We start from the raw sequence: 144,179 nt of genomic DNA, 5'->3' as shown, positions 1-144,179 counted from the left end.
GCAACTTAAGTGACCCAGTTTTTTTAAAAAAGAGGGAGATAACTAAGCGTAGAGATTCCTTCTTCATGTAATGCATAAAGTATGGCACCTGGTCCCACAGGAGGCACTGATGGCCACCAACCATGGTTTAAAAATGGAGAAGAGGGCTATCGAAGCCATGGTGGCTATGCTCTGCCTCTGCAGTTGGAGGCAGCAATAATAATAATATTATCTGAAGGAATGTCTCCACCCCCATCGTTCTACCTGGACACTGAGGTCCAGTGCCGAGGGCCCTCTGGCGGTTCCCTCACTGCGAGAAGCCAAGTTACAGGGAACCAGGCAGAGGGCCTTCTCAGTAGTGGCACCCACCCTGTGGAATGCTCTCCCATCAGATGTCAGGGGAATAAACAACTATCTGACTTTTAGAAGACATCTGAAGGCAGCCCTATTTAGGGAAGCTTTTACTGTTTGATGCATTACTGTATTTTAATATTTTGTTGGAAGCTGCCCAGAGTGGCTGGGGAGGCCCGGCCAGATGGGTGGGGTATAAATAAATTATTATTATTATTATTAGTAGTAGTAGTAGTAGTAGTATTTGTATTTCCACCTCAAAGGAAGATCTCAGTCAGTTTAGCTATACACTTCCCATTCTGCTCTACTTATGGCCTCACAATCCCCCTCCCCATGTAAGAATTTGTGATGAAACTGGCTGTACATTTTGGGATGATGGAGGGACAGAAAGTGACCTTGCACTTGCAGACTGTCACCTCTCTGGATGTGGTTAAAGCACCTTTGAACCGACATCAGATGAAGCACTGTTTTGTGAGGTATCAACCGAAGACACAACCACCTCTAGACTTTTATATGACTGATAGCTCAAGGTGCTTTGTTTACCGACTTTTAATGACTGGCAGCTACTAGCCCTTCAAGAGCGGCGGAGCTGGAGGGAAACATAACTAGCAAAGATGATAAAGTAAAGGTAAAGGGACCCCTGACCATTAGGTCCAGTCGTGGCCGACTCTGGGGTTGCGGCGCTCATCTCGCTTTATTGGCCAAGGGAGCTGGTGTTCAGCTTCTGGGTCATGTGGCCAGCATGACTAACCCGCTTCTAGCGAACCAGAGCAGCGCATGGAAACGCCGTTTACCTTCCTGCCGGAGCGGTACCTATTTATCTACTTGCACTTTGACGTGCTTTCGAACTGCTAGGTTGGCAAGAGCAAGGACCGAGCAACGGGAGCTCACCCCGTCGCGGGGATTCGAACCACCAACTTCTGATCAGCAACTCCTAGGCTCTATGGTTTAACCCACAGCGCCACCCGCGTCCCAGCAAAGATGATAGAAGCCTTGAATTTAGCAGCAGAGTGGTGAAGCACTAGAGCAGCAAGTGTTGCATACTGTCTGCTTACGAAAGTCGTGATGCAGCTTTAGACACGAGCCCAGTATGTGTGGGTGCTCTTCCATACAAATCTCCAGTGCTCCTTCTAGGCAGGGTAACTGGCCCCGCAAAAAAATGTGCCCCTTAAAACTTCTGACTGCCTTCAGTTGCCAAAGATGATCAGAGAGAGGCCTCGTTCAGAGAACCAACTGAATATATCAATGTTATTCTGTGGAGTGAATATTTTGTATTGGAAGTGGTAGTGTTTCTCATTGCAATTGCTGGTTTAAAGGACCAGCATCCTCTGATGTCTCCCTGTCTCCCTCTCTCTTCTTCACACACAAATTCCAAACAGAGCAACGAAAGGAACTAGGGTTTTTTATTTATAAAAAAAAAATCAAGTGAAGGTCACAAAATGCCTGGCTCTCAGGAGGGAAATGTTTTAAAAAGCAGCTTTAATGATAATTAACTGACAATGATTGATAACCAGTAATTAGAGGCACAGCTCCAGAGCTGTGCCATTCATTTTATGTGGTTGGGGTGTTTTGTTTTTGTCTGCTTATTTCTCTAGCATAATACTATAACGCAGAAGTGGACGGACATCAGGTTTGTCGGATCTACTTTGTTTTTTGCAAAAAACTCAAGAACCTGAATCAGAGCCTAGTGCAAAGGACACACCATAAGAATTAAAGGACAGCGTGCCTTTGAGCCTAGGGAGTCATTTTCAACATCAGCTCTGAAATGGGCTCCTGGTCCTTCCACAAAATAGTCCAGGTTTGCTCTCTACATTTCAGCACCCTACTTTAGGTGGGGAAAGTCCTGTTGTTGTCATTGTTAAACAATTGTTGATCTACTGCAAATCACCCAGTGATCTATCAGTCGATCAAGATCTACCTTCTGCCCTACCTGTGATGGACAAATCTGCCAACTTGTTTTGTTCAGTTTCTTACTTTTTTCCAATCTTCATTTCTCCACATTTTCACATCAGTTTTCTCATGAAAATTCAAAGACTTTAAAGTACAAATTTCTCCTTAACATACACATTTTTTGTAAGCAATTTTGCCTAATATATGCATTTTGCATACAATATCTGCCTAACATAACATGTTTTGTACATTATTCTCACTATAAAAATGCACATGTTACCCTGTTCTATGCATCTTTGCATTTATTACTTGGTTGGCGAACTGCATTGCAAAATTCAGAGACATATGAGCGTCAAAGGATGGCTATGTTTCATAAAATGCAATTTTCACAGATTCATCTTTAAATGAAAAATTTCTCCTCCGTCCCTGATAGACAATGGGGATACACAACAGAGAGGCTACCATTGTTGTTGCTTTTCAAGGAACTCCGTGTTTTCATTTGGGAATTTCCCAACAAATTGACAAGAAACTTCAAATGTTAAACACTCTTCAAACACATACACATAACTACCACTTGGATCTGGCTCAAACATGTTGCATTACCCACGTGAACACTGGGAATGCTTGGAACTGTCTTACCGCTGAGTCAGACTTAGATGAAGGTACATTTTATGTCAACCAATGCCTGCACGTTGGTGGTCCGTAAGCAATGGCTCCAGATTCCTGTGCTGGTGAGTGACTTTATTCTTTATTCTTTTTTTAGCTGTTACCCACTATAAGAATTTGGTGCATTCTCATATCGAAGTGCCAACTCAAATGCTGTCTCCACAGAAACTCAAAATGGCTTTGATCTGGCTGGCAAGTTCAGCTGTGGCCCATCATATGCAGATAGCCCAGCATATGTCTGAACTGGACCAACCAGATTTCTCATCAAGGTTAGTTGGAGACAACTCTATGTTCCCCCAAGCTGGCTGATGCCTCCTTCTTGTGTGCAGATGGTATTGAGTTGGCTGCATAAGGAAAGGCAGTCAGAAAATATTGGAAGAAGAAGAGTAGTTTAGTCTTGATATCTCACCTTTCACTCCCCTTAAGGAGTCTCAAAGCGGTTAACAAACTCCTTTCTCTGACTCCACCACAACAAACACCCTGTGAGGTGGGTGAGACTGAGAGACTTCAGAGAAGTGTGACTAGCCAGCAGCTGCATGTGGAGGAGCGGGGAAGCAAACCCAGTTCACCAGATTACGAGGCCACCACTCTTAACCACTACACCACACTGGCTCTCCATTATTGGCATCCATCTGTCTTGAAAGACAGTGGAGTGCACCTCCAGGGGTGAAGTCACACTACTGTGTTAGCAGCACTAAAGTGACCTCCCAGTAGGCAAACCTGGGCAGTGGGTATGGAGGTTCTGGGTTACTCAGATAGCAAGTCCTTGGCCTTGCTGATGTGGTCTAAAGGAAAGCGGAGCAATATGTTTGGCACCAGCTTGGCTGCAGGAGTTGCCAGAAGGAGGCATACAAGATGCCATCCAAACATCTTAGGGACCCCATTTTGGATTTTTGTAGGGTATACACCTTAGCCTTCCTGAAGATGCCCTGCAAGGCAGTGGAAGAGTTTTCCTTCTCCTAAATGGGCTACCTTCCCTCAGATACGTGGGGATGGGCTTTCCATCTTCCCAGTGCACTATCCTTTTGCATGTGTTGGCTCAAATCTGGAAGAGCAATCCATGAGGAACAGAAGATTGTTCTAGGGTGTAAATCATCCTTTCTGCAGCAACAGCTATGTTGTTTTGTTTTGCCGATTTAAAAAAAAAATGAAATCACTTACTTCTTCTTCAGTAGTGTTATTTTCTTCAGCAGGACTGCTGATTGGGCAGTTTGTTTGTTTGTTAAGTTAGCTCTTGAATTAAATTGTGTTTCATGCTTTCAGCAGTTTTGCCGTATGTATTAAAATGTCTACACAAGTCCCAATCCAGCAGGAATGATCTATAAGCACAAACAGGTTCTTTCCTAAGGGATTGTCCCTACTGCCAAAATAAAAGGGTTCTGTTGGCCAGAGAGGGACACACCCAGCCCCTAGAGTTACTTTAGAGACATATAAGATGTATTGACTGGGATCCAAATAAGTCATTAGCCTCACACAAGGCGGTTGTGCTGGCCTAGTGAAATTTTTGACCTTCTTTTCCCCTTTGAACAGCTGACCCCACCCCCAAATTGCCATATCCCAAAGAGCTAATGCAATGACTCTTGGTGACAAAAGCAATTTGCTGAACAGGAGACTGTTGCTTTAGAAAAAAAGTGGGTGGAAATCCCACTTGAGCTCATGGAAATAGTCTCGCTCTCTCCCTCTCCCCCTGCACTCTCTCTCCCTGCTCTCTCCTTCCCCTCCTTTATTAAGATGTTCTGCCCTTAGCAAGGAATGGGAAAGGATCCCCCCCCCCCACCAAACTCTTTCACTGGGCAAGGATCTATAATAACATTTGAATTATTTCCTCCCAAATATCACCAGTATGGTTACTCCTTCCAGTGGCATCATGATGTATGACATTGTCAATATATTCAAATTTCATCTTACCAAACAAACATGGGAACATGGGGAGCAGAACTCTTGTTTTGCTCTGGTCTGGAAGGAGAAAATACTTGTACATTTCTGAAGCACAGTTGGATTTACCCCTTGTGTTTGATCGAGCACTGATGAGGGAACCCAAATAGAAGTGAATCTACAGTGAAGGGAGGCAGCCTTACAAGTCTTAATATTGGGTTTTACCTCTCCAAACTGGAATCCCATTAAGTTGATGTGATCTCACAATATCCCACCCGCTCAGAGTATTGTTTTCAGAAGTAATACTACTACCAATACTGTTGATAATAAACAAACAATGCTTTTTAGCTTTCAGAATACTACATGCACATTATCTCAGTAATACTGTTCTGACTCTGGGTATAAGGTGGTTCAGTGGCAGAATGGGACTGTAATTTCAATTTTGTAGATTTGTGATTCACAAGCGACTGCTATAGAATATTGACAAACAGGACATTTTGAGAAATGCAAGCCTGGTTGGTGAGAATTCCTTACACATGATCCAAGCCGGGCAGAACTGTAAGCTGTTGGAGACAACAGGCAAGGTAGGACTGTTGCAGGTCAGGAAAGGAGGCTGAAGGCTGGATAGCTAAGTAGGAAGACACCTGAAGACAGGGAGCCAAGAGGCAGGGTAGCTGGAGGGCATGGTGCACCCTCCAAAATTTCACATATCAAATCCAGTCATGCTTACTTAGAATACCTCTATTCTCACTCCAAAGATCACTATCTGAGAGCCATTGGCCTCTTACACTCCACTGCTGCATGTCACTGAGGGAGCATCTTTGCCCATATGCATTTCCTGTGTCCTGAAACAAGCGGGTTAGCTAACTTTAAAAACAACAACTCAAGAAGGTCTAATGTCACAACAGATCTGCTTGTACTTGCAGAACACCTGTAACTCAAACGTCTTCAGCAGCTTTTCATATCTGGGCTGGCAGTCATGCAGTGTGGAAGGGGAAAAGGGAAGGGAACTGCATGCACAAACTAACAAGGGTTTTGTTGTTGTTGTTGTTGTTGTTGTTGTTGTTGTTGTTGTTTTAGGGCACCCTTTCAAATCTCCTCAAAGGGGAAATGCAGGGCTAAGTGAAAATGGCCTTCCACAATTCTCCATATCCTTTGTGGGTGATGAAAATGGAGAGGGTTTTGCCAAGTACACTTGAAAGGGCAAGCGCACAAGAGTTTCTCCTCAGAAAAGTCTCTTCTGATAAATTCAAAACAAAAAAAATTCCTTCCAGTAGCACCTTAAAGACCAACTAAGTTAGTTCTTGGTATGAGCTTTCGTGTGCATGCACACTTCTTCAGATACACTGAAACAGAAGAAGTGTGCATGCACACGAAAGCTCATACCAAGAACTAACTTAGTTGGTCTTTAAGGTGCTACTGGAAGGAATTTTTTTTGTTTTGACTATGGCAGACCAACACGGCTACCTATCTGTAACTGATAAATTCAGCGTGCTTGTTGCTGAACGGAACCCTATTGTCCATCCGTTTTGATGCATGAAGGAAGCAGCAGCCTAAGAGAAGAGAACTGGAAGAAGTAGGGCCAAGCGTACTCCTGACTTCAACGATATTAAAATAATATATTTAGCATTACATATAACATATTAAAAATAGGCCCACATTATGCACCCCAAATCCATAGATGAATGGAGCAGGTGAAAAAGGGTTCCCCAATTGGTTAATCAAGGGGCACAAAAAACTAATAATCCTACTCAGCCCCCTCAAGGGCAACTGGCTGATCCCATGTTGCTCAAGAGCATGCAGTTGGGCTTGCCAAAAGAAGCTGCAGTCATCAGGTAGTATCACCCTAATAGGGTAATGCAGTGCTCCCAGTTATTGGCTGCAGAGCAGCCAAGGAAAACTGCCATCCCTTGATCCTGGAGGAGAGGTGTGCCCACTTCCTCCAAACATGGTGAGGACAAGCTCACCTCCACATTATCAGCAGGCATGGCATTGTCCAAGAGTTTAGGATGAGCCCAAACTATATCAGAGGCAACGTTTCACCAGGAAGAGGTACCATTAAGTGGAGACCATCCCTGGTTGAAAGTGATAATGACAGCATAATTCATAGAATCATGGAATCATAAAATGGTAGAATTGACCCCAGGGTTCATCTCTCCAACCCCCTGCAATGCAGGAATATGCAGGTGGCCAGGATGGGCACGGAATCGGCAGCCTCGACGTTATCGGCACCATGCCTGAGCTTTTTGTAGTGCATGATGCTGCAGCACTGTTTTTACAAGCACAGCAGCCCTGACAGAAGGACGTGAAATAGATGCAGAGGCCTAGAAAGATAGAGGACAGAAAGGTAGTGAAGGCACTGAGTTCATGAAAGGCAGGATTAAAGAAAAAGGGATGCTGTGGGGGGAAACATGCATGTAAGCAAGAGAGACTGGAGAGGAGAGGAGTAAGGGGACGGATGGGTAAGAGAAGAAGAAGAGGAGTTTGGATTTGATATCCCGCTTTATCACTACCCGAAGGAGTCTCAAAGCGGCTAACATTCTTCTTTCCCTTCCTCCCCCACAACAAACACTCTGTGAGGTGAGTGGGGCTGAGAGACTTCAGAGCCCAAGGTCACCCAGCAGCTGCATGTGGAGGAGCAGAGACGCGAACCCAGTTCACCAGATTACGAGTCTACCACTACACACACTGGCTCTCTTTGGAAGGGGCAGTAGTGGGATTGGGATCCAAAGGGGTAGCAAAGTCAAAGATGTGAGGATTCTGGGTGGCGGGGAGGATTAGATTGTACATATGGAAATGAACTGGCTGGCAAAGGCTGCCTGAAAATGTTGGGTCCTCCATCATTTGTGAAGAAGTTGCTCTCAGTGCTTCAAAGTAATCTCTGGCTGATAGACCAATAGACATGAGCCCAATTATTAAGTGCTGCACGGTCTCAGATTTAAACGTTGCCCCGTAATGTTACCCTTCCATCCATTTGCCTTATCAGATACATAGCTCTCAGTCTCCATACCTGGCATAGGAATTTGATTATCTTAAATGGTTTTGAATGGGCCTTAGAGAGGAAGGAGTTTGCACACAGAGGAGACAAAACGCACACAGGATAAAGTTGGTGGCTCATAAGTTTGGTTTCCTATAAAGAAAATTTTTGTGCCTGATTGCCTCCCAATTACATTAGACAAATCTGCCGTGTTTGATAATTACATTATTACATTAAACAAATCCAACAACGAATTAGGATTGCCTTTTGTTTACTTACGACAGTCTAGTCTAAAAAATGAGCAAGGATTTCAGACATTTATAATAAAAGCAGAATGACGAAAAAGACCTCTCTTTTTTTAGTATGCATTAATGAGTTTGTCCCCCCAAAATATATGCAATAATATGGGAAATTAAGTTATAAATGTAGGGATGTTCTCCGAGTCACCACCAAGATCTGCATGCAAATGCATAATAATCACAAATCTACAATATTACAATATTAAAAAAATATCCACAATTAAATTATCATGTGGAAATAATCATAATGTTATTGGAAACTCAATTATTGTGGCAACCCTTGTCGAGGAATTAGCAGGCTATGGCAAAGGCAAGTCAGACCTGAATTCATCAAATATATATTATCACAATATTACATGTTCACTTCGATTCCAAGCAAAGACAAACATCCTCACTCACCAGTATCTGCTCAGTGCATTTGTATTATTCATGAACAACTCTGTGATCTATTATACATACAAAACTGATTGTACGTCGCTTGCCCCAGGCTACAAGGCAGAGACACAGAATTAATTTTATTATATACACATGCATGATAATTGTGTAGGATTCGGTCAAATATCAAACCCTGCTCCTGCGCTCCATTATTTTACTTTCCAAAAAGGGGTCTAAGGTCAGCAGCAATTTCTCTTTGGTGACAGTGAAACTCTTTGTCATTTAGAGGAGAAACTTGCTGGATACTAATGAGCCTAGAGCTGAGCAGAATGGCTGTACAACACTCCCCTTTCCCCTCAGCCCCCACTCATCACCAAAGGGAGTAAAAAATATATAACTTTTGCTCAGACTGTCATCAATTTCTCCCTTCTCTCACACATTGACATCCTTTTATGGTTTCATTGATTCAAGTTTCTGCATTGACCGAAGGCACAGACAGAGGGAAATCCTTCATTTTTAAAAAGAATTCTGTGGAATAAAATTAATTTTTTTGCAACCCATGCCATTTTGAGAGCCAACACAGCTAACCTTGCAAGTTGTATGTGAGAAAGTTCAAATCTCACAAAGGCACTATGGTGGCCTTTTGATCTCTTTTTAGTCTTAGTTCTCCCATCAACTGTTGGGGGGGCCATCATAGTGAAATATATTCTGGGGTTGTTGCAAGGAGGCCTGAGATAATATACAGGAAGTGATGTGGACACTTGAAAGTGCTGGATAAACGCTGGGAACTCATGTGGGGTGATGGGGAAGAATTGGAAGTGAGGGCTCAAGATGCGACTCCAGCAATACAAACTGCAGAATGTGCCCTAAACCTATAAAGCGTGTTCTCCTTCATGGAGAGCATGTGTTGCGGTGGGGGCTAGCAAGACACCCCACTGTTGCTGGGCGGGAAAGAATTTGGCCACCATTAGCAGAGGGCTGGCTGTTGCTGGGGAGAATTATAGGTTGTCGTTTTTGATAGACAACCCTAGTCTTTAAATGCCCTGCATGCAGCATTGAGCTTCGTCTTTTCACCTGCTCTCCCTCCCTATTTTAGACTGTTCGCTTGACCTTGCTATGCCTGTCATTGGGTCATCTGCTCTTGGGGCAGGGGCCCGGTAGGAATTTTGTCCATTTGGCTGATTGGCTGGTGTCATTTGGTTTTTGCCTACTGTGTAGCAAATCGTCACAACTTGTAAGGTTGCGGTTAGGCGTTGGTTTGGCAATTGGTTGGTGGAGGGGTGTGGGTTTGGCTGTGCCTGCCCCTCCAAAAGTGCTGCTGCTGCAAGGGTTTTCCGTTAAAGGAACCCAGGGGCTTGCCATGCTTTTGTCCGAACCCTGTCAAGGGGCTAGGGCCATGCAAGAGCCCCTGGGAGCATTTGGAGAGAGGTGAGGCATGGTTCCCAGTCCCGTCTCTCTCCCCGGGTGTCTTACCCTTTTCTGACTTTGCAGGCGTGCGAATGTCAGACTGTCCCCGTGCGGGGTCAGATAGTCGCAACCAATGCCTAAGCAACCACTCACATTGCTTGTAATTTAATAAAGTTGTGGCCAAAATTATGCCAAAAACCTTAAACAAAAATAATGTGTCACTTGTGTTTTATTGGGGGGTGTCTTGGGGACCTCGGCATGCAACTGGTGAAAAAGAGAAGAAGCTGCAGGCTTGACCTGGACTGTGACACTGAAAATGCTTCAAGTCAGGTCTAGCACCAGAACCATCTTCATAATGCCCTTGGCTGAGCCTTCTTCTCTGCAGGGGCCAAGCTGGTGGTGAATGTAAGTATTAGGCAACAGCATCACTTAAATGAGCTCTGAGTTGCCATTTACACTTCCTACAATGTACTGGAGTGCCACTAGCAAAGCATCACTCCGAGGCATTGTGGGAAATTCAGGAAGCTTTGTGGTGGGCGGGAGACATGTTTCACATCATGTTGGGGCATGGCAGGCAATTGTGAAATCACAAATGTAACTCAGATTGGCCGCTAGTGACAAGAGGAGATTTCAATGAACACCTTAAGGCATCATTAAATGGTGGGGCTGTTTCTTTAAATTAGTTATCCAGGGCTAGTCGGGGAATGGGACTCCCTAGAAGTCTGTTCTTTAACTCTTGCCCCGCCCCCCCAATTGCTAAAGGGGCTGGGCATGGGAAAAAAGACAGGACTAACTCAGGAGACCCTAGAAGGTGTGGTTAAGAGGAACCGGGGTAGATCTGATCCTCACTTCTGAGCCAAGGTGAAATTGCTTTTCGTGCTGGTGTTTCTGAATGAGCTGTATAGTAGTCCCATTCTTTCCCTTCATTGGGGCACTGAGATTTAAAATAAATGGATTAATTATTCCATTCGCAAATACAAGAGCTGCCTTCAATAAAGTTGTGGCCCTCTGTTAACTCCACTGAATTCTCTTGTCTCTTTATTTTGGGGTCTATGGGGGGAAAGCAGACAGTGACATTTGAAGAAGGTAAACCTTAAACTGAAGCAACGGGACTATAGCTTTTACGATATAACACAACCTTTGGGTCACTTCAGGCCATTTCCATGGGGTTTGCATGCGGTGGTCTTTGAGACACAGCATTAACCCAATAATAATTAAAATGATCTACTGTACTATTAACATTCTCAAATCTTGAAAGCAAATGGAGCTGCGCCTGCAGCATAGCGCTGACTAATTAAAGAGAATACAGTTGTAAATGGCTATTGTAAGCAGTTTCCTTTCAAAAAATACAGCGCCAAGGAGTGTAGTTTATGGCAGTGGGAGAATTAGGGGAATTGATCAGCACTAAACAGAGGCCAGTGGAGGAGGGGAATAGTAACTAAACCAACTTTCTCGCAATATTCAATTTTAAAGCATAATCATTTATTAATTCTCTTTTAGTAGAGGATCTGTGTGCTGGCTAGAAGCAGAAGGCAACTGTGCACTTTTAAGGTGTATAGGAGTGAAATGATAGCTGGCCCCGATGTCTATGGATTTGCATTTATGATTCAGCAGACTCTGAAGGAGCAGCATGATTCAGAACCGTTAAACACAAAATATTTTATTCAAAACAAAACAAATTCCTTCCAGTAGCACCTTAAAGACCAACTAAGTTAGTTCTTGGTATGAGCTTTCGTGTGCATGCACACTTCTTCAGATACACTGTGTATCTGAAGAAGTGTGCATGCACACGAAAGCTCATACCAAGAACTAACTTAGTTGGTCTTTAAGGTGCTACTGGAAGGAATTTGTTTTGTTTTGACTATGGCAGACCAACACGGCTACCTATCTGTAACTATTTTATTCAAGTTCGCATTCCTGGAGTCAACAAAGCCATACTTAGGAGATCTGCCACAAAATGTTGCAGGTGTATTCTTTTTCTAACAGAAGTGGTCATGTTCAGGGTTCTAAACATCTCAGCATGTGTTTTCCATTTTTCCTTTCTTATTGGCACTCAACATTCCACAATGCTCTATGTCCCTATTGGACTGTTTGTGGGGATTTTGTCCCCTTAATTTATGATGAATACAGTTATAAATATAGTAATGCATAGACAGAAAGATGAAGATACGTATAGAGATAGATATAGAGATAGATGATTAGAGATAGAGATAGAGATAGAGATAGAGATAGAGATAGAGATAGGTAGAGGTAGAGGTAGAGGTAGAGGTAGAGGTAGAGATAGAGATAGACATAGAGATAGAGATAGAGAGAGAGAGAGAGAGAGATATAGAGATAGAGAGAGAGAGAGAGAGAGAGAGAGAGAGAGAGAGAGAGAATAATTTGAACAATGTTTTTAGTCAGCATGGAATTATGGTCCACCCCCCTCACCATTGTTCACTTTTAGGTGTCAGTGGAAGACATATTTATGAACATGGCCTGCAGGGAGATAAATTTGATTTGAGTCCAGCAGTGTGGTAATGTTCTGGTGCACTATACTAGCTTACTTTTTTTGTAGATGATTTTACAATTGTTCTATTTATTTATTGTTCATTTCATAATATTTATATACTGCTTGATTGTAAGAAAAGACCTCAAAGTGGGTAAAGACCTCAAAGCAGTTGTAAATGGTGGTATTATCTTCTTCTTCTTCTTCTTCTTGTTTTGCAGACTGACTCTTGTTCCCTTAAGAAAAAGGGTAGGTGATATACAAACACTGACCTTAACAACAACAACAACAACAAAAGTAAATAAACAAGTAAAAGCATTTCAGTTTTGTCCTTTAAAAATAAATAAATCTGAAATTTGAATTTGAAATGAACTCATCTGCAGGTGCTGAGCCACAGCTCCATTTTAGCTTGTATGGCAGAATGTGATACTTTTAAACTGTTGCAAAAACAAAAAACAAAAAAACACCACCAGTACAATAAAAACAGCTATTTCATGCACAATAATGACTATGCAATGAGGAGGCGGGAAATGATAAAGATGATTATATACGAGGATTGGAATGGAAATAGTGGCATCTGCCACAATCAAGCAGCTGTGAGTGTTCCAGTAGCAAGAGCGGAACAATAGCAAACCTTCCGCCCCACCCTCCATTCTGTAGAATCACGTTCCCCTATATAGTGTACAGTTCAACTCTTATAGCCCATGAAACTCAGTTGGCAGAGATACTTCATCCAACAGACTTACAGAGAAAGCACTAAAACAGCTGAGGAACGTGAGGTTGCCTGGAAGCTGAAATGCAGTGCTTCTGCCATTATTTCGTCTTCCATGGTGCATAACCGTGGGCCTACAATGGTCTGTGAAGGCTACCCAGAGCTCCTGGGCCCACAGAGGTAGAAAAGAGTCCATCCAGAGTGCCAGAGAGACTATTGCTGTTTTAATCTCTGGAGACAGAAAGCTTTCTGGGTTATAAATACTCCCATTCCATTCCTTTTCTAGTATGCATTCTCAGTAGAGAGATGGCCTCAGAAAAGAAGGAAAAGAACAAAGCCCCCACAGAGCCATGGAGCCCACACTCTGCCCCGTGGGAATGCAGCTGAAGTAGATCAAAACAATAGGGCTTGGTAAAGGTATAACAAGGATGAGTTGAGGAAACCTAGTGACTCAGATTACCGGGGAAAGAGGTTGTGTTGTTGCCCAGCAGAGCTCACTTTCTTAGGGGACGCGCAGGGAAAAGAGGGGGACAAGAAGTCGTGTTGTACAAGTGGAAGTCATTCTGCTTGCACATTTAAAAAAACTTAATACCACCCTAAACTGTGACCCTAGTATATGCCCTTTTATACACATTGCTTAGCTGGAAAACTAGATGACAATCTGAATTTCAAAGGTTGGTTTTGTTTTGTTTTGCATATTGCTTCTGAAAGTGCAAATTTGGTGTGTTTGCCTATAGATGAGAACTGGATTGAATTTCTCCTCAATCCCTACTATTTGGCCACCTAGAATAAAGTACCGTATCTTTCGCTCTATAAGACACACACCAGACCATAAGACGCACCTAGTTTTTGAAGGAGGAAAACAAGAAAAAAAATATTCTGAATCTCACAACGACAATGACAAGCCACAACGACAAGAGCAAAACTGCTGTTCCTTTCTGACTAGTTCTGGCACCTTCCCTGTAACATTTGGATGACTGAAATCATGTGGCGGGTGCAGATGATGTAGAACATTATCTCATCAGCCGTCTCAGTGAGGTAGAGACATGAAGTGGGAGCTTCTCGCACAATACGCACTTACCACATGATTTCAGTCATCCAAAATTCCAGTCATGGAGAGGAACGCTAACATAATATAGTGGATATGCATTTAAACCATGTCGCTTGTAACAAAATATACGCCAGTTAACATCAACATTTTGCTCTAGCTACTTTGTGATTTCCTACTCCTGTGGTGCGATGAGATTTGGAAGCAATTTTCTTGCTTTCTGCATTTGATCGCACACTTAACATCTGCAAGGAGGCGAGGAAGCCCGATTTATTTTGCTCATAGTCGTGTCAAATCTGACATGAACTCTAAACAAAGAGCAGCGATTGTTGTTACATTGCATTTCATCACTTTTGCATACCAAAGTCCACCATGTTTATATGTCTTTCTGAAGATACCATCTGAACGGAGACTGTCTTCTTAAACCTGACAGATGTTTTGCATTACATTGGTGTCTGTCTCACTTCATTGTTCCTCAGTAGCGTAGTGGATAGTCAACGGTAAGTTTTTCAAAAGATTCATGAATATCCACAATTCTACCTTGTTAAACTGGCAGGCTACAGAGGCCTAATCATTGCACACTGAGAGTTGCTTCAAACATTACAACAGAGGAAGTGGAACTGACTCAAAGCCGGGGTGGTGGATAAATCTTTTTATGCATTTCCTCTCTAATGCACACAATACACAAAATGAAACACAGTTATCCTTTAAAATCCAAATTTTGCGATGCAGTTCCCCAGCCAAAATACGTGTACAAAAATGGATATATCGGGGAACAAGTGTGCATAAAAAGCATATATTAGGCACAATGGCATAACATGTGTTTAATAAGAGAAATGCACACTAACATGCTGGCACATTTGCATGAGAACTTTGCTTTAAAATCACAAACTGATGCAGACATGTGGCCTGCTGAACTCAAGATTGGAAAACTGGGAGAAGCCAGATTCAACAGAGTCATCTGTCCCTAATGCTAAATTAGATGTGATGGCAGGAGACCTATTGGTTTAAACCCAGATCTGTTCTAATCATGTATAAAACATTTGTTATGCCCACACAGCTAGGTGATTATTAAAGCAAAATCTGTGCGCACAGCTGAGTGGTGATGCTGAGCCCACAACTTCATTTCCCATGCTATGACACCCTGGGTGCTTTTTTCATCAGTTCTGGGAGTAAACTTGGATGAGGGGCGGAGAAACACGGGGAGGGGCAAGATTACAGGAAGATAATGAAGGGGTTTTAGACCATTTCAGAACCCTTTAGCTGCATCCCCCTTTGTTCTATAGATCAGACTCCCACAAGGCATCCTTCTGGGATTGGGGCAGACACAGATTTCGACAATGATATGGGGTTGCCATATCATCTGTCAGGGAATGGTCAGAACAGGAAGACTGGGAAGTGTGCACTCAGTCTGATCAGCTTCTCTCCAAAGAGGAGGGGGAGGGGGAAGCTTTGCCCCCCTCCCTGCCTACAGCAGTTTCAGGAGAAGGAGAGAGAGAGATACTATACCATTCGAGGAAGAATTGCCTAGCTACGAGATAGTGGAGGAGGAAGGGGAGGCGAAAGCGCAGCCGGCAGAGACCTCCCTGGAGAGTATGGGGAATCCTCCATCTCCACGGGCCCGTCAGTCCTTCCACATCCTAGAACAGAGAAGGCAGAGGGGTGGGACTCCTGGGACTTCCTGTTGCTACTCAGGATGTTGTTGGGGACAGAAGAGGTGGGTCTCAGAGTAGCCAACGTCCCTCTTTGTACGGAGACATGGATTCTTGTCTTGCAACCAGATGACTGAATAAAAAGGACTATAAAATACAAACTGCTTGTTATTCTTGCCGTTGATGCTACCAGAGGGGGATGGACTCTCCACACCTGACATCATCTCCAGTTTGGCACTTGTGCTTTCTCTTCTGCTATCACTGGGTGCCTTCATGTGAGCCTGCATAAAAAGGTAAAGGTACCCCTGCCCGTACGGGCCAGTCTTGACAGACTCTAGGGTTGTGCGCCCATCTCACTTAAGAGGCCGGGGGCCAGCGCTGTCCGGAGACACTTCCGGGTCACGTGGCCAGCGTGACAAAGCCACATCTGGCGAGCCAGCGCAGCACACAGAAACACCGTTTACCTTCCCGCCAGTAAGCGGTCCCTATTTATCTACTTGCACCTGGAGGTGCTTTCGAACTGCTAGGTTGGCAGGCGCTGGCTGGGACCGAACTACGGGAGCGCACCCCACCGCGGGGATTCGAACCACCGACCTTTCGATCAGCAAGCCCTAGGCGCTGAGGCTTTTACCCACAGCGCCACCCGCGTCCCGTGAGCCTGCATATTTCCATGCAAAAGGGTGTGTGCGCACGCATGCGTGAGTGTTCTGTCTCCATATCAGGAGGGTGTGTGTACATTTCCATAAGGAGATGTCCACTTTGGCTCTCTGCCTTTACACGAGACTCGGGCTGCTTCCAGACAGGTGCTTAGTGCGGGATGCTCATGCATGCAGACTTTTTGCAGCATCCACCTAACCTTACTGACATCAAAATAAGATCTTGGGGGGGGGGGTATTTTTGCATTGAGTCTGGAGTTTTCCTTTCCTTTCTAATGAAAACCCGACAGGCTTAAAACACAGCAAGAACCTGTTGCCAACAGACGATTTGAAATATTAAGCTTCCGTCTGAAATAGCCCTCAGAAGTGGCAGGAGTAGAAATATGTGATGCTCGTGTTTGCTCTTTAGAAGCTTTGAACCATGATCTTTTACTGCCTTTTAATCACTAAGCAGAGAAGAGGATGCCCTAGAATTGGGGGGGATAGAGGCACAGGGAGGGGGAGGCAGAGGAGTGAACAGCTGCAAACAGGAAAAATGCATTTAAAGGGCAACATAGAAATGCCACCCAGGATGTGAAGCAATTCAAAGACCTTGGAACGTAGACCTAAGACAAGGAATATGAACCCATGCTTCTTTATTGTATTTCACTAAAATGAAGCTAGGAAAAGAGCATCCAAAATCTGATTTGGCTCATCTTTTCATAGCTCTCTGACTTTGACAGGCAAGAAATGAAAGCCTTGGTTGGCTCCTGTAGTAGATTACTATAGGCCACTCATAAGTAATTCCAAGGGCTTGAGAAGCTACCTGAAAAAAAGTTGAAATGTAAAACATTAATACATTTAAGCAAAAAAAACTGTCAGTTCTGTTTATTTATATCCAACTCTTTCTTCCAAAGGAGCCCAGGAACCCACACAGATTTATATGTCACATTAACATATTTAAGCAACAAAACTCTCAGATAAGGGTATATTTAAAAAGTTTTTTAAAAAACCCACTTTGTTCTCAAAGCTTCAGTGGTTAATTTTGGTATGGAACAAGTAACCAAAAGAAATAACATTTCCAGTGAGAGCTATTATGCCTTCACTTTTTCAACACCTAGGCTCAGATTTCTGGAGGGCCGTTATGTTATGTGAGCTATGCTTTGTCACTCTGGATAGCTGCAAATACATTTTCTAGTATTTTTGAAAGGTTACACATCTCAAACCACTCAGGTTAACACGTTCGTTGAGAACTATGCTCCCACCACACACAGAAAAGGATCGCTCAGGATGAGAAGAGATGAAGCAGGGTCTGTCCACGAACGAAGGAAATTGTGAGAAATAATTCAAATACAACTGAAAAATCCGCCTTGAGTGAAAAATGTCTTGATTCAGATGCTTGTGGTATAGCCTGTAATATTTACTTGCAACAACCCTGTGGAGGCTTCATAAGCTTCTTGAACTTTAAAGGATCCAGTGTTGAAAGGATGCAAAATCATCCCTTTCTCATCAGGCCTTTGGCTATTGGGTGGGATGGTTTAATGTAGTTATTTAAAAACAGAATCGTCTTTCAGATTGCTTGTGCTTAAAATATTGTAAGTGTCTTTGAGCTGCCGTGACAAAAATGCTGTACTTTCCCATATATAAGACTAGGGGCTTTTTGGGGGGGGGGGTAAAAAATAATGTTAAAGGGGAGGGGGCGTCTTATACACAGATAGTGCATTGTGAAGACATGGGATTGGTTGCTGCCGTGAGTTGGAGATTGTTATTGGTGGATGTGGCAAGGGCTGGTGCTGATTGGCTGCTGCTTCGGCAATCGGGCAGCCGATTGGATGCTTTTGTCAGTGAGAGGACAGCGGATAGGTGCCTTCTGCGGGTGAGCGATTTTTGGCAATCCCCCCTAAGGTCACCCCTCCAAAAAAAGCTCAACAACTCTGGGCAATCCCCCCCCAATTATCTTAATTTTGAGTTCCCAAAATTAGGGGGTGTCTTATACATGGGGGCGTGTTATACACAGAAAAATACGGTAATACAATTTAAGCAAAAAGACTGATGGCAGCCTATCCTTAGCTGAAATGTGGAGCAATGACAAGTCTGGCAACACCCAAACAAGCTGTTATGATGTTATAGATTCTTCATAAATATTCTGTGGAGCAAATTAAACTCTCACTGATTCCTACATGCACCCAGGGAGGTGTACGCACAGGAAAAGGCTTCTTAATACACATACCCCTACAAGAAAAAGTGATAGACAGATGGACAGTTTAATGTGTGAGGTTGGAATTTTAATCTGCTTTAATGATGATGAGTACTGAACCAGGAAGTGGTAGCTATTCCAGTTTAATTAAGTAAATGGGTGTTGTCAGGGGTTCAGGAGCAGAGGGACAGGAGAGGGAGGAAGTAGAGACCGAGGGAGAGGAATCTGAGGGAGAAGTCAGCGAGGGTAGCCATCCGAGGTCTCTAAGTCTCTCCAGTGAATCAGAGGATTCACAGAAAGGGGCCCCAGTGGTCAGAGCCAGGGGGTTGCCAGAGGGAACACCCCAGGAAGGAGGGGCCAGAGGGGATTCAGAGAGCAGCAGCTGGAAATCGGGACCAACTTTCCCACCGGAGAGCAGTAAGGGGGAGGAGTCCCAAACATCGGCAGCAGGCAGCCTTCCGTCAGCGGAAGGACATGAGTCAGGGTTAGCCACGCCTGCATCAGAGAGCGAGGTAACGGTCAAAAGGAAGGTCAGGGGCAGCGCGCGCGCGCCAAGTTCAAATGTACAGGAGGGGGGCGCAATGGGCAGTCTGGAGAGAGAGCCGGGTCCCAAAGCCCGCCGGAGAGAAGGGGAGGAGTCCGAAGGGTCCGCTTCCGAGGCATCCCGGAAAGAAGGCACCCAGGGGGGTAGTAGGACCCAGAGGAGGAAGGAGAAACGTAGAAGGTGGAGTAAGGCTAGAGTCTTAAGCTGGTGTACAGGGGGCGGAGACTCAGACGAGGCTTCGCTGGTCTAGGGTTTAGACGTAGAGACGCACGCTAGTGTTTGGAAATGGAAACTAAATGCCAATAAAGACTTCTGTACAGTTCTAATGGCTAGCGTTGGTCTTCTGTGAGCTGAGACCGGGAGGCAGTCTCTGACAGTAAGCCTCGTCTCACTGTTATCATCGGTTTTCTTCGCCTCAAGCATCGCTAAGGAAGCGAGGCAGGGAGGGTGGAAGACTGGTGCCTTGCGAGCTCACAAGAGTCAGGCAAGATGACTACAGAACAGAAAATAGCTTCCCTGCAAGAAGCGGTGACGCTACTCAACGCTGAAATAATCGCATCCAGGAAGAGAGAGGAAGAAGCGGCAGCTGCATGCAGAGATCTTCAAGCCAGGTTGGAAGGGCTTGTAAAGCAGGGGATCCCAGCACCCAGGTCCGAGGGGATCGGTTTGGGGAAGAGAGGAGGCAGCATTGTATCTCATTTTGATGGGAATTTGCAGCAGTACCCCAATTTCAGAGCAGATGTGCTGTTTGCGCTGCAGCTGCTGGAAAGAGACTTTAGAGATGAGAGGGAAAAAGTGGGGTTTATTTTGTCTCATTTGCATGGGGACGCGAAATCATGGCTACGCAACCTGTGGAGAGATAAGGATCCAGCGCTCCAAAGCGCAGATGCGTTCATTAAGGCGATGGACTCCTGTTTCTTATCCAAAATAGACCTGGACATTGCCCGGAGGGACATATTTGGGCTAAGACAAGGGAAAGCCAGCGTAAGGCAGTATCATTCCCGGTTTTTTGCATTGGTCAACGCGCTGAATTGGGATAAGGATTCTCCGCCGGTTAGAGACCTTTTTTGGGAGGGTCTGAATGCACAGATCAAGGATGAGATGGCAAGGGGAGAGAGACCCACCACCACTCAGCAAGTGGTTGAAAGAGCGTTGTCTATTGGGGTGAGGCAGGAAGAACGTCCGTGGAGCAAAGAAGAAGGGCGTTGGGGACGTTCACCAGCGAGAGTGCCCTCCCTCTTGCCCAGAGAGGCAGCGCGTGCGCAGTCCACGCCTCCACAGGGAGGGGGCGAGGAGCAGATGGAGATTGGCGGTGCTAGGGCTCACTCAGCTACCAGAGCCTTAACGCCGGGAGCAGTAAAATCGAAGCTGCCTAGAAGGAACAGGAAGTGTTATATATGTGAGAGTGCTGAGCACATGGCGAAAGAGTGTCCCCAGAGGAGTTTCAAGCACACTGCAGCTTCAGTGACAGTATTGGAAACAACTCAGCAGAGAGCACCACAGCAGGGAAACGACCAGGTCTGGCTGGAAGAGGAGGCACTGGGGCCCAGCCAGACGAGTCAGTGAGGAAGTCCCCAGAGATTTTGCAGCCCACAGACCCCCTCCCGCCCAAGCCAGTGGTGCAGCTAACCGCATCGCTTCAGCTGCCCAATGGACTCACCTTAGAAGTGCCTATTACAATTGACTCTGGCAGTAACGCAGACTTTATAGGATTGGAGTTCATTCAACAACACAACGTAGCATTACTGCCAGCCACACTGCCCCTGAAGGTTGTCACGGTGGATGGCAGGGAACTGCTAGGGGGGCAGGTGGTGCAGCAGACGCCGCCTATGGTGATGCAAATTGGGAATCACCGGGAAGTTATCAGTTTCAATGTCACCCAGCTGTCCGACACGCCTATAGTATTAGGCATGAGTTGGCTGCACAGGCACAGCCCAGCATTGGCGTGGTACCAGCGCCACCTGACTTTTGGCTCCTCCTACTGTGCAGAACACTGCATTATACCCAGCCCGGAAGGGGAAGAGGAGGACCCGCAGTTGCAGTTGGGCACGCTGCAAGCAGTACCCCACAAGTATGCGGAGTTTTTGGAGGTATTCTGCGAGAAGGAGGCGGACAAGCTACCCCCTCACAGACCCTATGATTGCAAGATTGACCTCCTGCCGGGGGCGACGCTGCCAACTGGGAAACTGTACTCCATGTCTGAGGATGAACTGCAAGAACTCAGGGAGTTCATAGATCACAATTTGAAGCGTGGGTTCATCCGGGAGTCGAAAGCGGTGGGAGGCAGTCCCGTATTCTTTGTGAAGAAGCGGGATACGCCCCAAAAAAGACTGGTGGTGGACTTCAGAATCTTGAATTCGAAAACCAAGCCCTCAGCTTTCCCCATGCCCAAGATAGACGACCTGCTCGCGACGGTGCGGAAAGGACGCGTTTTCACCAAGCTGGATCTACGTGGCGCGTACAACCTGATTCGCATGCGCGAAGGCGACGAGTGGAAGACGGCCATGTTCACGCCACTGGGCACCTACGAATACAGAGTTATGCCCTTCGGATTACAAAATGGCTCTCACACTTTCCAAGCCTTTATGCATCACGTGCTGGCGGGGCTCCTTTACAAGAAGTGCGTATGCTTCCTGGACGACATCCTGATTTTTTCAGAATCGCGAGAGGCGCACGAGAGGGATGTCAGGGAAGTTCTGCAGAGACTGAAGGAGCACAGGCTGTACACCAAACTGGAGAAGTGCCAGTTCGACGTGACGGAGGTGGATTTCCTGGGCTACAAGTTGTCGGACAAGGGGCTCGCCATGGACAGCGCCAAGGTTCGCGCAGTTTTGGACTGGAAGAGCCCACGCAATCGGAAGGAAGTCCAGCGGTTTGTCGGCTTTGCCAACTTTTACCGCAAGTTCATCAAGGGATTTGCCATGCAGACAGCGGCCATCACCGACACGCTCAGCTCCAAGAAGAAGAAATTCATCTGGACGGAGCAAGCGGAGCAGTCCTTTCAGAAACTCAAGCGTCTCTTCGCGTCCGAAGAGCAGCTGCTGCATGTGAATCCCAGCAGACCCATGAGGGTGGAGACGGACGCCTCAGACAGAGCCGTGGGAGCTGTCCTGTTGCAACAAGACCAGCAGGGGGACTGGAGGCCGTGCGCTTTCTACTCGAGGAAGCTCAGCAAGTCGGAGCAGAATTACACTATCTGGGACAGGGAGTTGCTAGCCATACATGCAGCATTCAAGGCATGGAGGCACTTCCTCATCGGAGCCAGACATACAGTGCAGGTCCACACGGACCACAAGAATCTGGAGTACTGGCGCACGGCTAGGTTCCTCAACCAGAGACACATCAATGAGGTCACAGAGATTTTGGACTCCAGATGGGGGGAAGAGGGAGTAGAATATTTCCTAGCCAGAGAGGGTACCCCGGCCAGTGCCAACAGCTGGGTACCGGACTATGCCTTGGAGGAACCGCTGCTCAAAGAGGAGTTTCATGCCCTCTTCCCGCACAGGCCCATGCCAGCAGAGTATTTCGATGACTGGCTTTTCACACCCACTCTTTCAGCCAGCACATTCCTGGGGTTCGACTCGGACGAGGAACCGGCACCAGTCCCCAGCTCTCAGGTGGGTTCGCCACCGGGGTCTGCCTCAGACCACTCGTATTGGTGGGACGATCAACCAGAGGAGCAGTGGCGCAGGAAGTGGCTGAGGGGTCCTTGGATGGGACCACCCGAAGAGGGGGAGAGGGGCGAGACGGACATGGACGTGTTGGGGGACAACGTGGGGTTCGAGCATGAAGACAGAGAGATGGAAGCAGAGGAGAGCGACGTTGACGAGTACATGGGGGATGAACTGTATCCGGCAAGCACCCCCGCGACGACGGAGCACCCAGTACCCGCACCGGAAGGAGGGGAGGGGGGAAGGGGGGGCTTCGAGGGGGGGATGGATGTCAGGGGTTCAGGAGCAGAGGGACAGGAGAGGGAGGAAGTAGAGACCGAGGGAGAGGAATCTGAGGGAGAAGTCAGCGAGGGTAGCCATCCGAGGTCTCTAAGTCTCTCCAGTGAATCAGAGGATTCACAGAAAGGGGCCCCAGTGGTCAGAGCCAGGGGGTTGCCAGAGGGAACACCCCAGGAAGGAGGGGCCAGAGGGGATTCAGAGAGCAGCAGCTGGAAATCGGGACCAACTTTCCCACCGGAGAGCAGTAAGGGGGAGGAGTCCCAAACATCGGCAGCAGGCAGCCTTCCGTCAGCGGAAGGACATGAGTCAGGGTTAGCCACGCCTGCATCAGAGAGCGAGGTAACGGTCAAAAGGAAGGTCAGGGGCAGCGCGCGCGCGCCAAGTTCAAATGTACAGGAGGGGGGCGCAATGGGCAGTCCGGAGAGAGAGCCGGGTCCCAAAGCCCGCCGGAGAGAAGGGGAGGAGTCCGAAGGGTCCGCTTCCGAGGCATCCCGGAAAGAAGGCACCCAGGGGGGTAGTAGGACCCAGAGGAGGAAGGAGAAACGTAGAAGGTGGAGTAAGGCTAGAGTCTTAAGCTGGTGTACAGGGGGCGGAGACTCAGACGAGGCTTCGCTGGTCTAGGGTTTAGACGTAGAGACGCACGCTAGTGTTTGGAAATGGAAACTAAATGCCAATAAAGACTTCTGTACAGTTCTAATGGCTAGCGTTGGTCTTCTGTGAGCTGAGACCGGGAGGCAGTCTCTGACAGGTGTGATCATAAACATATTATTCCCACCCTCTGTTATTTCAACAAGACACGCTTATTCTTATTTCTTCCTAGATTGCAGCACATACATTTTTATTTTTGTTTATTTCTTGGAAATTCGTTAGTTTAAGTGAGCCAGTATGATCACTTTTTTGTTTTGTATTTGTATATAGACTGCTTTGCTTTTCAGATACAGTTATTTGTATTTATTTACAAGAAAAAAGTTTCCATTTCTATTGGGCTTAAGGCAGTTTATGAATACACAAATTACATTAAACAAATCTAAACCCTAACCTCAAAATAAAAAGCAGGAGATGGAGGGACATCCCCAAAGGACCGAGAAAACGTGAACGGTATCCATTAATGGCCTTTTGATTCAAAACAAGTTGTGACTGCCTTCTGGGTAGCAGATAATGATGGAACAGGTCTAAACAGCAGCACTAAAACAGAAAATAGCTTCAACAATTTTACTTCACAAGGTGAGGAATCTAGCATCAAGCATTCACCTGTTGATCCCAACTTGAGAGGAGAGTTCATAAATTATATGCATTTTACCTGGGATTATATCCCCCACCCCACCCCACAATAGCAGAATCCTCATTATTCCTTTTAATAATTTTGGTTTACAGGGCAGGAATCCATGTTCTAAAGCACAACTAAATACGACGATATCTCGCAGTCTTATCGTACACAGGTTCGGCCAAGTGAAACTGTATTTAGCCACTTAATGTTGCTACACAAGAAATGGAGGGCAATTCTTTGCCTGGAAAGTTTATGTTGGCAAGAAGTGCGGAGCTGCTTGGGTGAAAGATTATCTGGCATTTACTGCATCAATGTACTTTGGTTAATCTTGCAGAAAGGTTCCACATTCAAAGAAAAGTCAATTAAGAAAAAAGCCACATGTTTTTGCAATGGCCAAGAGGGTATTCAAGAGCATGAGGGAAACATTTCCATAATAGATACAGAAAATAACAAGCCTTGAATTATATTTGTAGCCTGCAGAATGAGCCAGGGATTGACTAGCAGGTGAGTACAAAATAACACCCTTCTCTTTTGCTACGGTATTTTCATCTTCCTGGCTACTTCTGAGCGCTATGAACCTCCTAAACAGAACCCAGTGGCTTCTTTGAAGTATCGTTTATATATATGTTGAAATTTAAGCAGGAAAATAAGCAACAACCCAATTCTGAGCTCAGCTTCAGTAATGCATTTTCTGCTAATTATTATGCCCTTTAAAAAAAGAAAAAGAAAAAGCCCAGAATGGTATGCTCAAACGATTTCTCGGAACCAACACAAAAACATCTATCACATGACTGCACGCTGCCAGTAATAGCAAATTCTATTAATATTCACCTAAGAAAACCAGTTTGTTGACCTAAAGTACTCCTGCTTGCTATTTTATTCTTTGGAAATTATGTAGATCCTGAGGGATAACTGTACCGAGGTTTTGATGCAAATATTAAAATTCTATTTAGATGTACAATGCCTTAATGCAAATTTTTAACCATAAAACCAAACGCTCCATTCAGTTAAATTAATAGAATTACAAAAAGATGTAATGATAGCAATTAAGTCTTGAAAATGCAGATTTTATAGTCAAGGACAATTACCTCATTTATAGCATACTGGAATGAAGCCAGATGAAGGTAATTTAGGTCTCCCCCCCCCCTTTTCTTCTCACAGTTATATCATGAAGGATATCTTAAATTTCATTAGTACAACAAAGGGGTGAGAAGTTAGACAATAAAAAAAAGAGATGAGTGAATTTGACCTTTCTTGTTTCATTGCAGGCAGAAAACATACATCTTTCTAAAGTATTAGTAATATTTCTTCGGCTCCCATCTCTGGGAAAAAACTTTTTTTTATTATTAGCAGCTATGGAACATTAGTATGTAAAAGGTCAGATTCATTCCAATATTCGCAGGCCCTGCTGGTGCCATGATACTTAAGAGGGTTACTTATAATTTCATTTGCCATGATTGCTTTGATATAGGGGTGCAGGAGCAGCAAGGAAGGGCTAAGGTCTCTGCTTCAGAAAGTATTATTTTGGAACCAGATTTAGCTTAGAAGAGCCTTGCAAAAAATCAACACACAAGAACTTTTTAATGGGTACACTGTGGGGTTAACAAAACTTAACCATTAGGTTTCGACGCACATTAGCAAAGCAACAGTAGAGGATGTAACTTTGGGTTTTGTTTGTTTGCTTTCCTTCCAGGGAATTTGCCTGAAATCACAATGAACTCAGTAGATCTCAAGGGCATCTTATGGATCTGCAACCACAAATGAGCAGAAATGTGGCATTTTTCTCATCAGAGAACAAAGAAAAAGACCATATTTCTGATACTATTTCTGATGTTTTTCAGTTGCTCGTCCACATGCATCCTTGAAAAAGGAGACCGCTGTTCACAATGTTCTCAAAATATTAGGAATATAAGAAGACTCTTGCCAGATTTAGGCCCATCTAAATCCAACTTCCTCTTTTTCCCAATGGCAAGTGATATTCTCCACGATTTTGTCTGTGTGATTATCATTCACACACACACACAACCCCAGAATTATCTAACCATGCAATTCTATCCATGTCTGCTGAGAAATAAGTCCCACTGGATTCAATGAGACTTACTCTTAGGTAAGTGAACACATGGACAGGAAAGGTATCTTCAAGAAGACAAATGAGAGTGAGCTCAGATGCATAGAGCCAATGAGAAGAAGCAGGATACTGAACTGAACACGATTAATACTGTAATTGAACCAGTTGTCTGAGATCCCTTACTGTTATCTAACAGTAGGGTTGGAGGAGAAATTTGGCTCATTTCACCTTTTAATGCAAACTTACCTCATTGCACTCCCCAAAACATGCACTTCTCTGAATTTTGCAATACAGTTCCCCAACCAAAGATGCATGTATTAGGAGAAAGCATGCCTAAGAAAGCATATAGCGAAAATAATATACAAAATTTTATTGATTAGGGGAAACTTGCATTCAAAAATATGTATGCTATTTGCTTCAGCAACTCGATTAGGTGAATTGAAAACTAAGTTATGAGAAAGAAGAGGTGAAAATACGAAATAACTTTATTATGTTTATTTTAAATGTACAAGAATTGGGATACAACACTGTGAATTTAGAAACATGATAATTGAAAGATACAGTAAGTTATGAAACAAGGTAACAAATTGCTGACGCTTTTACTACAAAGAATGCAGGGTTTGGAGGATGTGGGGAAGTCCAGTTGGATTTTTGAAAACATTATGGAAAGTTGGATTTTTATATATTTCTTTTTCTCTTTGTTCTTTATTCTGTATACTCTTGAATGTAAGAAAAGAAACTTAATAAAAATATTTTTTAAAAAAATCAAAAATATGTATGCTAGCTGAAATGGGCACTAAAATATTAATGAATTTTCACAAGGACTTTTTTTTTTTTAAAAAAAAGGCAAACTTATGTAGATACATGGTGAACCAAACTTAAGATTAGAAAAAGGATAAACTGAAAAAACTGAAATCAGTTAAGTTCATCTACCCCTAACTGATAGGCATGGTGATATTCAGGCTGAAGGAGTGAATCCCTGTTGCAGTCTTAGTACTTGGCTGCAAATTTTTAACTAGAGGTGCTCACCTTTCCTTGCTGTTGCTACATTAACAAGCTCCCATCTGCTATCCGGGAGCTTTCAAGGATGCTAGCCTTAAATGCTGACCGAGACATCAAATTCAAAAGCAGAACCAAAGGAAGTCAAGTTGCCTGGGAAAACACAACACAAAGTTGTTCTATCAAATGGAAGGCCCTTGTACTTATACTCCAACGATAGCACTGCAAGGCCTATCATGGCCTGAGCTTTTGATTTTCTCCTTTCTAGAGCCTTTAATAAGGCATCTAAACAAGGTGCCTTCGAAGAGCTTCCTCACATTCTCCAATATAGTTTCTTCTTAATTGGAAGCATAAGCTGATGCAGCACGATAAATAAGAAAATTGCTAGACTTCTGTTATTCCCAAAGGTCATTTTTAGGAAAGATTGAGAAATATGTTCATGTTTGAAATTAAAAAATAAAGCCGTAATAATATTGCTACTGTAATGGCAAAAACTCAACTCTATGTGATGTTTAGCACTAGACTGCTCATTACAGTCTTCTGCTCCTTCTCAGATACGTGGGAGCTCTTCGACTGGATAAATACCATTTGCTCGGCATGTTATTGCTGTTTCGTTACTCGTTTCTCTCTTTCTGTGTTTTACTTTAATTGTAGCAATCATAGCTTCATATTTGTAACTGATGTGCTTATCAAGGGCATGCCTCTTCTTTAGGAATAACACAGAAGAGGAGAAGGAGGGGGGGGGGGTAAAATTATCTAGCTTGGGAAATGAAATCATAGGAGGGCCAGGGCTATTGTTCCCATTATACATGATCACTCAGGCCTTGCAAAACTTCAGCAGATACCTACAGAATTCTTGTATGCAGAAACAAGGCTGGCCAGTGCATGGGAGCATAGCATGCAATGCCTAGCTTGAACTGATACCTTTTTAAGGTTAAGGAAGTCTCTGGACTTGGTAAGAGAAACTTAACTGGTGCTTAAAAAAGAAAAACACCAAAGAGGCCAAACTCATGATGATGATGATGAATTTCATTTTTGTGCTCATGGGACATCCTGAAGCAATTTACAATATAATCACATATATAAAACAGTTGCATATATGAAAAAAGTGGAGGCAATTGCATATATCATAGACTCATAGAATTGCAGAGTTGGAAGGGACCCCAAGGGTCATCTAGTCCTAACTCCTGCAATGTAGGAATCTCAGCTAAAGCATCCATGACAAATGGCCACCCATCCCCTGCTTTAAAACCCTCAAAGGAAGGAGATCCCACAACCTCCCAAGGGAGTCTGTTGCACTGCCAAACAGTTCTTACTATCAGAAGTTCTTCCTGATGTTTAGTCGGAATCTCTGACTAAGGATTTATAGACCTAAAAACAATTCTAAACAAAAATGGTTTGAAACAACAAAGGCACGTGCATAAAACCATTCCAAATTCAAGGGAGATACCAGCTGGGATAAAGATTTTAGCAGGCTCCCTCAACCCTCCAGAACAGATTTGGAAGTTTCCTTAGATGCATAATTTTCTAGATTCAATCCTCCCACCCCTAGAAGAGTTGTGTGTGTGTGGAGTGCACCGTGGCAGAGATTCTAACTGGGACGCTTCATGTTCCTCTGTAGAGCCTGAGTAGTGCTTTTCAGGGTTTCTCCCCTGTTGGATCAGAGTGCATGGGTATCTTACCACACTGCTATCTCAAGTGCTTTCCAGAAAGATAAAGGACTACAGCTAATCTGTCTCTTATTTTCTTCCTAGGCCACCATCAATGAACTCAGGCCATGAATTCTAGTCCCATGAAAATCCCTTGGCCATCTGTAAGTTGCATTCTTCTCTGTTGACGATTGGGGCCTGGACAAAGCACAGAATGCAGAAGCTGAGAATCTCTGCTTGAGATCCAATACCTAGAACGGGAGGGTGTAGTAATCTTCCTTAGATCTAAGGAAATGCAGTCTTATTTGCTTGTTTTGCTAAGCAAGTTCTTCTTTAATTGTTCTGCGCGGTCCCCCGCAAGGTTACATGCAGTCCTCAGAATTCACCTGGCAGCTTAAATTCATTTGTTCTATTATAATAGAAAGCGCTGTGTAAAATATCTAACTGTAGGCTGATGTTTCAAAGATGATTTGTTTTGAGCAGACTTTATAGAGTTCCTGTAGATCACAGCTCCTGAAGGAGTGCTGCCTCTGCTGCAATCCTCATCTTCAACAGTCATATTCAGAGCGGCTCAGAGCAAATGTACATAAAATACTGTAACAAAAAAACAATTTGTTTGGTATTCTAAAACCCCTCATTATGGAAGGGCAAAACAAAGTTCTTGAAGTTCAAAATTCAAATGAATTAATTTTTGAAAGGTCAGATTTGGAGATTTTATATGTAAATTAATACTGCTGAGATTATTCTGTGTGCTTTTCATTTCTAAGTTTGACTTTTTGGAGCTACCTAACTTTCAGGTAATTATTCAACTTCATTAATGCCCATACTCTTCATTTCTGCATTTTAGTCTTTCTTTCTTTCTTTCTTTCTTTCTTTCTTTCTTTCTTTCTTTCTTTCTTTCTTTCTTTCTTTCTCTCTCTCTCTCTCTCTCTCTCTCTCTCTCTCTCTCTCTCTCACACACACACACACACACACACACACTTCTTCTTCTTCTTGGGCGATCACTCATAGCCGAGTAAGATTGTCTTCCATAAACACGGTTTTAACAATGAGTCCGTAAGTGACTATGGAGGCCAATTCTGGACCCACGCGTCCTTCCACAGTGGGGACATTAGTTTCCGCGCGGGAGTTGATCACGGTGTGGATTTGCCAAGCGTGCCTTCCTCTTAGCATGTTTCTCCCTTGCGTCCTGAGTTTGAGTGTCTTCAAAGCCCATGACACCTTTGGTAAAGGCACACACACACACACACACACACACACACACACACATTTTCAAACCCAAGTGTTCCTAGACTGGCTCAGAAATCAAGAAAATGAAAAGCAAGCAACAGAATCACAAATGGAGGAAAATCAGTGGCTTTCAACCAGTGTGTCATGGCACCCTGGGGTGCCTTGAATGATGGTTGGGGTGCTGCGGGCAACATTGGCCTCTGTCTCTCTTTCCTCCCCTCCATTCTCTGATTCCCTATCACACATCTCTGTCTCCCAAAGGCTTGCACAACTGTTTGTTGCAGCATCCCTGACTATAAGCTCCCCAGGCCTCTGCACTTCTCTTTGGGGTGGGGGACGGGGCATCTCAGAGACCGGGGCAGTAGCAGTGGCTGCCAGAGGACTCCCAAGAAGGAAGAGGAGAGGAGGCTGAGGAAACACACCACAAAGGAGAGTGTTTGAAGATGGGTGAGAGTCTGCCAGCTCTGCAGGCAAGGGGAGACATAACTGGGCTCCTGAGCCCCACAGGGGTGTCACAGAAAGAATGTAGTTGGTCAAGGGAGCCGTGGGCTCAAAAAGGTTGAAAACCTCTGGAGTGAATTATTATAAAAATAGCAGAACAATAAAACAATTATTCAATGCTATTTAATTCTAAGACGTTTTCCTTGTTCTTTGAAACAGTCACATACATATATTCCAAAAATTTGTGAGAGAGCATCCTGCGACTTGTACTCAGAGTATACGAATGACACAACAAATAAGCAAAAGGTAGCTGTGACTGATTGCTGCAATTATTTTTTTTAAAGGACCCTCCAGTAAGAATGTTAGAAAATGGCTTTTTAATCATCTGTAGGATTACTAATATGATTGCCTTTTAATAGTTTTTAAATATGCTGTATACAGAATTAGCTGTAATTCTTTTACAGGGCAGAAGAATTCTTCCCTAGAAACCAGTTTACTTGATGCAGAAGCCCTGAATGACAATGTGGAGCATCCCAAAGGAAAATGCCAGAACGGCTGCTCTGTAAAGAAGGCACAACACAAACGCTTGGGAAATGGAAACGAAACAGGACAATTTCAGTGTTTGTTGCCCACCTTGCCCCATGGGTCCAAAGCAATTAAATTTATTTCAGCTATGAAGGGAACAAAAGAATAGAACCAGATTCCCCCCAAACACAGAGACACTTTCATAACTTCTCATCCATTAAGGGCAGAGGGAAGGCGTAAAGTTAGAAGAGAGATTTAAACAGACAAAGAAGAAGAAGATGAAGACATTTCTGGTCATCACTGGCTATAAATTGTTTTGGGGACAGAAGAGCTGCCAGAAAATATAAAGGGGTCTGAAATGAAATATTTCATAAAGGGTGTCCTGCCTTTGTGAGGAAGGACAAGTATAAAGTCATTGAGATTTGGAGAATACAGATCCATATCGCTGTAAGCAAAACCTAATTAGGAGTATTTGCTTAACAATATCTCCGTGGGTTAATTTTTCCCTCATAAGTGCTTTGAATATAGTACACCAAGCTGGTGCCCTCCAGATGTCAATGGACTACAACTCCCATTGCTCTGCTGGCTGAGGCTGGTGGGAACATCTGGAGGGTACCAGCTTGGCCAAGGCTGGAGTAGAGCAAGTGTTTGTTTGGGAGCAGCCATGTTGTTTTTTTCTGGACAGTTCTCTCTGAGAGTGATGGAATGTTGCTGCCCAAGGGATTTCTTCTTTCATTTATTTTTTGATTTACTCCCCGCACAATAGGAAGATAGGAAACCGCCTTGTGGTGAGACCATTTACCTCAGCTTTGCCTACACTGACTGGCAATGGCTCTCCGGGGTTTCAGACAATCATATTTCCCAGTTTACTTGGAGATGCCTGGAAAAGTCTTCTCTCTAACACTGAGCCATGGCCCTTCCCCTAGAACTGAAGGAGTCAGATAACTTGTGGACAATTTACGATCAGCAGAAAGAGCACGTGTGGTAGACCCACACATGAAGAAAACAAGACAGGAACCAGATTGTGGCTTGTAATGGAAATACTATCCTCAGACTGTCTCCTTTGCCATGCTGTATCTCCCAGGGAGAGTTCAATGCAGAAGCTCTCATGAAAGTATGGAAGGTGACGATTTATTGTTGCTAACAGACTGATTAATGAAAGCATTCAAAACGCAGCTGTAGCAAGCAAAGGCGTTAGCAAGGGAAAGGCTTAAGTGCTGCCTGGGAGCATCAGGAAACTGAACCAACGTTGTGAATGCCATCAAACTGTCTGTGTTGTAAGTGCTTTGATAGCTGATTCCTCTAGCCCCCAACTACCGAATGCTTCCTTTAAGCAGCTTCAAAATAAGTTTAACAGTGTCAGGTGTCTGAGGAGAGGAAAAGGTTCTGCGAAGGGATTATGTCTCATGCAATTGCTGGTTGTTATCCAGCAAGTGATTACTAGGTAGAACCTAGAAAGAACCAGGAACTGTGTAGTATTAGCTCAGCCATAATGGTTAATCCAGAAGCAGCTGTTTTTCTTCTCCATCCTTTTTTTTAAAAGAAGTCACAGATGACCTCCTCCCACTCTGATTCCCATTATTTTTAGGAATCAACTTTTCAACACACACAGTTTGGGATTTCAAACATGTAACACGTAGGATCTGTTGAATTCCCTGAACTGTGTGCAATCCACGGCTTAAATTTCATGGGTTGCCTTTCAGGAACTAACATACTTATTGTTGATTTAACTGGTGTCTTTGGTTCGTTTTTTCATATCCATGGCGTCATTTCTTTCTGACACTGAATCACTGAATCAAGTGTTGAAAAATGGATGTACACATGCAAGTTACATTTTGAGGTGTTAGTTTTAACTTGGCTTGGAGATCATTTGGCCTATCACTAAATTCAAATGTTGCGAACTGCCTTCTGATCTTTGGATGAAGGGCAGTATACAAATTTAATAAATAAATAATATTTAATATTTGTGACCCACATTCGATATAAGTAATTGGGATTCAGGTTATATTTATCTGTGCTGTGGGTGCTGATGGTCTCAATATAATTTTGGCTCCATAAAGCGAATTATCTTTGCTTCAATGATGAAACGGCTTCTATTTGAGATGAATTTTCTGCAGTAACTTAAAACCAGTACATGGATGATTCAGATACTTTCCCCCTCCCCCCGTGATAGTCACTGTTTCTCTATGCTATTAATTGTCTAGCATGCTTTTGAAAGGAGTTTGTCAGGTTGAAAGTACTTGGTCGCTGTTGTTGTTGTCTGTCTTCCTCATATCTAGAAAATATGTCTACATTTGAATTATGACTTTCCTACAGGAACTAACAGCTGTATGGGCAAATCATGCATATAAATCAATTACCAAGGCCTATGTACTATAAATGCACCCATTAATTAAGCAATGTCAGATGCTATGAACCGTGAAGTTCATTACATCTTTAGCATTCAAACCAAGGATTATTTGAAGAAGCAAGACGGAGTTTACCTAATAGTTAATGAAATTAAGCCTTGTTGTTGCCAACATTCTTATTTTATACCTGATGCAGTGTTTAAATGTTTATGAATAAAACAGCAACTGCTGAAAGCAGAAATGTTGAAATGTAATTACTGGTAAGTTATAATGCACTTGAGGACTCATTATGCCAGACTTGAGGAGTTTTTTTAAGATCACCAGTGTAACACAGCCTCCAAAAATGCAGAGGTTTTCACTGGCTAAAAGCGGCAGAAGTTATAAAGACTGTCAAATTTCTCCTGGCTCAATGGAAATGTTGTTGATTGTGGTCGTATGATTTATGGGTATAATATTTTCCACTCATTACGTGGTTGCATTTCAGGATTGTGACATGATTTGCATATGTAAATATCCCTGCAAATTAACTTCTGATGAGTGCTACATCTGTCTGGCTAAAGAAGCTCCCATCTTAAGAATGAATCCAGCTGCTGCAAGGAAGGGAGATGCTGAAAAAGAAATGACAAGCCGCAACCTTCAAAGTTAAAACAAAAGAAAAATATTAAGGACAAATTCTTTCTCTCTCTCTCTCTCTCTTTCTTTCTTTCTTTCTTTCTTTCTTTCTTTCTTTCTTTCTTTCTTCTCAAGCTATCAGTGTCTCTGTAAACCACATCTCCCCCACCCCTTTGGCTTTAAAAGCACACTAACATATTTTTGCACCCATAATTGGGACATCAGCAGAGGCTGACTTGTGCCAGAATGAGCATCTATTCATCCGGTGCTTTGCTGTGAGGACTCGCGCCAGAGCGCCGGACCAAAAAACGGGACATTCCAGGATGCAAACAGAAGCCATGATTCACTTCACTTAAATTGGGACCATTGGGTGTTTTGCACTAAATATTCAAGAAGAAGTGTGAATATTCAAGAAGAAGTATAGATGTTAAAAGAAGTGGGAAAGGTAGATTGCACAAAGACTGGACCTTGTTTGCCCTGATAGATGACGTTCTTCTAGATAATGATGTGTGTGTGTGTGTGTGTGTGTGTGCGCGCACGCGCAAGCAACCCTGTTGATTCTCTTGCATGTCTCAGTGGCATTTGATACTATTCACCATGGTATCCTCTTGTTGGTTTCACTCCTACATGCAGGGTCAGTTCCAAAAAGTAGGAGTGGGTGGCTGTATCAGCTCCCTGGGATGGGCATCCAGTGGCCCTCCAGATATTAGAGGACTACAGTTACCATCATTCCTGGTTATGCTCTCTGGAGCTGATGAAAGTTGAGTTCCCCAGCATCAGGTTCCCCATATTAGCCCAGAATATGCTTTACATCCAACAAGGTGAAACAGCTGAAGAAATACCATGCCCATGAAAAGCAAGAGGGCTGCATTGCCATTCCTTAGGAGTATCACACGTTCATGAGGCTTGTGGTGGATCACAAATGAAAAAGAGCAAGATAAATCCATTAAAATAGCATCAGAGTAACATATAAGCAGGATATGGCTGTAGTTACTAGAAAGCTCGCATTTCATAAAAGGTAAAGGTACCCCTGCCCGTACGGGCCAGTCTTGCCAGACTCTAGGGTTGTGCGCCCATCTCACTCAAGAGGCCGGGGGCCAGCGCTGTCCGCAGACACTTCCAGGTCACGTGGCCAGCGTGACATCGCTGCTCTGGCGAGCCAGAGCCGCACACAGAAACGCCGTTTACCTTCCCGCTTGTAAGCGGTCCCTATTTATCTACTTGCACCCGGGGGTGCTTTCGAACTGCTAGGTTGGCAGGCGCTGGGACCGAACAACGGGAGCGCACCCCGCCACAGGGATTCGAACCGCCGACCTTTCGATCGGCAAGCCCTAGGCGCTGAGGCTTTTACCCACAGCGCCACCCGCGTCCTGGGATATGAAATCCCAGCATTTCATAACTGAACTCAATGAGGCTTAAAAAGGTAAAGGGCAAAGGGACCCCTGACAATTAGGTCCAGTCATGACCGACTCTGGGGTTGTGGTGCTCATCTCACTTTATAGGCTGAGGGAGCCGGCATACAGCTTCCGGGTCATGTGGCCAGCATGACTAAGCTGCTTCTGGCGAACCAGAGCAGCGCACAGAAACGCCGTTTACCTTCCCGCTGGAATTTATCTACTTGCAATTTGATGTGCTTTCAAACTGCTAGGTTGGCTGGAGCAGGGACTGAGCAATGGGAGCTCATCCCGTCGCGGGGATTCGAACCACCGACCTTCTGATTGGCAAGTCCTAGGCTCTGTGGTTTAACCCACAGCGCCACCCCCGTCCCACTTCAGTGAGGCTTACTTCTGTGTAAATGTGATAATAATAATAATAATAATAATAATAATAATAATAATAATAATAATATCTTTATTGTCAATGTACAAACTGTGTGCAATTAAATTAACCAAATTAGAATTGTGCTGTAAGCAGCCACTGATCTCACCCAGATCTTGCAATGCCAATAGAAACAGAAAGGCCATACTGTGCTTTCAAAAGATGCTTCGGCTTGGACTCTGGAGAGTTTCAAAGAGATGGAGTTCCTTAATTGACACAGCCACTGGAAACATCCATCTCAAGAGTACAAAGTGTTTGAACCACATCTGTAAAATTGTAACATCTGCTGAAACCAATCTGTTGCCCAAATATGAGTCATTCCACATTGTCCTGATAGGAAGGAGTGGATCCAGAGGAAGTTAGTCACCCTTTAGTCTTTAAGTAAGACAAAACTTATTTAAGTCATAAGATCATAAGAAGAGCCCTGGTGGATCAGGTGAAAGATTTATCTTGTCCACCATCCTGTTCTCACAGTGACCAATCAGATACCTACGAGAAGCCTGCAAGCAAGACCTAAGTGCAACAACTACTTGTGGTTCCAAGCAACTGATATTCAGAGGCATCTTGCCTCCGATGCTGGAGGCAATACATAGCCATTGTGGCTAGCAGTAGCCATTGATAGCCTGGCTGCCCATCAATTCACCTAAACCCCTTTTAACCCATTCAAGTCAGTGGACATAACTACTTACCTGGAAGGGCAGACACCTTGATCATGACTTGACTACCTCTTGTAGGAGCGGGACTAACTTGTCCCATGGGTTTCAATGAAGACTAAATCATCATTCAGTGTCCTCTGGAGCCAACTGTTTCTGTTTATACTCCCCTCCCACGCAAAGGAAAACTGAAGTTATGTCTTCATAACCAGTAAAAGCAGTGTGAGACTTGAAAACACATATATTCACCCCCCCTCCATTTTAAGTTTTGTTATAAACTTGGGAAAATAAGGTTTTATGCTCACTGCTGTTGCTACTAGTGGATACTACGATGAGAGTTCCAGCAGAATTACCAAATGCAGTGTAAAGTAATAGACAAGAGCAGAGCAATCCTATAAATCCTTACTCAGAAGTAGGTCCTACTGTGTTCAATGGACCTTACTCTCAGGGAAGCAGGGATAGGATCGCAGCCTGAGTACCAAGCAAAGGTGCAGCAAAACTGGGTAACATTGATATCTGAGTCATACATGACCCTGGGTCCTACGTACTACAGAAACTAGTCAACCAACACACTGGAACTGTGTACATTTACAGATTTTGAACCGTTCTTTGGGAAAATAACGGCTTATTGGGGTGTGGAATTTAATATCATTGTCAATCTATAAAACTTTTACAACCTAGTCTTATTTGCACAGAGATTACATCCCCAAAGCTCAGTGCCAAAGACACATGTTAATAAGCTCACAACTTTTAATTAAGCAATATGTATAAGTAGATTCCCATTAAGCTGTGATTTGTGGGCAAGTTCATTACAGTGGGTTTCAGCCACCAGACACATATTCAATACAAATCAAGCAGCCTGCATATTATCCAGCTTAATGTGAGTCTACTTGTGATATTTTATCGCCCCTTCACAATGGTGGCTTAGAGAACTATATTTTCTATAAGATCGGGGGCAGAGACCAGAACCTTCTAATGACCCCATGTTGATTTCTTAATGAAGCTATCCATCTGCATTATTTACCTGTAGCTGGCGATTACTCACGGAGTTAATCATTTTTCTATAATATAAGCTTTCTGTGTATGTAGCAAAATCAGCAAACTGGTACAGAGACAATATACATGGCATTGATAAACCAATGAATTTTAAAAGGTCCATATGGATTTCCAAAGACATGACATAATAGGACTCTCTCATGCACTACCATAAGTGGTTTTCCAGCACTGATAATATCTGACATCATGTCTTTTCAAATAAGCAAATCATATCTGGTTATTATCTTGGGATTTCCACCAATAATTCTTGTCAATTGTCTCTTGATTTAGGCACACCATTGAGGGAAGACCCAGTATGATGTGGCAAAACCTGCATTAATGATCAGGAAGAGAACAGTAATTTTCAGGGGTCTCCATGGTGACCATAAAATGTGTATAAAGACTCTAAAGGCACATTATACTTCTGATAAAGTGTGAATGTGATAAACAGGTGTGCGAAAACACACTGATAATATAAGTACACTCCTCAAGATCGTTTGCAGCAAGTAGGGATGGAAGAATCTGTCAGTTTCATTTCTTTCAGTTTCTCATTTTTTCCAATCTCAAATTCAGCTCTCTACATTTCTTCAGCACTTTTCAGATTAAAACAAAAAAAAAGAGAACATTCCTCAGCATTTTAGTGCAAACTCCTCCTAATAGAGACATTTATGTATGCCATTTTGACTAATGTGCACATTTTTGCAAGCAATTTCTCTTAACGGGCTGTATTTTCACAAATACGTTCGTTTTTGCACACTCTTCTACCTCATAGACGCATTTTTGTAAACACTGGTTGTGGTTGGAGAACTGCGCTGTAAATTTCAAAGGGAAGTTGTGTTTCAGCTCTCCCGTTGTTTTGGAAACTTTTTAGATTTGCCTTTAAATGTGAGCTAAATCAGATTTCTCCCCCATCCTGAGTAGCTGCCTCTCAAATAGACACTGTTGGGGATGTGTGTGTGTGTGTAAGCTACATGTGACGAGTGAGGAGTGTGCACAAACACTCTAGTTCTGCTTACCCCATCTTCATCACTGTTGACCTCTGCATGTTTCAGACCTATTGGCCAGAAAGGAATACCTCTTTGACTAATGGAGATGCCTGCACGTTTTTGAAACCCTGGAAAATCAATGTTCCGAGATATGTGGGGACTTCCATGAGTACTTGAAGTTTTCCCCCCACTTCAGATACTCACTCTTCAGATACATGGGGGAGCCTGACAAGGATGGAGGTGCAGAGCTAAAGGACTCACACATACTCTCCCCATCTCATGTGCTAATTTAAATCCTATTCAGAATGCCCAGATTGAATTTATATTCTATTGCAAAGCGGGGGAACCTTCTGAGACCCACCTATCCACAGTGGGTGGGGACAGAGACAAAAGTGGGTGGAGCAATCAACATGCCTCTTTATTGGTAGATTTTAAAATAATTTTTGTACCTTTTTTTTTTTTTGTCCTTATCTGCGCTGGGGAAAAATATGCTGGAAGTTTTCAATTTTCAATTGTATTTCATATTTTATTCGGATCCCCAGTGCTGGCTTTTAATCTTGCTGCCGTTATTTTCACTTTGGAATTGCATTTTACTGAAAATGATGTCAATTGTGTTTTGTTGGTTTCAGTGTTTTATATATATATATATAAAAAATCTGTAAACTGCCTTGCGAAAGCAATAGGGTGGGTTAGAAATAATAATAAAATCCAATTTAAGGGAAATAGAGAGTGGCAAAAGCAAGTACTGTGTCCTTTTTTCTCTAAAATGTGGAAAAGGAAATTCTAATCCAAATTGCTGTTTGATTGCTTGTTACTGGAATTTTCTCTCAGTCTCAAAATAAAACAGCATAGGGGATTAACCCAAGATTAGGATGGCCTTCTCATCAGGAGACATTGCGGGAGTGGAACACTCCAATTGTGAACAAAATGGTAGCCATAAAACACTAAAGCCTTAACTAATTCACTTGGCATGATCGTAAGCATGTTTAACTGCATAGTGGTAAATATAGAACACTATTTATTCAGTCTTAATTACTTTCAAAGAAGGAGAAAGATTATTAGAACATCTTTCCACTTGGAAGACTCCAAAGCTGAGCCAATAAATATTCAGAAAGGAAGTGACAACAGAATTTTATTAAATTTTTTGTTTATATAGGGACAAGACAATCCCTTAATGTCCATCCTAAACTAATCTCTCTTTACTATTATCCGTTTGCCCTATTTCAGTTGCCTGTTTCTGTATAAATTGCTGTCAGTCGTGGTCTAAAACATTACAACAGAACAATGGTTATGCACATTAACTTGGAAGTTAGAAAATGGCACATTGCACTGAATTATTATTGTTTAATCAGGTTTAGTATCTTGGAGCTAGCAGCATATTATGCATAATTGCTCTATGGCCATTTATGACGAGGTGAGCATTCTACAAAGGAAAGTCTTGTTTGGCGAGAGAGAGAAAAGAGCAAGCTGTTGCGCAAAGACGACTTGAACAATGAAACAAAAGTGCATGAAGGAAGAACATGACTAACAATAGCTTTCCGTGGAAAAATATTTGAAATAAATGCAGAGCCAACTCCCTTTAATAGCTGGAATTTAGGCTGCAGTCCTTTTCATATTTAACCTGTTCATCTGTTGAACTGAATGAAATTTACCACCAAATAGACCTTTATAAGAGTGCAGTGTAAGATGTGAGAAGCTGCCCTGTGTATGTATATAAATTCTGTATCATTGAATGGAAGATGTATTCTTTTACTGATTCTTGTCTCACCTTTTGATACATCATTAATACAGAAAATAAAAACTTCAGCTAAGCTGGGTCTGCTTCCATCTCTTCCAAAACACTGCCGGAATTCACCAGTACTCAGTTCTGGCACCTCTCAGGTGGGTGCCACTGTGCCACTGACATTACAGTGGTACCTCAGGTTACAGACGCTTCAGGTTACAGATGCTTCAGGTTACAGACTCTGCAAACCCAGAAATAGTACCTCAGGTTAAGAACTTTGCTTTAGTATGAGAACCGAAATCTCGCAGCAGCGGCGTGGTAGCAGCGGGAGGCCCCATTAGCTAAAGTGGTACCTCAGGTTAAGAACAATTTCAGGTTAAGAACGGACCTCCAGAATGAATTAAGTTCTTAACCTGCGGTACCACTGTATAAGAGAACAAGGGGGGGGGGCGTTCGTGGTGAGTTCCAGCACTAGAAAAATAGCACTGGTTATCACTGGGACTGAACCAAGAAAATCCCACTATTTTTTTAACAGTTTGGGCAGTTCTGAAAAATAATATATTTCTTTTTCAACTTCTGTTTTTAAAAAAGTATATTAAATTGTCATTCCTTGTGCTGAATGACATCATCACACAGTCACTTATGACTGGCTACATAGCATTGTGTCATGAATCATACAGGATCCCTTGAATGGTTTCCTAGTGGCTTGAATGGTTTCCCATGCCATTGATCTGGAATCACAAACCAATGTTTTTCTATGCTGGGAATATTTAACAGAACATCACATGAACGAATTACAAAGGTAATACACTGTACCAGCAGCCGAGGAGTTAAAATTGTGTTTCTTTAGCAAAAACCTGGAGTCAAGCAAAACAACCAAGACATTTAACTGCAGAGACAGGAGCAACAATACAACCATTAAAATCAAATGTCAGAGAAAGAGCTATGCCTATTAGCTTCTCAAAACCCAAAACGAACAGTTCCGTGTTATCAAACAAATGGTTTGTGCTAGCCAATTATTAACTTCTGATAAGCGCCATGTCAGTTTTGAAATTGCACAACTGAGTTTGCAGATGAGGGGAAATAAATCTGTGTCATCCCCATAAAGACGATAAAAGGAAATCCAAACTATTACCATTGTAACAACCTAATGACACACAAGCTCCCATTTCAGTACTAGGAGAATGAATTTAAATTCAATCACATTGTACCAGACAACGTAGTCCCTCATCTGGTGCTCCTGGTCTAGTTTGAAGATTTCCACAAAAGCCATTTCCCTCCTCAGGCTTCATAAAAGCTCAATGAAATCCTCATTTAGAAAGCAGCAGGTGAAGATTCGCAAGGTACCTGTTAACGGACAACCTTAGTCCTCTTCGGGCATTCCTACTGTGAGGACATGTAGGGTGGAGGGGTGGGTGGTGTGCAGGTGTGGCTCATGACGGTAGGTGGCCTGTGCAGTGGTGGACTTTGGGCTAAAATTTGGCACCCCTGCCTTTTGCACTCTGTTCTACAGCATTGTTGTGGCTTCCCCTGCAGCATGGCACCAGTGAAGCCAAAACAAACTGGTAATGCAACCCTAAAACCAGCATGGTGTCGTGGTTAAGAGCAGTGGACTTGTAATCCGGTGAACAGGGTTCGCGTCTCCGCTCCTCCACATGCAGCTGCTGAGTGACCTTGGGCTAGGCACACTTCTCTGAAGTCTCTCAGCCTCACTCACCTCACAGAGTGTTTGTTGTGGGGGAGGAAGGGAAAGGAGATTGTTAGCCGCTTTGAGCCTCCTTAAGGGGAGTGAAAAGCAGGATATCAAACCCAAACACTCTAAAACTGCCTCTGGCCTGTGGAAAGTCCAAAGCAGTGGAGGCCATTAGGCCTCACAAACCTCAACCCACTCTCAGGTAGCCCTCACCTGCCCACCTTCTTTCTTCCTACCAGTCAGAAGGTGGCTCTGCCTCTTAATGGCTCTGCCTCCATCTACTGTTGGTCTCCTTGTCTTCTGTCCCAGTGGCCACCAGCCACCACTGGTCCAGAAAGATGTATGGAGTGGCCTACAGGGTCTGGGGTTCCCCATTTCTGTCCCGGACCATTCACAGCTGGGGAATCCTTGCATAAAAGGAGGCATAACACTACCAGGTTTTATAGTGTTTTTTCACCAAATTGTATTTTCATTGTTGTAAGCCGCTCTGAGAAGCGTCAATGTCTTAACTCGTTTCTAATTTTAAGTTGTTGTAACCCAGTCTAGGACCTGCTGGTAAGGGGGAGGGTAATAATTTAACTATAATAATAATAGTATTGATTGAGTTGTGTGGTGTTTTTTTTAAAGTACTTGGTATCTGTTCCCTCAGAACAAAAAGTTCTCTGGTTGCAAGTGTTAACATCCTACAAATGGTCAGATATCTGTTTCTGATCTTCTTAGGTTGTGTGAGAAATGCCTAGAATAGCTCTATCATCCTCTCCATGTAAGAAGCAGCTATGTGCACGAGTACGACAGTAGTTAAGACAATGCAAGAAAGGGACATCAAATGATTCCTTAACAAGTAGCCAGGTTTGTGCACATTCCTATTGAACGATCTTTTAAGGTAGCCTATTATGTCTCGTTAAGTCAGCCTTGTGTCATTATTTCCTATTAGTGTAAGTCACAGGATTGGCATAACTAGACATGAGTCTTCAAGAAAGAAAGAAAAAGAGAGAGGGGGGGGGAATGGCTACACTACATGGTAATAAAAATAACAAATACAATTTTCTCCCTTCCTACATACATGGTTGTTAAAAGCAGTATTGTATAAAACGTCTACCCCATGGAATCTTTCCCATATATACTTTTATATATGAAAAGCAACTACATTCTCTGAGCATGGATTCATAGGTGATTGAAATATTACCACCCACAGATCAGCATACTTGTAGGAACCCCAAGGATTGCAGAACTCTCTCTCTCTCTCTCTCTCTCTCTCTCTCTCTCTCTCTCTCTCTCTCTCTCTGAAAAATCTTAAATTCAGGCAACCCCAAAACAATTGCAGACTGGATGTCAACTATTAACTGATATGAGAGAAGCTTATGACACTTCCTACCTCTGTTGCATTAAGAAAAAACCAGCTCCTATCCACACAGCCCCATATTGGATTCTTGGTCTCACACACTGAGAGAGAACATGCTTCTGAGAAGCTTTAGACAGACACAGACAGATATGTGGTGGTGGTGGTGGTGGTGGTGGTGGTGGTGGTGGTGTGTGTGTGTGTGTGTTGAGCATTGCTCCTAAGAGGGTTGGAGCACCCAGGTAGGGATGGAGCCTGGTAGGGATAAAGCCTGGTAGCAATGGAGAATGGACCCACACAAACCTGGCTTAAGATGTATGGCAGTCTGGGGTGGTTAAAATTCCACCATGCAAAATGGTACTTAATATTAGAAATGTGCACAGCCCTGCACCCCACCCCACACTGAGGAACACCTGACAGCCTGGATCTGGCCCTGAATCAATTTGGGGGTGGGATTATTATTTAATTAGGCTTTAAAAAACCCTAATCAGCTGGTAAGCAGAGGATTCAATCCTGCTAGGATCTGTTTCTCCAGTGTGTGCCCTGTGCACTGGCAAAACAAGAACTGAAGTATTCCCACCTGACACCTTACTCCCTGACAGTCCAAGTTGTCAACCCAAGGCAACTTGGCCCAAGCTGAGATCCCACCAAACTGGTCCAATGAGGTTCAGGATTCAGACAATCTGAGGCACAGTCCTAGTGAATATAGCTTACTTTTGTATGAGTCAACTTTTCAACCCTGCTTAAAATCTAGCTCTCCTTTGTTGAAATGGTATCCCTGCCTTGTGGTTCGAGGACCCGTACCCCGTGCAGTGGAATGAAACACAAGGACACGTGATATAAGGTTAATGGGCAAGAAAAGGCCACAACTCTATTGATTACAGCAAGTGAAAAGGTATTGGCTTAGGCATTGGATTACGTCAGCTGACTCCACCCCCTCAGAGAGGGGTGAGTCAGAAACAAGGTGGGTTTATTCACCAGTAGGTGGAGTCTGTTGATGCTAATCCAACTATAGGCTCTCCCCTGATGTCACCGAGGGTCGTGCCATGGCCTCCCGCCAAGCAGGCATCGGACAGAATACACGACCGCCAGATTCCTTTAACGGAATACCCAAAAATTGAAGGCATAGACGATGGCCACACCTAGCCCTTCGACACCACAACACATTATTCCAATGCCTAACGGCCACCCGAGCCCAAAAGGGGCTCGCCGCCAATACCCTCACAGCTGTAACCAATCCCTGATGCTGCTGCTGATGCTAGTTAACCAAATGTCATTCCCTTGGTCTGAAAGATGAACCCCATCATTCCGGTACAAGGCTTGGAGAGTCTTTACCGGATCAGGTTTGTGAGTACATCTCCTACTAGTAGACGGATGGCTATGTCAGTTTTGTCTGTGCCCAGTCAATTTTGGGTGGGCTTAGAGCAGGGGGGGACTCAAACCAGACTCTATTTTGCCCTCTCCCTAGCTCCAAAGTTGATATTTGCTGTCAATGCTGATCATGCTGACCTCATATTTGATGATGACCTCATATTTGATGATGACCTTCTTCCTCAGCTGCCTGCTCATAAATCACAATTGTGCTCACAGATGTGCGGATCACATCTAAACAGAATGCTAAACAAAAATGTGTGGTTTGGGACTTGCAGATCAAGCGCAATATCAAAACTCTTGATGAAAACACAAAAAGGTAGACATTACACACCATTGTTGGTGTCTAGGGGTTGCGCTGCTGAGAGTGAAATAGGTATAATGGCACATAATTGGCTGAGCACCAATTAATTAGGTATTTCCTTCTCCTTTCTTCTCTCCCTCTTAGATTATAATCCACATACATCTTTTCCATCCTGCTACTCCTTCAGCTCGCTCCATCAGTGTAACCAGCTGATTTATTTAATAAAACCAATGCCTTAGCATTCCTGAAAAATACTGCTTCCAATAGAAAGCTCCCATGCTGTGATTGGTGAAGTGGTAAGTAATTTGCTTTTAATGCTAGCACATACCACTTAGCACTATATTTAACCGAATGATGAAAATCTCTAATTTTTCATCCACTTGCTTTAACTGGTGCTCACTGCCATCCATCTAGGTGCAGTGGGAGCTTTTCTCCTGGAATGTTTTAATAGACCTTGCTCTCCAGTCTACAACAAGCATTTTAATTTTTAATTCATACTTATGACTTTATCCTATAATAGACCAGAACTACAGATGCGGGAGTATGTTGTAGACAATAAGAGCACAGTGGGTACCTAGGGAAACTATGGCACTAAAAGGGTTCTTTATTTACACTTTTCAGTAATGACTACATATATTCAGTTATACAGGAGGAAATTGTAAAAAGGAATGCCACCATAGGCAGGCAATTACTATGTGACTATAACTAAGTGATATGGATGAGGTTGCTAATAACTACAGAGGAGAATACAATCTGTACAAGTTACGAGCCAAATTCTATTTCGTTCGTATCTTATCAGTGGCTCCCCCCCCCCCACCTCATCTCCATGGGATTCATGCAGGATTTATGAAACAATATCACAGAACTAAATCTATATTCAAATCTATATCAGTTGAATTAGATACGCCCCCCTCCAAAAAATACTGCAAAACTACAAAGCGTGGTTTGTAATTTTTACTCATTCATGGGAATTAATAGGGTAATGACTGTATGAAACAGTCATTCCAAGGATTTGGGGGAGGTCCCTGCTCCCATTTAAAAGATTCTTCCAATGATCCGTATGCCCTTTCTTCCCACTGAATTGAGCTCCTTTTTTCCAGGAGCAACAGGGACTAGAAGAAGGAGCTTTCTGATTTGTGTTTGTGCCAGTCGCATGGGACAAGCCCCCTGGAAAAAGCTGGAACAATTGGATTATCCTACCATGCTCTGGTATAGCTGCACTCATCTAGGCAGCCACTTGATTCCTCCCTGACTTGATCTGGTCTGGGTCATTACTTGGGCAACAGCCTTGTCCATGATGTTCTCCATACACTTTCCAAGCCCTCTGCTTTTCAGCTTTGTTGAGTGTTTTCCAGTCTCTGTCCAACCTGCTTCGCACATCCTAGAAAGCCAAACCATGACTCACCAAGACCATGACTTTCCAAGTCCCACTTAAGACTCCTGCTAATCTACTCAATATCTGTCTCCAAGCTCCTTACCCATCATCCTGGACTTGTGCCTCCAACACCCGACATGCTTTCTTTTCAGAACCAAACCATGCTGTCATGTGTTTTGAGGCTTATCAGCTCCCCATGTACATTGTGGAAAACCCTGAAATAAATTTGAAGTGCATTCTGTGGTTCCAAGGGTCAATATAATGAATTCTAAAAGAGGGGGAAAGCCCTTGCAATAAGAACACAATAAGAAAGCACTCCAAATCTGGACTGCAGTCAGTCACAAGTTTGGAGGGCACTACCTTCTGCATCATACAATACAATAATAAATGTACACAGTAAAAACAAAAGTATTAGTAGATTGTGATGAAGATTGTCATATGAATCAAGATGCATTTGCAGCGCTCTTCTTGATTAATTAGCTACTGAAGACAACAGGTTCACCTAAAAATGAAAAGGAAATGAGTTGTTTAGACCATAACAGTTGCCAACCACCATTGTCCACCAATTTACATTTCTTTTAATATTTTCACTAGTAAAATTTACCCTATAATTTCCAGCTGTTTTGGCTCTCTGTGTGTGGAGTGTACAGACACCCTTCACATAATTCCCTGCTGGACTGCCAAGTGTGAGCTCTGCTCTGCTGGAAGTATTTAAGGAGAGGCTATACTATGTTCAGAGGGACGCGGGTGGCGCTGTGGGTTAAACCTCAGCGCCTAGGACTTGCCGATCGCATGGTCGGCGGTTCGAATCCCCGCGGCGGGGTGCGCTCCTGTCATTCGGTCCCAGCTCCTGCCCACCTAGCAGTTCAAAAGCACCCTTAAGTGCAAGTAGATAAATAGGTATCGCTTTATAGCGGGAGGGTAAACGGCATTTCCGTGTGCTGCTCTGGTGCCGGTTCGCCAGAGCAGCTTCATCACGTTGGCCATGTGACCTGGAAGTGTCTGCAGACAGCGCTGGCCCCCGGCCTCTAGAGTGAGATGAGTGCACAACCCTAGAGTCTGTCAAGTCTGGCCCGTACGGGCAGGGGTACCTTTACCTTTACCTTTACCTTATACTATGTTCAGGCCAGTTGGGCCATTTTAGTTCCTCTGTTTCTGATTTTTCCAGTTAAATTTCACTTGCAACATTTCCACATTGGTTTTTTAAAAGTCCTTATGAAAGACCGTAAGTATTTTAGCGCACATTTCCTAACAGACACGTTTTTGTGTGCAATTTGCCTAATAGGCACATTTTGTAAGCATTTTCCCCATATGTAACACATTTGTGCACGTTAAAATGCATACATTAGTGAAAATAACGTAGGAAAAAAATACATTAGGTTGGGGAAAACGCTTGGAAAATATGCATCTCGTACACGTATTTTGACTAGAGAGGTGCACACAAAATATTGAGAAGTGCAAATTTCAGATGATAGCTGTTTGGGAAAGTGCAGATTAGGTAAATTCACTATAAAATATGAGCTGAACTGAATTGCTTCCTTATCCCTAAACTGGACATCTATATGCCTTGGATGCTGTAAGATTCTACATTGATTAGGGTGTTGTACTAGAGGAGCTCCAAGGTCCCTGTGTGGTACTCTGAATAAAGTTCTAACTCTGTATTACAATTCCATTTTTCTCATTTATCTCAGACCCTCACACATCTGTTGTAGATCCTTAAAAACTGTAGAGATTGTAGGCTCCATCTTCGGAGTATGCTATAAATCACAGGTAGCTGAATTGACATGTTTTGGAATGGAGGTGCTCTCATATATCACAGCTAGTGCAGGAGGTCAGTTTAGCTGGAGTCTTACTCTAGGAGGGTCATAGCCAGTGGTAGAATACTTGCTTTGCAGCCCCAAGTTTGATCCCTCGCATCTCCATGAAAGACCCCTATCTGGAACCTGGAGAGCCCTGCTAGATAGATAGTTAGACCACTGGTCTGACTCTATATAAGGCAACTTCCTGTGTTCTGCAGAATACAGCGTATTCCACATAATCCAGCCTTGGTCATGGTGTTTACAAATTTCACATATGTTCCCTGGCCATGGACTTAAAGCCACCACTGGGTGCTAAGCCAACCTCAAAGTCATCAGGTCTGGATTGGACCCACCATCCGGCCCTCCTCCCCTTCCACTGTGGCCACCATGAATGACAGAGCTGTAGATGCTTTTGTTCATAAGCCAGATAGTTTGTGAAAACAGGAGGAGGACTTTTCTTACAGAGGGTTTTTGCTCAGCGCTATCACATTTGACACACTCTGTTCCATGTTTACAAGAGAGCGGCAGTCACTGAAAGTAATACCTGTATTCTTTTCTTCTTTCCCTTAGCTTGTTCTCAGAAGAAATCCCCAGTGCATTATCTGTTTCACTTATGTGCTCCTGAACGAAGGCACCCCCTTCATTGCGTATGAAATTTATTCCACTAATGTCACCAAATGCCTGAAAAATACAGTGTGCAGGCTCATTGGTTGTGGCACAGTCCAGTGCGATATCAAGTTAAAAGAAACAAAAGTAAGCAGACTCTGGGCACAGTTTATTTATTTGTTTAAATTACAGATTAGCAGCTCTTTTGTGTGTGAAATTTGGTACTGTCATGGCAATAACCCAGATTCCCTTCTAATGTACAATTTGGGTTTCATGGTTGAATTCCGCTCCTGTGTTTTGTAGCAATTTTTTTAACAGCCCTGCCAAAACACTATAGAGGGAGTGTGCGTACAGAGAGAGTCATTAATAACATGTACAGTGGCAAATGAAGACTTAATTCCACATGAAAGGTAAATCCACCTAGGTTTTGCTTCAGCTCTAAGAAATAAATAGAATATAACTGCATTTCTCATGCTCAGCTATTTTCTTTCTGTAGGATACTGTTGGGAAGTGAGTAAGAAAAGTATATGAAATAAAGTGGGGAAGCTACTGGCTTTGGGAATACACTGGATGTAGGAAAAATATTGCAGATGAGTGATTCAAATATAGAATAATATTGTCGTGACCCATTGTCGTGCTGCATCTAGGATCACCTAGAATCTACATCAAGGATCATTTAGGGCTACAGGCTTTGCTGGAGAGTGACTGATGTGGTATGTCAAGACAAACACAATTGGTGTCCTCATTACCTATATAAAGATAAGCAAACGGGAGTGATCTTTCATGGATGGTCAATCAGGTGTAGAGACTGGACATATAAGACAATGAGCAATTAAGGTGAATGCACCATTCTGATGGAAGAAATGAAGTTGCTGGAGTTGGTTACATGGGCTAGATCTCTTAATAGATTCAGCAAATTCACAAACTCTACCACATCTCTTTTTAAAAATTTAAATGAGAATAAGCTTATACTTAATGCTGCATTGAAATCAATGGGGGTCAAAAAATTATTCATGCAGAGACTGATCTTCAAAATTCATAATTATATATTACTTACTAATTATATTTAATTAACTTAATAATTATATATAACTCAAATATTAAATGTTAAGAACTATAATAATAGTAATCACGTCACATTTTATAAGCTGTTAACAAATTTGCATATAATAAACTGTAGCATGTATACAAATATAAACATAAACATATACATAAATATTGGACATAGTCTCAATATTGAATTAATTAAAGGCCAAGTCATTGATTCTGAAAGTGACTCAATGGCAGTAACCTTTTAATTAATCAACTTCGCCCAAAAGTTCACTTCACAGTGTAATTATAAAAGTGAGTAAAAATTATAATTGATGTGTTTTTGTCAATCTATGTAGCTGCAAGGTACTTTTTGAAAAGGTTATATTTTTGTTTAGGTAAACTGAGCTAATATTGCCTTGGTAATTATCTTTGACTTTTTTTTTGCTTTTTCTAAAAAAAACAAAAACAAACTTGAATCAGCAATAAGATATGCTAAATAAATATTTGAAGCATTTAAACATTAAGAATGTGGATTGTGGATATATGCTGAAGCAAACTTGGAATGAACCACAAAGTCTAAGCAAAGTTTTCTCCTCATCCGTAAAAGGCCCATGTGGAATTAAATATCCTGGCACATTGATTTTTACTATCACAATTTATGTTTGCTTTCTGGAACAGACATAGCATCAAGTCGAGGCTCCTCCTCACTCAGGAGCCATTAATCAAATGGAATGAAATCGCTTCAGAAGTGCATCCATTTTGTATTTCCCAAATATAAACATTAGAGCAGGAGTTTTAAGTAGAGAAATAAATGTACAATTACTTTTGCGTATGTTAATTTGCATGCACACATGTTGGAAAATGCACAAAGTGTACAAGAAGCAGCTACATTTCAAGTTGTTCCAAATGAACAGATCTCACAACGCATTGTGTTACCAAAACCAAGTGGGCAGCCTGTTTTGTTTTCCTCCAACAACCTCTCTTGGGGGGACGACACACAACTCTGCCCCATTAATTCTGGGGTCACGTTGAACACTTGTTTGCTGGTTGTGGCCAGGTTGTCTGATGACAGCCAGGCCTGAAGCAAGAAGGCATACATTTTTAAACGGCAGCCCTTATGCCACCTCATAAGAAGGTACCAAGGACTAACTTTTTAAAAGGTTTGGTTTCTTATTTGACAGCTAGGAACTGTTCCAAACAGTTAGAAACAACAGCAAGCATGTCGCCTTGCCCCCACAATCAAGGGTGCCGGGACCATGTGAAGTCAGCATGTGTTATGTGCAAGCCCTGCGGCATATGCATGTGAATTGAGTACACCATGTATTGTGTATGCATGGCTGCCACAGAATTTTGAGGGGGCTCATCCACCTCCTTGATTTTTTGGGGGGTGGGAGTCCTTGCCCCCCCAGTCTTCACTAGGTAGTGCCCCTGAAGCGCAGTATAGTTTAAGCCAAAAGAGGCTTCAGTGATTTGGATTGTTATTAGATGAGTATCCCCCCTATCTTCAAAATTGTCATGCAGTCCACTTGTTTCCACATATCAAACCATTTCCCACAGTACCAGGGAAGAGTGATGCTCTCTGCATCACTGTGAATGAGAGACTTCATAATTCATCATTATAAGTCAGCCCTGGTTTAACCACAACAATGTCAGTGGGTGATTGTGATGTGAATAATAGTCTATTAGAGAGGCCTAGTCCCTTCATAGATCCCTAGTCCCAGAGATTTGGAGCTGATTTAAATTAGGGGTGTACATTTGGTTGGAGTGAATCCTGAATGGTGAGCAGAAGTAGAGTGCATCAGAAGGATTTTGGCTTGCCTGAGGTAAAGTGAACACACACTCCCTCTGTATATGGCTGCGTGAGTTGAAGCAGGGACCCCTGAAGCAGTTTGTGGCAGCTTGGTGATTCAGGCATTAAAAAAAAATACTTTAGACTAGTGTCTACTGAAAGTGACACCATGTATCTAAGCTTTCTTGAACCCTTTAATTTAATTTTAACCATGCTTTTTGGAGCACGGGTCATCCACCTTGATCAGAAATGCTACAAGCCCCAAAATACATCCCTGAATATTGCAACTAGCACATACTTGTGGCCATCTTCAATGTCATCTCACTTTCATCAGAAGGTGATGCCTCCCCTTTTCTTTACTGGGTCCACAGCTCTTCATTTATGTCTTACAAACTTACATATCATTTGCATTTATGCCTTGAAATTGTTCAGGGTACCCTCTCTTTGAAGGTTTCAGCCATTCATATGTCAATGAATTGATCCAAGTAAGGGCCAATTAGCTCCTGCATTAGGCTATCGAATCATCCCTGATGTTCTCTGATTTGGATTGCAGCAGAAGTCCTCCCTCTCTCCCTCCCATGAATGTGCAGTCTTCTGGTGCAGAAAGCATTTAACTTGGGGCTCCACTGCATGTGAGCAAACGTAACCACCAACACATTTGGGCTTGCTTTCACTACGCACAACATTTCAGTATAATCAATGGCCTTGTTCATGGGTTATCTCATTCGTGGTACTCGGAGTAAGAGTTCAAATCTAAATACAGTGAATTGCTTTCAAAATAAAGCATTAGGTAATCTGTTTATTTCCCCAGGAAGCACTCACCAGCCACAAATGTGTAAGCGATTTGAGAGCTGTTTGATATGTCCTTACCAGTTCCAAGAACAATGCGCCAAATTGTGCAGCCCTTCATTTTTATAAAAGTACAGTTTCCTCAAACAGCCACAACACATTCGGTGTTCCTTAGATTAAATATCTGAATATTGCTTCTGAAGGAACAGCTGTCAGCTTAAATCTAAAGTCTAGTTTGTTTACCGATCGTATTTTATATTTGTTAGGAAATGACACCAAATGGCAATAACATTGCGGAAAGTGTTCTACTGGGGAATATACATGCCCTTTGGTTACAGTATACATATCTTTATACATAATGCCAGTATATTTCCCCTAGAATTATGTTAAATATGTAAAAAGCCTTTCCTCATAAAGGTAAAAATGCTAGATGATTCCAAGCTATAATTTAGCATTAGTGTCAAGATTGTTTCGGAAAATAAGCCACAGTTACCGCTTCATTCTTTTTAAGTGTCACTCAGCATACCGTATCTGATCTTGCATTCCAAATAAGCCCAGATGATTTTATTCACTTTCCAAGGCAGACACAAGAGCTTAAGCATCATGTGTAGCATATGGATGGATGTAAACGGCTTCATGAAGTAATAGGCTAGTTACCCAGACTGTCTGATCTTATTACCGCTTGCTTCATTTCAAGCAATTGTGGAGGGTAGGGAAGATCTCCCTTTCATCTTCTCTGTGTTTAGAGTGATTCAATCTTAAGGGTGGTTTTGTTTTGTTTTTTTAAAAAACCAGACAAAAAGCAGGCTGTCCCCAAAAAAAGAAAGAAAAAAGTTTCTGTGCAACATTAAGCTTTACTTACCCTTTAATAAGAAACTGATTTCTTCTTGAGTTAAAAGTGGCTTATCGTTGCCCTCTTAATAAGAAATCAACTGAAGGCAGCAGAAGCCAAGATAATAACAAAACAAAACAAGAATCGCCATATTTGTGTTATCACAATGTATCACCAGTATTAAATGCTCTGTGCATGGTTTCTAAATGCATTTAAAATGCTAAAACTCAAAGGACAATTTAAAAAGGAAGAACTGTGAATGAAACAATGACTTGTTTTTAGGGAGGTGGCAATTTTGCATGCAGAAAGTGTTTGATTCAATCCTGAGAGAGGCTAAAACCCCAGAAGGCCACTGCCAATCCATGGGAAACTGAGTTTGCAACTTCCTTCCTCCCTCCCTCCCTCCCTCCCTCCCCTCTTTTCTCAAGCGCACATAGTAATTCCTCACCTCTTCCCTCCCTCTTTCTCTCAGAATTCAGATGCCCCCTCAAAAGAACACATTTCCCCACGGAACACATTGCTCCATCCTAATCACAAACTGAAATTGTTCATGCAGACGATAAATAGGAAAAAAAGAATGACAACTTTCATACTATATGTGTGGTAGGAGCACAAACACACGAGTGACATCAAGCAGAACATGACCATATTTCTCCTAACCCAGCAACAATTCTCTTTCTCCCAGATCTGCTCCAAAAGGTCCCCTAACATTTATTTTTAATATGTATTTTGTGGTTTTATATCTTGATTTTATTCTGTGAACCACCCTGAGACCTCCGGGTATAGGGTAGTATATGAATTCTTTACTACGGAGACTGATTTGTGTAGAATGCTATCAAGTGACCAGTGCAGAATGATCCTGAATACACTGTACAATGGCCTATGGTCATTTGGCTATAACAATTACATCACATTAAAAACCAGAATGTTGGGACTTACCTCTACAATAGCACCACTAGGCAGTCTAAGGAAGTGCCTGTACAGTTCTTGGAAGCCCCCAAGATGAACTGTGTATATAGATACATGGACAGTGACCCCTCCTGAGCTTCCGATAGATTTCAAGATTTCATTTGGGAGCTGGAGGCCAGTACTGGAGACACCAGACTTATTGGCATGGTCTTTCCAGATATAATCACAGACAATGACCTAGTGAAGGAGAGATCATATGGTTATTTCATTTCTGCCATGAGCTTGGTCCCTATTCAGCTATTTTACCTTATTCAAATCAACTTAATTTTTAAAAGAAACTCGGGATCAATAAGATTCATCCTACAAAAGACATACCACAGGCAAAATTAATCATATTCATTACACTTGAAATTGCAAAGTATACATGCCTGTCAAGGCAAATAAATAAATGTGATATACGACATTAGCAAACATTATAGATTGACTGGAGTCAGGCATCTCATTTATTTATTTATTTATTTCTGAAGTTAATACAAGTTGCCTAGCTGTGTTTTAATGCTGAAATACATTACAGCAGGGAATTGAAATGTGATAATTTTAGCAAAGCTGTAAATCTCATAATCAGCTTTGCATATGAGTAATCAGAAAACTTGCAGGATCTCGGTTTCTAAGGCTGTCAAACTTTATTTCTCAAAGTACCAAGCATAAGAACGAAAATTGCCCACTTTGCTTTGATAGTTGGATTTTGAAGACATGATGCATACAAATCTGTTAGTGATGATGTTTTAGATTCCTGGAAATTGTGGTTAAAAATATAACCTTGAAGCTCTGGTTTCTAAATATACATTTCACTTGAAGTGCATTTTGGGATATCCATTTTGCCCACTCAATTATATGTAATGATATTACTGAGCATTCTGTTGTTGCACTCTTTGCAACAACCCTTGGAAGCAACCTAGTATTGCCATATTGGCCTGAATATAAGTCTCACTTTTCCCCCAAATTCCTACCATGAAAAGTTAAAGTGTGGCTTATATTCGCGACCTTATGGTATGCAACCAGGAGCATGGGGCAAACAGCATCAGGGGCATGGCAAAGCAGTGGCAGCTTCCTTGCATAGTCCCCATCCTCTCCCCCAAGGCTGGGAAGGGAGAGAGCAAGGAAGGGGAAATGCCCCCAGCAACACAGCGCGGCTCCACCCCCCCCCCCCCCCGCCCAGTAAGTAGCCAGGAGCAGCGAGGAATGGAGTGGCTTATATTCGGGTATTTTTTCTTTTTTTCTCTTTCCACCTCCAATTTTAAAGGTGTGGCTTATATTCAGGTGCGGCTTATATTTGGGCCAATAAGGTATTATCTCAATATTGGAGATGGAAGGGTAAGAGGAGGGGTAGGGAGCCTCAGGCATGAGGGCCAAATACAAGACCCTATGGCCTATCTATCTGTCCCATGTGACTCTCCCCAAGCCACATCCCCTTCCCAGCCACGCTCCCTCTCCTCAGACCACATACCCTCACCAGTTCCCTCACCAGAAGAGGAGTTGATTCTTTGGGGGAAGCCATGATTGTTTTAAGTGGTATGGTACTGCTTTAACTGTGTAGTCCATAGGCTGAGATCCACATTCCTGCATAAGAGCAAGCCACATTGAACTCAATAGGATTTACTTAGCAGACCTGCATAGGCTTACATTGTGAATATCCTTGCAGCAGCAGAATGCAGAATAGGTAGGAAGAAGAAGAAAATATTTCCCAGAAAGGGCACAACTATTCATTTCGAACAACCTTCCTTTTCTAAACAGGAGTATGAAATCCACTGTAAACTGAGAAATGTGTCTTTCGGAATATCTTTAAAGTGATATGTCCATTCAGTATTGAATAATTCAGAATGCATATCTGTTAAGGAGTAGAATGCTTTATCTCTAATGTGCCCTGAATAACCTGAAGTAAGTGCCAAGCAGAAGACTCTGCTGTCATCTGAAATCTCTGTCGTGAAGTTAATCAAAAACGTCCATTCATCTCCTCATAGGCCAAATGTGGCTTCATAAATCTGCTGAGACAGACTAGTCAAGAGACAGTGCATATAGGACATGTCAGAGGCATTGAAGACAGCTATGATCTAGATTCACAAGAGCTGACAAGAGACCACAAAATGCCAGTACAGCATCCCATAATCCTAAAGTGAAATCCATCTTTCAGCAGAAAAACAAATTAAGGGCAATAATTCGGTGATAAGAGGCAGGCCAGAACAGGTTCAAAACGCTGAATATTTCACAGGGTTGTTTAATTAAAACAGAAGCATGATGCTTTTAATTGCTCTGCAGCAGTTCAGCCTGAAATTAAGCCTGATGTGAATGCACTTGCAGTTGATTTAAGTTGTTATAATTGCAAAATATTACAAGGAATGAACACCAAGATAACACTCGAATGGGGCTTTCTAGTGCAAATCTTCTCTTCTCAGCTCTGTGCCAATTTGTGAGGGAAGAGGTGAGAGAAAGGATCGTAAATGTCAGCCTGCCCACATTCTTTAGCAAGCCTCACATGGATTTAAATTTCAGCTCCAGAATGTGATGCATTTTCCCACACCAACAACATTTGGGTAGTCATTATTTTCCTTCATGATGGGGGGGGGGGAGTCATTTAGGGAATACATAAAAGGTTGGGAGATTTCATTCCATGCATGCTAAATACCAGAGAGCATTTAGCAGTTTCAGAAGGTCCTATGGCAGTGTAGAAAGTGGGTTCCCTTCTCCATTCCAAGAGAGAGTTTGGGTGGGAAGCCTTCAAGTGCTCTTTGTCTTAGTTTACTAGATTCTTTCCAGACCACCTGAAATTTCCACACACATACCATATGACCTTTTAAACTAAGGTGTTCAATCAAGGTTTAAACCAAGGGGAAGCTACCAAATGGTGGCAGAATAGTGTTCTCTGGCCACACATCCCTTCTCCATTTTTGCTCCACTTGGTCTCAAAGCTAAGATCCACTTACACTAGAACCTTGGTTCTCGAATTTAATCCATTCCAGGAGTCCGTTCGACTCCCAAAACTGTTCGAAAACCAAGGCGCAGCTTCCGATTGGCTGCAGGAGCTTCCTGCACTCAAGTGGAAACTGTGTTGGATGTTTGGCTTCTGAAAAACATTCAAGAACTGGAAGGTACGACTGTATTTCCCCTTGAAGCATAAAAAGCAGAACATGGTGGCGTTGAGCAAATGAGCTTCCTGATGCGACTTATTCTGGATTCGCTTGACTTAGTCACCTTGGGAACTTATTTGAAGGGCAGGGAAAACATTTCCCTGTGTGAAATAAATAAATCGGGTATTGCCAGATACCTTTATCAATCCCAAGCAAGAGTTCAGTGTTTGAATCCCTTCTACTCACTACAGATAGGTACTCACGCAAACAGCACACATATATCTGAGAAACGGCACATTTTTTCTGCAGGAAATTTCTCTGCAGGTTCCCAGCTCTCAGGTTTTGCCACAGGCAAATAAAAATGTGTGCTTATTTGATAATATTTATTTATTCGTAACTTTAAAAGTTTCAGTCATGTTCCCAAGGACCAGAAGTACAACCTCACTAATGAGGGCCTAAATTACGAAACGTGGGTGGTGCGTGATGCAGGGCAAATGAGTTTTTACAATTTGTGTACTCAGTTCCGTACTTTAACTATGTGCTGTGTGAAGAAATATTTCCTTTTGTCTGTACTGAATCTTTCTACATCCCACTTCATTGCTTACCTCTCCCCAGCACCAGGTTATTTATGAACAAATTAAAAAGTACCATTTCTAAGAGTGATCCTTGAGGAATCCCACTTCTTACACCACTGTTAGAACTGTCCTTTTATTCCTACTCTTGTTTCTCATTCTTTTACCACTTACCCTCTCCCCTTATCTAGTGACTGCTAAGGTTACTCGCAAATATTGGGCGGGGGGTTGTCTCAAAACCTTTCTGAAAGTCTAAGTACACCATGTTGACGGGCTCACCCTTATCCATACACTCTCAAAGAACTCTAAAAAAATTTTTTTTAGGCAGGACTTGCAGAAGCCGTGCTGCCTCTCCATCCATTTTCTTGGCCTTGACCTGTGTCCAAATTCACATTGAGCCCAAATGTTTCCCTGCCCTACCAGCTCTGATCAATGTCACATTCTAAAAAACCGAGAAATAAGATTTTCAGGCTATTAAGAAACCATCCATAAACCAGGAATATTAGACCCTCCAAGTGTCCTTATTTTCCAGGGACGGTCCCTGAATTACAGAAGCTGTCTCAGTTTCTGATTTGATCTTGGAATGGCTCGCTTTTCCTTAGGACGTCCCTATTTTCATTGTTAAAATATTCTAGGGTATGGTAAAGGTAAAGGGACCCCTCACCATTAGGTCCAGTCGTGGCCGATTCTGGGGTTGCGGCGCTCATCTCACTTTATTGGCCGAGGGAGCTGGCGTACAGCTTCCGGGTCATGTGGCCAGCATGACTAAGCCGCTTCTGGCAAACCAGAGCAGCGCACGGAAATGCCGCTTACCTTCCCACCAGAGCGGTACCTCTTTATCTACTTGCACTTTGACGTGCTTTCGAACTGCTAGGTTGGCAGGAGCAGGGACCGAGCAACGGGAGCTCATATTCGAGGGTATGGTAGGATGTCCCTATTTTCATGTTGGAGAGTATCTATACGTCCCCCAAGCCAAGGAGATAAGTAACTATGCAACCTTTAGAAGACATCTGAAGGCAGCCCTGTATAGGGAAGTTTTAAAAAAATGTTTAATGTTTAATGATGTTTTTATATGTGTTGGAAGCCACCCAGAGTGGCTGGGGCAAACTAGTCAGATGGGTGGGGTATTATTATTATTATTATTATTATTATTATTATTATTATTAGAATAGGAAATCCCTATTTTCATCAGAGAAATGTTGGAGGATATAGAATATCCTTTTGTGAAGACCCTGACTTCCTAGTAGCCTGCTAAGTGAAGCCATAGTGATACTTCTTTTAGCATTTGTGCTAATACAGACAGCAAAATTTGCCGCAAGAGTACCTTTAGGTTTTGTGAATGAGGTGAGTCTGTTTGTGCTTTCTGAGTCTAAACTGCTTTATCCACTTTGCAACTGCTATCTCCAATATACGCTGGAGGGGAGAAAATGTTATCTCTGTATTCAATATGCTTGATTTGCAGGGAAACACACACACATAACTGTTCTAGCATTATTCTAACCAACTGCCTGTTAGAGCAATGCCCTTTATTAGTGGAGTGCACTTTCAGTAATGACTCTATACAAGACAGCAAAAGATCACTGGCTGGTAAATGTCTGTGAATTCCATTTCCCACTGCAAACAAAACCCATTCTGAGCCACCAGCCAACAGAGTCTCCTCCAGCTGCTGGAGAAGAAGGAAACAAAAGTGATTATTTATGAAGAGTGGCAAAATAAGATCCCAAGGAAGCCTGTCATAAAATGCTTGTTGCATAATACATGATGGATCAGTTCTATTATGTAACTTTCCCAAAGATATAACAATAAAGAGAGTTGCTAAGCATCATAGTCAGCATTAATTTACAGTAGGAAAAATAATTAGAATCTACCCCATTTTTAATTTTTTTTTTTTTTTGAAGAATGGAGTGAAAATGTAAACAATGCTTCCCTCCAGGCAAGCACTTTATCAAGTTGACAGGTGCATTTGAATTTCCGAGGGTGGGGGACATAATAGGTTATTTATGTGTCATTTTAATAGAAAGGCCCAACCATCAAGATGGACAGGAGACTTTATCAGGACTGCTGTTTGCAACTAATCCACCAATTTAATACCCCAGGAAAATACCTGAGACAAAACTGGTCCATTTTTCTTATACACTCCATTATACCCAAATCAATATGGGCTCTATTCATCTCCAATCCTTAGCACGGCAGGTGCCCATCACACTGCACCCCTCCCTCTCGACTCAAAAGGCGAGCAATGCTGGTTTGGATTGTAAGGCTCCAGTTCAAACACTGGAAGTGAATGCAGAAAGAAGAGCTGAATAACTCGGGTCGATCCATGCACAACTGGGAAATTGGGGGGGGGGGTGGGTTATGAAGGAGACATCTACAGCTCAAAAGGATCAGGTAGGAGGCAATAGGAAAGGTCTTTGCTAAGACCCCGGAGAGCTGCTGCCAGTCGGAGAAGACAATATTAGGCTAGATGGACAATAAACTGATATAGTGTAAGGCTGCTTCCTAACAGGTGATGCTGCTTTGACTCGTCCATCCCCATTCTGCTAGGCAGCAGTGACACCAGTGTGTGCCTCCACCACTCCTCATTACAATTTATTTAGTAAAATAATCCTTTTGGAGCAGGCATAGGCAAACTCGGCCCTCCATATGTTTTGGGACTACAACTCCCATCATCCCTGACCACTGGTCCTGTTAGCTAGCAATGATGGGAGTTGTAGTCCCAAAACATCTGGAGGGCCGAGTTTGCCTATGCCTGTTTTGGAGCATTCTTTATTATTTCTTAATCACGATTCACAAACTTAGGACACGCTATGGCGGGACAGTGTTTATCCAGTGGGTGACGTTTAAAATTCATTTGAAAAATTGGAGATGAATAGCAACAGCAACCAACAACAAGAATTCAGAGGGCAACTGAGTCCAAATACATCACTTTGTGCCTCTGCTCCCCATCAAAATCATTATCAACCCAGCGGCTCTACTGCATGAACTCAGCTACAATGGTTCAATCAATGTCAGGACATTGTGGGTGCTAGCTATTGGGGGGAAATGGCCTCGCAATGTGTCATCTTGCGGTTTTCAGAGCTGATTCATCACAGGTCTTTCCTTGGCCATGCTATTTGGACACCTGGCTTTGAACATAAAGAGGGGGAGATTAGAAAAAGAAGGAAGAACAGCAGCCAATTCCTGTAGAAAAGAGCAATTTCATTTTGCAGGATTAATTAAAATGTGGGAGATCAGCTGCAATGTGAGGGAAGGTGTGGACCTTTTGCCTGTGGATCAATGTTCTGTGAGATATATAACCCTCTCAAAAGCAAAATGGAATTCCTTGAAATTGTCTTGCTCAACAGGCTCTCTGTTGTGAAACTATTTCTTTTAGCCAGTACCAGTTTTTTCCTCGCATGCAGTTTTCACTTCTAACTCAAAGTTTCCGTATGTTAAAATATATGAAATCAAAGGACACTTCTAAAAATAACCATTCTTAAATAAGCATCTAATATAAAGCCTCCATCTGTCAATCACCTGCTGTCACAATGATGGCAGGTGAGCTGTTTCTGCCCACATGGATGATCATCTGATCTTCAGGGCTCAGTAGCTGCATGGCACCTTGCAATCCCTGACAACCTAGTGCCTGCAAATCTGCTTTGGCCTAGTTGAATATTTACCTGTCCCACACAGGTATGGCAGGGGTCATAGCATGGCTAAAATAGCCCTAGCTGCACCAATGAGAACAAATACAAGTGATCCTTGTTTTGCACAGGGGTTACATTCTAGACCCTGTGCCTGTTGGCACAGCCCATGAAAAGTGTTGCACCCCACCTCCGTTCTGCCTCCATCCCACCCTTTCAGTGGTGTTTTAGTGACTTTGGGGGTCACTTTGAGGTTTGGCGCCATGCACGTCTGCGTGTTAGCGCATCAATCAGTCATGTCTAAACCAGGAGTTACCTGTATACATGCTTATTTCTTTGGCCTGTACAGTCATACCTCGGGTTAAATATGCTTTGAGTTGAGCACATTCGACTTGCGCTCCTCGGCAACCCGGAAGTAACAGAGCGCGTTACTTTCAGGTTTCGCCACTTGCGCATGTGCAGACGCTGAAAATGATGTCACGCACATGCGCAGAAGCAGCGAAAAGCGAAGCGCACATGCGCAGACGTGCCATCGCTAGTTATGTTTACCTCTAGATGCGAACGGGGCTCCAGAACGGATCCCGTTCATATCTAGAGGTACCACTGTACATTACCTGCAATTGGTACAAACAAATTAGTGTCAGCTTTGGCAAGCAAAAATGCCGTTAGATATGTTGCAGCGATAGGAGTCATAAAAGCAAAGTTTTTTTTTTAAAAAAACCTCTTACTGATGAATATCTTTCCTTACCAGTTGCATGAATTTGAATAATATTCTTTTAGCAGATAATTATTCATGCACAGCTTCTCCTGCTCGTACCGTTTATTTGAGGTGTCTTATTAAAGCGGTTGTTGGTACGTTGGCTTGATTTTGGAAAGGGGCTAGCAAATTCAGGAAGGAACTGAAAATCACTTCAAGACAGATCCTTTTAATCAATCTCAGGCTTGCAGGCGTGAGGATTTATGAGGGTCTTTCACCCCTAGGTGTGATGCTAGTAACATAATCCAATGTAACTGTTAACGTTTGCATCTGGGCATCCACTGGAGAACCGAACCATAGCCGCGGAGCTAAAGAAGGCAAAAGGCATAACTTCAAGTGTTAATTGTTCGAGACTCTTATACGAAACATTCACAAACTACATGGGCTCAAGTGCTGGGAGGCTACAGTGATGGGGAAACTAGGCCTTAATTAACTTCTGGGGTAATTTACAAGTACGCACACCGCACTAGTTGCTGGGCTTGCTAACAAGACCCTTGATCGATGGCATGTGTTCAGGAAGGGGGCTAAAATGTGGCAGATAATAGGGGGGAATCGAGGGAACAGATAGGAACAAACTGAAGACCCAAAGTTCAAGGGGAAACCATGTTGGGGGGGGGAGAAAAAGGCTTCCACTTGCACCTCCCCCTCAGCTTCACCATTTTGTCTTCTCAAACACTGGCATCACATGTGCGGGACAATGTTCATGAATATCGGATTCACGCAATCGTTTCCGAAATGGTTCTTTCCATTCCTTTTCATAAAGCTTTTTGTGGCAGCAAGTTTGGCATAGTGGTTAGAATGTGAAGGCCTTGGTCCTCAGCCTGACCAACTTCATAGGGCTGTTTTGGGGAATAAGATGAGAAGGCAGAATACATTCTGCCTTGAGCTCTTTGGAGGAATGGCACAATATAAAGGTAACAGGTACATACATACACACATATAATGTATACCAGCCATCCCCAAACTCAGCCCTCCAGCTGTTTTGGAACTACAGTTCCCATCATCCCTGACCACTGGTCCTGTTAGCTAGGGATGATGGGAGTTGTAGTCCCAAAACAGCTGGAGGGCCGAGTTTGGGGATGCCTGATATATACACAATCCTTACCCGGTTTTGGAACAGTGGTAGAATCCAGACGTAACCAGTTGACTACAAGCATTTAACAGCCTGGACAAGAAAAAAGTGGGTGGCCTACAGTTCTGAATCAACTCTAAGGCCTTCCATAAAGCTCACCAAATCTCATTTGCAGGGCTGTCCCATGGAAGTTGGAGCAAGCTTATTTTCTCCTGCTCTGGTGGGGTAGGACTTGAACCAATGGCTTCAAGTTACAAGAAAGGAGATTCTGACTAAGCCTCATGAAGAACTTGCCGACAACAAGAGCTGTTTGACAGTGGATCAGTCTCCCTCAGGAGGTTATGGATTCTCCTTCCTTGGAGGTTTTTAAGCAGAGGTTGGATGGCCATCTGTCATGGATGCTTTAGCTGAGATGCCTGCATCGCAGGGGGTTGGACTAGATGACATTGGACTAGATGGCATGTTTGTTCTAGGCATGTTTGCACTGAAGTGAATCCCACAGAACCCAGTGGGATTTACTCTCTATTAATAATGTTCAGGATGCAGGTGGGGCTGTGGGTTAAACCACAGAGCCTAGGACTTGCAGATCAGAAGGTTGGCGGCTCAAATCCCCGCAACGGGGTGAGCTCCCGTTGCTGGGTCCCTGCTCCTGCCAACCTAGCAGTTCAAAAGCATGTCAAAGTGCAAGTAGATAAATAGGTACCGCTCTGGTGGGAAGGTAAACGGTGTTTCCGTGCGCTGCTCTGGTTTGCCAGAAGCGGCTCAGTCATGCTGGCCACATGACCTGGAAGCTTTACACATCTCCCTTGGCCAATAAAGCGAGATGAGCACCGCAACCCCAGAGTCAGCCACGACTGGACCTAATGGTCAGGGTTGCAGGCTAAGGCTGCCAGTCGAGGCACATTTAGCTAAGGAGGAAGCCTCACGAAACACAATGGACTTACTTCTGAGGCAGCCTACACAGAACTGCACTCCACTTGCCACTGTCTAATGCCCTTATTTAACTGTCTAGGAACAGGTAAATTAAATGGGAATGGTACCAATCCAATCCATTCATTCATTTAAATTAAGCTGATGAGCTTTGAGTGAAAGAAAGTTTTCCTGCCCTCAAAAGGCAAGAGTTCTACTTTGAATTGACTGCCAAGCCTGTCAGAATACGGTGTATCACCCATTTGCTTGTTTTATTTTCCTTGCAGAACAAAATGTGGGGTGTTTTATGCATTCGAGTAGAACAGCTTGTTTATTCCAGCTGTTTAATATTTGTCAGGGGACCTACCAACCTCAGGCAACTTTTTCAAGGTTCATTAAAACCAGACCACAGACAAAACCTGCAGACTCATGTTAAGCCCACCTAACCCTTTGGACAGCTGCAAGGCAAGACGCGTGGAATGTAGTCACTAATCTGAATAATGCTCCTGAATGTGTATTCTCCTTGCTTGTTTCAATGCAAATATGGGAGCTTGCTTACCCAGGTAACTTCCTCTGAAATATTGTCACGGTGAAATTGTCAGAAGAACAAATGCAGTCTAATGCAACTGTTAAGCAAGCTAAAAGATGATAAGGTTGAAACTGGAAGCTAAAATCCTAATGTGACTTTTCATTATTACAAAGTGCCCCCCCCCCTCTTTTTGCTTCATACTCTCATCTTTGTATGAAGGACTGTAATTGAGAGTGGAAATCAAAGTGGGATGGGGGAGACATTTGATTTAATTTGCATTTAAGGGCCAAACTGCCTAATTCATACTTTCTGAAACATTGTGTAAACAGAAAGACAGCTCTCCTTTGAAATCCGCACTTCTCCAAATTTTGCAAAGCAGCTCTTGAGCCAAGTAATAGGTGCAAAAATGAATATGCCAGGGTAAGATATCCATTAAAAATGCATACATTGGTGAAAATAACAGAGATGCATTATATCAGGTGAAATTGTGGTGTGTACGTATGTAAAATTGCATATAAAATGTGTGCATTAAAAGAAATTCACACATTTTTTAAAAATGAGAACTGTTAAAGAAATCACAAACTGTGAAATGTGGAGAACTGAATTTAATATTAGAAAAATGAGAAACTTAGAGCAGATGAAACTGACAGATTCACTCATTCTTATGGACAATACACATTCCTGGAGCTGTCTTTATTTTTGCAAACAAACAGAATTCCTCATGCCTTTCACTTCAAATGAATATTTCACTTTTCTACAAATTATTATTTTATGCAAATCTTATCTTGGATGGCTAATCATTATTTAAATTTGGCTTTTGCCGCCCCTCAATCTCTATGTCTCCCATCTCAGGTAATCAGCATTTCTGTTTATCGAAACATCTAGCTATCTGAAAACTTAGAATGTGCTCCAGATCTTTCCGTTAAATGCTGCTGTGTATATCACTAATGCTGCTTTGTACATGGCTAATATTTTCCAAAGCTTCTGACAGCCCAATCCATAACCCCATTTGCCTGGAATGCTAGTATGCATTCTGATTTACTTCAACGGCCCTAAATCTGTTTAAATTCAAGAATTTGGGATTCACTGGATTTTAGAGTTGCCTGTTCCAAACTCTCAAATAATTTACTTTGCAGCTTGCTCAATCTATTTATGATGCCATCCTGTATTATGGCCAGAAACATTTTAAAGGAGATGAACAGTTGTCCTCAACCTCATCAGGAAATAGCTATAACTCAGAGGGAGCTAAATATTCCTCTTTTTACAATCTTGTTTCTAATGGTTCGGCTAAACACCACACTCTTGCAGGTAGTATCTTTTCAGAAAGCCTGTTTCTACGATGTAGGAATCGTACCTTTGGAACTCCCTCCCATTACAGATCAAATAAGTTCCATCTAGACTGCCTTTTCGACAACTATTGAGTACCTTCTTTTTTTCATCAAGCCTTTAGTGAGATTTTTTAATCTCAAATTTATCTGCATTACATTTGAACATGTGTGTGTGTGTCACTTTGAGATTTCCAGGATGTGATTCATTAATGGAAATAAATAACAAGTGGTTCTAGTACCAATTGTCTTTCAAAGAACGTGGTGGAATTCTTAAGACCCACAATATGCTTCTCTTTGGGTCTTTGATCAAATTTAAGAGATTCTGGTTGTTCTGTTACCAACTCAGGTTCTGAAAAGGCAGGCAAGGCATGATTCCAAGCATTCTTTATGATAGATTGGCATGTGCAGAAACACATATGCATTAGCTATCTTTATATAAGGATTCCAAAGTGTTCAAAACATTGGCAAAACAAATAGAAACAAAATATCCTAAGGGATTTAAGAATTGTTCATTGGTGGTTTTGTCACACAGAAGGGAAACAATGTAATATATGAAATTATAATAGTCCATGATGTAATACTTGAACCATTGACCTAATGGACCCTGGACTGGCTTTCCAGTTGCTAGAACAATCAATTCCAAAAGTTGAATCGATTAAAAGTGGGAGACTAGCTATTTTTATACTTAGGTTCTAAAGTTCCAGCAATATTTTGTTTAAAACAGAAAATATCCTGAGGGTTTTCCCTGTTTACTGGAGATTAGTACAGAAAGGAGAGAAAATAATATACAGAATTATAATATTACATGATCCCTAAGCAAGTTTACTTGGAAGTAAGTCTCACCATGTTCAGTGGTCTTATTCCCATGTACATATGCACAGGGTTGCAGCCTTAAAGAAGAACATTATTAGACCTAAGAAAGTTATTATTGACTATGAGCACAATTACTGAGGAGCATTTCTTCTTCTTCAATGGGGCTTGCCTAGGAGGTGTCCCTGCCAGGCTGAGCCTCCATGTATACAGTGGTACCTCAGTTTAAGAACAGCCCTGTTTACGAACGATTCAGTTTACAAACTCCGCAAAACCGGAAGTAGTGTCCCGGTTTGCAAACTTTACCTCAGCCTAAGAATGGAATCCGAACGGTGGAAGGGCTCTGGCAGTCAGAGGCCTCATTAGGGAAAGCACGCCTTGGTTTAAGAACAGTTTTGGTTTAAGAACAGACTTCCAGAATGGATTAAGCTGGTAAACCGAGGTACCACTGTATATGCCAAACCAACAGAAGTCTGCTTGGGGAGAGATTTGCTTGCTTTCCTTAAAAGCAAAGCCATCACGCAATCTGAAGTGTTGAAATGTTAGCATTGTCAGAAAACTAATTATCATATTTTCACTTGCACACTTCAGACCTGCTTGCTAATTAATCTCTGTGGACAGGATGCCTATGAATGAAATATTAATGTAAGTAAGATGATATTGGATGAAATGTGTTCAGTGCCCCACCCTGAGAGCAAATGCAATGGATTGTTTTCTATAGCCTTGACAGCAAGCAAGCAAGCAAAACCCTGATTTTCATTGAGCTATTTCTTCCAAGCATCTAATGGCAGGCACACCTGAAATATTTGATTAAAGAAGAATTGTGACTAAATGTTTTTCAATGTGGATTTTCAAGGTTTGTCCATGATCACAAGCGGTCTTCATACAAGACCAGAAACCCATTTATTTATTTCTAGACCACCATTCAACCAAGGCTGGCTAAACAGTTCAGAAAAGCTATTAGGATAGCAGTGCTGAAATCCACAATAATTAACACTAACAACATACGCCAAGCTCACAAAGGCTAGACATAAATAATAAAGGGGTATGTTTTTCCAGAAGTGTGCCTAAACTAATTTGAGCAGCCCTGCTGTAATTCTTGTGAGCAGAATCAAGACATGTGTAGTTTACTCTGAGTGGGCTCCCTACTTCAATTCCACTTGCACAACCCTTCGCTTCCACTGACCTTTATATCCCATCCCATTCCCAACAGGGGGAAAATATGTCTTAGAGCTTATGATGGAGAAGGAAGCAGGCATCTCTCCTTCCCATTCAATATTCTGGAAAGTGAAGAAGATGCTGTTAGTATGGTGATGCTGGCAACATCTTTTACCACTAGGGATCATAGTGATTCTTCTACTTCATCCCCACTCCATAAATCCCAGTAGGAAAATATGCTGGCAGAATCGTCCTGCTGGCACAGCTATCTTAACTTTCGAAGCACATGAAAGGCTGGATTCACTCTCAGGTCAAGCTGTTGGGTGCTTGTACACCCACAGCCTAAACATATGTGTTTTCCTTTCTTAAACAAGGAAGGAAAGCGAAAAAGAAAAAGAGCATGCTATCCAACACTCTGGGAAAAGGGAATTCCATCATTCTGTAGCTCACACACTAAAACGCCTGTTCCTTTTTTAAATCAACCTAAAGTCAGTAAGTGCAGAAAATTCAGAGCAGGACTTTATTAGCACATCTTAAAGCCTGGGAAGAACAGTAGCTTATCGTGAAGAAGATACTCAAAATCAAATTCATGACCTATGAGAACTGGTGCCTGGATGCAGTGGTGGACTGGATGAGGTCCAATAAGCTGTGTTTTGATCCTGGGGAGATGGAGGCTCTTTGGGTTGGTGGTTCTCATGTTTGGGAAATTGGCAAGTCACAATGCCTCACCTTCTAACCCAGAAATTGGGTGTGTGTGTGTGTGTGTGTGTGTGTGATTTAGCATATAATTGTTGACCAGTAGATGCAATCAATAGGTCTCCCTTTCTTTGGGCTTGGCTGCCTTTGGCATCAGCACTGGCAACGGCTACTTGTTCTCCCAGGTATGCTTGCTGCCTCCACCACTGGAACAAATCTTTCATTTGCCCAACAGAGAGGCAGGCCCTGATCAAAAGCTATTAGCTCATGTCAACAGAACGTCCCATTAATTACTGCAGAGGAGAGAGAAAATGACAGAAGAGTGCGTTTCTCCTTTGCCACCACTCAAAGTGCTCTGGTGAAACAGTTTGCATATATGCCTAAGTATTGTGGAAATTAACACCTCCCTTCCAGGTATGGGAATCAGAAGGCTGACAAGACGACAATTAATTAGGTTCTTCTGCATCACTGCTTCTACATAATTAATGTGCTCATTATGGATTTTCAAGTATCTTTTTTTTTCAAGGATCACCAGCAAATTTTAGAAACCTAAATGTTCCTAACATTTTCATAGTTTTCCTTAAATTTAAATGAGTGGCAAGCTATGAAAATGTCTCCATCGACATCAAGTTCACAAATGTCCCCCCCCCCTAAACAAAACCCCGTTGTGTTTCACCATGACATTTCATTTTGCCAGAGTTTGTAGTGTGGAACGGCTGCACATTGTATTGGATATCATGTGGCAAAGTGAAGGATGCTGTGAGCAGCTCCTGAGAGCTGTTGCTTGCTGACTCTCTCTCTCTCTCTCTCTCTCTCTCTCTCTCATATTTATTTTTCTTCCACAGACATACTACCATGCAATCATCTGATCTGGGGATGCAGGAATCTATGGCTTGGAGTATTTTATATAACCATTTTAAGCCATGTTTTATTCTGTTCCCTTCCTCATTATTCATAAAATAGGAAATCATGCCACCAACATAGGACTATGCAGAGTCAAACAGCAGCTGCATTCTGCAAGACTGTTTCCATTAGGTTACTGGTGGGCAACATTCATTCTTCATTATGATAATTGATTAAAGTAGTCCTTTGTGTGTGCACATCTGTTAAAATGTTTTTTAAACTTCCTAACATGTTTTATGGGCAAATGAATCTTGTTTTTTGTCCAGCCTGCATTTAATTTTCTTCTCCTAATCTCTATTTTCCCTTATACGCAGATGTAAAAAAAAAAAAAAAAAGGAGAAGTGTTTGTAGATTTTGAACCAATAATTGAATGGCAGAGATCTTTGCCACACTGGTCTAGTTAATTCCAGGTGCCACTCAAAGCTGCTCTCCCACCTCTTAAAGATATTCACTTTTTCTGATTACTGGGCCACATGGAAATGAAAGCTAATATTAGTGACTGATTGTTTATAATCATGGTTTTCATTTTCTTTTCCTCGCCCTTCCCCCCCTTTCTTACTTTTAAGAGGTGAGTGTCACTGTTTATATAGCAAAGATGGCAGCATGCTTGAGGGAACCCAAAGGGCAAACCCTTCTTCTCTGCACTGTGCCTGGCACCATGGTGGTGTGTGACGTTCGTTGCTTTGCTTGGATCAAACTGCCTTTGCCCCATGCCTATGTCCCATGATTGAAAAGGGAAACCATCTAGTTCAACTAACAAGAAAATCACATGGTTTTTCTATAAGGTTGCGTATTCAGCAAATACATTTGCTACGCTGCTGCAAAAATTAAATGAAAATAACCAAATGATTTTTTTTTTAAAAAATAGGGTAATATTTTTTGCTGTACATTATTTTTGCATATATTCTAAATTATTTGCAATACTTTATTCAGTTGTGATGGCATTCCTTTTCTAATTTCTTTTTGCAAAGTGGTGAAATCCATAAATAAAGATTGACTGCACTTGGCAAAGCATTGCATTCTTTATTTTTAGGGTTTCAGTTTTTCTCTGCAAATATCACCGCTAGGAGCCTGGTGTGCTCTCTCCCTCTCTCTCTCCCTCCCTCCCTCTCTTAAACAAAAGCTGGAGTGCACCATGGCAGCAAAAGAGGAAAAAATGCAGTAGAAAAATCAGTACCCTGTCTGGATACTTGCATGGAACATGCCCAACGTAGATTTGGAGGACCCAATTATGAAGTTCTCCAAATCCTTGAAAAGCCATATTGAATTTATTGGACTTGATTATCACAAGGATATCTTGAACGATGGAACTGAACGATGCAACTGAACGATGGAAGGCAACATGAGATCCTTTCCAATGCAAGGATTTTGCCCTTAACTATTAACAGGTAATTAATGCATTATGGAGGAGGAATAAATAGGTGGCAATTAAATAACATATATTAATGACTTATTTATTAACATATTAACAAGTTGGCCTGAGAGTAATAAATGCAAATTAGTGTAAAGTGCCAAAAATTGTGTCGATAATAGGCCCCCAAGTAATTTTGTGTGTTCAACCTAATTACAAATATATTTTCTTTTCAAAAAAATTACTGCCGGCTAATTTTTTATGGTTTGCTATAATATCATTTTAGAATTAGAAAATTAGCCCTAGTCTCATGAATCAGTCTCGTTTCCAGGAGCAATTGTCCTGTTATCTTTGAGGAGGGAACGTTCAAGCCATATCGTTCAAGGATTTCAAAGAAACTGAGTTGGAAATTCGGCATACATGAAGAGCTTGTGCTTTGAATTGAGGCACTGATATTTTCAGGTTCATCTCAGTGTTTTCATTGGGCAAAGTTTCTCCCAAGAAAATTATATGATAAGACTTACTAGGAACTCCGTGGAACCAAATGGGATTCGGTTCCAACAAAAGTGCTTAGGATCCAGCTGCATGCACTTGCCTGACTTCCCTTCAGCCAAGGTGCAACTGCATATGAGAATGGAGACGGGGAGAAGTCAAGATGGCGGCAAGGTTTGGCATGGTGCAAACATGCCAGCAGGAGCACCGGTTTGACGCCACCAGTGCATTTGCAGCACCCTGACCGCACCACTGCCTCAGTCCTTCCCCTCTCTGTCCAAGTATGCAGCAGTGGCAGTCCAAATGTTGCTGGACTTCAACACTTATCAGCCCCAGCCAACTTTGCCAGTATTTAGGGATAATGGGATGCTTTTGAATTATGGTGCTGGAGGAGACTCTTGAGAGTCCCATGGACTGCAAGATCAAACCTATGCATTCTTAAGGAAATCAGCCATGAGTGCTCACTGGAAGGACAGATCCTGAAGCTGAGGCTCCAATACTTTGGCCACCTCATGAGAAGAGAAGACTCCCTGGAAAAGACCCTGATGTTGGGAAAGATTGAGGGCACAAGGAGAAGGGGACGACAGAGGACGAGTTGTTTGGACAGTTTTTTCGAAGCTACCAGCATGAGTTTGACCAAACTGCGGGAGGCAGTGGAAGACAGGAGTGCCTGGCATGCTCTGGTCCATGGGGTCACGAAGAGTCAGACACAACTAAACAACTAAACAACAAAAACATTGGGAGGGTCACAGGTTCCCCATCACTGTTCAAGGTGTTGATACCTGTAACAGCCTTGGGAAATGGTAGACAACCTAGCTACAGTACTTTTCATGTGACATGATTATGTATGAATGGGGAATTAAATGCCACAGTTCAGGTACGCTGACAAATGACGGTCATATATGTCTAGGGTTACCCCATGATATGCATCACAGTGAGACTGCAACCCTACAGACACTTACCTGGGACTAAGTTCCATTGCACTCAGTGGGACTTACATCTGAGTAGGCATGAGGACAATTACAGTGTAAATGAATTTGGCCTCGAACTGAAATCCCATTCAATATTCACCTCATTCACCAACAATTAGAACACAAATACATTTGTAGACATGCAATCTATGTACTTCAAAATATTATTATCCCATTGTTGCTAATGAAGGTCCTAAGGCACACATTGATTAAATGTATACATTTCCATGGGGGAATAATTAGGTCAATGATATAAAATTCATTGTCCCATTATTTAATTGCAAGGGTGAATCATGAATACAACTTCTAAAATTTGGTTTAATGAAAAACACTTCATCCTGACCTAATCATATCAACCTTATGCTATCTAATTAAGGATGTAAAAAACATTAGAGTTGCAAAATATGACTTCCAGTTCCAGCTGCTAGCTGCCCATTTATTAATATATATTCTCTTAAAAATTTAAAAAAACCCCTTTTGATAAATACTTAATGATGGGAATGTGACAACATTTGCATGTTGGCAAATTACTTTAATAGAGTGATTCTTGACTACAGAAAGTGACCTTTTTTCCTATTTAATGGATGGCTAAAAATACTTTTGAAAATTATGGTATGGCTGTCTTTCTGCCAATGACAAATTGCTTGTCTGAACAATGTAAAAATTATGAAATAGAAAAGCCTTAAATTCTCATTATACTGTAAATGTATCCTCGACTGCTGCATTTATCAGTTTAATAAAAGGAAATTAAGCATATTTTAAAGTATGCCGTTACAAGGCAATTTTTTAAATCTAGAGAATAAAAATCAGAAGCAAGCAGATAAGGACAAGAAATAATTCAGAGACACTGAATCCAACTGAAATCAACAAGGCGTGACGTGTAACCCTATACAGAAGTCCAAACGGATCAAATAGGACTGACTCCCAGGTAAGTGTGCACAGGATTGCAGCCTGAACTACTTAATTGCTTGCTCACATTCCATTGATTAGTCCTTGCCTAACTCTATTTCAGATTTGGCAGTTATTCACCCCACTCTCAGCCAAATCCCAATATTTAATATATAAATTAAGCTGGTCTTATGCCCACGACACCCACAGTCCCCACAGTTGTGTTGGCTTAAAATCCACCAGCCTTTGTTCAGCACTCCAGAGCCAACTGTTTCTCATGGAAGGAAGTGGCCTCTTTTGTTACCTGTAGACAGGTGCACCAATTCTAGGGGGGCGAATGTGTTGTCAGCACCATCAATATTCCTTATCAGGGGGCTCAAGTCTGAGAGGGCAGAGGAAGCCAAACCAACAAGCCAAGTGTGGCATAGAATCAAAAGCAGGCTCCTCCTGAGGGCAAAAGAGGAAGGGCTGTGGCCATTGAAGTTGTGCGTTGCTGGGCAAGTCCTCACCCTGATGCCAGCAGTGATGTGGAGTGTTTTGTGTGTCTTATGAAGTTTACTTTGGTGCGAGAATAAAGGTGTTATATGTAAACAAGGATACCCAAAATAGGGAGGGGTTTCCTGTCCTTAAGAAGCTGCCCTGGGAACCTTATTATGGGAGGCACAAGCTGCTGCAGCAACAGCAATGGAAGATTTCCAAAACAAGATGTTGCTTCAGCACTGCAAGAATTGCATTGGTATTAGGGGAGGGTCTCAAGGTACAGAGAAGGGAAGGATCCAAAGAAGGAACGTGAACAAAAGGGAGAACACGGTGGATGCTGATGGGAGCTTTGCTTCCTGATTTCACCACGGTGCTTTCCAATGCTCCGGAAACACAGATTTCCACAGTGTCTGTTCAGGAACATCACACAATGGATTGCTTCCAAATAAGACCTAGTCGTGCATTATTGAGCACAATAATCAAGCTGCCCTGGGAAGCTGTGAAGGATGGGATATAAATCAATAAAATAAATACAAGGAAGGAACAGAAAAGGTCAAGATCAGTGTCCATAGATTTGTAATGATGTAAATAGATTCGTCCTTCAGACTAGAGAAGGTTCCAGAGCTGTGCTCTGTTCTGGGGAAAGTTCATCTGAGATGGATTTTCTAACAGAATTTCTTTCAAATTTCCATCATGGTTGTGAGTCCTGGAAGTCATGATGCCTTCTTTGCAGGCTTTTGGATTGTGACAAGGTAAGTTTGCCCATCACTAATATATACCACTCACAGAACTATCATTACATACAAAGTAGAAATAAGGTTTAATATGATTGGTTCAATAAGAGAAGATGGTCCTTATTGGGGATTTTGTTGCCCTTCAGATGACAGATGCTGAACTGTAGCTAATGCTAGTTCTACTCAGAGTAGATCCATAGAAATTAATGAACATCCATAGTTGGATGCAACCCAGTGGTTGTATTGTGAACTAAACTAAAGTTGGCTGACTGGGTTTGAACTTCCTGGCTTCATTTTGCTCCTCTCTTAAAAATATGGACATCCTTGAACTTTCCTGTAATCTCCTAGATCTTTCCTAGAAAGCTCTTATGGTGAACTGAGTGCATACTGAGTTTATTCTGAAAGAGGTTGAAGTCCTTTGTCAGGCAAATATGTGTGGAAAGCATTTCCTAAAGATAAAATTTCCCCTGAAGGTAGAAAGTTTGAAAACTACCACAATCTCCTGTTACATACCAGGTGCTAAATACTGACAAATGCTGATTTCCACAAATGTTGATGGTCAGATATTAAACATTTAAACCAGATATCAATGGACTTCAAATTCCAAATACTAAAATATTCACCAAATATTTGAGCATTGAGAGAGCATCCAGAGAATATTAAGCACCCAAATTTACAAAGGAGAATTTCAGGCACTAATGACTTCACAAACGGCTAAGTGTACAGTATCTGCTTGTTCAATTGACACATTCACCTTTTTATTATGTTTTCCAGGGTCAAAACTCTCATTGAGAAAGAAACTGGAAAATAATTAGAACAGCACCAGATGTTTATAGCAGTGACAAGTGAGGCCATATATTTATACAAACTGCTGATCTTTCTCAGTTAAAGCTTTACAGACTTTGCATCCTTTTAGCTGCAGTGCTATTTTATTAGACAGAATCCCCACATTTACTAGTTTTTCACTCCCACTGCCTCCATATTAACCAGCCAAATGATGGAAATGTCACTGCCCCACCTAACCCACCAACAAATTTCTGGGCTGGTCTACGTGTTTAGGGGATTTCCTGAAAACTGAAACCTTTCGCAGGTTCACTTAACTACATTAGCATTGTGGCCCAGTGCATCTCAGATAAAAGTCCAACTGAGGTGAGTTAGACTTACGACCAGGTAAGTGTATGTTGATCTATAGTAAGTGGACTATGAAGTGGCCTCCTTGAGCCAGTTTCCTCTCCCATGTCCTGATTCCTGATAACTGCCTTTAGGTGATTCTCCCTGATCAGATCCCAGAGTCAGTTCAGTGGTCAGCTTGTCCTCATCATGCCTTTTAATGCCATTGGTCTTAATACTGGACATTTCACTGACTAATTTATAAACCCAGTTTCTGAACTTTCATGATACCCTACTGTATTTACTCGAATCTAATATGCCATCGAATCTAATGCGCACCTCAACTTTCGAAACCTTGAAACCAAAAAAGTATTTGCTGGCACCATCAAATCTAATGTGCGTCCTAATTTTTGCAACATAGTTTGGCCAAAAAAAAATGTGCATTACATTTGAGTAAATACGGTATGTGGATCAGGTCAGTTCATACCAGAATTAACAAATGAATTCCTCAAACATCCCTATATCATTCAAAGATGAATCAACTTTTTAATAAAAAAGAAGAAGTTAAAGATACCCCTGAACCAACATGAGGCAAAGCTCTGATGGTATATTATTCTACTCACTTTTCGTTTTTCACCATTGATTCCTCTCCACTGTTCTGCCTTTTTCACAATGTAGCTCAACTCTTGGTTGGAGATTTCCAAGTCAAATGGAACAAATAAAGTTGCCTCATCACTCTGAATCCTTTTGAATATATCCAATAACCAGCCTTCATTGTGCATCCTGAAATGCAGAAAAAAGAACCCTTCACTGCTGTAAAAGTTATACTGCCAAAATCTAGACAAATAAAAAAGAAAATAAGGAATCAATATTACAATGAAGTATTATAGTTTAAACAGGTACGCTGAAGTAGGAACCACATCAAACAAAAGAAGAGAAATACCTAGCTCCCATATTATTATTTTTCTCATTCCTTTTATTTAAATTCAATTTTTAAAAAATGTATGACCAACAAAACCACTCATGAAGCTTATGATGGTGATGAGTCCTGTCTGTCTCTGGCAAGGACTGAGATGATAACTCACAAAATCTCTCAGGGAGCCTTCTTAGTTGTGGCTCCCTGATTGGAAAATGCTCTCCCCAGTGTTTTCTGCCTTCATTGGCTAAAACCTATCATCTCTGTGGAATGAATCACATCAAAATTATACAAATGCCAAATTTGAAAATTTTTGTTCTTTTTCTAGTTGTAAGGAGTCAATAAGTCACGCAGAGAACTGGAACCCCATTCCCTGATAACTGGAGTAGGGAAACCTGACTAAAGTTCTTAAGTCAGGCAGATATATGTATTCATTCATTCATTCATTCACTCACATCATTATGGTTGGAAGCAGAAATGTTGAACCCTTTTCATTAAGCTGAACCATATCTGCATATGTCTTTCATTCTCCTCCATTTGATCTTTAATATCCTAATTGATTTTCAACTAACCTTTGTCAAGGTTACCTAGACCTGTAGAGGAACTAAACTCTTGGAAGGATCTTGGTTTTGTTCTATTTTATGGCACAATTTTGTTTATATATACTTGGATGTAATTTCCATTGAGTTCAATGGAACTTTCTCCTGAGGAACTACACATAGGATTGCAGCCTTAATTATCAGCTTCATTCTCGCCTGTGGGAGGCAAATCTGGTAAATAATCAACAGAAGTAGTTTTGACGGATCAGTTCCACAGTTGGTTATTTGCCATCCAAAACAGGTAAAGTTTGCAAGTCCTGAGTTAATTTCATGTATAAAAAGCATTTCAGTGAGATTTGTGTTGAAGTGTAAATGGGCAAAAGATGCAAAGTTGATGCATACAAAAATGTCTATGAGCACATTAAGCCTAAATATCTTAATGTGCAACAAGATACTTCCGTAGCCACTCAGAAATGCATTTATCAATAGACATTTCAGTGCACAATAAAACAAAAGTGTTTCTTTTTAAAAATCCAGGTATAATTATATTGTGTGCTTTGTATCTTCCACGGAGCGAAATGCTTGGGAAAGCTTCTGTAATGTAACCAGTTTTGTCATGCATGCTTTGGTTTATTATTTTGTTATGAAGAATTTTAAAAGATGCATTGTCCCAATGAAGTACCTTTTTCCCTTTATTGTAAAACATTATGCAAAGATTGATCCAGAAGGGAAAGAATCTTTGATGATCCCACACCTGTTCCCCAGACAATGAAGATGTTCATAATATTCTCATAAAAATCTGCCTTACAAATGTTTTAATTTAAATTAATTTTCCTGAGTAATAAACGACAGCAGCTAAAACTTATGAAGCCATTCGAAACTATTAAGTCAATGATTAAGAAGGCATTAACATCTCAAAAACTAATTAACTAGACTACCAGTACATTGGACTTGTGTACAGCTTGCAGGAATGTAGAAGATTTGAATTCCCTTTGTAGGGTTTTAAATTGCGTATTCCCTCCCCCCGCCCCGCTTGATACAATGGCGCTTCTGATAATATAAAGACAGAAATGATTTACTTGTGTGCAAACTATCCATCTCTAGCAATCTCATTTGCCAGTCTGAAAAAATATATTCATATTGTTTAGCTAGAACACACGTTTCTGTTTATATTAGCATTGGCTTCGTTTTTTTTCACCAGAGCTGATCTGTGCAAGGGTTCCACTCTTGAGTCTCCCCATCCTACTTCTACTTTCAATGAAGAGAAAGAGAGAGAAACATTCATGTAATGTTAAACCATGCACAGTTCCACACCCACCTTAAAAAAGGAAGTTCAGGTCAATGGGAACCTAATAAGGACAATTTAGGACTGTTATTTATGAGCAAAATCTAGGCACCAAATCACTTGCCATAAGCTTTGGTGAACAGGCCTTACTCATCAATTGCACTGATATTATCCCCGTTGGTTTACAACTGGATCACGGTTGATTCGCTATCTGGGCTCTGTTTGCATTTCATACATACAAATGGACAAAGGGTTGTATCCAGTTGAGTCATACACAGAGAAGATCCCCTGAAATCAGTGGGTGCAACTAGTCAGCTGATTTCAGTGAGTCTACTCTGAGTGTGACTTAGCTGGGTACAACCCAAATAGTATTCATAACTAGTTCTGTGTCCAGCAGTCTATAAATCCAACCCGCCCCCTTGCACCGAGGTGGAGGAGAGGTGGATTGGGCAGAGTGATCCAATAGTGCAGAGTTCCCCCTTCTGTCTACTAAATTTGCAGGCAGGTGGAAGTCCTGCTAGCATGATCATGAAATGTGGCATTCTGGAATTGGGTAGAGGTCTACTGGATATTGAGCTAGTCCCCGTACCATCGCATGATGTCAGTGGGCCTGACTACTACCCCAGTTCCAAGCTGGTTCAGCAATTATCCTGGCCCCCCACCTCTGCCCCAGCTGGCTGATGGCTGGGGCTTGAATAGTCCCCTAAATTAGCCCCCAAAAGTATTAGTCCACAACATGTTTCACAGCCCTCCTGCAGGCCATCAGTAGCCTGAAATGGGGCAGGAGGGAAAAGCACATTGTGGCTGTTATTCTTACTCACTCCAGGTAAATAGCTGTTTACAGGCCTGAATTTGATCTTAAAGCAAGTTTAAGAAGCTCTCTCTCTCTCTCTCTCAGTACATTTGCTACACCAAATCCAGCATCTTGTGGCATTTTGTTTGATGAAATCGTGGCAGGCCATTTGGGTAGAGAGGGAAGAATCTTACATTTTGAAATGGTGAAAAAGAAAGAAGAGCTTACCTCATTAAATACAGGTACAGGGATGTAGACGAAATGAGAAACAGCATTGTGTAAAGCAGTAGGGTAATCAATATGCCCAGAATGCCAGATTCTTCTATTCTTAAAAAAAGCCAGTACATCTTCGCACAGTCAGCAATGGGTTTGCCTGGAGCATAGTGAAGACGCTGAGAAACACACACACACACACACACACACACACACACACAGAGAGAGAGAGAGAGAGAGAGAGCGCATAGTAAGAAGGTCAGTCAGTCAGTCAATCAATCAATCAATCAATCAATCAATCAATCAATCAATGGTAATGGTGGTGTTATCATTTCTACTTCATTGTGCATGGTGGTTCATAGGGATAGTTAAAGGTTGATAGGAACACTAAAGCAACATGACACTGTGGTAGGTGGTTTCTCTCACCTGTTGCTGGAGGAGTTGTCCATATTTAGGACTGAGAAGCTGTGCAATTGCTATGAGCTTGACCACTCAGTATTTCAATGGTCTGACTTGAAAAGAAACTATATTCTGTCTGAAAACCAATACTATGGCCCAAAGGCCGAAACAACCCCATCTCACCCCTGTGGGCCACTTTACAGAACACAAAAAGAAGGGCCCTTTCAGTGATTTTCAGTGTGGTCAGGTGATTTAGCCTCGTTTTGCCGGCATGTGCCATTCCACTGTCCCTGAATACCCCCAGAATGACGCACCGATGTGATGTAGCACCACTGCATGGCACTCAGGAGGGGAAATGTCAATACCAGCCAAATGAGACCAGAGGAGTTGCAGTGACTGCAGGAGTGGCTTGCAGGTGTGTCCAGGTGCATGGACAGGAGTGCACAGTTGGCTCTGGAAGTGCACCCTGAGCTTGCGCCTCCCCCTCCCTGTAAGCAGTAGCGACACCCTTGCTGAGAGGCTCTTACTGCAGCTCCACCCCCACCTGGGGAGAGACACTCTTGGGAGAGTGTCACAAATCACACTACAAACATACAAAAGGGGGGGGGCAATTTCACCCTCTCTTTAACCACTGCAAATACAGTCATACCTCTTGTTATGTTTGCTTCAGGTTGAATCTTTTCAGGTTGTGCCCCGTGGTGACCCGGAAGTAAAGGAATGGGTTACTTCCCGGTTTCGCCACTCGCGCATGCACTGATGCTCAGAATGCGCAGCATGCGCAGACGCGGCGAATCGTGACTTGAGCAGACGCGGGTTGTGTTCATGATGCGAACAGGGCTCCAGAACGGATCCCGTTCACATCCGGAGGTACCACTGTACTGATTTGAGAACTTTTGCCCCACTCCTCCTAAAAAGCCAGTACAGATTCTGTCAGGCTCAGCCTCTGAACCACTAGATTCTATCTTAGGTGTATTCCTGACCTGCCAAGTTTTGCCTTGGCCCTGTTTGGAGGGCCTGCATTTTGAAAACCAATCATTCTCTTTATTTTATTATTTAGGGGCCACCCTTGATTTTACATGTCCCAGAATGCTTTCCAACATAATCTATAAAACAGAATATACAGAATAAAGCCAAGCAATGTTATATAATCACATTGGCGCCTAATAATTTATGGAGGAAACAGAACCTCAGATATTTGCAGGAAAGGGTTTCTGCTTCACACTGTTTATTATCACATGTCATAGCTTTTCTTTGTTTTGTTTTTTGAGTGCACTGTCAAGTGATCTGTACTTTCCCCTTTAATAATAATTTTTTAAAAATGAAAGTGAGTCAACATGGGTCCCTATTTTCCAGGGCTATCAATCTGTCAACTTTCATAAGCGCTAAGTCCACTTAGAATTTTTAAAAAAGATATTAGATCATTAAAATAACTCATGTCACATTACCACAACATAACATTTTAAAATGCTTGATCTAAAATAAATTGATTGGCAAGTAAATCTGAAATAGCAGCTGAAGGAATGCCAACGGCGGGAAGCAAAATTGCAAGTACAAATATGGAAAACACATGTAAGGGATTCGGTTTCATTCTGAAATGGGATATGCCCCTTTTGCGTGGCATTCAGTCAAATGCGTTCCTTGTGCGGGTAGTTTTGGTGGAAAATATTGGCAACATTCAACGCAGAGCAGGATGTATTTTTCATAACTTCTCTTATCAAAGTCAAATTAGAAGTGGTCACAGACATTCAATGCTCAGATCTGTTTCTGCCTGAACTTGCTGTAGAGGATGGCAATTTATCCAAATTCATCTCATCATTTTCTTTAACCAGAAGCAGGGGCTCTGATGTTCTGCTAAGTGTTTAATGCATGTTCGAGCAAATACAATATCTATAGGGCGAAACCTGGCCTGTTGACATCAACAGAAATTTGAAAAGATGTGGCCTAGTATTTCCCCGAGTAATTTGACAAAGAATGTTTTGGGGTTTTTTGATGGCCCCAAACTACTGTGCTAGTTCTGCCCTTTGAGTAGCTGCTGGTACTCCTTTGTGCCAGCAGATATTCAAAAATAGCCATGGTTAGATGTTCCAGTCATGTGGAGCATCTGTGCATGAGCAACTGTTTGCACAAAGCCTGGTGTCCCCAGACAGACAGCCATGCTCAACAAGACAATGGGTCTTTTCCATGGTAGCCCTTTCCATGTGGAATACTCTCCCTAGAAAGGCCTGCTTTCACATCTTCCAGGTGTCATCATGCAGATACATATTTTATCCTCCTGGACATTTGGACAGTGCTGCTGGTCAAGTTTTTGGTGTTCATTCTACATGGAAGGCATGGACATTCCATGCTGTTTTAGGTGACTTTTTTATCGTTTTATTGGTTTTTTAAATGGACTTCATACTTCACATCACTTTGTGAAGTAAGATGCAAATAAGCGAACAACTTGCAGTCATTGGAGGAAAGTGGTGGTGCCCATGGAGGTTGATCCATTAAGGTGACTGGATCACGGCCCCACCAACCTCAGCCTGCGCTAAGCCAATCTCTACCTGCCTGCCTTCTTACTTAAAACCAGACTAGGGGGTGAGACAGCAAGTCAGCTTCCTCCTTCTTAGTCTCAGGGTTGCCCTTTTAAAACTGAGCAGGGTGGAGGATGGGGACCAAACTAGAATTAGCTGCCTCCACTTACTGTTGGTCTCCTTGCCTCCCACCATACTGATCCCAAAAGGGCACCAGTGTCTAGGACAAGAATGGTTGTGCATGTGAAAAGAGAGGCCTTAGTGCAGCTTGAAACTGAGTGCTTTGCACATGAGTAATGTGTGAATTAGGGCTAAAGCCATCCAAGCTTGGTCCGTTCCACTGGCCAATTCTCTTCCATCTGAAAGCATTGGAAAGGGCTACTTTTGCTTCAGTTCACATATTGCCTTGGGAGCACCTCCTTTTTGCATAGTAGAGGAGCAGATGCACCCACAACCTCATGCAATTAGTGCCCACTTCTATGCTCCTTCTCCCTTAAAAGAGAGGGGAGGAATAGCACAACCGGGCCCTCCGTACAACTATCCAGTGGCATTGTGCATAGAACATTACTTCCCCACTTGCAAAAAGGCAGTACCAATATAATGCCTGAAAAAGTTGTAGACATGAATGAGAGCAAAGGTTTGGCATCACAATTGTCAAAGTTTTTATTAAAAATGAAAAAACCCACATTTTTCTACACATTTTATGCCATGCAGCTATTGCTTTGGGGGAGGGGGTTGGGAGAGAGAAGTTATACTACATTATTTTTAGTTCATTTCTTTAAAAATATTCCTTAGCTTTCCTGTGATATTGACGTCATCTCTAAGGTTGCTGCAATCATCGGAGCATTTCACTTTAAAGTTTTTTAAAAATCTATGGTTTTGGTTTTAGTTTTATTTATTGGGGAGCAGTGGGGAGAAGGGAGATCATATGTCTTACCATCAAAACTGTGATTAATAACATAAAATTTTCTAATTCTTTATTTTTTGGGGGGGAAAGAAGACGACTTTTGTATGCTGTCGCCAGGGGTGGAATTTCATATCATTTGATGAGTCATTGAAGAAAACAAACTTTTACATCAAGGACTCATATCAAAGTTATTTTAAGTGACTTACCCCCAGGAAGGCATCCACTAAAAACACTGCCAAAGGGTCTAGCATTGTCCACAGTCCCCAAGCAATGATCAGCTTTGACAAGTAAGAAGGGAATGAGCCAAACAACAGCTGACAGCCCCATCTCATCAGAACCATAAGAAGCATCACTGTGTTCAAGGTCAAAGGTCCCACCACAATCATGGCCAACTCTTCACTAGTGCGTACCAAAGAGTTCTGGTAGCACAAAAACACCGTATGAGGATAGAACTGGAATCTGGAAATAAAAGAGGGAGCAGAGGGTTCGAGAGACAGGTAGGTTATCTTACTTGATGGGTATACATCACTTACACAATTATTTATGTTGTGCATTTTAATAAGAAAGCAGCCGAAAGATGTATCTCATTGTGCCTCTCCAGTGATGAAAGGTTGCTTTGATCCAGCAGAGTGGAAGGGGGATGTGATTTCTCCCTCTGCAGTCCTCTTATCTGCTTATGAGGGCTGGGGGAGCTTCAGAATGACATTGAAAGTGACACAGGAGAATGGGAATGTTACAGAAATCACATCTCTGTGTTTTCACTCCATGCATCCTCAGGAACAAAGAACCTCCTATAGGTGGAGGAATACCGACACAACTCTGGATTTGTTATGCAATCATAACTGAACAGAATTTGGGTGGGGGTTTTTTAACACACACACAGACACATGCCTCTTAAGGCACACTCAGAAAAAATGTCCTGGAAATCAGTGGGGGCCATGTAGGTATCTAGTGCCTTTTCAGAAGGCACGTCTTTCACCCCTCTCTTAGCAGAGTGAGTAAATTTATCTCCCAAGCCTTGACATGAAGACATTCTGATCTATGGGAGCTGTGGTCCTATAGTTCTGTTTTGAGCAGTGGTATGTTGTGACCCTGCAAGGCAAGGTTTCAGTGGAAACCCTGGACAGCTCCATGCAAGTCTTAGGCTGCAGAGTTGAAATACTGCTTCAGTAGCAGTCATAGTCAAACTGAACTTTAAGTAGGAGCTGCAGCTTTATCTCAGTAGTCAGATTCATCTTCCATGAAAGGAACTAAAGGGACCCAGCTACTTTAGCAGTCATTGATTCTGGCATAGTGGGGGAGACTGTGGTTCCACTAGCGCTTCTAAGATGGAGTCAGAGGACTTCCTCAGGCTGGAGAGGTACTAGTACTTTTGCATGTACACCTAGGGCTGGACCAGAGGGCAATTCCCATTCTCATTCCAAATACCTGGTCTCATCCCCTGAATTAGGAGAGTCTGGCCCCAAGGTCATGACACTTACCAAAAGTCATGACCAAAGGGAGAAAAAATCCAGAACTGTGAAAGATATCAAAACATCAAGTATAGGATTTGCTGCCTGAATGTGTGTTTCAGAACAGACCATAAGGGGTTGGTTTTAAGCTCTTTGCCTATTGGCTAGTCTTCCTTTCAGTAGCATGGGAAGAAGACAGAGACTGAATGAGATACCTATAAGATACATCTGCTGTCAGATTTCACAGATAGTCCACACCACCATTCCAATCTTCACAGTTAACCAAATGAATGAGAAGTAAGTAAGTAAGTGGCTGGTTGTCTATAGACCCAAAGGTGATGCAAACATTATTGCGCTTCTTTTTTTGTGACATTATGTAGCATAGTGCTATGTTTTCCAAAACGTAACTTCATTTCCATACTTACTTCGTGACAGGAACTGAAATAGCGTGAAGTAAGACCCACTGGCTGAAATAATGAAGATACAGTCGGGCAAACCAGAGCAAAACTACTAGCAGCATAATAGACCACAGATCCCAGGAATACCAGTGTCCCCTTCCAAGTTCAGAAAGGATGGCATATACACCAAAGTAGAGGTGCTTTGTGATGCTTGTGGATCCTCTGGTTTCAACCGCAGGATGGCAGCTGCAATGGCAGAGATAGGAAAGACAATGTAATGAACATAGTCAAACACAATGGACTCTTACCATAAATATGAATGTGCACATTGTTTGTTAATGCCTTATATACTTTGTCTCAGTGCTGGATTAAACCCTGTGGAGGTCCCTAGGCAGTCAAAATCTCGGGAGTGGGTGAGGTGGGCTTGTGCACACACTCTAGTGAGATAACATTGAACTAAGAAAGCTTAATTGTAATTTTCTTTCAAGATCAAATCAATATTATTTTGATCTGTTGTTGTGGAGCCCCTAAATGGCATGGGGCCCATAGGCCAGTGCCATCTCTACCTATTTGACAATCCAACACTGCTTTGTCATTGAAGTAGTCTGCTCAATTGTATCCAGGTGTATTTAGGGCACAGAACAGAACAAGCAGTTGCTAATTACAGAAAGAGAGGTGTCAAGGGTCTCGTCTACATGGAAGGTAAACTCTGCATCTGAGACTCCCTTTGCCTGTTCTTAGGTGACTCACAAAGGTGGCTGCCAAGGATGGCAGTGGGTGAGGAATGAGTGGGTATGTAACCAAACCGTCTAAGCGTGAAAATGCATTGGGTGACACTTAGCAGTATGCAGAAGGACAGAAGGAAACCATCAAGAGGAAGAGGAACTGGTATGATGAGGCTATGCTGCTCACTTGACCTCCATCTGGCTGCAATGCTGCTGTAGACTGGGACAGAGAAGGGGAAGGAGAGGTGGCAGCAAGGTTGCATGGGGCAAGTGTGCTGATAGAGCCAATCTGGTGTTCCTGTTGGTCCACTTGCATCATGCTGACCTCACTGCCACCTTGCCCATACAGCTTGTTCTTTCGTGGTGTGCAGCAGCAATGCAGATGGAGGGAGGTCAGGAGAGCCATGCTGCTTGCTGTTGAAGAGGGGAGAAGGCCCCATCAATGCATACAGAGCTTCATGCCTCCAAAACGAACATTCAAAATTATAATTAATGGTAGTAATAAAATAAATGAATGAGGATTTCACAAATGCAAACCAGTTATAAAAGGGCACTTATAAAAAGCAGTCGATAGAAGATTGTTCATCATAAAACGAGAGATAACATTGGGAAGCTTTGGCTAGTCAGCTGTTGTTTGATCTTTTAAAGGTTTTAAGCGGCACTCTTACAACAAAATTTGCCGTTGGTTAAAAATTAAGCCACCACAGTTTTAAAACCCTGAACAAATTAATTAATGCTGATAATGATGCAAAAGCACACACACACACACAAAAAAAAAAAACCTTTTGGAAGAGTTCAGGATCTCTTTAATTACATAGCTTATTTGTTCTCTGTATTAGCAATAAGGCCCATTTCAGAAGGGAATAATTGTGCCAGGGCTATTGTATAGATTTTTGTTTCACAATCAATGAGTTAAGTGTTTAATGGTTCTATGATGCTCATTGGCCCATTTTTATATATAAACCAGCCTGAGAGCTGCTCTGAAACCGGCTGTCATAGGAGAGAGAAAGCAGAAAGGAAGTTGCACTGTGCAATCATTTACTGCTCAATGTGGTGTGATCTGCCCTTTAGTTAATTACTCTGCTTCTTCAAAGCAAAGAAAAAAGGCAGGCGCACAGATGCAAGCTTGGCATTATGTCTGCAAGAAACTGGAAAATCTTTGCTGATTCAAAGCTGAAAAGACAGTCGCTTCTTTGACCTTTGGAAACTTCTAACTGTTGTGCATATCTCCATTGATTAAAATGACTAAGCAGCTCAGGCTGCCAAGCAAGATGTCAACACACTTGTAGCATTATTTTTATATTGGTGCTGTACTTTGAACATTCCAAAAGCCTAAAGGTCTTGCTATTGAAGCATGCAGGGAATGCTGCTGTTGCTGTTGTTACTGTTTTCAAAAGTATCCTATGAAGACACGCAATAACCAGTGCTTTCTGCACACTGATCCCTATTTGTTTAACCCAATTTCTTGACATGCACAAATCTTTCCCTCTAAAAAGAAGGAACAATGGTGTGCTCTGTCCCTTCTGACTTTGTAACAGAGGGCTTCTCACGTATCACAGGGGTGAATACTGCCAACGCAAGCTTGGAAAATGAGCACCACTCCCATCAAGTAGCCGAGCTATGGCTGACCTAAGATAGCATCACCAGTGCATGCTGACTGGTCAGGAGAGGAACTGATCCTGCACCACCACTGGATGGGCCAGAGAACAGCAGCTGTCAGATGTTAGAGGAAGGAGGTGGGGGAGTTAAAGGGAAGCACCAGATGCAGGGAGAGGGGTCTTCTAAGTAGCCCAGACTCATCCTCTTGATAATGGGGTCACTGCTGTTTACCTGGATGAAGCAAGGTGGTAACAGGTATAGGTGCAGGTGGCCATTGTGGCTGGGGTGCCTTTGCATGGCTTAGGCTGCTGTGGGTACTTTGTCCATCCCTTGATACGTCATATCTGCCACAGCATGCCTTAGTTGCACGTAAAAGGTAAAGGTGAAGGACGCCTGGATGGTTTAGTCCAGTCAAAGGCGACTATGGGGTTGTGGTGCTCATCTCGCTTTCAGGCTGAGGGAGCTGGTGTTTGTCCACAGACAGCTTTACAGGTCATGTGGCCAGCATGACTAAACCGCTTCTGGCGCAACAGAACAATGTGATGAAAGCCAGAGCTCATGGAAACGCCGTTTACCTTCCTGCCGCAGTGGTACCTATTTATCTACTTGCACTTTGACGTGCTTTTGAACTGCTAGGTTGGCAGGAGCTGGGACAGAGCAACAGGAGCTCACTCCGTTGCAGGGATTTGAACCACCAACCTTCTGATCGGCAAGCCCAAGAGGCTCAGTGGTTTAGACCACAGCACCACCCGCGTCCCTCTTTGCTGTAATGTATTGTGTATGGAGTTGTCTTTGAGAAGTGTTGGGAAACTTCATTTGATCCAGAGCACTGTGGTTAGACTCCTGAACTGCTGCTGGGTATCAGGAACGCATGATTCCTTAGTTGCCCAAGGCAGGTTGCTGATTATGACCTAGAGATTGCTATGACATGGACTATGCCCAATTTCTTAAAAAGGCTTACATCTGTTGACTTGAAGAATGCTGAAGGATCTGACCCTAAAGATGCCCTGTTAGAATGCAAATCAAGCTGAGCTGAAAAACAGAAGAGTCAAGCCACCAAAGAATGCTTCAAGTGCAAATGGACTTTGGAAAAAAAACATTGCCTGTAAAACTGATATCACGGAGCACAATATATACCGAATCCCAATGAGTTCCAGAGTGCATTTTCTCAATTTATGAGTATATATCTCCCCCCCACCCCACCCTAAATGCTAGGCATGTAAACTCAGCATGGAATCTAAAACTCAAGCTGTGTTATTTCTAGCTCATATTTCATCAACTCTGTTAAAGATCCTGAAGGAGAAATTCTGCCCTCAGTTACACTTGGGCAACTCAATTATCTTAAAGTGGAATTATACAGGAACAACTGAGAACATGGTGGGGGAGGGATGCTTGCACCTGTGGACCTAAAATGGAGATTTTTTTTTTTATTTTTTGTAGCTGAAACATTTCCAAGGTGCAATGGCAGGCATATGGTGCAAGCTCTTTTCTACTCCCCTTTTCTAAAATGAAAGACTAGAAAGGCTAGAAGTTTATTGATGTCCATGAAACATACATGAGATAATAGTGATGGCTGACAACTCTCCTGATTTTCATAGAACAGTGATGAAATCAGTCATAGACTGAATTAAAAGCCATTGTTCATGAATTTTTGGGCGGAAGTGCAAAGTAGGTAGGTTCTCATTAAAATGCAAACTGAACCAATTTTCTCTCCCTTCCCTAGAGAACAAGTGATTTTCTGTCTTAGCAGGCAGGCCTGTACAGGTGGAAAGGGCAGTTTTCAGCACCCAGCAGTCCGTCAGCATACCCTCCCAGGGAGTTCCCTCAAAAAGCAATAAAAATACAAGTAAAAAAACAATAAAAACAAGTCAGGTAAAGCATAATTGAAAACAATAAAACAGGCAGTAGAAACCAATTGCAACACGTTTTCAATTCAGCTTATGGCCTGATTTGAAGGCCTGTCTAAATAAAAATATATTTCCCTACCAACTTTGGAGAAAACCTGGCATGATCTTCTACTATATATTTCAAAAAGTGCTTTGACCATTTTTGATAGATTCAGCTGGCTCTCAATATATTGTTGCCAAAATTAGCACAAGGGCTTCTGCAGTGGGAGTGTTTGAATCATGGGTGCCATTTTGAATAAAGATGGCAGACCAAAATGTGACTTTGGCATGACTTTCGACATGCCAGGTCCAATATGTTCTGATTTGGAAGCCACTGAAGATATTGTTACACCGTTTGGAAGGCCTTCACTAAATTTGGCATCATGGGTCCAGCCTGCTCCAATTTGGATGGCTCTGAAGACACCGTTGCCCAATTTGGTATTGATGAGTCGTAACTGCACCAACCTGAACACCTCTTGAAATATTGCCACCCAACTCAGCATGAGGTGAAGGTGACTGTCTTCTTTGATGTTTTGGTGTTGGGTGTCATTTTGAATAAAGATGGCAGACTGAAACATTTGCACCCATGTTTGAATGCTGTAGGATGCAATGAACCATGTATCAATGTGCGTATGTGTGTGCGCTCACACAGCACAAAAACTCACCAGCTATAGAATCCATTTAAAATTCTCCCCCTTTTTTTTGTTTCCTTAAATTCTCTTTAAGACTGAGTCCACCAGATATTGGATGCAAGAAGGTTGCATGCAATGTACTTAAGTGGCCAGATGGTTTTGACCTTGATCAGGAAACACCTCTAATGGTAAACATATTATTTAGGGAATTAAAGTAGTACCGAGTACCAGAAAAGAGGTTTGTAGATGCAACAAAGCAATAAACACATTTCCAATTTAAGGCAACCAGACACACACAAAATGAAATATCCTAGGGGGGTAAACCATCTACAGAATTTCCCCGTTTTCATTTTTTAAAAAAAAATACAGCGAAACATTCTGTAGAAAATAAGGGGAAAGAACAACAATAAGCAGACTTGCTTCTGCTCTGAGAATCCCTTGAATATGGTATGTTGTACCTTCTCTACCTTGACACAGACTATCTCCCCAAGGACATTTGCTTTATCTAGAGGGGGGGGGGATTTCCATCTTCCTCCAGACTAAATACTGTTTGAAATCCTGAAATGATTATTCACTCAAACACCAGCTGCAACGTGAAGGAAAAGCACATCTTTGCTTGCAGGGGAAGAGACTCTTGAATTGCTTGTCATGAAAGATCCCCTCAGTATTAGTTGGAACTTTACAGCAAAAGTAGAGCAGTTCTGTGAAGAAAACATCACTGAGATAGCTAGCTAGGCCATGACAGCCAGAATTCTGGTCACCTTTGTTAACTTCCAGAGATGGAAAAAGAAACCATTTTAAAAAATACTTATTTGGGGATATAATCAGTGAGAATGCTGTATTGTAACTTTTGAATAAATGTTTTTTAAAATTGAAACCAATAAATAACAATGGCAGAAGAACCCACTGAACTTAGCAAGTCTCACTATTGTCGACATTCTCCTTTCTACTGTAATATAGCCACATTGCTTGTGTAGAGTAATCTTATCCCCTGCCTCCTATGTTCTTTTTGGTAGTTTCTGCCTAGGTGCTTCAATAAGTTCTCCTGATTTGTGGATATGCAGCAGGCTGCTCACCTACTAGAGAATTATGTCTCTACTATCCTATCTGGAACTTATGAGATGGCTGTTGAAAGATTGCTTCCAACTCTGGAGACTGCATATATTTTCACAACATTTTTAATATAGCTTACTATATAATAAAACTGTAAGGATGCCATCATGCTGCAGTTGTGCGGCAGCCCCTAATATTTTTACAATTCAGTTTTACTTGCTATTTTGCTGTTTGCTTTTATGTGTTTGTGGTATTTCTTCTTGAAATGAAAGGCAGCATATATATTCCTTTAACAGATAATAAAACAAGCAAACAGATAAATATTATCTCAGATAAATTCTCACAACAACCTTATCAGATAGGTCACAATTGTCAATACTCTGTTGCAACTGAGAGGGCTAAGGCCGAGAAGCTGACTTGCTTCAGTTGGTGGCTAATGAAAGATTTGAACTGGCATTTCTTAGCTTATTTTCCAGGCCACTATGCTACAGCAGCTCTCATTTTTAAGCGTAAAGTTTAGATTGTAAAGTTTGTAAAATAAAATACAAATAGTGAATGCGATTAAATATTGGAACAGAATACTCAATGAGTTTGGTTCTGCCTAATTAGCAGCCTTGAAATCAAAACCAGGCATCTTTCCAAGTACATTTAAATAATTTGGTGTTCTAATACTGGAGAAATGTCAAAGGACCTAGAGTCCATGGTATTATCTTCTACTTGTATTGAACTCTAACCATTGTCAGATACAAGAACACTGGTTTCACCCACACTCAACATAGTATTTTGCTGTTGGTAGGTGGGAGAAACAAATGTTCAGGGGGAATAATTTATTTGAGCAAATTTTGCAAGCTTTTAAATGCAGATCTTATCCATGTTTCTTGTGACATGTCTCTCAAAATGGAGACAATGGTGCTATTTTATTAAAAAGCATTAAATAAGTAAAGAGGTAGCCTCTATCAGAGGAGATACAAGTGTTATTAAGAATCAGTTGAATAACGACAGATTTTGCTATACTTAAAACTCTTTTCAATGTATCTCTTTATCGGAGAAAGTTCAATTGGTAAGAGGAAGATAAATGGGCTTGGAAAAAATTCAGTAAACTAAAATGCATCATGGAATGCCAGCATTAAGTTTTTCTTCTCCATTTTATAGCGAGCTATTGTAGTTAGTCAACTCTTTCAGAGTGTAATTTGGGCTGATGGCTCTGAAGAAAATCCAGCCATTGAAGACTAGATTTAATTCCTTTTGAACCACTCTGATTTTTTTTAAAAAATTCTTTTTAACATGTCCCAGCACTGCAAAATCTGATGAGAAATCCACCTTGAACTGTGCACACTTTGACACACAATCTCTCTCTCTCTCTCTCTCTCTCTCCCTAAGGCAAAATGATCCTATATTCAGCAGGGTTTTATCACAGTATTCTAAAGGACTCACACAGAATGTACCTGATAGAACTGGACCAGAATGTCACCCATGATAGAAATTACGATCAAGACATGGTGGATACATAATGAGAACCTTATCTATTTTGCAGTGGGCTGTGATTGGTAGAGAGTACCTTTAGGGGGTTGTTTACAGAAATCAGGTCTCCTGCATTAAAGGCGAAGAGGGAGGAAACTGTGTAAGCCTTTATGCAGTGTTCTTTTTGTTTGCTTGTTATATGACACAATAGATACTGGCTGTATTTATGGTATACAGACAATGCACAAGCTTGCTCGACTGCTCTTGGGGAGTTGCTTGCTTACAAACAAAGCATCAAAGCCCAGAACTTTGTCCTGTGCTTCAATACAATATTACCCAGGTAGTTTAGAAACGAATAGCACCACCATTTGCTCTGTTTCCAGTTCTTAGACTATGAGTCCTTTTCGATCATGTAGCCAGAATGCCACCTCAGTACACAAGAGGTGGCCTTGGAGGAAGCCGAAGATTTGCAGAAGAACAAAAAGGATTGGGGGGAATCTATTGGGGATCTCTCCTAAACAGCTGACTCTGCACTGAATATGCACAATGGCCATGTAATGCTGACTGGAAAAAAACAGAAAACTTGGCGCAGGGAGGAGAGAAAGGAGTGGCTGGAATCCCGACCCCCAGTACTCCAGAATGCAACATTTGATTGCACTTCTTGCTTGTTTCATTAGCGAATTCAGGTGGCTGAGAGATGGAAGGATCTGCCCATTTTGGTTCTCCCTGTTTCTCATTTTTTCAGTCTTAAATTCGATTCTCCACATTTCCACAGCAATTTGCAAATTTTATTCTGAACCTGTCCACCCATGAAAATTCATCAGTATTTCGGTGCAAATTTCCCCTAATAAATGCATTTTTGTGTTTCGGCTAGTGTACATATTTTTGCAAGCAATTGCTCCCGACATAACACATTTTGGTATGCTGTTTTCATTAATATGTTCATTTTAGCTAGAACGTGAATTTTTGTAAACACTGGTTCATTGGGGAACTGCATCACAAAATTCAGATAATTTCAAAGGATGGCTGTGTTTTTGTGCTGGAAAGTGTGGCTTTCATAAATTTGACCTTAAATGTGAACTGAATCAATCTCTCCCCCATCCCTAACAGCAATAGTTTGTTGCAGATCCCACTTATTGCATTCTCCCTTCGAAAGATATATACAATCATTTGCCTTCCAGATGTTGCTGAATTCTAATCCCAATCATCACCTTTGGCTGGTCAGGGATGATGGGAAATGTAGTTCAAAAATTCCCCATTTCCATTTTAGTGCCTCTAACTGCATTTATATGACCCTGGCATCAATGACCAATCTAGGAAAATATTTCTTCAATTCAGATCTTCCTGCCCAGATGGGACATCTGGTATCAGATGCAATCACCTCTTTACCTGAAATGATTTCCTGAAGCCGAGTTCTGACTGCTGTGTAGCAAAGAACAAGTCACCTACAGTCTAGTCTATAATCACATTAAGTGCTAGTTTGTTGAACTCAACTGGATTTGACTTCAAGCATCACCTCCTTGAATTGGGCCTGGAAGCACACAGGCAGATTATGGGAACATTCTCTTGTATCTTCTGGAAATGTTATCATATTGTAGCAGCGGCAAATGCAATAAATATCAATCTGTTCATTATTTTACAGAAATATGCATTTTATGGTTATGATATACAGCAGTCTTGTATTAATTACCGTATCTACATGTGACCATGTAGATGACACTCTAAAATAGTAGATATTAAGTAATATTATTAATATTAGAGTTGATATTTCTTATATCTATTTGTTAAGACACCATCATGCAAACTGGGCTATAATTTCCTATAAAAGAGGAAGGTTTTTGAGTTTGTTTTTTGAAATATTTCTTTCAAAAAGAAAAGAATGAAAGGGAAACTCAGCTATGAATCTGATTCTAAGGAGCTTACAAAAATGTTTTGCCCTTGCCCTTCAGACTTGGTTCCCAGAGCCTTTTGTCTTTCTTTCTAAAATGCATTTCTTTTTTTTAAAAAAAGGAAGGGCACCATATTTTATTTTTATTTTGCTGTCAATATACATTCCATTTTCATTCAGCAAAGCTATAGAACACTTTTTCTTTCCTTGCAGAGCTTTTGATTCAGCACATTCTTGAAGTGGAAGAAAAAATACAGAGGAAAGAGGACACTCCCTTGGTGATTTATACATCTTTCTGTGTGGGGGGGGTCATGAAATGTACCACTGCACATGTCAAGAGTTCCTTGTGGCATTTATTGGAGGTCAAATGTGACACCAAATTTCCCAGCGCAAAGAAAAGTGGAGGGACCTGAAATGAATAGGTTCAGATTGCCCTAAGAACAACCATTGCAGGATAATAAGGCAAGAACTGTTGAATGAATCCTATGAATTGTGATACGCCAATAGAGCCTTTCCCAACCTCCTGTTCTGGAGATGCCTTTGGACTCCTAACTAGAAATGGGGGGAGAGATGCAATTCAGTTTGCATTTAAAGCTGAAACTGCCTAAATTTGTGCCTTTTGAAACACTACTCAAACGAAAGCACAGCTCCCGCTTGAAATTAGCACTTATTTGAATTTTGTAATGCATGATGGAGTATGCTGAGATAACTGGACTAACTGTGAAAATTAGAGAACAAAATGAGAAAAAAATTCTTGAAGAATGGAAATATTTTGTGGGATATATCATGGTTATGTTAAAACGTATGCAGGATTTGAAGTATAGCAAGAGATGAAAATTTATAGTTTAATAATTTAGAATTAATGTATATACAGTGGTACCTTGGTTCTCAAACTTAATCCGTTCTGGAAGTCCGTTTCAAAACCAAAGCGTTCCAAAACCAAGACACGCTTTTCCATAGAAAGTAATGCAAGATGGATTAATCTGTTCCAGACTTTTAAAAACAAACCCTAAATCAGCAATTTAACATGAATTTTACTATCTAATGAGATCATTGATTCATAAAATGAAAGCAATAAACAAGGTACTGCATTCACACAATCAATCAATCAATCAATCAGTGACTGAACTGGGTTCTACACAGTCACAAAAACAAAACAAAAAGAGCCACAAAAACAAAAATGCAAAACAAATAGCAATAACAGACAGACCTCAGCGTAACACTCAAAATGGAAGCATGGCTCTCAAAAAGGAGCACGTTCGGCTTCCAAAGAAAGCTCGCAAACCAGAACACTTACATCTGGGTTTGCAGTGTTTGGGTTCCAAGTTGTTTGAGTATCAAGGTGTTTGAGAAGCAAGGTACCACTGTAATGGATAAAATGTAAGTCACATAGCAGCTTTATAAGGGAATAAAATAGCATCATGGAAGAGTCAACAAATATGAGAGATTTGTTTGGATTGTATTTCAAAAGAATTGGTAAAATGTGAAAATTTAATGAAAGTATTATTTTTTTAAAAAAAATTATAATGCAGTTCTCCAGCCAGTAATGTGCACCAAAAAAAGCTTATACTAAGGGAAACTATGCATAAATTTGCATATATTCATGAAACTGAAATGCATTATATTAGGGGTAAACGTGCATCTTAGGAGAAATTCGCAATAAAATGCTAATTCATTTTCATGAGACCTTCTTTAAAATGATCCGCAAACTGATCCGCAAATGTAGAGGACTGAACTTAAATATGGAAAGAATGAGAAACTGAGAGAAACTGACTGCTTCCTCCATCTGCAACTCCAATTGCCATCAGGTCTAGACCGCATGGCTAATGGTCAGGAAAATAGATGGAGCCACAATCCAGTAACATCTTGGAGGGTGCCAGGTATGGGAAGCCAGCACTCCTATTTCCTTCTCTTCAAAGTTATATATTAAAAAATCAGGAATATTCCAGTCCTAAACAAACTTACTAGGTGGTAAAGCCCATTAATCACTGTGGGCTTTATGTCTGAATAAACATGCATAGGATTGCATTGCTCTGTTAGTGCATTAGGATCTATCCTAGCGATAATTCGTTGGCCGCTTTTGGAACGAAATCAGGACATTTGACTCCTTATTGAATTAGCTAGAGCCAAGCAGCTTAGATATGCATAATGATACAAAGAAAACTTAATTCATGATGTTTAATAGTGTATTCACTGTATCTTCCATGCTTTGATGTGCCAATTGCCTTTAATCGAGTTACTCGTGCTCTTTTTTTTTATTTTAAAGGGCTTGTTCCACAGAAACTGAAGCAAACCCATTTATGATTGCTGGAATCTTTCCATGTGCTTTTCATATTGTCTCCAAATTGCTGACCTCTTAATAGTAGGGAGGAAGTGTAGAGTGAGTTAGAGGGCTGTAAAAATAATCACTCCAGCAGCCCATCTCTTCAAGCAGTACACCCACACAAGTTTCAGTGAAATAAATGCCGGCTGCTCTCATAGTTTGTTTGGGAAAATACCTTCCTTGAGGTTGGAGAACCGAGCCTGATTACAAGATATTAATCTTGCATTTCAGGAGTGTGTTTGCATTCTCATGAAATGCTTTCAAGGAGCATGCATTGTTAAGAGGTTCCTTCAAGGTACAGATTCACCAGCTTCCAGCAACCAGTGCCATGCAGTGGACAGAGAATTGCACTGGATCTGTAGAGACTCGGTTTCAAATCCCTCCTCAACTACAAAGCTCATTGGATAACTTTGGGCCTCTCACTAGCTCGACCACACAGCAATTTTGGGGGAAATCCAGGGTATTGCCATGATTTTTACCTTCAACCTAAGGTCCCAGGGAAGGGACGCGGGTGGCGCTGTGGGTAAAAACCTCAGCGCCTAGGGCTTGCCGATCGAAAGGTCGGCGGTTCGAATCCCCGCGGCGGGGTGCGCTCCCGTTGCTCGGTCCCAGCGCCTGCCAACCTAGCAGTTCGAAAGCACCCCCGGGTGCAAGTAGATAAATAGGGACCGCTTACCAGCAGGAAGGTAAATGGCGTTCCGTGTACTGCGCTGGCTCGCCAGATGCAGCTTTGTCACGCTGGCCACGTGACCCGGAAGTGTCTTCGGACAGCGCTGGCCCCCGGCCTCTTGAGTGAGATGGGCGCACAACCCCAGAGTCTGTCAAGACTGGCCCGTACGGGCAGGGGTACCTTTATCTTTTAAGGTCCCAGGGCAGGTGACAACAATTAAAACACAACATTAAAACAGTTTAGAACAACGTACAATCACTGATATAAGGTGGGACCTAAAAGTGGAAATCTTAAAAGTGTCAAAAGCCAAGGTAAAGTGGTGTGCCTTCTGTATAATGCTGAAAACTGTGTGATGAAGATGCCAGACACACCTCTGTGGGGAGGGTGTTACACAATTTATGGGCTGCCACAAATAATGCCCTCTCCCAGATTTCATCAGCGCTGTATCTAGGTGATCTTGCGCCCCTGGCAGAACTGTCCAGATTGTGCCCCCTAACCATGGACAAATTAGCTCTTCTTTCTGCCTCTCCTCCAACCCCCTTCACCCATTCAATTCCTCATGTGCTTCACCTTGATATTTTTATTTAAAGACATATTTATGGACACATTTAAGCCAATTTTGTGGGGGGGGGCCTTGCTTGTGTCCCTGGCAGGGGCCCACCTCATCACCCCCTAGCTACAACCCTGGGTTGCATACACACACCCACACACACCATGCTTCTGAGGCTGTAGGAACTATCAACAGAGCCCCCCTGCCTATCTTAATATGCAAGGGGGTCTGGAAGTAAGGAAGTATTTCAGGTATTTGGGGCCTAAGTCATTTAGGACTTAAACACTACTGTTCCCTTGAAAGAAGGATGGAACCAAAAAAATGTGGTAATAAACAAAGTGTCATTATTTCCACAGTTCTGGACTCTAATAATCATAGTCCCATTGAATGATTTATGAAAGACTCTGTTCCAGGATGCACTAAAACATATTAAGACCAACAGAAAAAAACAAACCCAAAACCCATTGCATTGGGTGTGAACAATGTACCAAACATCAGGAATTTCAGCAGCCTATGCTATTTACTTAGAAAGGTTTAATGGGATTTACTGAGTAAGTATACATTGGATACTGTCTAGGAGAGCTATGATGCTGCTTCCACAGAGTGATGTTGCTGTGAGACTAGATCTGGGATGAGTGGATATACCTGTTTCTAGTCAATATCACTTTTTGCATCCTTTTACTCGAAATTCTGGTCTTCATTATTCAGCCATTTTATATAAAAAGATCCTCACAAATATAAATACATATTTGTTTTCTCCCACAATATCATCTAAATGTGTGTTTTTTCTCTCATCATTTTTACTTAAATGCATATTTTGATATATTTAAACTGACAACAATTGCATCACAACATTTGGAGAAGTGTGACATCCAGTGGATGTTGAAGTTCTGATCCACAGTTTAATGCAAGCAGTGCAGATGAGGTCATTTCATATAAGAATTCGGAAAGACTGAATTTTTCAAACATCTCAGACTAGCTGGCAAACAGAGGAAGCTCAGCTAATTGGATGAACGATGTTTGAATACTGAGATTCCACCAGATATCAAAGAGTTCTAGGGACAAAGAAGGTGGCAGTAGAGTGTCATTTACGAAAAGATTCTTTAAGGTTCGTGAGCTGTGAAGAACAGTGGCATAATGCAAAACTGAAAACAAAAGCAAACACTTTTTGCAATTAAAAGATAGTAACACTGTACTCTAATTAGTTCTCTCAGGAAGTAAACATGTCTCCAGTTAAGTGAATGAGTGACAATTACTTGGATTATTGTCATACTTAAAATGTCAGAGCTGAACGACCGCTTCCAGCTCATAAGAATAAATTCTACACATTTAGGTGTCAGAAACAATAAAGTTACATATAGACATGTTTTAATGGACATAAAAAATCACACAGGGAGAAAGAGTCCGGCAGAACAGTGTACTAAAAATGACTAATGATCGATTGGGCATGCTGTCTCCCTCAGAATAATCACAGTTAACAAATATAAAGGAAAGTTAATCTTACGAGCACTGATTAATACCAAACTTGCACATAGTGGAGGATGCAAATCTAAGCACCACACCAGAATCACTGCACTTGGACAGAAAAGGAGGGGCAACAAAAAGGTTAGCGCTGTGTGGATGCGTCAGAGGGAACACAAGATTGGGTCTGCCAGTGCAGCTGCACAGCACTGACCTCCCTGCCATGTTCCTTTCCCTTTCCTGGTAAGCTGATGCGAAAAGGCCAGGTGTGCACTGCCAACAGTCCCTGCCAGCTGCTCCGGGCTATTGCCAGCATCTGACATCCTTGTGCAGTTGCTGTGGACCAGCACTCTGTCAGGGTCTACACCTGTCTTGCCATCTTCATGCTTTAAATCAGGCTTCCACAAACTCGGCCCTCCAGATGTTTTGAGACTACAATGCCCATCATCCCTGACCACTGGTCCTGCTAGCTAGGGATCATGGGAGTTGTAGGCAAAAAACATATGGAGGGCTGAGTTTGAAGAAGTCTGCTTTAAATGCTTTGACCTGGCTCTGTGAGGAGCCCTAGGTAAGTTTACCACTTTTTAAACTACTACTACTACTAGGCAAACGGCGTTTCCGTGCGCTCTGGCACTCGTCATGGTCCTCCGTGCACCAGTAGCGGTTTAGTCACACTGGCCACATGACTCAGAAAACTGTCTGTGGACAAATGCTGGCTCCCTCAGCCTGAAAGAGAGATGAGTGCTGCAATGCCATAGTCGCCTTTGACTGGACTTAACCATCCAGGGGTCCTTTACCTTTATCTTTTTTTTTACTATTACTAATACAGGCAGAGACCATTTTACGTGCATCCAATTGACGACCACAGACACGCTCATCACTGCAGACCCTGAAGTAACCAGAAAATGGGGCAGAATGGGGCTGGAGTTTATGGAAGCGGTTGGGGACGTAACAGGGTGGGGCAGGTTTATCCATGTTCTGCTGATGCGTGGGGGCCAGGAATGCAACCCCCTTGTAAACGGGGAGTTGCCTGCAATAACAATAATAATACCAGAAGTGAAAAGCCGAAATAAAACCCTCCCCAGGCTTCTGCTCATTTTTAAAATGGAAGAGGTTAGGACAGGAAAATTGTGTCCCTTTTGGAATCTACTGCCTGGAGCAACTACTCCACAGTTTTTCCTAATAAAAGTGTCCCTGGAATGAATGAATAAATAAGAATACCAGAAGAAGATAAGCAAGGAGCACTGCCTATTCCATAAAGTGGTGAGAAATGAAAAAGTTTTTTAAAAATATTGTACAGTGAATGCATTTTTTCCCCAACCCCACACTCATAAAAGGAATCTTTTAGGATTCCTTTTAGGAATGCTTTAAAAAAGAAAAGTCACTTTAATTGTAGTCAATGCTGACATTGATTTGCTTCACACCTGCTGTGCAATTCAATATGTGGTTGTGTGATGGGGACACAAAACTGTGTTTTTCTGCTGCAGAACACACCAACTGCGATGATTTATCATATGATTGCTGTGTCATTAATTTTGTCTATACTATAGGAGATACTTATTGCTACCTTGTCATTTTGTTTAATGAAGAAACAACATGGCTGCAAGCCTTCTTCATTGTGCTAGGCCAGGAAACTATTTTCATTTAAACATACCATAATTTGCTAATTGCTTATGTTCCCAGTATCTCAAACATTGCTTCTGGCGTAAAGACTTCCTATTAAAAAAAAAAGAAAGGAAAGGAAAGAAGCAGACACACTGCCAATTAATTAAATAGCAAAGCAACTATGCCCACGTATTCCAAAAAGCATCTCTAGCAGTGAATGGTAGGTGAAAAAATCAATGACCTGCATGCACGTCTGTGTCTGATATTTTGTGTGTCGACACATGTAAAAGGGGCTTTGCTTCTTATGTAAATCCCAATTTGCATGCAGAACCAATTGTGAGCTTGCATAAATGTAGAGAACAGCTTGGAAAAGAGAGCATAATTGACAGAGTGTTGCTGAGATAAAGCATGAGAAACTGTGGCTCAGATCCAGGCCTGTCCTTGACTTCTTCAGCAAGAGAATGGGGCAGCTAATGAACTATCTCACAGGGTTAGCATGAGGATGGATCAGATAAGAATTGCAATGGACATTGAAATCCCATTTAAGAGAGCGGTTTTCAAAAAATGTTTCCTCAGGGATTTAATATCCATCAGAAACCTATCAGAGCATCGTGACTAAGGCATTTGGGATTGGTGGACACAAGAGTCTGTTTGTGTCCTGGTTTTCTCTGCAATATATAGCCATGGGAGAGTGTTCTGGGTCAAATTCATTTGGTGTAGAACAGGAGTACCATTCTCTTAGGTTGGGTCTGTACATGCAGCAGAATGAAGTGGAAATGAGATCCTACTTCAGGCTGGGGATTATAACATTCTAATCTTCTTCCACTAACCAACACCCTTACAAACAGAAAGTAAGCACATCAGGGCGAAATGTTCTAGCCTGCTTTTCCTTGTGGGGAATGTTTCATTTTGGACTACAATTCCCACTGGTTTTGCTAGCTAGGGATGATGGGTGCTGTAGTCAAAAACAGCTGGAGACCTGTTTCAACAGGAATCAGTGAGCAGCCTTCCATTCCATACTTCCGCTTGACTTCATTTTTCATAACTCATAGAACTAAAAGAGAGAGGAAAGTACTCAAAACAAATTTAGGTGTGTTTTTTTTATATTTGCTCCCTATCACTCACAGAAGGTTTTATAGTAAACAGCACGGGAGATAATGAAAGGTAAAATTTCCATCTCAAAAGGCTTGATTCATCCAAATTATTGGGACAATCGCTTAGGTTAAATATTTAGCCCAGAAGGCAGTATAAAATTTCATCAAAATTCAAGCCATGCATAAATGATCTCAACCTGCAGCATCTATTTACTCCAGACAACATGCCAGTCACATTTCTCACACAGCAGATTGGAAGTAATGATCAAACAGATAAGGATGAAAGACTAAACATGTGCCATGCCACCCATATATAATTCAGTTGGAGGCAAACCTATTAATAGTGTCCTGCAACAGCTTACAGGGTTGTTGTTGTTGCTGCTGTTTCCCAGGCAATTGAAAAATTTGTGTCAGCTATTACAGAAAAGGAAGGGGGAAACAGTAAAAAAGCTAATGAAAAACATGTGGCATATACAAAGAAGCCAGATTTGGAGGTTGGGGGATGATTTAGCAAAGCTGTAGGATGCTTTTTGGTAGGTCATTGAAAACAAATGCGCTGCTAGGAAACAGACTTTGGAATATGTTCAGGATGATGAGAGCAATAAATGTCCCTCAAATGAGAGGTGTTCATTTAGGTGGCTTGGTACATGTGCACATATATTTTTCTGCCACATATATGAGGATGAGGGGGAAATTGTTCCAGTTCACATTCAGAGGCAGCCCTTTCTAATTCACATTTTCTGACGCCGCATTCACACAATACAGTCATACCTCAGGTTGCGAACATGATCCATGCGGGAGGCACATTTGCAACCCGCAGCGTCATAATCCACAGCTCACGCGTGTGACGTGATTTGGCACTTTTGTGCATCTGTGAGCACTAAAACCTGGAAGTAACCCGTTCCAGTACTTCCCGGTTCGGCACGGTCCGCAACCCGAAAATGCGCAACCCGCACCATTCGTAACCTGAGGTATGACTATACATTTAAAGCACTATGATACCACTTTAAACTGTCATGGCTTCCCTCAAAGAATTATGGGAGCTGCAGTTGGTTAAGCGTGCTGAGAGTTGTTAAGAGATGCCACAATTCCCTTCTTGTTGTTGTTTAGTCGTTTAGTCGTGTCCGACTCTTTGTGACCCCATGGACCAGAGCACGCCAGGCACTCCTGTCTTCCACTGTCTCCCGCAGTTTGGTCAGACTCATGTTTATAGCTTCGAGAACACTGTCCAACCATCTCGTCCTCTGTTGTCCCCTTCTCCTTGTGCCCTCCATCTTTCCCAACATCAGGGTCTTTTCCAGAGAGTCTTCTCTTCTCATGAGGCGGCCAAAGTACAATTCCCTTACAGAGCTGCAATTCCAATAGTGGTTTAATGGTCAATCCCTCTTCACAGGGAACTCTGGGAACTCTAGCTCTGTGAAGGGAATGTGGGGGTTTCCTACACACTCTCACCATGCTTAACAAACAACAGCTCCCAGAATTCTTTGAGGGAAGGCCATGACTGTTTAAAGTGGTATCATAGTGCTTTAAATGTGCAGCGTGAATGTGGACTAAAACAATGTGTGGGCAAAAACACATCCATCTTTCAAAAGCCGTGCTTCTCTTAATTTTTGCAATGCAGTCCTCCAGCCAAGATGTGTGTACCCAAAAAATGCATATACTAGGGCAAAGTGTGCGTAGAAATGCATATATTGGTGAAAAGAACATTAAAAAATACACTATGTTGGAAGGAATTGCATACAAGCTTATGTTTATCATGAGAAATTTGCTGATTAATTTTCATGAGGACTTAAAGGGGGGAGAGTAAATCTCAAACTGATGTGGAAAGGACTGGGGGAAAAGGAAATTGAGGGAATCCAAAATTGGCGGATTCATCTATCCTGACACACATATCACCGTTTAATGTAATATTTTGAATCAGTCCTCTGTGGCCTGGAGATAGGATGGGGAAGAAAAGGGCATACAGAAACTAGGATTGGGGGAAACTATTTAGGCAGGCTACATCACACAGCTGGACAGTTCATAGCATGGAACTGCCCAAGCCCAGAGCTCTTTATGACAGCTGAGTGACAGGAAGCTGCAGCTACATAGGAACTGCACTGGGAGTGATGGTTATGTATGCAATCATGTGCCAAAGGATGGGTGTCCTTTAGTGTAATGCAAACTTCTGTGAACTAATTCAGAGTGAAAAACAAGCTGCTTTCCTTTTTGGAAGGCTTAAACTTGAGCTAAATTCAAATCCATTTAACCCAAGGAGGTAAAGTAAAAGACAAAGAGAAATATCATATTCACCTCAAGAAAGATCCCTTGAGATCCTGCTCACCTCAGGCGAGATACGGCCCAGCAAAGGTCACCACTTGGGAACCAAGACTTGACATAATTTAGCACCCCGGATAAGTCCAGTGTCAGACTGGAAAAGAAATGGCTTTTTTTCTTTCCTGTCTTCTCCCATTTAATGCAAAGCAGTAAACGAAAATGCTACAAGGCACTCATGCTGGCATGACAAATTTCAAGTCAATAAGTCTTTCTTGCTGTTGCCAAGATGTACACTGAGATTTGGTGCTTGGCATTCAAAATTAGATAACCTTCCTTGAGTAACTACATTCACTGTATCTACAAGAACGAGGAATAAATCAACAATAATTGAAGTACTAAAAGTGTCTAATTTCCAGCACAGTGCTTCAAGCAACAACTGAAATTAAAAAACTGTTAAAGCGCAGCTACATACCCATACGATCTTGTCATGAATGCACTGAAGCAGAGGTTAAGAAAAAAAGAATAAATATGCATTCTTAGTTGAAAGTAATGTTCTTCCATAAACGGGTGGGGATGAATTGAGGAAATGTCAGGTCTCATGTGGGTACCATGCACCTCATAGGCAAAGATTCTGTATGAGCATCTCTCAAGCAAGAAATGGAATGGCTGTTGTGCCTAAGCTTTGCATAGGTAGCAGTGGAGATGGGCTGTTGTGTAAACCTGGTCCTCCAGTCCCACATCCAACACTTTTAACTGATATTCAATAACTTACGACTCCCAGAGTCATTTCTGGGATGTGTCTTCCCCCTGGAGCACTGAATCATAGGATCCATCTGCAAAGGAGCCAAAATTCACATCTGAAACTCCATCAAGTGGACAGCACATTTAAAAATGCTTTTACCTGCTGAGCCAGCTTCTATTTTTAAGCTGCTGCTGTATTCCTTTTGTGGGATTGCTTAGATTTTAATCACCGTAAGCTGCCCTGAGTAACGTGAATGCACTAGAAGGGTGGGGTAGAACAAGTGCAACTCATCACCTGAATCCTTTTTCAGGTAATGCCCACTGTTCCCAGCCCTGTCCTTAATGAGATCATCTTCTGTATTATATATCATGCCCACCAGAAAGTCTTTTCCCTATAGCTGTGACCTTTGTTCATTCCCTTGGGTTTTGTATTCCCTGATCAGCTCCACCTCTACTCTCCCTGCCCCCAGATGCTCCAACCCTCTGAATTGCTGCTGGAGTCAAACTTTTTCAGCTTTACCTACCGTAATTCCCTTCCCTTTCCTCATCTCCCTGTCCCCATGATTTTAAGCTGTGTTTCTTGGTTTTGTTCAGATTAGTCAAGACCTACACATGAAACCTTTGCCTATTTTTAACCATATTCATAAGGAGCCTTCCTAACAGTAGTGGACTGTGTGGTGGGAAAGGGGAAGAGGAAGCCTGAATGCATCTGGGATTGGGTAGAGAAACAAACTATGGTTAAGGAAAGACGCTGAGTTCACACATAACAACATGCAATAGTTAAGTCAAGTCAAAGTTCACTAGCCAACAACAAACCAGGGACGAACGATGGTCTTTCAAATTTCAGCAGAACCCTGTGTGAGGCCATAGTTTGGCACCCTCATCCAGCCTCTTGCTTTCTGTTCTGCTCAATTCACTACGTCATAGTTGTTTTGACCTGCGGCACCCCCTAGGCTTCGTGCTCAGGTCAGCAGAACCAGTCGTGCTGCTCTAAATCCGTCTTTGAACAAACCAATGGCTTCAGATAATCGTTTGAGGGCAGTAAACAAGCTACAGTCATGCTGCTGGGCAAGGTTAGCACATAATGTTTAATAAACCATAGTTTAATAAAGCACGGCTTAGCATTATGTATGGACTTGGTCAATGTCTCGGGGTCCACACTTGAACTTTATCTTCTAGTTCCTTTTAGTTTCTGTCCAGTGTCATTACAGTGGTACCTCAGGTTAAGAACTTAATTTGTTCTGGAGGTCCATTCTCAACCTGAAACTGTTCTTAACCTGAGGTACCACTTTAGCTAATGGGGCCTCCCGCTGCCACTGTGCTGCTGCCACGCGATTTCTGTTGTCGTCCTGAAGCAAAGTTCTCAACCCGAGGTACTATTTCTGGGTTAGCGGAGTCTGTAACCTGAAGCATCTGTAACCCGAGGTACCACTGTACTGCCATATGAACATCCTATTTTCTTAGTCTGTTTTAAATGGTTTTATTTTTTTAAGTCATTTGGTAGTATGCTTCTTCCAATTAGAAGATTTTGAATCTGGGCACTTCAATCAGAAAAAAACAACAGTGCCAAAACACAACAGAACACTCAGACAGTACATTTTGAGTCGAGGGCCAAAACAAATAAAATAAGGGAACCAACTCCATCTCATATGGTATACATAGCTGCTCAAGGTGCTTGCACTTCCTTAATGTAAAGGGAATTTCAAAGGGGACTGGCTTTACAGGCAAGCAATGCCTAGGATAAACATCAGAGGCTAATTTAAAGCTCTATAAAAATACTCCACCATGTACAGTATATCTGATAGGGAGACATTAGTTTTTACACTTTGATTGAAAAGTTAAAGGGGGAAGCGGTTGTTTCTCAGAGAAAAAAACAACTTTTAAAAAACAGCACTCAGGCATGCTGCAAGCAAGGATGATTGAACCAGAGGATTTTGCCTCTCACGTGGCCAAGCTAAGTCCTGCAAAAGCAAACTGCACAGAGTGTTTTCAATCATTATACCTCAGTGGAAAACTAAAAATCAAAAGTGGGCAAGATCTAGGAATGAGCACTAGGAGCCTCCTCCGCCCCCTGACCGGCCGCCTGCCTAAATCACACCAGTGCGCTCCCTCGTCTCTTTAAAGCTCAGCTAGAGAATGTAATTCACACCTCTGTAACATTCGTGAACAACTGCTGCAAATTCCCAGTTTGCAGGGCTTCCTGTTAAATCAAGAGACAGATAAAGTATAGTTTTATTCACAATTGAACAAGCAGGCCTTTAAACACATCCTGTACGTATAATCCATTTGCCTATCCTCTTTCCCTCTTCCCAGTTTCTCTTCTGCCTGCCAGAGCCATTTCAGGAAGATCTGCAAAGACCAAGAACAACAACAACATTTCCTGCTCTCTGCTAACCCCAAGTAGTCAGATGTTCCAAGATCAGTTTTGGACCAGAACTGGAAATAAAGACGAAAGGAGTGGGGTATGGGTTGAACTTGGGGCACATTTAGGAATTGCAAGACTCTGCAGAAGGGGAAATAACAATATGGGATGGGTAGCTAATGTAAAGGAAATCCGTTGACCTCCACTTCAAGAGCCAATCCCCCTGCCCAGGGTGAGGGACATGATACATTATTGCCCTTTTACCCATGACATACGATTAAGGATTGTAGGGAAGCCCCTCCCCTCCTGGGGGTCCACAATTCTGATCAGGTGGATGTTCCATATCCAGCCCACAGGACCCACAACCTGGAGCAGCTGCTCTCAAGAAATGCCCATCATCCTGTAGGGATGGTGTACAACAAATAAAAGCTAGAAACCCCTAGGGTGTTTCTTGAGCCTGCAGGATTATTTAGATGGCTCTGAGTGCTGATGGTGTTGTATGAGATGTTCTAACGATATGTACAAAAGCACATCCCTTGGAATCATAGAATGGTAGAGCTGGAAGGGACCCCAGCGGTCCTCTGGCCCAACACCCTGCAATGTAGGAATCCTGTCCACAGCTGTCCCTGGGTGGGCTCAAACCACCAACCTTCTGCTTAACTGGCAGCTGCACTGACCCGCTGCACCACAAGGGGAGGTGGGGGAGCACAGCTTGATGGATCCCTATTCTTTGCCAACACACTGCCATATTTAAGATGAAGAAGGGGTTCTCTTTGATGATTCTGGGGATCTTCTCACCTTCCATTGTAGCATGTGAATGTTCACTTGCTTGCTTGAACTGACCATTGGCTATTGCCTGGGTGGATGGTGGGAAGTGAATTCTAAGACACTTGTCCTGGAGGCACTTCTAGCATTCATGAATATATGAAATTCCCTTATACTGAATCAGGCCATTGGTTCATCTAGCTGTCTTCTCTGCAGGTCTCCAAGATCTCATGTAGACAGCCTGGCCAATTCTACTATCTGTGTTCTTTTTGAATAGAGATGCCAGGAGCCATCTGCATACAAACTCTGTGATCTGCTGTTGAGCGGTGATATCAGCTCCATGCTCCTCGTGGTCTCTCTTCTTACAGCTCATACTAACCTGGGTGAAATGGGACATTACAGAACATCTGGATGATATTGAACCGATAGGAATGTTTGTACTAATAGAAACCTCCCTCAAGCTGGAATAAATGACTTTGAAGCCTCTTTCATCTCTGTTGTTCTATGATTCTACAGGTACTAGCATATCCTCTGGAATAATCCTATTACAGTAAATGGGATTTCTTCATAATGAATAGACTCTGAGCTACAACTCTGACTCACATGCAAATTAATATTCCCCAAATATTTGCAGTGCTGTAGCTTAATCTTGTACCCCTTAATAAGAGCCAGAAGCTCCTTACAGCACTTTTGTTTTGTAGTTCTCTTAAAAGGGAACTGTTGGGCTTAACATGATTTTTCTTGTTCCTTATTGTTTATTTGCATCACTTATTTGGTTTCACATGAAATGCATCACAACCCTCATGTCAACCATCCTCTCAGCGGGCCTTTGAAACAGATAGTTGTTGCCAATTTGAGGATGAAAAGCTGAGGGTGACACGCAGCAATTTATTCATTACAATGATTCACTTACTTGCATGGGACTTGTGAGGTCTAATCCTATCCCATGCACCTAAAGATGGTTACAGTCCCATCCACTGACTTCAGGAAATTGGCGAAGGGCCATAGCTCAGTGGTAGAGCATCTGCTTTGCATGAAGGTCCCAGGTTTAATCCCCAGCATCTTCAGGTAGGGCTTTGTGAGGACACTGCCTGAAACCCTGGAGAGCTGCCACCAGTCGTGTAGACTATACTGCACTAGGTGGACCAATGGTCTGACTTGGTATATGGCAGCTTCCTACAGGCTTGAGCTGCCATTGGTCATGCTGTGTACCACTTAGGGTTGTGGCTAACTGGTGGATCTGAGAGTGAAGTCAACCTTCAGGGATACCAGAAGTCACTGAATCTGGATAGTTATTCATGAACAAATTGCAGAGAACTAACTTTGGTAAACAAAATGATCTGTTGTCATACTGGCAAGACAGACTGTGCATTTGGGGCATCCTGAGGACAGACACTACCATCTCTAAGCCAGCTCCTTACTCCATGGTCACAGAGATGCACTTGAGGAACAACCCTCCCCTTAAATCCATAGGATCTGAAAGCGATGGCTGAATATTTACCTTCCCCATACCCAGGGCCCCTGAGAATGTCCATAGCTGAAATGGAATGAGAGTCTAGGTAACTCTGGAGCATGTTCACCAATACTTCAACTGCGGTTTGAGGCTGACTCAGTGTATATATTTCTTTGTTAAAATTTGAAAGGGGATGGGGGAGCCACCAAAGGGAAGAATGAATTGCAGAAAGTTTTAGGTACCAAATTATTTCCCAGTATGCTTTGTGTACATATTAAGCAACAAGCATGAACAATAATTATGGCACTTAGTTCCATTTGTTTGTTTCCTTGCAATGCACCCAAGTGATAGTTTCAGCCATGAAAATGAACCACAACTAAAATATGCCACTTATCTGCTTTATTGTTCATTTGAAAATTGTGGATCTCCTTTAACTCCAGTTTGGTAAATGTGTCCTTTCATCATATAAATTATATATATGGTATCTGCACAGCAGAATCACTCTCCCTCCATCTCTCCCAGTTGCAAGATATCTGAAACCTTATCTGTTGTGTCATGTTGGATTACAGACAGTCAGTTCTATAAATTTTGGTCATCTCAATCCTCATCTCCCCAACTGCCTTGGTAAGAAACTCAGACTGAGTTTGATTGTGTTCTCACCAAGACCACCTCTACTCAGAGTATTCATTTCAATGGAATACATGGGGGTGTCCCTTTTTTGTTTATTGAAGGAGAAGGAGAAGGAGAAGAAGAAGGAGGAGGAGAAGGAGAAGGAGGGGGAGGAGAAGGAGAAGGAGGAGGAGAAGGAGAAGGAGAAGAAGAAGAAGAAGAAGAAGAAGAAGAAGAAGAAGAAGAAGAAGGAGAAGAATATACAGGTCCATTGAGGCATATTATTTAAACAGAGGCGCATAAACCAGGTTCATATGGCAGAAACTCAACTCATAAACTAAACCAGGTTCATAATGTTATGAACCTAGTTTAGGCACCTCTGTCTGAATAACATACTCCAATAGACCTGAATATGTTCATTAACTGGTGTAAACAAAACAAAACAAAATCCCATTTGTTTATGGAATGTTAAGGGCAGAAAGGAGTTGTGGTATAAGGCCCTTTTCAATGGGAAACACTATTTTGCACCCTTTTTTCTCTTTAAAAAAAGCTCTTTTATCAAAATGTGTTTTACATCTGAGAGCTTCATAAAGCAGATAAGGAACAGGGCACATGTCCTGTGTAGGCAGTTTCCGGAAAAGAAAATTTAAGTGTTCATGCCAGGGGAAAAGGTGATCATCACCATTCTTATCACTATCCTACAAACTTAAGATTGCTGACAAAACTACCTTAATTTATTGTCCTGTGTATGGGATCATCTATAAAGTTTACATGCATACAGAGGTGAGGAGCAAAGTTAAGGCAAGGGGAGAATTTGTTATAAGTGAATGAATGAAAAAATGAATGAATTTTATATGGGAGTCAAAGGTACAGCCAGGAAAATGGTTCTTTAAGAGTGTGACATGCTTTACACGCATTTACACAAGACCCAAACCAAATCTGACTGCTTATTCTTGTTCAGGCAGTTTTACCTACGATTCGGACATCTGTAGAAATGGTAACAATTTGACCAGAAGTGAAGCTGAAACACTGAAACTTTCCCCCTTTTAAAGAAGAAAACAAAACATTGCATAGCCTAAATAAAATGTAAAATAGATCTTGGGAAGAATCCTAAGAATTTTTTTTTCAAACGGCCAAGATTAATTTCAAATATTTTGAACACACAGGCAATCATTTGCTTCCAATGGATAATTCATTCTGCTCCCTACTTACTCAGTGTAAAATCAATCTGTTCTGTTTGTATGACATAAACAACAAGCAGTTTCACAAGAATGAGGCAAACCATATGTGAAGGTGTTTAAGAAAGCACAACAGGGAATACACTGTGCAAAGAAGCATCTGCATTTATTTCAATGTCAAATCACCTGTGTGTTATAAAAAATGAAAGTTTATTGTTTTTGTTAAAAACAATGTCACCACGGCACTGCAGCGCTTGCAATTAACTCTTGCTTTCCTTCAAGCTCTCAGATTCATGTGTCCCCTATGGGAAGCAGGTGGAAATAAACCTGATGGTTTTTAAACACTGTGATTTCAGTGCCAGTTTTAAGACTGATTTCATACACTGCAGAGAAAATTATGGTTTAATGGAACTGCATCACTGACAATGGCCAGCCTCCCCAACCTGGCACCCCTCTGGAGGTTGTGGCAGTAGCCGTCGGCAGAGCTAACCATCAACAACGTCACTGTGGCTTATTGAGAGGGAGAGGGGTAAAACTGCAGCAAAGTTGCCACAGTGCAAATACACCCATGTTGTTGTTTAGTCATTTAGCCGTGTCCGACTCTTTGTGACCCCATGGACCAGAGCACGCCAGGCACTCCTGTCTTCCACTGCCTCCCGCAGTTTGGTCAAACTCATGCTGGTAGCTTCGAGAACACTGTCCAGCCATCTCGTCTTCTGTCGTCCCCTTCTCCTTGTGCCCTCCATCTTTCCCAACATCAGGGTCTTTTCCAGGGCGTCTTCTCTTCTCATGAGGTGGCCAAAGTATAGGAGGTGCCATATATGCATTTGCACTGTGCAGACCTCCCTGCCCTCTTGCACCAGTGATGGGAGGTCAGGTAAGTTTTGCTGCCCCCACAACCTGCTACGGAGCTGCAAGCTGACAATTCCCTTCGGCCAGAGGCAGCATACAAGAGAAATACAACTGAACAAAATTCAAAAAAAAATATTGTGACCGGGAAAATATAGGGGACAATCATAGCTGAACTGTATTTTTACCTTTTTTAACATATACTGTATCACTGAGAATGGGGAAAGAATTGAGTTTCTGCTAGGCAAAAAAACGGAGGTGGTGAGAGTTTTCTGCAGTCATCAAATGAAATGCTTTCTGGGCACCAAAGACTCTTGTCCCCCACATGAGCATAAGGGCTCCTGCTCATGGAGGGAACTGGAACCCCGCAGAGGTTCCACACTGGAGGATAGGGATAGTTCGGCAATTTCCACCAGTTCTCCACTCCCCTGCAGCCTCCTCCACAGCCAGCGGCGTAGCTAGACGCTTGGGTGCCAGGTGCGGCCCATGCATCCTGCAGCCAGGGGCGGGGCGCACTGCATGGAACCTCTCCGCTGCCTCTTCCTCAGCTGTAGGGCAGCTGGAGTGGCAGAGGGCAGACACAAGTCCCACACTGCCATTTCAGGGAGCACAGAACCTGCAGGCGCCCAAGCCACCACGTCACTCCCAGGAGAGACGTGTGGCTCAGGCACAATGCAGGCCCTGTGGTAAGTGCCAGCCCCCGTGGTGTGGTGCCCAATGCCAGCCGCGTTTCGTTATGTTTGTTGACTGAACTAAAAAGTTTCGTGAGTCCAATTATTACTATTTTTTAACTCATATATTTGTCATTTTGTCACCCCCCTCAGTGATGACACCCGGGGCGGATCGCATCCCCCACACCCCCTTCCTCCGCCACTGTCCACAGCCACCTCCTGCACTGTTCTGGAAAGTTCCTCAGTCATCTGGTGCACTTTTTCAGGGGGCTGCAGAGGGACCTTCTTCACTGCAAGTGGAACTCCACCGGGGCAGCCCAAGACATTTTGGTACCTGAGGCAAATCACAAAATGGTGCCCCTCCTCATTGTTATGGACAAAAAGGAGTATGAAGAATGACACCAGGAACAAGGAGGGAGTAAATATCTACAGCGGAATCTGCTGCCCCTGTGGTTCCTGCCACCCAAGGTGGTTGCTTCACCTACCTCATGGTTGTGCCGGCCCTGAAATCCACTGAGCCCATCTTCAGATCCAGCTCAATGTGCCCCTGAAGTAAGTGAGCAATGGATTGGACCCTATATGTCTTTGGGGGTTTGCAGACTCATTTTATAAAGATTTCAAGGCTTGTCCACTTAGGGCTTCACATATTATTGAAGTATGCTATGAATTATAGCATTATGGAGACAAATATTGGCAGTGATAAGAGTAGTAGTTTTTGCAATCACTTTTAAAAAAAAAAGGTTTCAGGAAAATCCTGTCTTAAAATACACACTTCTTGGCTCCTGTATTCCAGTTTTATGTTATTTTCAATTTTATTTTTTTACAAGGCAAAGATAATGGGGCGCCAGGATACTGAAAAAGCCCAAACCATTTTCAAGGCCATTGTTAGCTGATAATTAATGCAGTACATGTATCACTTTGAAGATGGCTGGTAGTACAGCATTTTATGATAAATAGACTTTATGGGGTTTTTTTTAAAAGCAGGATTTTGTAAAAAGGCTACCCCAATAAATGATTTACCAGCTCCAGTAAAAGATCAAGGAAATTGCTCAGATTGCATCTCAGAGTATCTAAAACTCTGATGTTTATGGAAACCTAAAAAGCTCCTAGACCTAGAGCCCCATTATTTTTTATTTTTGTCTCTAATCATCTAACATAATATATTGTTAAAGAACTAGTAGAGGAAGGTCTGGGATCAGAGAAAGGGAGCAGCCCTTCAGAGACAAGTTGGGGAGACAGTGCGGGAACAGAGAAATGAAGAAGATAAATAATAGACAGCTTAGAGCCTACCCTTTGTTGATCTCAATACTACCCAGCATTGTGTAGAATTTTTGCGCAGCAACACACCGATTTGCTAAGCCTCTGCCTCTAGGGTGCAGAGATGTTATTGCACTACAGTTCCCATCATTCTTGGTCACTGGTCCTGCTAGCTAGGGATGATGGGAGTTGTAGTCCAAAAAAAGCTGGAAAGCCAAGTTTGAGGAACCCTGATATAGCCCATCATTGTCTACTCTGGCTGGCAATAGCTCCCCAAGGTCTTTGACAGAGAATTATTTGGCTATCACATGCTGCTCAAACTTTTGGTAACTGGAGATGCCAGGGACCAAACCTGGGTCTTTCCACATGTGACACGCGCACTGCTCTGTCACTAAGCTATCATTCCCTCCCCACAAAGCCACTGCTACCTGCTTTTCCACTAGGGCTAGAACTGGCAACTTCCTGCTCTGCAAACAACAGCTTTGAGTGACAACTCAACAAGCCACTCAGATGGAGCAGGGTATGGGTGGGCCACTGAATAGAGTTCCCATTTTTTGATTTGATAGCAACCTTCCTGGCAGCTGGTGAATCTAAGATGGGCCAGTAGTCAATAGACAAGCAGTGGGATATAGGGTAGAGCAAGTAAGAGAGGGGTGGAGCTGGGCAGGGCAGGGTGAATCACATAAATAAGAAATGATAATATTCGATTATCAAACAAATATTATTTGCAAAGATCAATCCTTTCTTATAAGGGATGGAACAGAAATTTGATTCAATTCGAATTTAAAGGTGAATGTACATAATTAGCACTTTCAATGCGCAAACTGAAACAAAGCCATCCTTTGACATTCACAGTGAATTTTGCAATGCAGTTTTCCAGGCAAGTCATGTCTACAAAAATGCATTCTATCAGGGAAAACGGATTTGCACAAATAAATATTAGGGAAATTATGTATATCAAGAGAAATTTGCACTAAAATACTGTAGAATTTTCACAATGATCTTTTTATGATAAAAATCACAAATAATGATGTAGAAATGTGGAGATCTGAATTTAAGATTGGAACAAAACGAAAAACAGGAATTGACAGATTCGCCCACTCCTACTTCCTTATTAAACTTCCTCCTGCCCGCTCATCATTTCATAATCAGATTCCAAAAGCAATAGCCTTAATTGTGCTCTTAAGTGCTCCACATGGGGCCAGTGGGGATTGTTTGAAATCATAACTGCCAAGGCGAGCATGTACCTCACGTCTAATAAATCAGGCAGAAAAAGGGGCTGGCAGCATTTTGCCACTTCAGTCACTTCTGTTTTGAAATTTGCAACATGGGTTTGGGTTGAGGAAGTAGATATGCATGCCTTATTACGCAGGCATTATTACGCATGTCATCACCTACTCATAGTGGTCCTTTCCTCTCTTTCACTCTCTCTCTTAAAAAAAAAAGTGTCTAGGAAATGTTTCTGCACAAATTGTTAGCTTTGAAGAGACTAGGAGTTCTTGTAAGATGCTTCTCATAAGGTGGAGCAGGCACTCTGAAGCCAGGAGGAAAGAGGGCGAGTGAGGGGGGGGGGGGAGGCAGCATGTTTTGTCTAACTGAAAACTCCAGGCAAAACACTAAGGCTGGCAGAATATAAAATAAGGATTTGGCAAGAATCTTGTGGTTAGAGCAGCTACTTGTGCAGCTACTCTTTTAAAAAGAAATGCCCAGGGGTCTTTAATAACCACAAATGGCCAGGAACTCATTTTTATGGCTGATTCAAACGGCATCACTTCCAGCAACAGAAGAAATGAAATGTATTTTCTGATTCCAGAAATAATGAACAGCCCCAGTACTAAATCACCACTTATTTCAACTGTCATGTTTCCTTAGATAGTTTTGCTTCTATTGCCCCCGCCCCATCCTGACCTAAAGAGGGGGGGGGGGGACAACATGTTTTGCATAGTTCTACAGGAGTAAACCAAAAACAAACTGAAAAATCAGTTTGCTCACCATACGGAGAATCTGTGTTTCTCTAACTCCTCCAGATAAGATGTTACACGGAAAGCTGGTTCATCTAGTCCGATCCCAGGACTTCCTTGGCCACACACATTGCTCGGATCATCCTGGTTCGTCTAAAAATAACAGTCATAAATAAGGGAGATTAAGTGGCCAAAACAATGCACTAGAGATTTTACAACTCCTGTTTGAACGGCCTTGTTTGGGAACTACTTTATATATTTGAAATAGTCTAGCAAACTCTGCAGTGCAGCACCACGGTTTTAACACACAAATAGCAAAGGAATTTAGTTAGCATTGACACACACTTTCATCTTTGTCTTTGTAAGTGCACCCAATTTGTCACTTGGTACAAGGATTGGCTTAAGAAATGGGGAATAAAACCCTAAATGTTCAGCCAGGGCAATATATCTTTAGAGCAGATAGGATACAAGGTGGCTTTGCACAGTGATGAAACTTCATTTTTCTCTACAAAAAAATTGGCATATAACATAATTGCTGAGACAATTAGGCATTGGTCTAGGCCACAGTGCAATCCTGGAGTTGGTTAATAATGTCTTAATATTCTTGAACTGCAAGCCCATCATCCCCCAGCCAGCATGGGCAATGCTCAGGGTTGCTTGGAGCTGTAGTCCAGCAATGTTTGGGGATTGGTTCTAGACAACAGTAGTGGCTCATTTAGCAGCAGGGAGTGGAGGCAGTCATGTTCTCTCAGCAACAGCGGTGCTGCATTTGCTGCCATGTGGATGGGGTGAGGCAGAAGTGAGTCCAGATGAGCTTTGGTTAGGCAGAAGCACCCTTGCAGGTGCACCTGTGGGGCTGCCCCCATCCCAACTCACCCCATCTCTGCCCTAGCCAGCACAGCATTGTCACAATTTGGAGTAAGCCAAGGCCTCTGCTCCCCCCACCACCGCAACCTACCATGGGCATAGCTAAAGGGGGGCAGCTGCCCCCCTTTAGAGCAAGTAGAACAATAGAAATACTTAACTGACCAATCACATCAGTTCGCCCCCCCCCCGAAAAAAGTCCTGCCCCCCCCCCCAAATCCTGGCTACGCCCATGCAAGCTACCAATGCTGGACGGTATGTAAACAGGAAAGTGGGACCCTCTATCAGGTACTCTTGGCTTTGTAGCCTCACTCCTGTTTTAGGTATTCCAAGTTACTACTGCCCCTGGCGTGCTCTGGTCCATGGGGTCACGAAGAGTCGGACACGACTAAACAACAACAACAACAACAAATTCTCATTATAATCCGACAGTTTGGGTGAGCCATAGATTACTACATTCAGATGCAACAGCCAACTATGGTTTGCCTCTGGTTAGAAGTGGATGTACCTCATCCTGTATCTTCCCTTGTAGGCAGAGGAAGAGGGGAGGAGAAGAGGGAGCAGGAGTGCAACTTGGTATCGCAACCGTGGGTGCCTGGGGTCGTGGGTGCCACGCAGCGTGCATGGTCCTAGCACTGAAATTTTGTGGGTGCCCGGCCCCTTCATGGGGAACCTTCATGGGGAATTTTGTGGGTGCTCAGGCACCCAGGGCCCCAGGGAGTTGGTGCCTATGCGAGGGAGCATGTGAGCCTGTGGCAACCAGAGGTTTTGGCAAAGTCATCTGAATGCAGCATGGTGTTGCATATGCTGGTCTACAAGAAGTCTGAGATTTCAAAACTAGTTGCCTGTGCAAAGCGTTGACACACTCTCTGCAAGCTTATGAGTCAGAATTACAGCGTTCAAGATGCAAAGCGAAAAGGCATTAAAACAGATTATACGTGAACTTCACTGGGTTGTGTTTGATCATGCACATGACTCAGAACCAGATCTTATGTCAAAGGCACGAGGGTGTGGCTCCAGGAAGCTTTTACTTTCTCACAATGATCGCATGGGCATAAGCACTTTGTGCCCTTTAATAGCAATACGTTAATAACTTAATTACACACAGTGCAATGCTCTGAACAACATCAAATAAGATGTCACTGTATTGCTCTTTAGGCCAACAAAACATCAGAAGAACAAAAATAGCAGTAATTAGGCTGAGGCATGGAAGTCCCTTAGAAGGCTCTGAACATCTCTCCTTCTCCAAATGTAACTTCTTACATTTTCCTCCAGCAAGGGTGCTTTTGTTTTCTGGGTTTTGTTTTAAAAGTACAGTGGACATGACTCAGAGGGAAAATGAGGTGCACTTAAACCCCATTGAAATAAACACCACTTAACTGCTTAGCTATGTGCATACTTATTTATGAAGCTTTCTCTCCAAATGCTGGAGGTACCTAACAAATGCCAATATAAACAATCCAAATTTAATAAGTTAACTTAGACCAACTTATTAATTCATTTCAAGTTTATACCACCCTTCAATCATATTCCTGGAGCAGCTAACAGAAGAAAAATAATGTAGTATACATCCACTTACGATTATTGCTCTGGAACTATTGCGCTTCATGAAATAATATTTCATTATCATAAATAATTGGTTTATTGCTCGTACAAGCAATGGGTTGGTTTGAGACTTGTATTGGATGGAACTTTCCTAATAGAGAAGAAGGGGGCGTTCTTATCAGGTTCTGCATGCAGGCTTCTCATAGGCATCTGGTTGGCCATTGTGAGAACAAGATGTTGGACGAAATGGGCCGTTGACTTGATCCAGTTGGACAGTCTTATGTTCTTATGAAGATAGCCTTCAAATATTAACTTCCCGAGCTTTATAGGACATTACAGGTCATCCCTAGCACCTTGTGTTTGATTTGGTAGCATATTAAATATTAGGTGTTTGGTACCATGCCTACATGCCACAGAACCTAGGACTTGCTGATCAGAAGGTTGGCAGTTCAAATCCCTGCGACAGGGTGAGCTCCCGTTGCTCGGTCCCTGCTCCTGCCAACCTAGCAGTTCAAAAGCACGTCAAAGTGCAAGTAGGTAAATAGGTACCACTCCGGCGGGAAGGTAAACGGCGTTTCCGTGCGCTGCTCTGGTTCGCCAGAAGCGGCTTAGTCATGCTGGCCACATGACCCGGAAGCTGTACGCTGGCTCCTTCGGCCAATAAAGCGAGATGAGCGCCGCAACCCCCAAGTCGGCCACGACTGGATCTAATAGTCAGGGATCCCTTTACCTTACTATGCCTACAGACTTGAAAGAAGCATGAACTCAGGGTGAAAAGGAGAAATGAGCTAAGAGGAAGGCACATTTTGGAAACCCTCACTGTGTCAACTCCCACCCGGAAACCTATGTCCCCACTGCGGAAGGACGTGTGGATCCAGAATTGGCCTCCACAGTCATGTACAGACTCGCTGTTAAGACCATGTTTATGGAAGACAATCTTACTTGACTACAAGTGATTGCCAAAGAGGAGGAGGAGGAAAACCATGCCTACAATTATTTGTTTAGTGATGAAATTTCAGAGATTTTTGGGGGGAGGGGAATGCAAAAAGAAAGTACAAGAATTTTAAAATGGTTTTTGATGGGTTGGTCCTTTTCCAGAAGAGAATTGCTCAGATTCACTATCATCGTATGATGGACTCTAAGATCCAAACACCCTTTTGAAGGGAGCAGGTAGAAACAGAAGTGAGAATACCCAATAAACCATAAAAGTTCAGCAAAGAAAATAACCAGCTAATTACCACTTCAAAGATTGGCAGGTATTGGTGAGCTGTTAAGAGATTTATTTAGCCAAAGTCTTTGGCAGAGTGGGGAAAAGGTGTGTTCTGAGCCATAAAAAAGTTTTACTGGCATTGCTGAGTTCACAAAATGTCAGCAGTTTTCCTCCAGATGCACACAAAAAACCCCCACTGAAAGTCAAGGATGCCTTTTGAACTAACTGCAATTTATAAGGCAATTGTAGATTAGATAGATGATAGATGATAGATGATAGATAGATAGATAGATGATAGATAGATAGATAGATAGATAGATAGATAGATAGATGATAGATAGATAGATAGATAGATAGATGATAGATAGATAGATGATAGATAGATAGATGATAGATAGATAGATAGATAGATAGATAGATAGATAGATAGATAGATAGATAGATATAGATGATAGATAGATAGATAGATAGATAGATAGATAGATAGATGATATAGATAGATGATAGATAGATTAGATAGCTAGATAGATGATAGATAGATAGATAGATAGATAGATAGATAGATAGATAGATAGATGATAGATAGATAGATAGATAGATAGATAGATAGATGATAGATAGATAGATAGATGATAGATAGATAGATAGATGATAGATAGAGATAGATAGATAGATAGATAGATGATAGATAGAGATAGATAGATAGATGATAGATAGATAGATGATAGATAGATAGATAGATAGATAGATAGATAGATAGATAGATAGATGATAGATAGATGATAGATAGATGATAGATAGATAGATAGATGATAGATAGATAGATAGATAGATAGATAGATAGATAGATAGATAGATAGATGATAGATAGATAGATGATAGATAGATAGATAGATAGATGATAGATAGATAGATAGATAGATAGATAGATAGATAGATAGATGATAGATAGATAGATAGATAGATAGATAGATGATAGATAGATAGATATAGATAGATAGATGATAGATAGATGATAGATAGATGATAGATAGATGATAGATAGATGATAGATAGATAGATAGATAGATAGATAGATAGATGATAGATGATAGAGATAGATAGATGATAGATAGATCCTTACCTTGCTATATATACCATGAGCTTCCTTCACTGGGACCAGATCACAATTCTTATCAGATGAACCAGAGTTGATTGGATATGGCTCATTTCCTAAGCAGGGAAAGCACAACAAATATGTAGTTCAAATGACTGAAAATATACTTGTTTCCATAATCATATTAGCAAATTTTAAATAATTTAAGATTAATATCTTCAGCCTGTGCGAACACAGGGCAGATGCAGGGCTGGATTTGATGAGGCCCTAAGCTACTGAAGGTAATTGGACCCTTTATATGTCCAGCTGTCCTTTGTCAGCAACAAATTGTACTGTTTTTTGTGTTGAATATAAGCTATATGGTAATTCATGGACTTAATAGGTATCTAAAGCCATTTGCACATAACAAAATATGTATTTTAAATATGTATTGTTGAACTGAAATACAATTAAGAAGTATATTAATAGTGAAATACAATTAAGAAGAAGTATATTAATAGTGAAATAATTATTAAGCTCTAACTTAAAATGTTTTTTTTATTCATGTATATCCAGTCTTTTTTTCTTTAAATTTTTTGGGGCCCCAAGAGACTGGGGCCCTAAGCTATACCTTGTTTAGCTTATACGTATTGTGAAAGGATGGCCAATTGTTAGTCATTTAATCTATTATTGCCATATTTCCACTGTGTCATATTTATTGATTTATTGCCACAGGTGACAGAATTATTGGATGGGTAACGGGTACTAACACCTTGATTTGGAACGGGGGTGCCGGTTACTGCTTTGCCTTAAGTAGTGAAATGTCTTGGGTGGGTGAGCTTCCTTGAGGAGAGTTTTCCATAACTGAGACGACACAACAGAAAAGGCCTAGTAGTCACCCACCATTACTGTTCACCATCGGGTTACCTCAATAAGGACTTCTAAAGGAGGCTCCCAAGTTCTTAAAGGCAAACCTACAGGTCAGAACCCGGAAAGGGGCCTTTTTGTTTGAGAGTTTCCTTCCCCCTGCTTTGTTTTTCCTGTTTTAGAAGCTGAGCAACCATTGCTGGACTACAGTGGTGGTGGCTGGCAGCAACTGACAGGAGGGAAACCTCTCCATCACCTGTGCTGTTGTGCCACCATAACACTTCCTTCCTTCTTCAGAGAAAATTAGGTCAGTCTGTAAAATATTAATTAAAAGGCTAGGTCTTAGAGAAGTTAAGAACCTAAGATAATCTGCTGGATCAGGCCAATGGCATAATGTCTCGGACAGTGAGGTAGACCATAGCTTCCATGGTTAGTAACCATTGCTGTGCGCTTCTGCAACAGGAGAGAGAGAGAGAGAGAGATGACCTATTTATTGAGCCAGTGTGGTGTACTGGTTAGAGGGTTGGACTAGGACCTGGGAAACCAGGGTTCAAATCTCCACTTGACATTAAGCTCATTGGGTGACCTTTGGCCAGTTACTGTCTCTCAGTCAAACCTACCTCACAGACTAGCTGTGGGGATTCACTGAGGAGGACAAAAATAATATTTGTTGCCCCAGCCACTCCATGTATGCCACCTTGAGCTCTTTTGAGGAAAAGGTGGGGTACAAATGCAATAAATAAATAATCTGATTTGCTTGCACAATGCTTACGTGAAGGTTAGACTATGGTCTTTACTGAACATTCATTCTCATTTGTTTGCAGGGACGTTTTATGACAATCAGCATTGATCCTGAATTCATCCTGATTTGTTTTGCAGTGCTTGTTGTACATCTTCCCGTTAATCATTTGTTCATCCCAAATTTTTCAGTGTGTTTTCTCCATCACTCTCCCAACCACAAATACATGTTTTTTTAAAAATGTATTTGTGGCACCAGCATGATAAAAGGTAAAGGTAAAGGTACCCCTGCCCATACGGGCCAGTCTTGACAGACTCTAGGGTTGTGCGCCCATCTCACTCAAGAGGCCGGGGGCCAGCGCTGTCCGGAGACACTTCCGGGTCACGTGGCCAGCGTGACATCGCTGCTCTGGCGAGCCAGAGCCGCACACGGAAACGCCGTTTACCTTCCCGCTAGTAAGCGGTCCCTATTTATCTACTTGCACCCGGGGGTGCTTTCGAACTGCTAGGTTGGCAGACGCTGGGACCGAGCAGCGGGAGCGCACCCCGCCACGGGGATTCGAACCGCCGACCATACGATCGGCAAGTCCTAGGCGCTGAGGTTTTACCCACAGCGCCACCCACGCCCCTGGCACCAGCATGATGGGGGGGGGGTTTAATCCATATTCATTGGGTAAACCTAAATTTCGCATATGAGTTTCCACAAAATACGGAGAGCCTGGAGATGAAGGGGGGAAAGGGAAAGAAAGGATTGGTATGCCTGAGTGAGACGTTGGAGAGGAAAACAAATTGAATATACTGTTGCTGAATGATTTTCCTGTGGGCGGTTGTGCTTTGGTTGGTGGAGGGGTTTTTTGAGCTTGTATTCTTCCCTTTATTTTCTGTATCACTGAGCTCATTACTTTTAACTCTAGATAGATTTCCTGGTAAAACACAATGTACTTCTTCAGCAGCCATAAACTGTGAGGAGCTGCTTAAATTAAAGATCAATAAAAAAATTACAGGAGGAGAAAAGAAAATGTGTCATAAATAAAAAAGAGAGATGCTCTTTAAAAAATGCTGTGCAATTAAACACAATGAAAATCTGAAATGAAATTAAATTTTCTTGTAATACATTTCCCATTCTTTTCTTCAAGAAAATTACCTCAGAAGTGGAAGGGATTTCTCTTCCCCTCCCCCTCCCCACGTAATTTAAATGTTAAGCGGCCAGATGTGTGTCTCATGCTTGAAGAGTTGAAGCTTTGCATTATTTAGCATATTAAGATTCACAGAATTTAAAAAAGGCTTCCTTTATTGCCTGGAGGTTCTAATTAAGTAAACCTTAGCTTGGTACATTTAAAACTTGCAATACAAGAGATTTTGCTTCTTTCTTGGATTTTTCTTTCTGTTCTTTCTACAGGCACATCAGTATAATAAATGTGGAAAATACTTAAGATGCTATAATTTTTCTTTGGCTTGAGGAATTAAACCTATCTATTACTTTAAGAAGATTTTAATAGGGCCAGCAATCAGAAAGACATCTAACGGCTCCAGACTACTTTTTTTTTTAATCATAGGAGTTTTTCATAGTTGCTAGAGAGGAAATGTGGCTTATAAAATTCTATGTAAAAATTCCCTCTCATATACACACTACTACTCAGCAAATTAGCCCCATGAAAACAAAAACGAGAATTGCACATTTCGTCTCTGCTCAACTGCATTCTCTCTTTTTTATAACATTTTATAATTGACCGCAAAATGCTATAAAGTGCTAATTAGATGCCCTATCAACTATGAGATGATGGAAGGAGTAGAACAGCTGCACTAGAAATTGTAATTAAAATGAAAATCCCACTGACAAGTCTAGGGACAATTATAAACCATACCCAAACATAAATATTTCTGCTTTCTTAGAAAAACAATGGGGGGGGGGGGAATCCAACATTGCCACTTTGCTGTAATTATTTTAGTAAGTCAGCTCCAAAATCATTACATTCTTTCTTAAACCCACTGATTTTACAAGATTAAAAGCAGATTTCAGGTTATCAGGTAAAAGGGCATGGTACAGTCCTCTGAATGCGTTCCAGAATGCAGCTAAGGGACTGCATCTTGAGGTATGATGGGAGACAAGGGAGTGACACTTTATTGGTTCTCCTGGACATCTTTGTCTTTTGATACAATTGACCCATGGTATCCTTCTAGAAAAGCTATCCAAGTAGCGAGTTGGGGCACTGCTTTATGGTCGCTCCATTCTTACCTGAACAGTTGGCTCCAGAAAATGGTGCCGGGGATTTGTGTTTGGTCCCTTGGGGTTCCATGAGGACAATCTTATTCTCCATCCTATTTAATATCCACAAGAACCTGCTGGGTGGGGACATCTGGAGTTTGAAGCATGCTGTCATCGATATGTGGATGACACACAACTCTATTTCTCCCTTTTTTTCCTCAGCAGATACAGTGGTGGATGTTCTAAGGCAGGTGCCTGTCTACAGAAATAGACTGGTTGAGCACCAACAAGCTGAGGCCAAAGCCAAACAAGATGAAGATGCTGCTTGAGATGGTTCCTTGGTCCAGATCTAGAGAGGGTTGCACTCACCCAGGAGGATCACGTTTGGAGCTACATCCACCATTGTCCCTGGAGGCAAAAGTGGCCTATGTTGCATGGAATTCACTTTGCCACCTTAGTCTGGTGCCCCAGGTACATCCCTATCTTGATGGGGATATCCTAGCATCAGTAAACCATGTTCTGGAAACCTCCTGTCTAGATTACTGCAATGTTTTATATGTGAGGTTGCCTTTGAAGGTGGTCCAGAAAGTTCAGCAGTTGAAGAATCTGGCTGCATATTTACTACCAAAGACCAGGCATTCACAACCTACCACACCTGTCCTTGCATGCCCTGACTGCCAGTACATTTCCAGGCCAAATTCAGGGTGCTAACATCAACCTATAGAGCCTAACACAGCTTCAGGACCCCAGTACCTGAAGGAACGCCTCTTCCCATATAAGCCTACTTAGATATCAAGATCATATACAGAGGCCCTTCTTAGGAGGCCTCCTCCATTGGAAGAGTGGAGGATGGCAATGAGGGAAAAGGACCTTTTCGGTGGTGGCTCCCTGACTACATAATGCTCTCCCCAGGGAAGCTCACCTGGTGCCTTCTGTGGCAGTTTTTTGGTATCAAGCAAAGTCTATCCCAGCTTAGTCTTTTTCGGTTTTTTAGCAGTTTCATTAGTTTTAACAGTGACACTTTTTAAGGGCTTCGGAGTTAACATTTATCTCCTGCTGACAGTTTTTAAATGTTGCTTCTTGGAGTTGTAATTTGGATGGGGAAACGTATAATTATTATGATTTATTAGATTTATATACTGTCCTTCATCATAAGATCTCAGGGCAGTTCACAGCATAAAATACAGGATAAAAACAAGTAAATAAGTAAAACAAAACAGCAAAACAATACCCCCCTCCTTCCCACAGACACATTTAAAGGCTGTAGAATGTTCATCAGCCAAAGGCCTGGCTGAATAACTTTGTTGCCTGGCGCCTAAAGATATATAATGAAGGCACCAGGCGAACCACTGATGTTCTTATGTAATTTTGTTTATGGATTGTTTTTATTGTATTTCCTATTTTGTATGTTGCAATTCGCCTAGGAGCTCAAGGTGACACACACATTTTAAAATAATAACAATAATTGTTGTTGCTGCTGCTTCTGCTGTTGTTTCCTGTGGTGGGGATTTTGTTATGTGATGTGTACACCGGGCTCTTATTAGAGAACAGTTTCTAGAAAACAGGCTAGAGCAACTGAAATGACAAGACACCAATTTCTTTTGCGACATAAATAAAATGATATTATCTGCCCGGACCCAAGACCCTACCCATGCACAATCTATCTAGGCATGGGGAAATGGAGGACGCAAACTCCTTTATTTCAGCAAATGTCACTGACCCCTTTGAAACACTGCCTATAAGGAATTATTGATAGGAGCAGCTTCTGGCGTTTTATCAAGTAATTACGTTTACATCCTATATATACAGCAGACACAGAGAAGCATGCTGCATGCTGGAAGCCATAGCCCCCTTGAAGTTGTACAGAATGGGAAGTGGAATAAGGAAAAGCCTGCTGCATTGCCACAGCAATTGCTTCATAAGTCAGCCAGGGAGCATAAATGTCATCTCTCCTAGGGCCTTTCCAGCTGATACAAGCTTCACACTCCCCTCTTAGCTCCCTTTGAACATGAGATCCATCCCAGAACCAGCAATGTGACCCAACGTCCTGAATGAAGCCCACAAGCCATGTCTGGTGGCTCAGTGGAGTATGGAGTGGATCAGTTGTCAACCTATTTCAGTCCCATGCTAATTTCACGTACAGTGGTACCTTGGGATACAGATGCTTCAGGTTACAGACTCAGCTAACCCAGAAATAGTACCTCGGGTTAAGAACTTTGCTTCAGGATGAGAACAGAAATCATGAGGCGGTGGCGGGAGGCCCCATTAGCCAAAGTGGTGCTTCAGGTTAAGAACAGTTTCAGGTTAAGAACAGACCTCTGGAACGAATTAAGTACTTAACCCGAGGTACTACTGTATGTGCATAAAACCAGCTCTGTCTTGTTCCATTTGTGGGTGAATGGTTTTTTGGGGCGGATCTTCAAAAATCCACCTCATTTCCCTCACTCACTCGCTTCCCAAAAAAATTATATGGAGGTCTGAGTTGTGCCTCTTTCTTTCTTTCTTTCTTTCTTTCTTTCTTTCTTTCTTTCTTTCTTTCTACATTTTACAGCTACTTGGAATAGCTAGTAAATCCACCATGGTCCCACAATTAAAAGAAACTTTTTTAAAAAATGCTCCCTGGAAGTAACCATACATCATAATGTGGAGTGTCACTTCCTGGGAGCATATTTTTTTTAAGCCACGGAGGAAGTATTAGCTGTTCTAAGCAGCTGTAAAAGGTTAGCAGAAGGAAGCCCTTGGACCACTCCTCATAAGTACAGGACAAGCCTAAAGGCATGGATCAGTTTATGGATTAGGTGGCGTAATCTGCAAATTTGTGTTCTGATCCACACACACAGAAACAGTACAACAGTTTGAAAAAGTATTTTCCCGTGGCTGCTGGAAGATGAGAGTTTATTCTGTTCATCTGAGCTGCAAAATGATTTTAAGATCATGAATAAGGCAAGCCATTTGGGGAAGGAGACCTCTGTTAGCAAAGAGATGCTGCTAATAATACTGGTGTGAGGAAAGAAAGGGGTGAGCGGGAGACATCATGATCTGCAAATATAAACCGCCAAATAAAATGCAAAGGGGTGTAAAAATGTCGTAGAAACACCACCTCTAATCTGATGTTGTCAGTACACTCCACACACACCTTGTAATTGCAAACACATTGAGCCTAGACACACACACACACACAGCCTTTCTGTACCTTTTCTGCAGGGCTCTGTTTGATCCTTCACATTTGATTTAAACTTGTCCGTGGCTTCGCCTGCCTAGTGAAATAATTGACAGACGGTATCGTTGGGGGTGTGGAGATGTGTGTTTTCGTAATCGAAAGACATATGCAAAGCAAATCTATTTTCAAAGTGTTAGCAAATTATCCGGAGCGATAAAAGCTCTGACCTGCTGGAAACATTTCAAGAGCTGGTCCTTTCTTTTCGTCCGAGTTTCTTTTGACACGCACCGTTCCCAACCTTCTGCACCATTAAACTGCTTTCCCACTTCCTTTTCAACAGTGGGAATACTTCCCTTATGGGTGTCAGAATCTCTCGGAGAGGTCAAAGGTCGCCCTGCGGAGGAAATAACAAGCTGTGAAATGTAAAAGAACAATTCCTTCCACATGTTTCCTCGCTCCGAGAACAGCAAAGCACTGTCAGCCACCATCACTTCGGGATGGCCCAGGCCCTTGCAAAACAGCTCTGTCAAAACAAATTTACCATTAAAAGACCCGCGCAACTGTTTAAAGCTTTTTACTACCCCTCCAGTAGATGAGAACGTTGTTCACTGAAACCAAATGGGGTGCATTAAAAGCGAGGCCACCAGAGAAAGATGAGCCACGGCGTGGTCCAGCTAAAGCGAATGAAGTGTGTGTACACATGGATGTGAATGCATTGTTTTAATTTGCAATGGGCAGCATGTGCTTCCCTTAAAATGGAACACTTTGGCTGGTTTGTTTGCTCAAAAAACAATGACATGTCATAGGAAGTTTCCACATGAGGGCTTTATCCCAAAAAAGGGTTGTTCAGATCCAATGTTTCTGTGTATGTGATTAGCTTCCATAGTTTCCATTCCCCCCCCCCCCATCATGGATCTTCATTGCTGTTCTTGCCACTTGCCATCCACTCCAGTGGGCGGAGCTTGGTGGAAGGTTTTATCTCTGCTGTGTTTGTCTTCCCTTTTCCATGGTCACTCCTCTCACATCTTCCACTTCCTTCCCTCATTTTCAGCATGCAGGGTGGTATTTCTGCACCTTTATGCACACACCTTTACCAAAAAAAAAAAAAATTACCAGAAGTGCCCAAGATTACAATAACAAATGTTACCAATCTATTTCTGTCAGTTCTGCAATTTGTATCTTAGTAGAAATGTGCAGTAAAATGCTGACATTCCAGCCTGGACACCGAAGTCCAGCTCCGAGTATAGCTGTCAACGTTTCCCTTTTTTTAAGGGAAATTCCCTTATTCCAAATAGGATTCCTCGCAAGAAAAGGGAAAAGTTGACAGCTATGGCTCCGAGGGCCTTCACTGGGAGAAGTGAGGTTACAGGGAACCAGCCAGAGGGCCTTCTCAGTAGTGGCACCCACCCTGTGGAACACCCTCCCATCAGATGTCAAGGAGATGAGGAACTATATAACCTTTAAAAGACATATAGGGAGATTTTTAACGTTTAACGTTTTATATGTGCTAGAAGCCACACAGAGTGGCTGGGGAAACCAAACTAGATGGGTGGGGTATAAACAATAAAAAAAAATTATTTACTGTTATTGTTTTGTTTCTATTATCATTTTAAAATGACAGAACTTCCACATTAGCAAGTCCTTGCAACAAAAAAAGGGAAGGGATGGGAGGGAAATTAGGTTCAACCTGCGTTTAAAGACGGATCTACCTAATACATGCATCCTAAAGCAATATGCGAACCCACAACACAGATAGCCTTTGAAATCAGCATGTCTCCCAACAGTGTGATGTGGTTCTCCATGCAAAAAAATTGTGTCCGATAATGTGTACTAGAGTATATGCATTCTTGCATGACTTAGTGTAATTGCATTACAAATTGCATTGAAAATTTGTATATTAGTAGAAATGTGCAGTAAAATGCTGACAGATGTTGCAAACTGATGCAGAAATGTGGCACACTGAGTTTCAGATTAGAAAAACAAGAACCTGGAAGAAACTGAAATTGACAAACTGGTCGACTCTTCCCTTCTACACTTGCCATACGCAGCATAATAACTAGCATTTCAGGCTTATCCAGATTTTGCAATGCAGTTCTCCAACTGAGCAACGTTTACAAAAATGCAAATATTAGACATCAGTGAAAATAACCGATTCATTAAATTGGGAGAAACTGCTTATATAAAATGTGCACATTAGTCAAAACTGTATGCAAAAATGTGTTTATTGGGAGAAATTTGCACTAAAGGGCTGGAGGGAAATTCCTGAGGATTTTAATCACTAAAATCTGCAAATTGCTGCAGAAATGCGGAGAGCTGAATTCATCCACCATTGCATCCCGCATTTCTAGGCACACATCTGGGGTTTCCAGGTCCAGTTCCAAATGCTTGGGGGGGGGGTTGCGCCACTGCTTTCCCCATGAAAACCCGCTGCAGAAAACCCAAATTGCTGTTTGCTCCAAAGTAGCAAGGGAGAGGGGAAGTGCTCTGACAGGGACCAGGAAATAAAAAGTACAGAGCAAAAGGTAAGTGTTCATAACCCCTCAAACCGAAAAAAGAGAGAGAGAGAAGCTGTACCAAACAGAAACTGACCGAAACTGTGTCCGCTCCTATTTTCTACACATGCCACACTCAACCTAATGACATATATTTCTCCAGCATAAATTGTTGGGCTGGATTTGTGTCTGTTAGTTTATTAAACACGAGGTGAGAGAAATCAGCTTCTGCTAAATCACCTCCTTGCTTTTGTGTTGGTTCTCTATTTTCCCTGCTACTTGCTTGCAGTTTAATTGGATAGACATGCTTTCAGATTTCAACAGGAAGGAACAACAGGGAGATGCATCTGACAATGGCGTTACTCGTGTTATGATAAATGCATCACCTGACGGAATTTGAATCAGAGATCCAAAGGTGCTCAGACTTGAGAACACACGCAAAGTGGATTATTCGAACATCTTCCTCCTTGCAAAACACCACATTACTTCTCAGGTATAGAATCTCTCTCCACCCCCCACTGCCAACTTTCAAGTGTGAATGAGCTGTCAATGTCTTTTTCACAACCAAGACACCTGCTGTTAGAATCTAGTCTGGGGCCCATGTTGAATTTCACAAAAAGGCTGCCTTCAGATTGTGTTGTGTCTTGATAAGAAATGAATAATCACCACCCCACTCCTTACACTAAACATTACCCTGTGTTTTTGTTTTTTGTTTTTAAAAAAATCATTTTCCTGAATGATCTGCTTCTCTTCTCTTTAAACATGATAGCTTTCTGATGTTTTATTTATTGTTTATGACTATTTTGTTATGTACCGTATTTTTCGCCCCATAGGACGCACCGGCCCATAGGACGCACCAAGTTTTTTGGGGGGGAAATAAAGGGGGGGATTTTATTTTCCCCCCAGGCGCTTGTGGGGCCAGCAGCGGGGAGAAGCGCTCTTCTCCCTGCCGCCCGCCTTCAGACCAGGTCCGGGGACAGCGGGAAGACGCGCTGAGCCTCCCCGCTGTCCCCGGAGCTTGTGGGGCAGGCAGCGGGGAGAAGCACGCGTCTCCCCGCCGTCAGCCTCCCAACCACATCAGGAGACAGTGGGATGGTGGCGTTCCGCCTCCCCGCTGTCCCCCGACCTTGTGGGGCTGGCGCTGGGGCTCTCCTGAAGCCTGGAGAGCGAGAGGGGTCGGTGCGCACCGACCCCTCTCGCTCTCCAGGCTTCAGCAAAAGCCTGCATTCGCCCCATAGGACGCACACACATTTCCCCTTCATTTTTGGAGGGGGGAAAGTGTGTCCTATAGGGCGAAAAATACGGTACTTTTTTCACATTGTAAGCCTCCTTGAGCATGGTTTGAACTGTGGAAAGGCAGCATAAAAATAAGATTATGTAGGTATCGAAATGTTTTCCGCCAGCATTATAAAGCATATTAAATAGTTATTAGTCTCTTATAAGACTGTTCCAGTGCATTTTTCTGGGGGGGGGGACAGGGGTACGCATACCCCTAAACATTTTGTGAATCTAAGTTTGGCCTCATTGGGGGGCAGTATTTCAATATGAGTAGGAAAATGAGAGTACCCCTAAACTTTTTTAGAAAAAAAGCACTGGACTGTTCTAACATCTCAGCGAATCTTGTCAAAGAATATAAGCACCCTCCTCATTTGCAAGAGACTTTTCTTACATTTTCTAACTTGCATCTTAGCATTAGCAAAGTTTTATGTTGTGTTCTAATAGATTAAAGACAGTATTTATAAGATCTATCAATGGGCAACAGCTTGCTGCAGATCATAAATGCATTTGTTCTGTTGGAAATGGCAATGCTGTACATTTCGTCACGTGGGCCCCAGTTCCCCAAGGTTTGCTCCTTTAATTGTAAATAGCCAGAAAGTCATCAAGCTGGTGTTTAATAAACTTTTAATTTGAAATGGATTACCACATGTTGTGTTTGTTTGCCCATTATTAAATCTCTTAGCAACATATCACCAGCAGAAACAGCATACTGTAGCACGACATTGATATATATTAGAAAACAAACCCACAGGGAGATATTAACAGCTAATAATATCTTTAAAGAAGGCTCCAAGTAAATAAATAAATAGAAATGATAAAGAAAATTATTCCGAAGGATTTCTGTTGTGTCAGTGGTTGCAAGCTGGGGGGTGTAAAGCTTCGACGTTCAGCACATGTTACCTTTTGTTATGCACAACAGCACATGGATGTCAGTCGCAGAATTATCTTACGGTGCTGTGCATTTATATCTGCACATTTACATGGCATAGCATAACATATGCAATATATACACATGTACTTTCAGGGGGAAAACTAGGGCATTTATGGGCTAATGTAGACATAATAAAGCATGAAGACCCTGGTGCCTACTGAAACTGCCCTTGGGTATTTTATGGTGGCAATTCCCCTCCCCCCACTCTCAAATCCATGCACACATCATGCCCTTCATGTCCAATGATTTACCCAACCTGATGTCCTCCAGATGTTTTGGACTACAACTCCCATCATCCCAGACCATTGACCATGCTGGTGGGGGCTGAGGGAAGTTGTAGTCCCTGGAAGGAACCAGGTTGGGGAAGGCTGACCTTGATCAAGAAAGGGAACCTGGTGCTCTCCGGATGTTGCTGGCCTAGAACTTTCACCAGCCACTGCCTGTACTGGCTGGGTTGATGGTAGCTGGACTTCAGCAACATCTAGAAGACATCAGGTTCCCCATTCCCATCCTTGATCATCTTACCACTTGGATGGAGCTTGTCACTCAACTGAGAATGGTGCTTTCTACCACAGCAGATGTAGCTCCCTTCTTTGCATGGCTGAGGAGCTATCCATGGAAAAGGAGAGACTGCATTATAACAGCCTTTATAGAGACTCTCCTCCTGCAAGAGAGGGGAGTGGTTGTGGGCAGGAGCCCGTATCTGCCTCAAGCAGGGGGCATTAGCCCCCTGCCTCCCACTCACCTGGCTGGCGCCCACACCCACGGGCAGGCACCCAACCAGGTGCCTTCGAGGGGGCGTGTACAGCAGCCTGAATTGCTGCGGCACCAGCGTCCCGGCCTCACTCTTCGTCGTCCCATCGCGAGTCACCCACCCTCCACTCCCTTAGAGCTCAGGGTCTCATTTTCTTTTGGCCTTGCTATGGACCTTAGGTTGGTCGCCCTGATTGTCCGGGAGGCCTGGTAGGAATTTTTCCATTTGGCATTAGGCTTTTTGGTTTTTTCGCCTACCTTGTAGCAATCGTCACAACTTTCGTGGTATTGGTGGGTAGGTTAGGCATTGGAATAATGTGTTGTGGTGTGTCGAAGGGCTAGGTGTGGCCATTGCCTACACCTTCAATTTTTGGGTATTATGTTAAAGGATTCCGGCGGTCGTGTATTCTGTCCGATGCCTGCATGGCGGGAGGCCATGGCACGACCCTCGGTGACATCAGGGGAAAGCTTATAGTTGGATTAGCATCAACAGGCTCCACCTACTGGTGAATAAACCCCCTTGTTTTAGACTCACCCCTCTCTGAGGGGGTGGAGTCAGCTGATGTAATCCAATGCCTAAGCCAATACCTTTTCACTTGCTGTAATCAATAAAGTTGTGGGCTTGTCTTGCCCATTAACCTTATATCACGTGTCCTTGTGTTTTCATTCCTCTTTGCAGGGATCGGGTCCTCGAACCACAATGCAGACAATTATCCACGACTTCATTACTCTCGGAGCACTAAATAAGTGAAGAGCTGGAGTCGGTCAAACTTTCTAACACCCAACATTGAGTGAAGGTGGAAGAGAATTTTTAAAATATGAAAACCAAGGTGACGTGTCCCTCACAATAAAGGATACCTGATATGTCTCCTGTTTCCTGGGAGATATTGATTTATTTAAAAACAAAAAACAAACAAAGAGTATCTAACCTTGAAGTGAGGCAAAAGAACATATTGAATGGCAGTGTGGTAGGCATGAACTTTTTAGCCCATTATCTTGTAGTCCGCCTGTTGTTTCCTTCTTCAAGACTCTATCCTTCTCAGCAATGCTTGAATATGCAAGGTCTGAAGAGAGCTGTAGGGCTGCCTCATATTTGTTCTGCTCATCTGAATACCGCGGTAGTTTAATTATCTGATAAGAGAAAACCCTGTTATATGAATAGGTCAGCCATATGCAAAATTATTCTTCTAATATTCTCAAACTTTCAATCAAAAAGGTTGATCTACAATTCTGTGGAAACGCCCACTGCAGGGGTCCGCCAGTCATTAGTTTCTTCTTAATTCACATAATTCCTGTTCTAAATGCTCTCAGTGTGCAGTGCAATAATTTAAAGACACAACTGTCCGTCAATTTGTGAATCCAACGATCCAATTATTCCCCCACAGCCACAAGCCTCGATGGGTCCTTTAAAACTGACTTTGAAGTTCAAGTATGAAAGCAATTTCCAAGTCTTACAGTTTTAAATACTGCATTACAGCCTAATATAGCCACAACATATTTTCAACAGAGCTTTGGTTTCTGAACAAGTTGCCTGCCCCTGGTGTAAAGGCTGAGAAAGATGGGCTTCCCTCCAAGTGCACTGCTAAAGCATATCCCTTCCATCATTGCTGTAAGAAGGAAACTGTTTCACATGAATGTTGCTTTTCAACCTTAAAATAACATTAAAGCTATATTATAACAAATAGGGAGATAGATTTGCTGTAAGGGTGGATGCAGGTTAGGAATGCTGTTTCCTACCAACCTGGAAATAGAGGTTGCACAGCCAGTGATCCAAGTCAGAAGAAATCCATTGTTCAATTTTTTGGAACCTATCAATTTTAGAGTTGTAGTGGCCTCTGAGGAAAGGACACTTAAACTTCCCATCCACGGTGTCCAAATTGTTATTACACAAAGGAAATGCTCCCCAGCCCACAACTCGGTCAATGCAAGTATTGGTCCCGCGAAGGAGAAAGAGTTCAAAGAGAAGTATCTCTCCAGGCGTCCCATCCTTTCTGGCTGGAACTTCCTATTGGAAAGAGGAAGGATCAACGATATGCCTGTTTGGAAGAATGCCAACATAGTTTAAGAAAGGTTTTGCAAACAATGTCAGCTAATAGCAGGCATAAATCTGAGAGGGTAAATGTAAGCAAGCTCTTCTAAAGCAAATGCTGGAAACATTCTCAAGGAGCTTCCAAACTGGTGCTGTTTCAAGGTAGGATTCGATCAGATGCCAGTAAATTCAGGCCGTGCAATTTGAGTTAATTGGGAGCTCTTGTGCAACAAATCCACTTCCCCAAAAAAAATTCAGATTTTTGCGATAAGTAATGGGGAAAAGCACTGAAAAGTGTAGGGTAACACTTGCTGGACGCAACATTGTCTAACTGCCCACGAACGTATTGAGATGGATGCTCACTAAACAGCTAGCATCACCCAGCCTCCCTGTAAACAAATCAGGATGAATTTTCAATCAGCAGGTTCTCTGGAAGGGACCATCATTAGACCATTTTAATTCTATTTTATTTCTGAATGAAATATATTTAAAAAAATTAAAAAGGTCCAGTATCACCTTAGAGACCAACTAAGTTTGTTCTTGGTATAATTATTTAATATTTCTGAATGTTTTCAATTGTGGATATTGCAGAAATGTCTAAAAATATTGACAGGGCAGTTATCAGAAATCATTTAATAGCAATACTGATGAACAGGCATTTTGTTTCACCTCTAAATGGCACAGTATGTTGCTTCTCTTCCCTTCCCCCTGCCTCTTTCAGTCAAAAGAACCTAAAACAGCAGCTTCAAAGTGCTTGGTGCAAGCAGGAGCTGCTTGTTGCCTTCACTTTCAAGAAACTGTCCACATGTGCAAGGGGCATAGAAGTGTGTGGCTTAATGGCATTGAAAAAAGAAGCTGTCTTACACCCAGTCAGACAATTGGTCCATCTAGCACAGGCTTCCTCAACCTCAGCCCTCCAGATGTCTTGAGACTACAATTCCCATCATCCCTGACCACTGGTCCTGCTAGCTAAAGATCATGGGAGTTGTAGGCCAAAACATCTGGAGGTGCGAGGTTGAGGAAGCCTGATCTAGTTCAATAATGTCTACATTGACTGACAGCAGGTCTCCGGGGCTTCAGAATGGCAACATTGAAGATGCGGGGGATTAAATCTAGGGCCCCCTGCATGCAAAACAGGTGTGCTACCACTAAGCTACTGCACATTGACAGAGGTGTGCCTAGGTATCATGGACTGGTTGGATGCAGAGGAATAGTGGGAGGAACCAGCAGGGGAACCCCCAAGGGAAGAAGACTCCGAGCCTTCTGGTGGTGGGATGAGAATGAGTGGTCAGAGGGAGAAGACTGAGAAGAGGGTGTGTTGGAACCTGAGGAGGTAACAGGGCTTAGTGACTCAGGGAAGCCTGTGGCAGGGGGTAGTCCAGAATCAGAAGCAGGAGGGGGGGGTGCCAAAAGGCAGAGATGAGTCTGGCTGGTGAAGAAGCACGTGTGTCTCCCTGTCCTGCTGTGACAAGCTCCCTTCCTCCTTAGTCTCCCAGAATCAGAAGAGGCATGCAGAGGGTGGAAGAGGTGAGCTTCATGCAGGAGCAGTCTCAGACTGCTTGGGGAAAACCCTGGAGAGGCAGGTACATAGATTTCTGAGGGGAGGTGGGAACCTTTGCTCTCAGCAACTGCACTATGGGGGCAAGACCCGCCAGAGGTGAGCTGCTGTACTCCTTAGGCCTGATGCTCCTGTGCAGATTTTTTTGGGGGGGTTGCTAATAAAGAGTTAATTCCAATGTGCTTAGTTTGATTACAGTGGTACCTCTGGTTGCGAACACCTCTGGATACAAATGCTTCAGGATTCGCACACAGCAAACCGGGAAGTAACGGAAAGGTTTCCACCGCATGCTCAGAAGTGGGCTACCACCGTGCGTGCATGTGCAGAACAGGCACCTCTGGATGTGAATGTTTCGGGGTAAGAACGGACCCCCAGAACAAATTAAATTTGTATCCAGAGGTACCACTGTACTGCTGGCTTGCTTCTGTCACTAGGCTCCCTTGTGCCCTTGGCAAGGAGATGTTGGCGCCCAGAACAGCAGAGGAGTGGCCCGGGGAGATTGCAGACAGGCTCCTAGCCACTTCAAGCCAGAGTGGAGAAGCACAATTTTTGTGGCCCCCCCCCTCGGGTCTACACCCTTGGTGGAGGCTAATCTACCCAACCCCTAGGTATGCCCTACACATTGAAGCTCCCTCATTGAGCTTTGGATTCCAGCCATTTGACAGAGCAGCAGAAACAGCAATTTCAGATAATCAAATGGTTATACTTGCATTGTTTCAGCTGAAAAAGAAATGCAACTAAGCACTGATAACAGGGGAGAACAACATTTCAAGGTTCCTTTCTTTTCAAAGTGTATACACAGTGTCACTCCTGTGTATAGGCTTACTTTACATGAATGGTTTGTGAACGCTTAAGATGAAACAGAAGCACCCGCTGAACAATGCCATAACCCTGTAGCAGCTGCTTCTAGGCCATTGACAGGATCGAGTTTCATTTAAACCAGATTTACCATTTTTCAATAAATAACCCATGGGGAAGTTAAAAACATTAGTTATCAAATTACTGACAGAATATGCCCCTTATCAAGGCATTTGGCTACTTGGGTCCTAGACTCAGGCGTGCAACACGTTCCATTTAAACTCGGCATGTGCTTCTTCATTGATTTCAATGGAGGAATGGATCGCACATTCCCTCTTCTCAAATAAAGTTAGCAAATATATTTCCTTATATTTCTGGGAGTAAGGGAAGGAGATAAGGAGAGGTGGTGGGCTCATTCTAAGCACATGCTCTACCACTCAGAACTATCATCTCTCCCCTAGTTCATCTTTCTTGTCTGTCTTACTAACTTCTCCTATGTAGCTACAGAAACCTGGATTAAATTAGCCTGAAGTATTTTTTTAACCCCAGTTTATGCTCCATTTATTCATGTTCAAAAGTCTCCTCAAATTATGCACCAACAACTGAGAATAAAGACATGCAATTCCTTCCTTGCGTTGTACTGAATAGCGCTGCGTTTAATTGAATTAAAAGATATTGAGCTAAGAATCATCTCTTGATACTATTTCCAAAATCAACAGCTTTATATTAATTTTGTTGTCATAATATATTTTACTTCCCCATATGCCACTGCATTACAACATGGAAATGCTCAAGAGAGAAAATGAGGTCTATTTGAATATTTCAAATTAGCAGGTTTGGTTTGGGGATTTTTCTATAAAGTGTGCCACCAAGAAGTCCAACTTGCTCTTGGGTTTTCTGTGGCTAAAAGAGAGATAAATCTATACTTTTTTTCTTTGTTTTCTTTCTCCCCCACCCCCAAGGAGCTGAACTTCAGAGAGTACTGCACAAAGCCCATTATTTTTACAGTCCCAAAATGACAAAGCCCCAGCACACATAATGATGTGATTTTTTGAACATCTGCCATACAATTAGATCAGCATCTACCAAGTCCCAAAACTATATCGCATAACAATACAATCAAATTTCAATATTACTGAATTTGTGGCCAATTGTTCCTTGTCAATAAAATCTTTATTTTAATGCCTCTAAAAATCATCTTTGTGGGACCATATTCTTCGTAAGTCAAATGCAAAGGAACTCAAACAAACAAGATGAGCTAGTTATAATTTCCATGAACATAGCACTAAGGGATTATTAAACAAAGTTCTGTCCAGACCTTATTGCATGAGGGGAATGCTAAAGAATAAGACTTAAATGGAAGAAAAAGGCAAAGGAAAAAGAAGAAGCAAGCATGGGTGAAATCAAACATGAATTCAATTCACTAAATATAGCTATGCATATAGGATGGAAGGAAAGCTTGGGTGGCAGTTGTCCAGGGCTTTAGGTAAGGGCCTTCCCAGTGCTTTCTTCAGGCACCAGTGATGAAATCTGAGACCTTCTACACACAAAGCTGACTGAGGTATATATTCAGTATGGTAATTTAATTCACTGAAATTGTAAATGCTTGTAGGCATCACTATATGTTGAAATTTGATTGGTTGGTAACTGAATCCCAGAGAGTTCTCTAGTAGTTCTCATGTGACTCACTAACGTTGGTCACTTGAGAGGTATCTAGTGAAGGAGAGACTCCATTTTATGTGAAGCAAGATGGCTGTGTTTTATAATCCACTGTGAACAATGCTAAGTGGAATGGAGTGTTGGAGTGCTTCTTTTCTGCTTGGAAGAAAGAGAGCAAAACTGCAGGAGAAGGTGAAAGTGGAAATCTCTCATAGGAGCTGCAAGGTGTGGCCTAACTGAGATACAGAAGACTGAGTGATGAGCTCTGAAAAGGGAGGAAAATACAGTTTTTGGGAAGTTTTGAGGTTAGAAGAAGAGACTGTAAGCCCACACTTGGGTAAGCATATGACTGTAAATTGTTGTTTGTTGTTGTTTAGTTGTTTAGTCGTTTCCAACTCTTCATGACCCCATGGAGCAGAGCACCCCAGGCACTCCTGTCTTCCACTGCCTCCCACAGTTTGGTCAAATAAATATTGACTATAAATATTATGTTTCAATTCATCAATTCATCTGCAAGTAAAGTTTTTGAATGTTAAAGTCTGGACATCGGTTTGATTTCCAAAGAAGGGTGTCCATCATATATATGATTTGAGCTTCTTAGCTACGATTTCACTGCCCTTACTTCAACAGTACAACCCTCCCTTGTTACAGAAGACTCTCCCACATCACATCTAGTTCAACTCTGACACAGCTGCAGGTGCAGAAACATTCTCAAGACCATCATGGCATAAGAGCCAACCCTCTTCTCAGCAGTGGGGACAAATGCCTCATAGGTCCCAACATTGCTTCTGCTTTAGTCTCACAAAGTATTAGGTCATTAAAGCAGAATTTGTTGTAATCTCACAGGCAGTGCAATGGAAATGGGCAAGAGCACCATAAAAATATAACCCCTTGTCTTTTTTAGATAAAGGAAAATAATTGTTGCATCCTGTGTGCTTTAGCCTCCACATCTGGTGGCAATTGCCTTGCCCTCAAAACATCTGCTGCCAATATTTTTGTCTCTCTTCTATGACCAGCAGGGAGTAGCATTGCAAGGCATGGCTATTGTTAACCCTGACTGCATTATGGCCTTCATATCACTGGCCTCGGTTTCTCCTGAACTTTTATATCTAGGTGCTAGCCTGGCCTCACTGGAGAGGAGGAGACAGGAACAAGTGGGAAAAGAACAAAGATCAAAGCATGTTTTTATTTCTAACTAGAGCATGAGTTACATATGCAATATGTTAAAAGTTTGAAGATCTCTCAAAGGTTGAGAACTCAGGTCTATTAATCATCTACTTCTATATTTCTTTGGCTGCTATTTCTTGGATTAGTGATATGAATGGTCCCATCCATTCAGAGGTTATGCAGTGAACAGATTATTATTGATAAATTTGTTCTCTGGCTTAGGTATATTTGGTCAAAGAGGCTAGTTATTGTAAGTTATTATGTTCTTCAGATGCTTTGTACCTGCTGCTAAGGATTAGAATCTGAGAGAGGGGATGAATAATGAGAAGAATGACATCACAACACTATGTGATGTCTGCTTTGGCCATGTGACATCACTGAGGGTAAGTGGGGGCAACGTTTTCCTGAGACCTGAATTTCTTGCCAAAAAGTAGAGTCCTTTTTCGACATTGAAGAAAATGCAAAAGGGAGAACCAAATTCTACTTAATACTCATGACATTCTGAATATGGAAAAAAAAACCAAAGCTTGAAGTAGAGGTAAATATTTTTGCTTCATGTAATTTTATAGATTTCCTAAATAAACTCTAGTCTGTCAGGAGTGATATTTTACTTCACCAGAACAAAATGTGAAACTGCTCATCACTCCACCCACAAATGGTTATATTCAGGAGAAAAGCAGTCTTTACAACACAATCCTATGCATGTCTACTCAGAGGTAAATCCCTCTGAGTTTAATGGGGCTTACTCCAAGGTAAGTGAGTCCAGGATTGCAGACTAAGTATTTCTGACTTTTAAAAGTCCTTCCTATCTTTTCTTTACAACACTTCAAACGCTTCGTTTCAGTTGCGCTAAAGATTTCCTTCACCCGTATTGTGCAAGCTGTGTTACAGTATAGTGCTGGAAAATGAATAATAATACTAAAAAACCTCTAGCTTAACTAATAAGACTTCATTGTGCTGCTATTAAAAGCATCTTAGCTCCTAGTTAGATGCTGACATAGAGAAAATAGAGGCTCAGGAAATGTTGGTCTCATCATATTTTAAGAATTAATACCTTGGGTCATGTTAATCAGTTTCTGATATATGTAGCTTTCACAGAGTACTTCGGGGGGAAATTGTGGGTGTGACTAATAATGACATGGATTTGAACTATATTTCTCATACTGATCTAATTCTGAGCATAACCGAGGACCTGTACCGTGCTATGGATTTAAAGAGCCTTACATTCAAAAAAATAAATTTACCTTTTGCAGTGAAATTGATCAGGCTTCTCTCCAACTCCTTCCTAGGCCAAAAACTTTATTCTTTTGGTAGCTATAATTTAAAATGAGTGCCAGCACCAGCTCAATGACTGGATGATAAGTGTCTTGAAACTTCAAGAGAAGCCACTAAATTTTTCACAGCATTTGGGTTTCATTTTCAGTATAATAAAAATATGGTGCCCTTTTAATAATGAATAATAGATTCCTCCCACAGTTTGATTTACATGCATGGATTAAATGTCATGTTTGAAAAGTTGCCGTTTTATTCACCCTGGATTTCCCTTAAGTAAAGCAAAAATGGTGCACTGCTACACTTAGAGCACTGCTACCTTGCCATATTGGCACATTAATATTAACTCTGGTGATATACTTTTAAAAAATCTAAAGATATATAAATCCCTTCCCATCAGTGGCTGAGAACTTTATAGGCATATGAAATGGTCTGTGCTGGGAACATGTTATAGGTTTTCAAAGAGAAGATAGCAATGGACAGCTGCCATTGTCTGTGATACACCTTCTATTCTTCTTGGCCCAAAAATAAGCTATTAAAAAACTGGCACCTTGATGTATATTACGGACCATGATGTATATTATAGAATTTGCCACCTATCCACTACACCAAATACAATATTACCAATAACATGTGTTTTATTGTTATTTTGCATTTGTATTGGCTATATATTGGATGTTGGATTTTTTTATTTTAAAAATGTTGTATACCTTCTTGCCTGTTGTCTTTGTCTCCCTGCTTATTTAACTTATATGCAGAATTCATCATGCGAAAGGCTGGGCTGGATGAATCCCAAGCCGGAATTAAGATTGCCGGAAGAAATATCAACAACCTCAGATATGCAGATGACACAACCTTGATGGCAGAAAGTGAGGAGGAATTAAAGAACCTTTTAATGAGGGTGAAAGAGGAGAGCGCAAAATATGGTCTGAAGCTCAACATCAAAAAAACTAAGATCATGGCCACTGGTCCCATCACCTCCTGGCAAATAGAAGGGGAAGAAATGGAGGCAGTGAGAGATTTTACTTTCTTGGGCTCCATGATCACTGCAGATGGTGACAGCAGTCACGAAATTAAAAGACGCCTGCTTCTTGGGAGAAGGGCAATGACAGGCCTAGACAGCATCTTGAGAAGTAGAGACGTCACCTTGCCAACAAAGGTCCGTATAGTAAAAGCCATGGTCTTCCCAGTAGTGATGTATGGAAGTGAGAGCTGGACCATAAAGAAGGCTGATCGCCGAAGAATTGATGCTTTTGAATTATGGTGCTGGAGGAGACTCTTGAGAGACCCATGGACTGCAAGAAGATCAAACCTCTCCATTCTGAAGGAAATCAGCCCTGAGTGCTCACTGGAAGGACAGATTGTGAAGCTGAGGCTCCAATACTTTGGCCACCTCATGAGAAGAGAAGACTCCCTGGAAAAGACCCTGATGTTGGGAAAGATGGAGGGCACAAGGAGAAGGGGACGACAGAGGATGAGATGGTTGGATGGTGTTCTTGAAGCCACCAGCATGAGTTTGATCAAACTGCAGGAGGCAGTGGAGGACAGAAGTGCCTGGCGTGCTCTGGTCCATGGGGTCACGAAGAGTCGGACATGACTAAACAACAACAAATACCTTCTTGGGCTATTTTTAGGACAGGTGACTAAGAACTTTTATGAATCAGTAAGTATACACTACCCCACCCCCCCAAAAAGAGCAGTCAGTTAACTAACAAGCATAATAATCACTTCTTGGTGTCAAACCATATGTTAGGCCCATAATCAGAATGAATAAATATATATCATACTTGTTTAGTTTATGACAATCAATCCAAACAAGTCTAATAACAATGCCCTGCATTATTAGTACAGCTGTGCTGCTTATGAACCAAAACCACCACACACACACACACACACACACACATAATTAATTTAACCGACTTCACAGTATGCAACAGTGCATTGAAATGGATTTCCATTTACTAGAATATGGCCAATTAGCAGACTCTTCTGTGACATTGCCACTTCCAAGCTAGACCCTGGAATAGCTAAAACAAGGTCCCAAAAGAATGGCAATCACTTCTGCTATTTTAGACTCAGGCATAGGCAAACTCGGCCCTCCAGAAGTTTTGGGACTACAAATCCCATCATCCCTAGCTAACAGGACCAGTGGTCAGAGATGATGGGAATTGTAGTCTCAAAACATCTGGAGCACCCAGTTTGCCTATGCCTGATTTTAGACAACTGTATATTTTGGAGTGGTTGTCATGTTGGGTAGTTGTTGCTATGTTCATAGCTGTCTGGGAACTTTTTTTATACATACATTTGCTAAGTTTGAGAAAGGATGAATGGGTATGGTAAACCACAGAACATCAACCTATGAAAGAGCT

At 42.2% G+C, this 144,179-nt stretch overlaps 1 protein-coding gene across 1 annotated transcript; it reads right to left on the bottom strand.

Moving 5' to 3' along the window:
• Positions 1-43,339: 43,339 nt before the first annotated feature.
• LOC114601374 (uncharacterized) lies at positions 43,340-128,361 on the bottom strand. The gene is made up of 11 exons (XM_077932627.1): positions 128,101-128,361; positions 127,907-127,970; positions 120,951-121,039; positions 116,240-116,361; positions 85,187-85,405; positions 83,517-83,769; positions 79,507-79,670; positions 76,369-76,528; positions 54,268-54,474; positions 48,825-48,961; positions 43,340-46,983 (listed from the first exon to the last, which is right to left on the bottom strand). Exons 1-11 carry the CDS (start codon positions 128,359-128,361, stop codon positions 46,980-46,982), a joined length of 1,680 nt encoding a protein of 559 aa, XP_077788753.1. The 3' UTR covers positions 43,340-46,979.
• Between the last annotated feature and the right edge of the window lie 15,818 nt (positions 128,362-144,179).

This window comes from Podarcis muralis, chromosome 8 (genome assembly GCF_964188315.1).
Source record: "Podarcis muralis chromosome 8, rPodMur119.hap1.1, whole genome shotgun sequence".
Classification (NCBI taxonomy): Eukaryota; Metazoa; Chordata; class Lepidosauria; order Squamata; family Lacertidae; genus Podarcis; species Podarcis muralis.
The sequence above is the reverse complement of the archived record's forward strand: the minus strand, read 5'-3'. Positions and strand labels throughout refer to the sequence as shown.

Excerpts from the sequence above, each read along its gene's own strand:
- LOC114601374 (XM_077932627.1), bottom strand. The coding sequence starts at position 128,361 with ATGGTGGCTGACAGTGCTTTGCTGTTCTCGGAGCGAGGAAACATGTGG. Across the intron at positions 116,362-120,950 it reads CTCATGGTATATATAGCAAG|ACGAACCAGGATGATCCGAG; the intron begins GTAAGGATCTAT and ends TGTTATTTTTAG. Across the intron at positions 85,406-116,239 it reads AAACACAGATTCTCCGTATG|CTGCCATCCTGCGGTTGAAA; the intron begins GTGAGCAAACTG and ends CTGCCATTGCAG.